This window comes from Thunnus thynnus, chromosome 3 (assembly GCF_963924715.1).
Source record: "Thunnus thynnus chromosome 3, fThuThy2.1, whole genome shotgun sequence".
NCBI lineage: Eukaryota > Metazoa > Chordata > Actinopteri > Scombriformes > Scombridae > Thunnus > Thunnus thynnus.
Window position 1 is genome coordinate 33,322,728 of NC_089519.1, and position 111,813 is coordinate 33,434,540.

The 111,813-nt window shown below is 40.4% G+C and overlaps 4 protein-coding genes across 12 annotated transcripts; 2 read left to right on the forward strand and 2 right to left on the reverse strand.

The window, feature by feature from the left end:
- Positions 1-403: 403 nt before the first annotated feature.
- On the forward strand, positions 404-35,449 carry LOC137180183 (CREB3 regulatory factor-like). 8 transcript variants are annotated; one of them, XM_067585465.1, is made up of 12 exons: positions 404-519; positions 1,078-1,248; positions 4,864-5,064; positions 7,546-7,627; positions 7,739-7,802; positions 7,923-8,039; positions 8,832-9,648; positions 15,728-15,901; positions 16,683-16,872; positions 21,485-21,558; positions 26,594-26,722; positions 27,075-35,449. In XM_067585465.1, the coding sequence occupies exons 5-12, from the start codon at positions 7,794-7,796 to the stop codon at positions 27,188-27,190; spliced, it is 1,626 nt and encodes a 541-aa protein (XP_067441566.1). In that variant the 5' UTR covers positions 404-519; positions 1,078-1,248; positions 4,864-5,064; positions 7,546-7,627; positions 7,739-7,793; the 3' UTR covers positions 27,191-35,449. The 8 variants fall into 8 exon arrangements, with proteins under 8 accessions (XP_067441566.1, XP_067441570.1, XP_067441567.1 ...); XM_067585469.1 differs by having other exon boundaries at positions 7,742-7,802; XM_067585466.1 differs by having other exon boundaries at positions 4,978-5,064.
- A 2,211-nt stretch (positions 35,450-37,660) lies between these two features.
- LOC137180179 (ectonucleoside triphosphate diphosphohydrolase 7-like) lies at positions 37,661-54,226 on the reverse strand. Of its 2 annotated transcripts, XM_067585457.1 has the most exons (14): positions 53,991-54,214; positions 53,186-53,276; positions 52,884-53,063; positions 51,310-51,515; positions 48,672-48,822; positions 48,407-48,510; positions 48,173-48,232; positions 47,930-48,078; positions 47,686-47,852; positions 46,980-47,181; positions 46,606-46,725; positions 46,383-46,468; positions 43,522-43,683; positions 37,661-42,404 (listed from the first exon to the last, which is right to left on the reverse strand). In XM_067585457.1, the coding sequence occupies exons 2-14, from the start codon at positions 53,191-53,193 to the stop codon at positions 42,188-42,190; spliced, it is 1,812 nt and encodes a 603-aa protein (XP_067441558.1). In that variant the 5' UTR covers positions 53,194-53,276; positions 53,991-54,214; the 3' UTR covers positions 37,661-42,187. The 2 variants fall into 2 exon arrangements, with proteins under 2 accessions (XP_067441558.1, XP_067441559.1); XM_067585458.1 differs by lacking the exons at positions 37,661-42,404; positions 43,522-43,683 and adding an exon at positions 43,693-45,857 and having other exon boundaries at positions 53,991-54,226.
- Positions 54,227-56,428: 2,202 nt separating this feature from the next.
- LOC137180184 (mitoferrin-2-like) lies at positions 56,429-66,950 on the forward strand. Its single transcript, XM_067585471.1, has 4 exons — positions 56,429-56,951; positions 61,439-61,667; positions 61,865-61,921; positions 62,628-66,950. Exons 1-4 carry the CDS (start codon positions 56,610-56,612, stop codon positions 63,233-63,235), a joined length of 1,236 nt encoding a protein of 411 aa, XP_067441572.1. The 5' UTR covers positions 56,429-56,609; the 3' UTR covers positions 63,236-66,950.
- A 13,651-nt stretch (positions 66,951-80,601) lies between these two features.
- LOC137180186 (homeobox protein Nkx-2.5-like) lies at positions 80,602-83,668 on the reverse strand. The gene is made up of 2 exons (XM_067585472.1): positions 82,992-83,668; positions 80,602-81,615 (listed from the first exon to the last, which is right to left on the reverse strand). Exons 1-2 carry the CDS (start codon positions 83,434-83,436, stop codon positions 80,975-80,977), a joined length of 1,086 nt encoding a protein of 361 aa, XP_067441573.1. The 5' UTR covers positions 83,437-83,668; the 3' UTR covers positions 80,602-80,974.
- Between the last annotated feature and the right edge of the window lie 28,145 nt (positions 83,669-111,813).

Here is a 111,813-nt window from a genome sequence, read left to right on the forward strand (position 1 = left end):
AGACCCACTGGACTAAACTAGCTAACTGTATATAAAGTAGTTGAAACTAGCTCCACCTCCAGCAGCTACAACAGTAACATGCTGTTCTAACACTGATGATTCAGTATTAATAATCTAATGATGTCATATATAATAATATATCAGTCAGAGGAACCAAACCACTACTTTTACTGCAATACTTTAACTACATCAAGCCCATAATACTTATACTTTTACTTAAAATCTGAATTGTCACGCAGAACTTTTACTTGTAATGAAGTATTTTTACATTGTTGTATTAGTATTTTTACTGAAGTAAAGGATTTGAGTACTTCCACCTTAAATATACATAATATTCAACATTTCACGTCTTTTCCTTAACGCTTCTTTTATTTTGAACCCCCGGCCAGAAGTCACATACACTAATCTCTGGAGATTGACAGTTTCTCTGCGGGATTATTCGTGATCTCAAGTGCCCCCCAATCCACCGATGAGAGCTGCAACTGTTTTTACAGCTGACACACTTCCCATTTCGACCAGGTCAGTCACTCACAACTCCTTTATCTACCTTTACGCTCCGCTCAGCCCTGAAATATGTAGCTAACCCTAACCGCGTAAACAACAACAACACTGACTCACAACAACAACAACAAAGAGGAACCATAACACATCCAGCCGCGCGGATCCACGCCCTCCTTGTCTATTTGCATTGTAATCTCTCTATCGACCCAGAAAAGTGGTTTTTAAACCGCGGCGTCGGTTGTTAAAGTGTCTTGTTTTGTGCGCCCCGCGGAACGGCACCATGTCCAACAAGGAGGAGGGAGGGGGGGCGCTGTACACGCTTGCAAAACTTTATTAATAAAAGGAATTAGCTTCAGGGGACAGATGACTGGTTTTATTCTCCCACCCTCTCATCTCCAAAACGGTAGGCTTGTGCACCAATGGAGGGGAAGGAGAGACAGGAGGAGGAGGAGGAGGAGGTGGAGGAGGAGAGGGGGGTGTTTAACAGTCCTAAAAACCATCTTTTCTGTCCAGTTTATCCGCCATACAGGCCAGCGCGATACTACTGTAAACTAACTTCCTGCATGTGGGCTTTAGGTGAAACGGGATTTCTGGGCTGAGCGGCCGTTGCTGCTGCTGTCCATGCGCGCTCCCTCTCCTCCTCTCCGTGGATGGTGCGTAATAATATCATCTGGAGAGGCCGAGGCCGACATTTTACCCCGGTCCGGAGGAGCCTTAACTCCGAGGGGACATCCGAGGACACATAAGGTAAAAAAAAGCCTACCTCACAGCCTTCACACAAAGCAAATAAATGCACATTTACATCAAGTTCAACGACTGAGAAGTTACTGACAAACAGAGGGGGACATGCAGATGGAATATATGTAGGCTTTTCACGGTCTTCTAAGAAAAACATGGCCACTTTCACATGGATTTACATACAGTAAATGCATGTGCATGGCACTGGAGTACACTTTGGATGTTTTAATTGCACCCTTTTCCAAATATTATTCATCAGATGTAAGCTTTAATCCTATTCGCCAATATCTGTAGCGTGTGTATTTTAAAACTTGTAGCTTAATAACATTTCTACAGCCCTTCTTTCATGATAGGAAATCATACAAATACTTATTATGAGATTTTTTTCATATATTTACCAAAAATTCTTGCGCACACTTTGGCTGATAAAATTGCGTCCGCTGTATTTTTTTTTTTTTTTACTTGAAACGTATACACTTTATAGCTTTCTGCTTCTAAAGCCTGGATTTTAATATATACCGAGTACAGTAGGCCTAAATGACTTGCCTGGGCCTGTAACATTACCTACCTCACCACCACTCGGCAGCAGCACCTGCAGGTGGACAAACAGCAGCCAAAACTTGTTGTGTGATTTAAGCTTCTCTAACTTTACACAAGTCCGAGGCTGTGTACACACAGAACAGACTTTTTTTATATCTGCATGTGGCTGCAGCTGTTAAAACGCTGAAGCCGACCCACATGCTCAGAAATCGGCCGTATTAACAATTAATATTGGACATCCGGTGGCACTGCCAGCTGCGCCCCATTTTTATTGTTGTCTGTGCGCTGAAAGGATCCCTGTTGTCTGGGCTGGAGACTCTGCGACGCGCGTTCGGCTGGTGTGTTTTTTTTTGTGGGGTAGGAGTTTATGCTTTATATTTTTTTAATAAATAAGATTGCATTTAATGTGAATGTGCAGTTTGAGATAGGAGAGCGGGTCTGGATGTGGGAAGCGCGGCTCTTCGGCTCGCCGTGCCATGCGGGACACTGGCTGCCACCATGGCACCTCTTCCCTGCTCTGGCTCTCTGTGTGCTGCTGCTGCTGCTGCCGCCGCTGCCGCTGCTGCTGCTGTTGTTCTGTCCAGCTGTGCGGACACACAGCACCGTCATGTCCCATCAGCTCTGTTGCACCGATCGCTTCGTCGGTAGATTTTTTACAGGTTTTTTTTTCGGGGGAGAGTTTGTGGACGCGCACCGGAGGGACAGAGAGAGCGAGGCGAGGGGCGGCAGACCGGGCCACTTTGGCTCTCCATCGTTACGGGAAACGGAGCTCCAAGGACACGGAGAGGAGAGACTAGGGGCGCATCCATGTCGTTTATGGTCTTTGATCTTTTTTTTTTTTTTATCCTACGCTTGGATTGAAGTTTTTTTCTATTAAATTTAATTAGAAGAGAAAGGGAGATTCCCCAGGCGAGACGAAGCTTTGTCCGCCGCTCAGATTTTGGGGGCTTTAATTTGGCAAATTGGCTTCCCAGACAGCCAGACCGTCCCCCCCCCCACCCCTCCACCCCCCCCCCCCCCCACACACCCCCCTCCTCCCCCCTCCAACCCCCATCCCCCCGCTCTCCCGTCTCCTCCGCGCTGTTTTCGGTCACACTCTCTGCCATCACAGCCTCTTTATGGACTCATTTTACTATTTACACCACCATTCTCGTATCTCCGTGCGTAACCTCCATCCATCCATCCGTTGCCGAGCTGTTTCTCTGTTATACTGGAGGGCTCTTTTTCCCTTTTTTTTTTTTTTCCTGAAGAGGCCTCCAGCTGCTAAAGGTTCATTGTCTGGTCAGACTGCTCATGCTCTAAATATGCCTCATGGTCCGCTGTCATAATGACTTGCTGAAACTCTCAGATGTGTGTGTGTTTGGCACATGTTTGGATTGAAGGAGCTGCGCGTTAAAACATCCATAGTCATCCTGACATGCATTTATTTTAAAAGTTATTATAGTGAAACAGATTTTTAGTGGGAAACAAGTGATACAGTATGGAACAAAACACCTACTGTAAGGTTATTATTAAAACATTAACTTAGGAAGCATAATAACTCACTTTTATACATGTTTTACCACCATATGTATGAAAAATATTTCCACCCAAAACATGTTGTAATACCATGAAAGTTAGTCAATTATTCAATTTGCAACTTTTTTGATAATTGATGATACGTTTAAGTCCATTTTTTCAGGTGAAAACTCTCAACATTGTCTAGTTTCAGCTTCTCAGTTGTGAAGAATTGCTGCATCTCTTTGTCTTGATAGTAAACTGAATATATTTGTTAATAATTGAAGCTGTTGGTCAGACAAACAAGCAGTTTAAAGATGTCACCTTGGGCTTTAGGGAGTTGGGAATTTTTTTGAACCATTTTTGGACATTTTAGAGATCAAACAATGAATCAGTCATTGGAGAAAATAAACAGCATCTTAATCAGTCATAAAACCGTTTTGCTAGGATACATTATGACATGAATCCATTTGATTATCCTGCCCTGTGTTACATAACAAGCTGCTGCAAGGATACGGGGTCGTTTTTTTTATTTCTCATTTTCTGTGCCCGCACAGTGTTGGGGGGGATAATTGCTCCTGTGTATTACTAATATATTCTAATACAAAAGTCATGTGTGTGTTTGTGTACGGCTGGAAGTCGCCTGTGTTGTCGTAAGGTTGACATTTCTGTTGATTTGTGTTGTATAACAAGAGAAAGTAAGGTATAGCATGCACAGACTGCACTACATGTAGCACGTGTTTGTTCTGTCAGTATGTATTTGGGGGGGGGGGGGGTAGTTGTTACATAAACCGCAGTAGCGTTGGCATCCGCTTTGCTCTAGAAGTCTTGTTTACAAAAGCATAAACGGATCGTTATCTGAAGGTAAAGCCGACGGTTATTGGTGGTTATTGACCCACATGGCGTTTTGCGACGGAGCAATTTCCTTTTGTTTCCCTGTCGCCTTACCATGAACTCCTGCCTGTCAAGAGTGTGGTTATGAGCACAGAGACCTTTGGACCGACTTCTATGTTGAACCAACACACCAATAAACAATCGCGGGGTTTGTTATTCCACGGAGAGATACGCCTGACTCCTATATCAGCCGGAATATGACCAAATATAAATAATAATCCGCGAGCGCGTCGTGTAAATTTACCTTGTATCAACAGCAAATACCTAGAAGAGCACTGTAGCCAAACAAAGCAGATTAAAGGGAAAGGGTGAGAGTACGTCATTGAGGTGAATGAGTTTGCATATGTGTGTCGTCCTTATTTGAAGTATGAAACATAATATAATATAGCTGCATGAATGCGGCTCCTTCTCGGACAGAGTTGAAAGTTATACGGCAGTAAAAGTCACTGGGATTTATCTTATTTGCAACTAAAAGAGTAATTTGTGTCAACTGTCGGTACAAGCGGACAAAGGCGTAACCCTCGTGCGTTCTCACAGAGTTTGTGCCACTGCTGTAAATTAAAGATAAAAAAAAAAAAAAAAAGTATATTCTTTGTGTGTGTTTGTAGCTTGCTGGGATTATTCCGTTCATTCCACTAGTTTGTTATCTACTTCAAAACGCTGTATGTGTCTGATAAGTGTTTGTGTACACAGTATGTCGGTAGCTGGCTGCCTCAGTGTGCCAAATACCAGTTTTCCATGTGGCGTGCCAAGGCAGTGTCATAACCGCCCAGCCAATCCTCATTTCCTCATTCTTGTGTGCCTGAGGTCAATCCACAGAGAATGTGTTATGGCATTGTTCTCGAATCACTGAACCCGGGTCAGTGTGAGCTGCTTTCTCCTGGTTTCCTACAGGTACTGAACAGTAGGTCTGCATTGTTTCTGCAGTGGTGTGTGTGTGTGTGTGTGAGAGTGTGTGTTGCTCGGTGTTTCATCATGCCCACCCCCCCACCCCCCCCGTCTGAAAGAAGCTTGGTCTGATCAGTACTTTGCATTGTGGCCTCCTCTTGTCTGAGGAAGAATCGGGAGTTTTAGTTTCACACGCATTAGCTGATGCGGAGCGGCTCGGCGGGCAGAAACGATCTGATTGGTTGAGTTTAACCGTATTAGGCGGAGTCAGAGAAGCAGTTTTTTTTTTTTTTAGAGGACGAGTTAGCTAGGTTAAAGGATAAAGCTGACTGTGTTTTGCTTGTTGTGAAATAAAATCCCATTTAAAAAAAAAAAGACCAAAACCAACAATGGATTGTTCTACTAATAAGTTTCCAAAGCCTGATACATCTTATCCCTCCGTTCCATAGAGCTCCATTGTGTTCTCAAAACGATTAAAAACACATCAGTCACACCGCTGCACTGGGTGATATGTTCCTTCAACACCATGAAAACACACACTGTAGTTTATTTTGACTCAATGCCACATACACACACACCGTCCTGCTGCCGGAAATACCCACAAGAGCACAAGAGCACCAAACGTGGATTCATCCACCGCTGAAAATAGTCCTTGAAAAATGCAGTTTTCCTTCCTGTTTGAGCAACATTTGCTGAAAACTATAAAATCTCTCAACCTTATTTAAAAATTAAACAATATGTTTTTGAAAGATTTTAGTCTTCAGTAGGAACTACGACTGCAATTAATCTTCCAATTTTCTCGATGAATCATTATGTTTATAAAATGTTATTTCTTAGAGCTCGTGGTGGCGACTTCAAAGGTCAACAGTCCAAAATCTAAAGATAGTCACTTTACTATCATGTAAGACACGTAACACCTTCAAATCGACATTAGCTCTAGTAGGAACCAGTGTATTTTGATAATGGAATAACCGTTGTAGTCATTTTTTAAGCAAAAAAACTAAAAGATTTTCTGGTTGCAGCTTCTCGGATGTGAGGATTTTATGGTTTTCTTTGTCTTCTGTGAGGTTAAAACTGCATATATTTGGGTGTTGGACTGATGGTTGGGCTGTGGGATATTAAAAAGGGCATTTTTTACTATTTTCTGATATATATCATAGACAAAACGACTAATTGAAAAACATTGGACGGATTAATTGATAATGAAAATAATCATTTGTCGCAGCCCCAAACGTCACAGACAGGATACAGAAATCAGAGTTTGTTTTGGTCTTTTCATCGGATTTGTTGACAATGAGGAAAAATATAGAATAATGAGATCCTTATCATGTAAAACTGTGTTGTAAAGAAGGAATTAGGTCAAAATATGAATATCTCTTGTCCATTCATGACCCTGGACTAGCATGATAAGCTAACAGTGCTAACTTCAGCTCGTCAGCTCTGCTAACCTAGCTAGCTTAGAACATTTTCCAGGTATTAGCCTCCTCCTCCTCCTCCTCATCTCCCGGCCTTTACTCACTGAACTCCTCTTGCTTCTCCCAGTGAGCTTTTAACTCGATCAGTTAGATGATTTCTGCCTCTGAGAGGTGTTAAACTTTCGCTCTAATTCATCTTTTCACTATTTCAGCTCATTTATTTCTTCATTTCCTCCTGTATATGTTGTGTAATCTTTAACAAATTAACATCAGAGATATCGTTTGATGCAGCTTGTGATACTAACAGCGCATAGTACCGAAATAACAAATGCTTGTTGGTGATTATCTACATGTTCATCTACAAATGCTACACAAATACTTTGCTGCTACGCCTTTATCTGGTGCATGAAAGCTTTTTGCATTTGCTGTTTTAAATACTCATTGTTGGCAGGTTTTTTTCTTAGGAAGTGATATGTCCTACATTTTCTGGCAGTTTCACTGTGTGTGTTTTTTTTTCTTTTCATGTGGAATGAATAGATGTATTAATAGAAAAACTAGCCGGCTAATGTGACCAACAATAGCCAGCACATCTGAGCAGATAAAAAAGATATAAATGTTTTAACTTCATAGACAGGAAAATGCAAGGAAAAAAAAAAAAAAACACATCACAACAAAAGAAGATTCACAACAGATTACAGAGTTGAAAGGTTTTTTTTCTGAAAGGTTTCAAAAAAAAAAAGAAAAAGCGCACCAATCTGAGAAAGACTCACAGGTTTGTTATTATAAAATGACACATTTAAAGCCTGTGTTTTTCCTTCTTTTCTGTTGTCAGCTCTTCTTATTGTGCAGACCAAACAAACTGAATATGAAAACAATATACTGTAACTGTTAAACTCTGGCAGTGTCCACTTTATACTTAAGCGTGACACAAATACACATTACGTCCTCATACAGTACATCTTAAAGCTGTAACGATGTGTTTGCTTACTGTATAATTTGCGTTGTGGCCTCTGTTGAACCCGTGTCTGATTTCCTGCTTCCCCGTACCTGCTTTGTTTTTTTCCTCCTCCAGTCGGGGAGGCCGAGAGCTGCAGGCAGGGCTGCGTCATGTGAAAAGGGCTCGACCTCTTGACCCTTTCAACTCTCAACTTAAGGTAACTCGCCTCCTCTTCTCTTATGAACTCTCCTCTCCCGTCTCCTCCTTTGTCACGTCTCAATGTTCTGATTTGAGCTCGGTTGTGTTTTTTTTTTTGTTTTTTTTGCAGCAGAACTCACTTGACTGACGTTGTGACCGCGGACTGACACCCTCCCGCCTCGGGCATGCCTCAGGTAAAGTAGGAACACCGCGGAAACTGAAGCGGCTCTCACCCATCACCTATCAGTGATCCTGCTTGTGGTAGATTTGTATCTGACTCTGTGTGTGTGTGTGTGTTTTCTCCCCCTCCTCAGCCGGGTATGAATGGGATGGAGCCGGCATTTGGCGAGGCCTACGGGGGCCACAGGGGTCTGCTGAGCCCCTACCCTCTGGCCATGTCGCCACAAGGGGGCAGGACCGAGTACGACCAGGTGAGACGACATGATGTAGAGAGACGCGAATTCGATTCGGAAGTTATAGCGGCTCATGATGAGGCTTCTCCAAGGGCTTTGAAAATCCTTGTAAATGTTTGTTGGTTTGAAAACAATAAAATAAGGTTGTTTTTTTTTATGGGAAATGAGTGGATGACCTTTAAAGTGATTTTCTTTTTTATTAAATTTTAAATTAAAAAATATGCCTCAGCCTTCTGAGAGTTGTCGCTCAACCCCAAGATCAACACACCTCCTTTTAGAACTACTTCCTCACAATAATGAACAACAATAAAGGTCTGCGTTATGTCAAGATTGTGGAAGTTAGTGAAGCAGAAGTGGGTTTTTTTTTTTTGCAGTTGATTGCATTCACCTGGCATCTCAGGTGCATATGGGGAAAAATTGTCTGTAGTTGTAGAAGAGGTTGCGCAAACACCTGATAAATTGCTTCATGTGGTGTCACTTGAGGGTTGGGGAGGGTTAGATTGAATTTGAGTTGCATTGTGGATAATGTAGGTGCCTGGTTCGCCAGGCATGGGATGAAAAAGATGATATCTGTAGTTCTGCTGCATCGATATTGATGCGCCAAGTCGTTGGAGGCTTCTACACATGATTCTGTCTTGGCTAGTCTGTCTTTGTATGGTGTAAATAATTCAAAATTGATAATAATATTAAGTTAAATACTTCATATAATTAATAATATTCTTGTCAGAGTTTAAAATGTTGTCCAGAACAATGAGGATAATTACTGAGGATCCCCCCCCCCCACTTAAACATATCTCTGGCCCCTTTTAGAGCGTGCTCCTCATGCTGGGCTCCCCGGCATCGCCAAGGAAACGGCCCTTTGAGTTGCTAAGCGACCTGGTGGACGACGGTGGCTTCGGCGAGGACCTGCACCCGGAGCGCTGGGATGTTTCGGCGCTGGACGAGATGGCTCGCTACACCAAGCTGGGCCTTGGTGTAGGGGGGGAGCTGCTGGCCTGCTCGGAGGAGGCCGTCCTGATGGGCCGCTGGGGGAGGAGCCGGGAGGAGGAGCAGCAGGAGGAGGAAGAGGAGGAGGAGAGGAGGAGGAAGAGCAGCAAAGCGCCGACATCGCACACAGCACCTCCCATCACCCAGGAGGTCCAGGCCACTGCTGCAGGGAGGCAGGAGGGGCATATCTGCGTTACCACGACAACCGAGAGGGAGTTGAGTGTTGCGGGAAGAGCGGCGGGGGCAGGACAGGATGGGGGGATGTCGAGGGAGCGTACCGTGGAGGTGTATCAGGTGGCACAGGAGGAAGAGGAGGTGGTGACGGCGGCGGCGGCGGCAGGTTTGGCTCTGGAGCACTGCAGCGAGGAGCACAACTACTCCCTGGGCCAGGGCGGGGAGCTGGGAGCGGGGGCCGGTCACAACTCCCAGACAGAGGAGGTGCAGGTGGGGGAGACTCAGCAGGAGGTGCGGGACAGGCAGGAGAGCCAGGCCAAGGGGTCTGAGCTGGAGTTGGAGGAAAAGGACGAGGAGCTGGAGGAAGAGGAGGAGGAGGAGGATGACGAAGAGGACGAAGGGGAGGAGGGAGCGGAGGAGACGGCGGTGGAAGCTGAACTCTCCAGTTCCTCGGAAACTGAATGTGGTGAGTTCTGCTTTCAGTTTGTCCGTATCTGTGTGGCGAGGACATCTCAGCTCATCACAGCTCTGCCAGCAGCCTGTCTGCCCACACGGAAACCATTTTAATCTGTCTCGGGTCCAGACGAGACCTCAGACCGCCTTGTACATCTTGGTTGGCTGAGTAGAGGCACATAAATACCAAAGTTGCGGGTGTAATTCCCGGACAACATACCGCTTCATTGGCTACAGTTTTACTGTTCTGAAATGGCTTTGAGGGTTGGAGCCTCTTCATCCATTCAAATACCATCTGTAACAGCCACACACTGTCTTTCTTAAGTGAGGGGGTGGGGTTGTAGTTTAACATGCTAAATAGAGTATGAAAGTTGGAACAGATTGTTAAACAACCGTTGCAGTAGAACTAGATTTTAAAGAAGCTTCAAAAGCTGCACAGACAAGCACAAACATTCAGCCGGTGGCTCATGATCAAAAACATTTCTGTCTTTGCCTCGTTGTTTCAAGGGTTGGGAACCGAAAACCGGTTCCAAATTATAACCAAATCCACAACGCCAAAACCAGGTACCTGTTAACAGATTTGAATTTCGGTGCTGCTTATCAGTTCCTAAACACAGTGACCCTTTATTGTTGCAAACAAAGGCCACATATCTGCCAGGACCTGTTTACGTCACGCATCAACACAACAGCGTGTTGATTTTTTTTTTTTTTTTTTTAGATAGGAACATGCACGGCTAATGTCACAAAGATGGAGCGCAGTAAACACTCCAAAATGTGGCTTCACTTCATCAAAGGAAACAACAAGGCAAAGTGCGACGCATGTGGGAAGCTAATTAGCAGTAAGTCAAGTAACACATCAGATTTGACCAAAACATTTAAGGCAGCACGGCGTCGATCTCAAAGAATGTTCGGCGTTTGATGTCTCGCGGTCTCTTAGCCCGAGTGTGTCATCAGCCAGCGTTAGCACCTCGCTAGCACCTCTAGCAGAGCCAGGAATAACAAGCCACAACACACCGTTCTCTTTGGCAATAAAGGGAAACATAACCAAAGAGAAAACTAAGGAGTGTTAAATACCACAGCATCAACAAGAATATATGTGTTGACTGTGGATCATAAGTTTTTATTGTATGTATTTACTTTGTGAATGTTCAGTGAAAAAGACTTTGAATTTATTTATTTTGATGAAACAATAAAAGTCAAAGTAAGATATATATATAACCGGAATAAGCAGAGTCAGAATCAGTGAAATTCAAACAATACCCAACCCTAATTATTTCTTTACACCTCATTTATCTCTCCTTCACTACTATCGTGGGTTGACAGTATTATCTAACTATGATCCTTACTCACTGTACTATACAGTCAGATGCTGCATAGAAAAAATAATAATAAATTGCTGCAAAATCAAATCTTGAAGATGACTGGGATGTCCTTTTGAACTCGTGGTCTCTGACACATACATGGAACCACACCATGTCTGTTTTTATTCTCACTGGGTGTTGGTCTCTCTTGTCCCACGTCTTGACTGTCAGATATTAAAATAAAGGAAAAAATGTTAAAAATAAATCAGTGAATAACAGACACTGTGCATCTTTTCATGCTAATTTAATAAAGTTCAACTAAACGCATGTTTAGGATGGTTAACATGTAGTAAAGCTGTGACTTATCAGCTCAGCTATAGACTGACAAACTTATTGTATTGCCCACATTTGTACCACAAACACAGTATACAGTGAATTCTAAATTTGTGTAATTTTTATAGTAAAAAATAGTTAGACATTTGTAATTGGCCTCTGAATCTTTATATGAATCAAAACAGTCATAATGACCAATAAAAATCAGGTGATACATACACTCACCAATCACTTTATTAGGAACGCCTGTGCAATATAACACCCATCTCATGTATGTTGTTAATGGCGTGGACAAAATATTAGGAACACTTTTCAATATAATGCGCTCCAGTACACCACCACCACCCACTATAATCTCAATAATAAACATTAAGTAGAATTATCACCTTTCTGACAATATCAACAAAAACTTAAAACGTATAAGCTTCGTAAAAGTAGAATTAATGGCAGAGCTGTTGTATTGGATTGCATTAGATTGTGCAGGTGTTCCTAATAAAGTGCTCGGTGAGTGTACATGTCATACATGATGATGAAAAAATACTGAAAATGTTAAACAAAATGCAAGATATATCATAGGATTCCAGTATCTACACCATATAAGACTTAAACCGTATTTAACTAAAGGGGAATTCCGTCAATTTTGCGTCAGAGTTTGTTTACTAGTCACGGGGAAAACGACACCACCTGTGAAAACGGTAAACTGTCCTCTGTGAGAAAATAACCTCGATGATTGTTTGGTAATGGAGTCAACAGATTCACAGAAACAGAAAGCCTGTGTTGTAAACTGAAGGTGTGGAGTTGATGGAAGTGGGCGTTTACCAGGCAGGAAGGGTCTAATGAAAGACGCTATTGAGTTGCATTATGGGAAGTGTAGGATCCAGCATTTTTGGACCTTGATTCATACCAGAGAGAACAAAGAGTCTGGATTTTTTCGGCTTCTGCTGCTTTGATTTTGACCATTCTTTTCCTCCACAACTTACAATACAATAATAAACATTAGATATTTAATAGATATAGAAGCTGCTGGTTGCTGTGAGCTTAGAGCAGCAGCTAAACATGAAAAATTCACAAGGTCATTTCTTGTCCAGACTACAGGACATGAAATATAAACATGTATATTAGATAACATACATGCAAACTGACTTCACTTCAGATTACCATCTTTTTCCCAGGCCCTTTCTCCCTCTGAACGTCCTCACGTTAGATAAACAAATCTCAGGCGTCTTGTTGCAAGGTAATGGAGAGGTCGCTGGCTCGCTCTCAAAGACAGGTCCTGGGTCATATTTCGACCGTCGCGAGACACCATTGTTGCCCTCCATTGTTGTGGCAATGTGTGTGTGTGTGTGTGTGTGTGTGTTTGCATGGTCGAGCAATTCTTACCATTTGCCCCTGGCGATCATAAAGAGCTGCATGATGGATGGAAAAGTGTGTGTATGTGTGTGTGTGTGTGTATATAAAACGGAGAGCTGTGGAGCAAAAGATCGAGTTGAGGGGAGAGTACAGACAATGGCGCTATCTGCAGACCACTGGACCAGACGACATGATGTTACATAAGCCATCTGTGTGTGTGTGTGTGTGTGTGTGTGTGTGTGTGGACTGGCCAGCCCCTGGTTAATGGCTAGGATAGGACTTCATGGTGATTAACTTTCAGTCTGATTTAATCCTGCTAGAAATTATTATTTCCATTATTGCGCTGTGTCCTTTTTATTTATTTTTTTTAAATATTTTGAACCCAGCTCTGATGGATTTGAAGAAGCATCTCTTCTCTCCTCCTGCTGCTGGAGCTTTTTGCATGTTGTATTATTTATGATGCCATTATTCATGGCTCCGTGCGCCTGTGGCTAATCTTCTGTGACGTCTGTGCGCTCGTGTAGGTGTCTGTGGCTCTGAAACAGCATACATGCACACAGTTTGAGCCGGGTGGTGGCTTTGTTATTAGGACATACAGCATGTGTTTGTGGATTAGGGTTCTCAGCATGATTTCATGCCAGGCATATGTAAACATTAATACCTGTCAGTTATGATTAAGGTTCAACCTTCTTTATTAAGTTACAGGGTATTTTTCTTCCATGAAATATCTTATGTGTGGCTGTCAATGTTGCCCACCTCCATAGGGATGGATGAGATTCTGTTTTCTTCATAGTATATTAATAAAATGGCTTTGAGATTACTGCATCATTGGTTGTCAATGGGAGGCTGAGATACAACATCTGGACCAGATTACACTGAAGAATTGTTATTTCTTTCTTTATACAAATGGAGACTGTATATTTTGAGTATTTTATTTTTAAAACGCAGGTTCTCGTGCTTTTAAACTCCCCCTCCACTCAAAAATGTGTTTTTTTTTTCTTCTTCTTCTTCCTTCACTTTGATGTTTGAGCTTCACCGTTACAGGATGATGTATGTTTGACACTAGAAGGCTGTTTTGATCTGCTGAAGAAAGAACGTTTCTCTGTGCTCACCTGAAAATCTCAGTTTATGGCAGGTACCTACTAGCAGGATTTGTGACATCACAAGTAGTTTGAAGCCAATGGTGGCCCAGTATTCAACGTACACAAATGTGATGTGGAAGCTTGAAGCCTCCAGTGCACAAACACTGACAATGGACTTTTCAATGAAGGAGGAGATATCTTATGTCAAACAGTTATATATCATATAACCCTATGATATTCATAGACTCTGGATTTTTTTAATAAGGGTTAACTGAGCCTTTTTGTTGAAAAACCATGTAAAACACACTTTATTAGTAATGTGTAGAAATGACAAAGTAGAATATTTTTCATATAATTTAAAACATGTCTGCTGTGGCTCTTTAAATTTCTGCCATGCTAAGAATACATTTTTGGAAAAATAGTAAGGATCTGTAATTTTTTGGCAGGAAAACGCTAGATTTTGAAGATACTGAATATTGGCAGATTTTGTTCAAAAATATGAGTAGTTAACTCCCAGTTTGTTGGACTCAAACTGTGCTGCTGAAAATGACAAAGCTTTCTGCAGATGAAACCGAAAACTGTGCACCAGAGTATCTCTGCTGTGATAAATTTGAAGGAGATAAAAAGGCTACGTTACCCATGATATCTTAAACTGTGCAAATGTTATGAAATGTGCTATCTACAGGTCTATCGGAGTTTAAACAAACTTTTGGACAGTTCAGGAGTTTTGTCAGTTACATGTGTAGTTTCACATAATTCCATGTACGCAGTGCACTTCACTGTGGAATGAAAACAGAAGATAATATCAGACAAGATAAGAGAAACAGAGCAAAGCAGTAAACTGCTGACAAAAAGCTGTTTGAGGATGAGAATCACAGGGTTGAGTCACAGTACCTTTACTTTTTAGTCACACTGATGTTGGTCCACTTGGATTTTCTATATTTCTGTTATTGTCAGCAAATCCTAAGTGCAGAGCCAAACCAACAATGAATTGATCATGTGTATGTATCCAAAGCCTGATATACCCTATTTCTCTGCGCCGTAGACCCTCATTGTTGTCCAAGAACATCAGTACAAAGTAAAGAAGGAGGTTGGGATATGTAGCTCAACAAGCTAGTGAAGCTGTGAATGGGACCGTGTTACTCAGGAGTATCTGCCTTACACAGAACTACTCTCCAGAGACTGAAAACGTGATCACTGCTTTTAGACTTTGGAGCCGTTTCTAAACAAACTAGCGTGACCAAACTCATTGTGGTGAAGGAACATGCCACCCACTTCAGCGGTGTGGCTAACTGACAACAACGGAGGTCTATGTCACAGAGGAATAAGCTTTGGATACAAACAAAATACTTGTTAGCAGATGAGTTCATTGTTGGTTTGGCTCTGACCTGGAGATTTGTTGACAATAACAACAATAACTAACCCTAAACCTAATAACCCTAATAACCCTAACCCTAACCATAATAACCCTAACCCTAATAACCCTAACCCTAACCCCTTAACCCTAACCCTCACCAGACATATTCTTTACCATAACTGTTTGTCACACTAATGTTTTGCTGGGCTCCCAACAAATTTGTCCAACACTCTTGCTTCTTGAGAATGTACTGTGAGAAGTAATCGCTGGATTTCCATTAATTTTTTTTTTCGGGTTAATTAGAATTCCAGGAGAATGAATCCTGATGATTTTCACCCTCAAGCCAAAAGTATTTTTTGCCCCAATAGTGGTGAAGATCTAAAAATAGTAAAGTTGTCTCTATTTTTCATTTATCCAACTGTTTGGTTTTCTAGTGTGTACCAGGCTTCTAGTATAGATATAGACTCTTAGTCTTGTGTCATTGATTGCCCATGTTTCAAATTTCTCATCAGCTATTTTCACATTAGTCATCATATCAGCATGGATGTTAAATTTCGAGTTGATTGCCGGGATGCTTGTTAGACAACTGCAAAGCCTTTACATTACTTGCATAAGGGCACAAATTCAAAATCCTTTGTGTGTGTTTGTGTGTGTGTTTCGTACCTCCAGAGGTGGAGGCGGAACCAGCGAGGCAGCCAGGTGAGCGGCCGTCAAAACGGCGCTGTTTCTGGGAGTACAGACGCGCTCGAGAGTCGGCAACAAAGAAGAAGCTGGGCGGAGACGTCCACTGGTCTCTGTCCTGGAGCTCCAGCACTCTGCCCAGCACACTGTACCGCAGAGAGGGTGAGAACATCCACATCATTTATTCAGTAAAAATGTTTGCATACAGTTGTTTTTTTGGTTTTTTTTGACTGTTGGCTCAACAGAATAAATAAATGGACATTCTGACTAAGAAATGAAATAAAATGATGTGGTAATTACAGCCTGAATCACACAAAGAAGTGAAAGTGGAAACGAAAGTGTAAAGATCGACTACACGAGAGCCTTTTAACAGCAGGAGTCATTAAAATGACATTCACACTGCAGCTGAAAGTGTCCCATTTCTTTTCTCTCATGTGACACAAATCGGACCCTCAGGCATGTGCCCTACATACAACTTTTATGTCAAAATCTGAATTTTTCAGCATTTCCCTGATTAGTAAATCTTGCGTCAGGCACAACTTTGGCTGTGCTGCAGTTTGGCAGCCTGCAGTACAGTCCAATCCATTGCAGTTCATTAATGTAACCCGAGAAAACAAAATCACAAACCACTGCTTCAATAATTACCATTCAACAGTGTCATGTATATATAGTATGTAACTATATCTTCTGATATTTCACTGTCATATTAAAACCTTGGAAGCCAATTTTGTGGCTTCACTATCCAGAAAAATCTTGTGAGTCATTTTAACAGAACAAGGCTTATTTCGTGCTTTGGAAGATTTGTGATGTGTTTGAGCACAGCATGAGTTAGGAATTATGAACACACTGCTGGGCTCGTGGATGTTAAAAAGATTGAACCCAAAGAGGATTGAAAGACCCTTACAGGAAGGTATTAATTTATTCTGATTCTTGTTCTGTCCAGGCAAAAAAGGCCGCCGCAAAGCCCGCAAGACGGACGCCAGCGACCTGACGCCAAACCCCCAGAAGCTCCACAACATCGGGGAGCAACTGCAGAAGCTCAACGCTGCCATCGATGGCATGGGTCCGGTCAACGACCTGCCCGCCGTGGCCCGAGCCCGGTCCCGCAAGGAGAAGAACAAGCTAGCCTCCAGGTATCAGACTCCACTTACTGCCCTCCTACGTCTTCTGTGCCGAGTCAGAGCCCCGGAGACTTTGTGTATTGATTTATTTGGCACGAGCGGGCATTCGGAGAGGTTTTCAGTATTTGTTAATCATTTGCAGAAAGAAATGGAAGAAGAGACCTTCAGGGCTCTGTGGTTTGGTATCTACAGTCTTTAGCCTTGTCAAGACCGGATTAGATAGTTGACCTTCTAATACTGTTTCTGGAGGACAGAAAATGAAAAAAACCTCACCGATCTCAGTAGAATTTAAAGGAAAAATTCACTTCTGTGAATATGATGATTTCTTAAAACCAAGCTCACCTATGTAGTAGAAATGTGCAGTTATTCTTGGAATTGGTGCCCTATGACTAGATGAAACTGTGAAAAAGGCTGTGGATTCCCCATACCACTCTTAAGGGGGAATCCTACAACAACCAGAATGCATTGCGTGCGTCTCATCCAATGAGCTTCCATTGAGCTACTCATGGTGTGTTTAGGGCCAGATTAGCACCAAAGACAAAGTTAGTGCAGCATTATATCTCTTTACTGTGGCTTATTTTCATTTACAAAATGTTTTTCTTCATGGAGTCTGGATATATTGAAACGCTGTGCAAGCAAACAGTTTCTTTTACCTTTTTTTGGACGAGGATGAGCCGGACCAGAATGTGGTCAAAGCTGAATTCAGTCAAAGTTGCAGGTTGTAACACACAGTCGATGTTGCTCTGTTCTGTATTCAGAGTCGGCAAAGTCCGATGTAACATTTTGAAAGAAAACAAAGTCATGTTTACCAAAGTTTGTTCCAGTTTTCTGTTCTGTTCCCATCCTCTCTGACGATCCTATCATCACCGGGCAGGCACTGGTCGATGCTACAAGGCTACCCCGGCTGCAACGCCTCTATTTCAGTTGCAGCTGTACTGTAGCTCCAGTGGTCGCTTTCTACTCGATAATCTGTTTTGTCTGATTCCACAGCACAATATTCGGCCTCATAAGTTGTAATAGTGGCGCCACATCTCCGCTCTGACATTATTTTATAAAGCTAGTTGTTTGTTTTTGTTAGTGTTATCATGGAGAAACTCAGCAGCTGAAGTCAGGCTGTAACGTCGCTCTGGTGGTCGCTTTCCTCTCCCAGACTCTGTTGTCTGATTCATCAGCGTGATATTCAGCCTCGTATCATGAAACTAGTTTTCTTCCAAATATGCTGATATGATATTTTGGTGACGGCTTTTCCCCATCGCTAGCATGGGATGGGAGTGTTTTGGGAGAGCCACATTTTACCATCCTTGAAGGCACCACTACAGAAAATGTGGAAACATAGTTGTAGTCTAAGGCAGATCTCCAAAGTCCACCGGATGATGGGTTTTGCATCACGTGGTGGCAAATGAGCTCTGGGTGCAGGCAACATGGAAGGAAGTTACACATTGTTGGTTGAAAATCGGCAAAGTTCCTCTTTAAGGCATCCATTGATTTGACTTGATGGAAAGTCATAAAATATGAGGAAATGTGTGTCTTTTCAAACATCTTGCATCTTTATTTTGAAGTGTCGGGAAGAATTTGATTTCAACTCCCTCCAAGTGGAACACATGGTACAATTAAAACTCAACCCTTGAGGAAACTGCTGTAACAAGCTTTCATACTTTTTTGAATTCACATTTTAACTCATTTAAAAGACATCCCTGAGGATGATATACACAACACAATTTATTTGAAAATGTAGGTCACAAGTGTATTTTTGTGTTGACTGCCCCTTTTTTTTTTTTTTTTTTTTTTTTAATGAGTATACATCGGACACTACTATGATTAAAAAAAAGAAGGATGGAAGGAAGCGGAGGAAAACAACAGAGGAGATGTGATGGAGAAGCGCAGGATGAGAGGATGAATGGGAGGAAATCAGGGCAGGATTGAAGAGGCACACAAGGAGTTAGATGAGGAGGGAGAGGGTCATGTAAAGTTCATCTGCGGAGGGAGGGAGGGAGGGGGAGAATTCAGAGGAAAGGACATTGTTACAGGCAGTTTAAAGAGGAGGGGGACAGTGGGAATATCTTATTATTCCAAACATACTGTATATTAAACACAACACAAACACACCATCAGATAGAAAGTTTGGGGGAAGATAAATGAAATTCTGGAGGACGCGATGGTGAAAGTTTTCTGTTAAGACCGCTGTTTACTGTTTGGTGTGACTGAGTTCATGTTTTAATTTAATATGCAGGAATTTCATCTGTGAAGATTCATTTCTTTTTACATTGTCATACTTGTGGCAGGCTGGGACCCCGGTCAGAGTTAGCAGTGGGACTATCCTGACCGCCTCTGAACTCTCCCTCTCATTCTTTTTCACAATAATTGTTAAAAACAGCCTGCCCGGGGCGTTCAGGCGGTGCAGAGGACAAACACTCGCCCAGTTCCCCGCCTGGAGCTTGGTCATACACTCCAACAAACACAGTTAATGGTGGAAAGATCATGTCCTGGCCACTGACCTAGTGACATATTTTCTTTAGATAAACTTTTAAATACATTGTTGCTCAAAACGAGGACTGTGGATTTTGGCCCCTATCATGTACATTGTTAGTGCAAAACCTGTTTCAGGTCATTTGGGTTCCTGACTGTTGGACAGACTTGAACAAATGTGAACCTACCCTTTAATTTGAAGTTGTTGCATTTAATTGTCTGTCAGAGAGTCCCCAACGGAATTCGTCGAATTGCCATTTTTAAACATTTTCCTCTGCAACATTGTTCACAGCACATGATAACCAGTGAAACTGCTGTGCGCCTGCTGAGCCATTATATTCTTAAAGACACAGTAACCACCCATCATGTGATTGGCTGCTTGGGTGGTCTCAAAAATCGGTAAAGCCTTAGGTTTGGATACACTTCTGAGTATCTTAACGACAACCCGTAGTGCCCTTTTTCTAAAACCATCCAAGCACCGAAAGCTTTTAATTGGCTCCGCAGGTCTTCATTGGGGTTATTTTTGGTATTGCAGTAGGGACTGTTAGGAAAACTCTGTACTGATGTTGTGTTCAGAGGCTTGTGGGTCTAAATTATGATGATTAGGGGCAGCTAGATTGTTGTATGGTTGTCTATATCCTCTCCAATCAGCAGGGACTGTGGTACAAAAACACGTCTGACACATAATCCGACCTCTCAACATGCAGAGAAACAAAAAAGAAATATTCTGTCCACCACCACTGACCTCCAAGTGTTTTGTATCCTAAAGTTTCGTTCAGCTGACTCACAGATACAAGAAAAGAAAAGAGGAGAAATTCTCTTCACGCTGTACAGAATAGTTCCCATGAGATGCATTAGTATTTAATGTGTATTGATTGATTCATTCTCTGCTGCTTTATTACAACTCCAAATACCGAGAAACCAAACCGGCCGTATCCCCTTGGAGTCATAGTGTCAAATGGTACTGGAGGAGTGGAGTGACGAGGGATGATTGCAGTCTTTCTTCCTCACAGTTTGGAAATACACCGATCAGCCATAACATTAAAACCACTTGCCTAATATTGTGTAGGTCCCCCTCATGCCATCAAAACAGCTCTGATCAGTCAATGCATGGACTCCAAAAGACCTCTGAAGGTGTCCTCTGGTATCTGGCACCAAGACGTTAGCAGCAGATCCTTTAAGTCCTGTAAGTTGTGAGGTGGGGCCTCCGTAGATCGGACTTATTTTTCCACCACATCCCACAGATGCTCAGTCGGATTGAGATCTGGGGAATTCGGAGTCCAAGGCAACACCTTGAACTCTTTGTCATGTTCCTCAAACAATTCCTGACCAATTTTTGCAGTGTGGCAGGGTGCATTATCCTGCTGAAAGAGGCCACTGCCATCAGGGAATTACGTACCATGAAGGGGTGTACTTGGTCTGCAACGATGATGTAATGATGTAAAAGAACACGATTCATCAGACCAAGCCACCTTCTTCCTTTGCTCCATAGTTCAGCCGTCCAACGCTCACGTGCCCATTGTAGGCACTTCCGGCGGAGGACAGTGGTCAGCATGGGCACTCTGACCGGTCTATGGCTATGCAGTCCCATACGCAGAAAGCTGTAATGCACTGTGTGTTCTGACACCTGTCTATCACAGCCAGCATTAACTTTTCTCAGCAATTTGTGCTACAGTAGCTCTTCTGTGGGATCGGACCAGATGGGCTAGTCTTCGCTTCCCATGTGCATCAGTGAGCCTTTGGTGTGCCCATGACCCTGTCGCAGGTTCACCAGTTGTCCTTCCTTGGACCACTTTTGGTAGACACTGACCACTGCATACCGGGAAGACCCCACAAGACCTGCCATCACAATTTGGCCCTTGTTAAAATGACTCAGATCCTTACGCTTGCCCATTTTTCCTGCTTCCATTACATCAGCTTTAAGAACTGACTGTTTACTCGCTGCCTAATGTATCCCACCCCTTGACAGGTGCCATTTTAACGAGATAATCAATGTTATTCACTTTGGCTGATCAGTGTACATCCTCCACCATCGCCATCCAGCTGGTCTCAGTTTGAGCCAGCTGACTCAGTAACAGGGTCATGTGGAGAATGGAAATACCAGAGCAGAGTATCCTGTTCCAGAGGATGATAACGCTGTATTTTCCTCTGTTTGCAGGGCCTGCCGGCTGAAGAAGAAGGCCCAGCACGAAGCCAACAAGATCAAGCTGTGGGGGCTCAACCAGGAGTATGGTCAGTACTGCAGACTGGACACATACTGTCATATAGGAACACCTCATAACTCTTGTTCTGGTGATTTTCATTTTTCAGCTTGAATTGAAGGATTGGGTTCCAATTAGTTTTTTACCTTGCAGCAAGGATTTCTAAAATATGACAGATTCAGTGTTATCACAGAGATTATGCATTATGCATTTTTTACATTTGCATTTTTTTCCCAGCAGTGTGGTATATGTGAGTTGTGTCACCTTGCTTGAAATAAGTCGCATCCCCTCTAACATCAGAAGAAATGATTACACTTTTATGAAATGAATCATTAACCTTCATGGAAAATGATCAGTGGCGCTTCATAACACAGCAAGAGCATAAAGTATATTGAATAAATCAGGTTCTTTTTATCCCTCTCATCTCGTAACTTGATTGATCATGAGACAAGATGTGTCGGATTCAGCTCAACGACTGACAATCACATTGTTCATTTATCAGAGCAGCACCGTGCCGACAGTCACCACGTTGGGGAACAGTAAACCTTTCATCTTTTGAAAGGGAAAAGTAGAGGCAACCAGTATCATCCTCCCTAACCAATGTCATGAGGAAATCCCTGATCAGTAAATAATAATAATGTAGACCCTATCATCACACAGCAATACTAGCTATGCTATTCTTCATGCTCATCCTGTTAACCCATAACTGCCAAATTTTAGGTTAACCTGGCAACCAAAACCTACCAGTCACCGGTGTGAATGTCCAAACCTGTCTGCTCCCAGCCAGACCTGGCAACCCAAAGCCATCTGATTATCCCCAAAAGCACTTGTTTTTATTTGAGCAATTTCCTGTTTCCCCACAGAAAACTGGAAATTAGTTGATTAGACTAACTTGATGCAGACTCTCTTGGATAAGATTCGTGTCCAGCTGGTGACAATTGAACTAACTTCAGCCTGATGTTTGACGGGCAGCGCTCCTTGTGCTTCTCTGCTTGTGCAGTGATTTTTTTTTTTTTTCCCCTCGCACATCCCAAACGGATAGTGACTGATTTAGCCGTTTGCCACAACTGTCCTGAGACATGCTGTTCTGATTATTAACGCCAAGTGAACATCCAATGTGTTTGATCAACCGCTGTCATCTCCTGAGCTGACTCAGACAGATCTTGAAGCATCTCCTCTCATTATCAATTTAGATGGCAGTTAATGTTACATTTCATAAAAGTGTAATAATTCTTCTGCCGTTAACAGGGGTTCTCTTTATTTCATGTGAGATGGTATCCAACGATTATAATACACTGTGGAATAGTACAAAAAGCTACTGTTAAGCTTTGGAAATGAATCTTATTTAGACTTATAATTTATTTATCAGGAATCAGATGTCTTTGGCAGAAGACCAGCTGTGTTAATGGGGTTTACAATACCAGGTTTACATGTTTTATTTGACTGATCATGGATCATGAATCAGTCATGGAGGATAAAATCACAACAAAGCCTAATGGTTTATTTCCACGTTGGTGATCCAACATACAACAAGGCATCACAACACACCAGTTAAATACAAACACCTCAAACCTCTCTTTAAAATAAAATAGGTTTTAAAAAACCATGCAAGGGCTGCAAAAAACAATTATTTTCATTATTGATTAATCTGCAGGGTTTTTTTTTTCAATTAATTGGTTGATTGTTAGTAAATTGTCAGTAAATAGTACAAAAATGCCTGTTATAACTTCCCAGAGTCAAAGGTGATGTTCAGTTAGTTCAATATTCAGTTTAATGTCATGTATGACAAAGAAAAGCATTAAATCCTCACATTTGAGAAGCTCAGATCAGCAGATTTCTTGTATTTTTTTTCTTAAAAAATTACTAAAACGATTATCAGAATAGTTGCCAGTAAATGTTCTGTTTATAGATGAATCAACTAATAATTGCAGCTCTAAATTATGCTACATATTTCTTAGAAACCATCTTTTCAAGGCCATAGAAATCAAGTTACTGCAGAAAGCTGGTAGTTACAGGCTTACTGAAGGGCATATTGTATAAACACACCGATTGAGGAAAAAGCTGAGCCGGGTGACTTCACCTTGCTCATAATCAACACCTCATCTCTGCCAAATCTAGCAGCCCGGTCCTGTCTGCTCCTCCTCCTCCTCCTCGTCTCCTCTACTGGTGTGGTTCTTTGAATTAAACCCCAAACCAGCATCCAACTTCCTTTGTCCTTTTTCTCTTCCTCTCATTTTTTTTAACATTCCGATCATTCCTGATCCTGGCCCGGCATTTCATTGCGAGGGTTTTATTTGTGGCTCCCGTGAATTTTTGTTCTCCTGGCAGGAAGCCAAAACACATAAGGCTTACCCTCACACATCCCCTCGCTTCCTCTCTCCCTCCTCTCCTCCTTCCCTCCTGGGACTCTTTCTTCTCTTTTTTTTCATCCTCTCTCATTCACTTGCTCTGTCCGTCCTCTATCACTGTAATTTGCATCTATACAAAACGCGCTTTACAGCAGATTCAACAGGAGACTTCAAACTAGAAGGACTTTGGCGCCATGCCAGTACTGCCAACTCTGGCTATAATTACAGTGTGTGTGAGAAAGTTTTGGGGTGTCAAACAAAAAAAGAAAGAAAGGTAGCGTCAAACTCACTGTGGTCCTTCACTTGCACACCTGTCAAGATCAATGCTGGACAAAAGAGGAATCAAATACATGAGGTGTGTCCAGTGTGTGAGGGTTAGTGGGATCTATTGGCAGAAATGGAATATAATATTCATAAGTATGTTTTAATAAGCGTATAATCACCTGAAAATAAGAATCATTGTGTGTTCGTTACCTTAGAATGAGCCCTTTATATCTACACAGGGAGTGGGTCCTTTTCCATGGAGCCCGCAATGTTGCACCGCCATGTTTCTACAGTAGCCCAGAGTGAACAAACCAAACACTGGCTCTAGAGAGGGCCCTTCGCATTTTTCTGCAAGTTTCGCTGCCACTGTAGGTTCTCCTACACGCTACTAAATGCCACTAAATCCTAGACACTGGTACTCTAAATGTTTGGTCACATTTTTCTGCTTAAGAGAGATAATGTAATGTTTTTGTCAGGTCAAAAAGGTTGTTAAATATTCTTTCTTGTTGTGTGTTAGGTGTGAAAGAAAAGCTACAGTAAATTACAGAAAAAAGACGTTAGATGAGGTTCAGGTGATGTTAGCCTGTTGGAGAAGCTAACGTTTATGTTAGCTATAAAGCCAAACAGATTGTTAATATTATGTATCCACTGGAATGAAACTGAAAATATAAACCTTATGTGCTGTTAGCAACAGTGTTTGATTTTAGTGACAGTACAGGTCAAAAGTTTGGACGCACCTTCCTGTTCCCTTGAAGGAGAAAGTGTGTCCAAACTTTTGACTGGTACTGTATGTTTGCCTTAACTCATATTCCTTTAAAACTTACAATTAAGAAAATAAAAAACATCATTTTCCAGTATTTTTTCCCTCTCAGGGTAATAGCACATAAGCTGACTGTTTAATGTTAGCATAAATTTGGATGCTAATGTTAAAATACTAATGTTAGCTACAAAGGTCTTTATAAAAGTCTGAAAATACAGCCCAGTATACCTGGAAATGTGTGAAATTTGTGTGGCTAATTTCTAATGTAGCATAATTTTTTACACAGAAGATACTGTTACTTTCACATTCTGAGCAAAAACTTGTTTGATTAACCATAAAAGAAGTAGCCTGTTAGCTTAGATACGTTTGTGGCAGAAAAGGAAGTGACGCACCTCACGTCTGTGGACCCTTCTCTCTTCCCATCTCTCTTGTCTTGTACTACATACTAGAATAATGAACGCCAGCAGGATTTTTATTTAGCCAGGGGAGCTGTGGTGTCTCTTTCAGGAACATGCACTCTCATCATCCAAACTGGAAGCTAACCGGAGCAGTTGGCAATTAATGGTCTTGCTCAAATGCTGCTTTTTTTTTTTTTACTCACTTCACCTAAGTTAATCCTGCTTTCTGACCACAAACCCACTTCTCTAAACTTAAGGCCACCGCTGCCGTCATTTAACTGTCACTACTCTTATTGCACAGTTTCGACATGACTTAAGTTGACTTAAGTTCCTCTTCCTTTTCCTCTACATTCCCTTTTGCTCTTAAAAACAAACATCACATGAAGCTGTTGACTTATTCTTGGACCAGGCAGTGTGTTTTGTTCTTTATTTTGTAAGTTTTTGTGGAGCTGATTGTGTTTAGACAGACATGTTTGAGAAGTTTGGTTTATCTTATTAACCGAGTAAAGGTTGTTCCTCAAAGTATTAATAAAAATATGTAATGTGATTATTTTAACTGATGATGTAATTGCGATATGATTGCAACATTAGAGGGAATGATGATTTTTACATCATTATTCTCATTTTCATTGAAAAACATATTTAAATGATTATGGTGTGATTTTTGCAGGGTTCTGCACCAAACAAAGATGTTCATATTGCGATTTGTATAAAAATTTTGATCTATTGTTCAGCCCTAACTGGTATCAAAACAGATGATACCTGCACCCACACATAGTTCCTGGTATCTTGCTGTGGCGCTGCTCTCTACAAGCTGAAACCTTCAATCTGTGACTTCTCAGCAGGTGTTTTCCCTCAGCTTTGAAGTTTAACCAGAAAACTTCTTCTTCTGGTGTCAGTAGGGCTGCAACTAATGATTATTTTCATTATTTATTAATCTGCCAATTAGTTTCTCGATTAATCGATTAGTTGTTTTGCCCAAAAAATGTCTGAAAACGGTGAAAAATGTTTCCCAGAGCCCAAGGTGACATCCTCAAATGTCCTCTCTCGTCCTGACCAACAACCCAAAGATATTTAGTTTACTATCATAGAGGAATCTGGACTAAAGAAACCATAAAATATTCACATTTGAGAAGCTGGAATCAGAGAATTTTCCTTTTAAAAATGACTCAAAACGATTAATAGTTAATAGTTGGCAACTAATCGATTATTGGACTAATCGTTGCAGCTCTAGGTATCAGCGCTCTGTTCTTTATTACTGATTTAAACTTTTGAATTGTTGTTTTTGTCGCACAGAAAACCTGTTGGGAGCTCTGCTGCGGATCAAGGAGGTGATCCGACAGAGAGTGGAGAGCAGCGAGGAAGAGGACACGGACGAGCGAGGGATGACCCAACGCCTGGAAGACATCCTTCGAGAGTCCAGCGGTAAGAAATTTTTAAGTGAAGACACCCCAAATCACTCTTGTCAACGGCTGCGAAGCTCAATGCTAACATGTTAGCTGTCAACATGTCAAGTTCTTAATCTTATCACTATTTGTGTTTTTTTTTCTATTGATGCTCATATAAACTAATTTGTGACAAAGCAACATTACAATCAATAAAACATCGTCTTTGTTAGGTTTTTATGTTTTTAATCTTAAGAATTTAATATAATCTGCTATGTTTACCCTCACATTTTGTTTTGATTTTTACTGAAAGAGCTATTTCTGTCTTCTCTGTCTCTCTCCACTTTTTTTTTTTTTTTTTTTTTCCTAATGTATTTCCATGACAACTGCAGGCCCTTTAGTTGCCGGGCGGACCAAAGACTTTGTGCAGAGGATTTTGGCGGCCAGCGCGGACGGTCAGAGCCAGCGCAAAGAGCCCCCGCAGGGAGGAGACGAGGCAGCGGGCTAAACTCACCCGGCGTCCCCCTTCTTCCTCTCCTCTCCCCCATCTCCCACGCCCCCCTCCCCCTCCTAGCACCACCGACCTGACGGGGGCTTCTCCACGCCACACGGCCTCCGCACTCTCTCTCACAGCTTCCAAGTAAGAGCAAAGAGGTGAAGTAGAGGTGGAGAGGATGTGAAAGAAGAGGAGGAGGAGGAGGAGGAGGAGGAAGGAGTAGCCTAAACAAAATGGGAGTAAATTGCCACCCTGTTCCTGATCCTCTCTTGTTGGCCCTCCAAACAGCAGTCCTCTTCACTGCTCTGTCTCTGCAGGCTGCACCACAACCACCACCAGGCCAGAGCTGCTGCTGCTGCTGCTGACGTCTCTGTATTCTGTGTTCTGTCTGTGTGTGTGTGCGTGTGTGTGTGTGCGCGCGTATGTGTGCGTGTGTTGGACATGTAACATACTGTATGAGCGTGTATAGTGTTCCTCTCTCCCTCTGTGTGCTGTATTTGTATCCCATTGTGCCTATGAATAGACATTGCACTGTTTTGTAGATGGTCGTAGTTGTCGGCAGGGGACCGGTAGTGAGCCGAGGGCGAGGGGGCATTTGAGGATAGAGGAAGCGCTAAAATAAGGAAGTGGGAGGAGCCCAGGCCTGGAAAACAAAGAAGCGGGTGTATGTTTTTTTTTTTTTTTTTATTTGGCTGGGCTCCTATAGAAGCACTGCATACCATTTGGATTGCATCGGCATCTGAAATATCAGTAAGCGCTGTGACACACAGCAAGAGATGGAGTCCTAATGCCAGGCCAGCTGTTAATGGAAACAACAGCATGCTTGTTGTGGAAAAGTCCTTGGAGCTTTAATACCCCCCCACTCCCCCCCCCCAACTCCCCCTCCCTCCTGCCCTCCCTTCCTCTTTAACACCCCTTCACCCCCATCAAAATGTAAGCAAAGTCAAAACCGAAAGAGAAAACTGCACCTTAATTCAAACTGACCAAAGATAACTGATACTGCTGAACCACTGGGACACCAAAACCTCTCACTGCTTCAGATGCTGCCAACCATTAACACGTCATTTTGTTTTGGGAAATGAGGGATAAGAAACACTCTTGATTGTTGTCATGTTTACCAGCATGCATCCTTTAAAGGATGACATTACTGAAACGGACTTTTTCACCTTAAATGCACTACCATTGTGGATCTGTGAGATTGCGGTGTGACACACACAGGAAATGACTGACAGTTCATAATTCGGTCAGCCTTTTTAGCTCTGCAGCCTGGTGCTCCTTTAGCTTATCTGCAGTGGCTTTTATTTTTACCCACAAAAGGGAAGTGTCCTCAATGCCTTCCCCAAGCCCTCTCCTCAACCCCTGACTTGATTATGTAGCGCACCTTCCTGAATTGCAATGAGAAATAGAGAAAAAAAACACTTGTAGATCTAGAAAGCAAATAAGTTTAATTTGTTTTTTTGTTTTTTTGTTTTTTTTTATATTATTTTGTTGTTATCTGACAATGCCACAGCCCACATAGTGGGCGTCAGTCTTGAGAGTTTTGAAATCTGCCTTTCTTCTGTGGTCTTTGCTGAAGCTGTAGACCAACCTGTCCAAGGTCTCTAAATGTTGTTGGACATAAAAAAAAAACAAAAAAAAAACATCAAGGACCCTTTGATTTGCACTGTGGTAAGAGCAACTAAGCACCTTCGAAGAGGGCGTCAGATCCTCCAAAAGAAAAAAAAAAAAAAAAAAAAAAAGACTCTTGGCACCTTTTTCTAAGGACAGATATTGATTGAGAGACTTGTCGTGGGCGCTCGGCGCTTTGTGACCAACTGGTGGTCTCGGTTTGTCTCAGTATGGTGCTACTGTATGATGAGAAAGAAATAAAAAAAAGCAATGCAAACCTGAGCGGAGGCATCAGGCAGTAACTGCTGACTGGGTTTTGGCTTGCGAGCATGTTCTGTTGTAATAGGCAGTTTGTTTGCATAATGACGCCTTTCTGAAGTGCCTGGAGCTTAAAGCCACAGGGACCTGTGTTATTATGCCTGATCTTAAAACCCTATTACAAAGTAAAACGTAACCCATGACTACTGCTCTGAGCCCGGCCTCACTTGACTTTACATGGAAGAATAAAAAAGTGCAGGTCCCATCACATGTTCAGCCAAAAAAAAAAAAAAAAAAAAAGTCAGCCAAAATATTTTCCTTTCCAGATTAAAACCTATACATGGAAACAGTAGCTGGCACCGGTTTCTGTGAACATCATCTCTGGGAAATATAAGTAGAGGAGCGGCTGTTAGCTAAGCAGTCCCCCCTTTTGTTTTCCAACCTTGATGAGCTCCCGTCTGGGCTGCGTTCCAAAGCTGCTGCTCTATAACACACTGCTCCTCTCCTATGGAAACTCAATTTCCTGTCTCAACCAGGAAAGGAGCAGTTAACCTTTTAACTCTTCGCCTCCTTGAGGTCTCGCTCGTGGTCATTTTGAAAGCTGTGGATTAGGGACGTGCATTTCTAACAATCAGGCCGCATCTCGATGCATTGCCGACCATCCGATACATTAAAAATACATATGAAGCAACCACCAATATGATACCATTCACCCCTGTTGCAGTGCGGTGCGATTTGATTCACACACAATGCGATTCAAGGCGATGCAAAAGAACGATGCTATGCAATTCAATGTGGTACAGAGAGTTTGATTTCATTTCAGCATTCAGCAAATCATAAATTAACTTCAAAAGTGCCATTTTTACTTTACATATTTGTTTCTCTAGTACTGCAACTCAGTAAGCATCTCCTCTGTCTCTAGTTTACATGCATATGCTCCTCGACTCAAACAGTTACTGTCAAAATAGTTTCATAATCCACTTACTCTGACTGTGTGGAACAATAATTGTAGAGCGTGAGTTCCATCCGGGACGTTTTTGGCAGCGCGCCACTTAGCTTTAGCATGCTAGCGCGCTTGAGAAACAGTTTAGAGAGGAGGAATCAATCTAAATATCACATTATTGGTCACAAATTATTGGTCACATTGCTAAATAATAAAGGCATAGGGCCTCTACTTATAATTATATATAAATAAATCGGATTTTACTGATGCAAAGATCTTAGAAACAATGCATTGTGAGTTCATCTCAAATTGCATCCAGTGCACACTTTATTTTTTTTAATCAAGGCAATTGCATCGTGAATGTTTATGCCGGTGCACCAATGCAGTGAATCTTTCCATCCTTACTGTGGATACAAGAGTTCAGGGTGTTTTTGTCTCGCCCCTGTTTTAGTTTCTGTATCCTTTTGATTTCTGGGAAATGTTTCTCATGGTCGTATAGTACTGTACTGTAAACAGCGGATTCCTGTTGCTCAGCTGGAAAGGTTTCATCATGGAGCTCTGCAGCTGGTGAACAGAGCTCTACAGCTCTGATGCCAAAGACTGATAGTCTGTGGCGTTGCAAGAAAAGATTCCTGATGCAGCAGCAGGAGATCCTGATGTCACTGAGGCTCACCACAGAAACCTGGTCCGCCTGGTCAGAGTTTCTGTGTGATAATTTTACTGTAAAAAAAAAAAAAGACTGATGATCGAGGACAAGGTCATTGAAGCCAGTAGAAGAAAACCCTTCTGTCTGTTTGGTTAAAGGTGCACTCTGCACTGGTTCTGCTGCTGAGAAGTGCGTTCCTCCCTCCTCCCACTTCTCCCGAGCCTTGGGAAGCTGACGACGCTGCCAGCAGAGTCACAGGATCTCATGCTGGCAGCGGCTTCCTTCACATGCCCTCATGCAACAACAAACAAAAAGAGAGGAGGCCGCAGAAAACAACTGTACAAATCACAAAAGTTTAAAAGGTTGGACAGCCCATCTGTCACGTTGGAGGACGGCGAGGTCTTTGGGTTTATGGAGGGATTCCACTTTGAATGCACAAGTTTGTCCTGATGTTTTTCTTCCTCCAAAGAGGTGTTACGTAACACAAAACACCATCTGCTGTGTACATTCATCTATATGCCAAAAACTGAACTGATGAGAAAACTGTTGTAACACAGTGAATCCTTGCCACAGATTCAAACAACAAACAAGACGTAGCATCTTTCCTCTTTTAAAAAAAAACAACAACAACATTTTGACATTTTTTTGTATCACGGCATATCCCTTTAACTGTAAAGCTTTAATGGGGAGTGGCCAGTCTTGGCAAGGCCACTTGTCTCTGCTCACATTCCTGACTCAGTTTCCCAGAAAGTGTCTGTTTATGTGTACCTGGAAACAGGAGGCAGATATGTGGGGTAAACCTGAATGACCCAAAGATTTCTGCTGTTTGATCATGTTTCTGTAGCTGTTTGCAGGACGGTCATGACAGGGAGAGCTCAGCCCGGGTCAAGAGAGGAACAGCCAGGATTTAAAGACTACAGCCCTGGTGCTCTCAGCTTACAGATTTAGCCAGCTCTGACCTAATATGGACAATGACTTTGCATAAACTGGACAATTTCTATCTGAGTTACTTCCTCACTGGGTGTCACCGTCTGCCAGAGAGAGAGACAGACAGAGAGAGAGAGAGAGAGAGAAGTAAACAGTCATGAAACTTGTCTGACACTGATGTGCTTTTCTGAGAAAGAGAAAGTTTCAAATTGACCTTTGTCCTCGCAGTGAAAGCTGAGTCCACCTCAGCTGTTAAGGGTGTTTTTGAAACTCCTAAGAGCAAATGTACACAGACAGGGGAGACTGAGCTCAAGTTCCTCAGATGTCTAATGTATTAGTAGGGCTGCTAACGAAGAAATCTGTCTTTATTTTAATTCATTTAAGTCTGGTAACATTTGGCTGCAGCCTGTAAGACTCTGCTGTGCACCAGCCTTCTTCCATAATTGACTGTCGTGCTGAAACCAGTAGTCGAATAACTGATTAACCCCTGATGTTCACCGAACGCAGCTGTGTTGCGTTCTGTCATAGCTATGGATGCCTCCCACGGAAACCTGGTTCTGAATTGGGTCTAAAATGTTAAGAATTTTAATTTTTATTGAGTTTAAATAGTAACTTTGCTGTTGTAAACATAACTTTTGCTGCTCTGGAAATAATAGTTCTGAATTTACTCTTTTTTAAAACAATATATTTTTAAAAAAGCAATTCTTTAGTAATGAAAAAGAACCGATAATAGTAGTAATATTGATAAAATCCTAACGATATCCATCCCGAGTCCTGGCCGTGTGCCGATGTCCACTGGACCCGAGTGAAGCAGCAGTTCACATCTATAAAACAGTAAAATTCACTTGTGAATGTGTATAAATGCTGATATTTATTATCAATCAACATGACTTTAATATTTAAAGGAGTAGTTCCTCATTTTGGGAAATACTTTATTAATGAGAGTGAGATGAAAAGTTTGATAGCACTCTCATATTGGTCCGTTAAATTTTAAGCTACAGGCAGCAGCTAGCTTAGCGTAGCTTAGCATAAAGACTGGAAACAGCTAGCTTAGCTCTGTCCAAAAGTAAAAAAAAACTGCACCTACCAGCAACATTTAAAGCTCACTAATTAACACGTTTTAATTCATCATTTCTTGAAGAATAAAAATGACACCTTGTGGTTTTACAAGGGATTATGTGCGAGAGTTTGTCATGGAAACAGTGTGTGTGTGTTTGTGTGTGTGTGTGTGTGTGTGTGTGTCTGCTGAATAACAAACTGCTTGAAGATGCTTTAAAAACCTTCCAGCGGACGTTTGAAACGCGACGAGGGCGTGACACCGGACATCCGGGGTTAATCAGTCGTCAGTAAATTAATCAACAACTAATTTGGTTGATTAACTGTTGGAAGTTTAGCAAGCAAAAATACCAAACACTCACTGCTTCCAGCCTCTGCTAAGTTTGAATTTGCTGCTTTTTCTCTATTTTGTATCATAATAAATAGAATATCCTTTGTTTTTGGACTGTTGGTCAGACAAAGCAAGCAGTCTGAAAACCTCAACTTGAGCTCTGAGAACTTGTTATAAACGTTTTATAGACTAAATGATGAATTGGTAGATGAATTGATTATTAAAGCTGGCAAGGTTTGAGGTTCAACAGCTACCTGTGTCAAATCCTGCCTTGCCCGGAAACATTTCCCTCCATTTCTGCCATGCGTGCCGGCATGCTTGGGTTTAAATGTCCAAATTCTAAAATTATCCCTGTTTAGAAAACACTAAGTCAAGGTGGACAAATGGAGTAGTAGTGACATACACCTTTTCATGTGACTGCAGTGGGTTTTTGGACCAGGCATGGAGGTGTTGTGGACCGGCGGGCTGAATAGACCCATCAGTAAGCCTACACTGGTGGGACGCTGCTGACCTCCGGGTGCCCGTCCCCACTCTGCTCCAGCGCTCGCATTGTTGGAGACACTCAGGCTTCTCCTGTTTCAAAGGCGACAGGCCTCCGGGCAGAGGAGGCTGAGGGAAACAGCACTTAGCCGGGGCCTCGGAGTAGTTTATCCAAAACCTTTTAATCCCCCTCCACCTCCACCTCCACCTCCACCTCCACCTCGGCCCCCTGTCACATTCTGGCAGTTGCAGAGGAGGGCTTCAGTTGAATTGCTGCCCCTTGCTGTGGCTGCCTGCATCTCGATGCCCCTGTCTAGTTTGTCACTGACCTGGAAACCTCCTTCTGGGAAGGAGCCAGATGGGGGGCGGGGGGGGGGGGGAGGTGTCAGTTTAGACCTGTGGGTCCACGTGGAGTTTTTCTTATCAGTGAAGCTGAGGTGGAGATAGCTGGTTGAAGCTAGCTCCAGTTTGTGCCTCTCATATTTTATCACTACATTCAAATCACAGAGCTAAGCATCTTTCATCCTGATACATAAATCTGTGGCGATCTTTCAAAAAGAGATTATTTAAAGACCGTGAAAGTCTTATTATTATCTTATTCAGCTACATGTGATGACACTTTTTGTTTTGTTTTGACAATCTGATCAAACTGCACCCACACAGTCCTGAAGAAGCAGATTAACTGAGTTTTTCAGTGTTAAACTCAACTCATGAGGTTTTCATGTTAAAGAGAAATACTCAATATTTAAATCTTAGTTTTTTTATAAACACTTAACACTATTTTAAAGGTATTTCTAGGATCTTTAAAGAATCTTTGCAGATCAAAAAATCAAAATTTTAACCTGTTTCCCAAGTTGCACCTCTAACTAATCCAAACAAAAAAAAGCCAGAAGTGACACATCTTGATTATTCTCTATAATGCAAGAAAAATATGAACATGTTATGTATGAAAATGTAAAATAATGAGAAACTGTAGGGATGCAGCGATCCAATCAGTGGATAGATATCAGCACTGATACCGGCATCCACCAGGTGTGAACGAACCGCAGTTCCTTCGTCGGTGTAATTAGGAAACTCAGTAACATTCATTCTTTGAATCAGTTTTTAGTTTCCACAGCAGTGTCTGGCCTCATGTTTCCTTACATAAACATAATTCCAGTTAGTTCCAGTAAGTGAAGTTTACATATTTTGGATGTAGGAGAAAGAGAGTTAAGATAAAGTCATCCTTAGGAAATAGCATTAATGTTGATAAATGCACCTTTAATAAAACATTTTTATCTTATTGATGCTTCATACAAACTAAGGAAGCATATATATATAATATCACTTTTGGCAAACGTCTTTGTTTAAATTTAGATATAGAGCCACAACTTGGGAAATGGGATGATTCTTTAATCTTCAAAACCGTGTAGAAAGAGTTGTTGACCTCTTTTTGAAGGGTGGTCGGCCTATATTAAAACCGTTTTTTACTATTTTTGACCAATAGACCCTTTGCAATAAATTTGGAAGTTCAAGTACAGGGATGCTATATTTTTTTTTAAAGTTTAAAGGAGTAGTTTGACATTTTGGAAAATAATCTACAACTCTAATCACTAATTTATGTGTTATATCTCAGTCGTATCTATCAACATGTATATTAAAAGTATATATTCAAGTAACTTTTCTTTGTACTAGCAGTCTGTTAAAGTTCTCCACAGTGTCCCGCAGAGGTTAAACAACCTCCTTAGTTTTTTGAAACATCGCCAGTGATGTGAAATACAGATGCTCAGCTCTGTGTCTTAAATGTACCGAAAATATAAGAGATGCAGCTAAGACACACCTTGTGGCTTTAACCAAAACCGAGTCAGTCGTTTCTGTCGAGATCGATGATAAGTCGAGATCAAAGACCCGGTTGTGGATGTGAGCAGGAAATGTTGGAATGGGGGGGCGGGAGGGGGGGCATGCTATCTGATTAGAAATGAAAAGGTAGTTTGTTATCCAACAAAGACATCCTGTGGAGAGAGAGAGAGAAAAAAAAAAAGACTTGACTAATCACATCCTTGATGGTTCTTTAATCTCTCTGAAAACATGCTGAATGATGGGAGGAAAGGAAAACCAAGAGACTAGCAAACATTCCACAATGCCATGTCATATAATGTACAGCAACCCTCCCCCTGACTTCTCTCCCCCCAACCCCACCTCCCTCCCTCCCTCTTCCCTTTTCCTCCCCCTCCTCACCCTTCCCCTCCTCCTCCTCCTCCTCCTCTTCCTCCCTCCGTCTGTCTTTCAGTAACCCAGTAATCACAATACTTCAGTAATACTTTGGACCTGTTAACACATTAACACATCTTTATGTACAGCTCCTTCGTCAGTAAGTAACCTTTAAGAAAATAGTACAAAAAAACGAAACAAAAAAAACAAACAAAAAAAAATACAAGAAGTGCCGTACAAATAGAAGCCTAATATTTTTTGTTTTGGTTTTGTGTGAGTGTACTGTAAACCTGTATAATGTATATTTTAATATTTATATGCAGCTGTTGTATTAAAGTATATTTTTAAAATAAAAAAAATGTGTCTGTGTTCCTTTTTAATGTATAATTAAGTAGAGATGGAGCTAATTGAATGTTATCAAAATCAGCCTTTTTAAGTCATTCTCTAACAGAAAGTTGTTAATTGTTCCTTGAAAATTTTAACGAGGGTTATCTGTGAAGCAGCAAGGTGACACTGAGGCTAATTAAAGGTGTTGCTTTGTCTGTTTTTTGGTTTTTTTTGTTCGTTTCACCTTGTCGCACCATGTGGTAACAGGAGTAAAAGATTTTGCATTTCCTTTGTTGGGGGGGGGGGGTCACCTGGTTCTTAAACGCCTCACAGCACCACCACCAGGTCACACGAGGTTCCAGCATCAGTTCATGAAAGTAGCTTTGTAACTATAACTTCATCTCGGAGGAATGAAGGCAAAACTAGCAGTTTGTGAGTTTTGGCATGTACTGGCAATGATTGTTTTACACGTTGGCAAAGACTCTCACCGCAGCATCCAACTCATACCAGGTTTGTGTACACAAGTGCCAACTGCCCATCAGTCTCCTCCTTTAGCTCGTGTAGTATTTTAGCCCTCAGTGTTGTCTTACAGAGGGAGACTGGCAGCTCTTATACTTGCAGTTTGTGGATTATTGGTGACACCAATCAAAATCTCATCAAATGTCTAATCCCACATTTTATTTTAACTCACCAAACCTGATTTAAAGGTTCCACCTACTTTAAATGGCATCAAACTATGCAGAAAGCTCTCTATTTGTCTCTGAAATAGTCCCTATAGTGGCAGAAATCTCAAGGTGTCAGTACGCTTGAAAGTAACAAGTTTGTACAATTTGTTTTTCAAGCCACGCACGAAGGCAAAAGTGTTTCTAGCTGCTCCGAAACAGGGGTTGAGATGTAAATGAATCATACAAACGGGGGATAACGGTGCTCTGTTGTTCACATGACAGAAGACAGAAGAAAATGTGTAAAGAATGAAAAAAGATAGCTTGAGGGAGAAGTTCAAACACACGCTTAGTTTCTCACCTCAGCACAGCTGGAAAAACACAGCGTGAGGTGAGTGTTTGTCAGGATTGTCGGTTTTTTTGGAAAGTTACAGACGTTGTTGGATGCGAGGGTAGAAAGGTGTTTAGGGGAAGGGGGGGGTTCAGGTGCTGCTCAGCTCCTCCGACAAGCATCCTGGCCTTATAAAATATAAACTATCTGCATGGTTGCATACTGCTACCTCATCTCTATCCTAATATCTAAACACAGCCACTACTAAACAAGTCACATTACTGACGTTGACTTTAAGAGAGATCAATCTTGCCATAGAGTCTATTTTGTGGCTTTCAATCATAATACATGATCTTCATCAGCAGTCTGAGTATGCCTAGTTGTTATGGAGCTCCAGATTCAAAGGGCTTCTCATTCATGTTGTGTCATAAAGCTGAGATCATGTCATATGATCTGGAAAAGCTCCAGAATAGCTACTAAATAGATGTTTCCACCAAAAACCCACCAGTTTCTACCCTCTAATCTTCTTACAGGTGGAAGCAGTTGATTGATAAGAGGGTGTACAGGCTGCTGTATGCCTGTAAGACAGTGCAGAGGGCATACACACCTCAAAGTGCTGCACCCATTTCATTAGTCAGCCAGCAAACAATCCTGCCTGCACTGAAATACAACATAAGCAGCACACACACACACACACACACACAACTGACAAGACGGGAAAACTGATTTTCATTGAAAAAGATTTATTGGATTAGAATTGTTTCTATTCACATTGATGTCATAGGTCCCGTAATTAAGAACATAGAAGTCAAGTTTTCCCCCCCTTGAGTGAATTATTGTTCAACATTGCACAATGCCCAGCTCTGCAAAGAAACACTCACAACGATTGGTCCTTCGTCAGAAATCGAAACATCAGAGGAAAAAAAAAAAAAAGCAGAAATCTTTAAAATCCATGTCAGGATGAATCAGAAACAGCTGCACAGTTTTTTTTTTTTTTGATCCTTTTCTTTCTCTCGGGTATGTGAAGGAATCAGAAATAAAACAGAAATTACTCTGTCAGCGATCAAATTTCAGACCTTTTTGTCTGCTCCCTCAGAAGCTCCTGTTACAGAGAGTTCAGGATCAGCGAATAGAAAAGTATTTTTTGAAGTACAGATGAGGGGAGACACAGGTTACAAACACAGGCTGACAGTTTGACAAGGACGTGTCAGGATTCATCTGTGTCAGGGGGAAAGAAAAGGAGAACGTAGGTGTGTATCGAACACGTTTAGTACACTTGGAATCACATTATTAAACCGTAGAAAGCTTTCAAACAGTACGGCTTACAAAACAGCATTTACTTTTTAAAACAATGGAGTCCTCATCATTCAGTTTGATGAATCATGTCTCAGACTTCCTGAAAAGCAATAAAAATTAATAGCTCATTTATCATTTCGGACATAAAAATCTCCCACTGTGGGATCAACACATTATTCAACTTCTCAGGAAGTTTCATCAGGTGCTACTCAGACACACATTAGAATCAACACTGTCGTCATGGTTAGCACATAATACAACACCAAGAAAAAAACAAAACAGCGGCTGTAAAAACAGAATAAAACAACCTTTTTTTTTCTCAGGGAAGGGTTTTTTCCTCCCTCAAAAATGGCTTTAAAAGAGTTCATTTTGATGTTTCATACATTTTAAAGGTGACATATAATGCACATTTTCAGATCTATATTTTTTAATATGGGGCTCTACTGGAATATCTTTGCATGATTTACAGTTCAAAAACTCCTTATTTATCTTTTACTGGTCCTTTATGCAGCCCCTCAGTTCAGCCTCCGTCTGAAACAGGCCGTTTTATTTTAGGCGCCCCTTCGTCCATCAGGAGACTCCTGCCAGCTCCGGAGCGTGGATGTATTATCAGAACTGGATACCAGACGTCTCTTTTATAATAGTGGTCTATGAGGATAATGCTTTTTGGGCCACGGGGGATTTTTTTCGCTGCAATACCACAAGTGGCCACTGGGCAAAGTTGGCTGTGCTCCAGAGGCTACATCAACAACCACGAAACAAACTACTTTTTCTTGTCCTTCGCTTGAAATGTCAACTTCTCAAATACATCTGTACATGTTCGAGCAAATACGATCTGAAATATGAGAGTGAATGACGCAACAACATGTTGTTGCTATACAACCCTAGCAACAAGCTTAGCAACAAAGGCTAGGAAACAGATGACTGTTTATGGGCATGCACAACAAGCTAACGTCAGGTAAAAAAAAAACATTGCGAACGAAGTGCCCAGAGCAGGTTGAAGCCCTGGATTTTGACTTGCAAGGAGTATTTCTATGTTTAACATAGACATCTGACATTATAACAGTTTATAAATAACAGAAAAGCACAAACAGCATAATATGGTCCCTTTAAGGTGTTTTTTTCCGCATTTTACTACGACTGGCCTTTTCATGGAGTTACTGCGATGAGAAATCAGCCTCCAGGGTCTTTGCTTTCACCGCCTTCATCCAAACACTGAGCAGATCTGTCAGCTTATTCCAGCTAAATTGCCTCTCGGCTCTGTCTTTTCTCTGATAGAAATCTGTGCTGGACGGGGGTCTTGGCAAGACAACAGTGGCATTCAAGTATCAAAGCACAATCTGAGGCCAGAGCTCTGTGGCTGACATCATCGGTCTGCAGGATTGCTTTCGAGGAAATCATCCCATCAGGGATGAATAGAGGTGTAGATGAAACACTATCTTTGAAGGCAGAAAAGTACCGCTACACTCATGACAATAACCCACCGTGATATCACCTCACACTGAGGTGCAAGGCTAAATCACTTTTTGGGGTGTGAACATTTCAGCTGCTAGATGGTGGTTTTGTAGCTGGTGTTTCGTCACCGACATTTTATTTTAATTTGGGGTGAAAGAAAATCAGTTCCCGACGGAGTCACAGCTCCTTCACATTTGCTCTCCTTGCACACGGCGATGTCACGTTCAAATCTGTTACCCGTCGCCAGATGATACTAAAGAGTCACATACATGTTAGAGGGAAGTACACACTTTGCTATAAAGGAACTGATCTGGATGCACATGAGATGTAGGAGGATGTACAGGGAAGCATGGGAAATTATACGTTTGACAAATAATGATATATTTTCGCTATAACCAGCCTTCGTGTCAATTTAAGTTATTTCAGATTCTTACCAGTAATTAAGCAGCAAGGGTAAAGTTTGTCCTGAGGGTGGCGCCAGAGGAAAGGCCGTGTTGTTACCTAAATCAAAATTTATCCTCTGAACGGTGGCCATTTTAGGTCATATCAGCTTGTCAGGTTCAGCTCTGCTTTGTCGGTCTTGATTAAACTTTCCTCGGTCTACGTTGGGCTTCGTCCAACTTTAAACTGGATTCTGCAGAGACACTGAAGTCTTAAAAGATAATATATTTTTATCTTGTGTGCCCAAGTTATTATCTTGTTTGCACAAGATTTAAAAAACTATATCTTTCAGGATGCTAACGTTTAGCATGCTAGCAGTCCCATTTAGAGCTGCAACATTTAGTCGATTAAGTATTATACTATCTTTTTTTTTTTTTACTTACTATTTTATACCTATCATTTTTCAGGCAAAAATGCCGAAAATTCTCAGGTCAAGATTTGCTGCTTTTGTTTGTCATATATGACAGTAAACTGAATATATTTGAGTTTTGGACTGTTTGCCAGACTAAACCTTGAGCTATGGGAAATAATAACACTTTTTAATACTGAAAATTCATAGACTAAGCAATTAATCAAGAAAATAATTAGCAGATTAATCAGTAATGAAAATAATCGTTAGTTTCAGCCCAAGTCTGATTACAGTCTTACAGTCTATCCGAATGCTGAAATGCTAACGTTAGCATGCTAACGTTTAGCATGTTAATATGTGTACAGTTGGCATCATAACAAGACAATGTTTGCTATGTAATGCGACGTCACATATTAGTCAATCATGTCATATCAGGAGTTACTGTAATTACCAGGTTTTCAACTTCTAAAAAGGTTTTCCATCAAAATTACAATTAACTATTTTCTTTCCTGAGAGCTGTGATATATGCAACGTGGCACCAAATAATACGGAAGTGCCTGAAAAGGAAACAAATAAAGTCCATCACTCAAGGTAATTAAACCAAAATGTAATGGAGAAAGTGCTGTTTTGTCATTATTTGTAACCTTCACACGACCAACGCTGCAAACATACAACCGTCATGAGTTGACCGTTAACCTTGCAAGTCATATAAAATACCAAATCTTCTCTACCGTCCATCTCACATGATGTGAACACGGCATGAGTGTAACATGCTAACACTAGCATGGTAGCCTGGACTTAATCAGAGAGTACAGCTGAGGCTGATTTACAGGATTAGTTTTAGAGATATCCTGTCATGAACTAAAGTGTTGGACAGGTGGAAATTTAGTGGCGCGAGATGAAACAGAGGATCACCACAGAACACTGAGGTTCATTCTGTGATGTTGAATGTCTGTGCCGACTTCAATGGCGGCTGCATTGATTGAATTGCAGTTGAAATGTTTCGTCTTGGACAGTGCAGATGAACACAGCCTTCAATAAAGCCACACAAACAGCGCGTGTTAAATCGCCTGCTCTCACATGAATAATTCTTCACGGAGAGTAAAAAATATGAATCCTAATACGATCACAGGTGAAGGAGTTCCATCGCCATCGTGTTGATTCAGACAGTTTCTCCTCAATAGATGTTACAAGCTCTTCAAAGTCTTCAACAGACCGTATTCCTATTCCGAACTTACCACCTTTTGGAGTGACGCCAAATTCAGGTTCACCGTACACGACTCTGGATCTCAGAAGATAGAAAACTACTGATAGTGGTTTAATCCTGTTATGACAAGTTGATTCTTTTCTTCTAAAGTTGTCTTGAAAAGAACATGAACTCATAGAACAAGTTTCCAGTCTGAGCTCTGGGCTTTGTGTTTAAAGCTGCACGATCAAAGAGTACACAGAGGAGTTTGTTTTCAGGCTCATTAAACTGTCTGTACCGTGATGTTATTCCATGCAAAGCCTCTCGGGTCTTCCAATAATTCCTCCTTAGCCAACTCACACCTTTAGCCTGTGAGAAGGATCTTCGTCTGTCCTCCATGTTCAAACTCTTTAGCTTTATTGTTGTGGTTTAGATACAGTAAGTCAAACGTGTCTCGGAGGTCGTGAGAACATCTGGAGAAAAAGACCCTGCATGGTTATCGTGGATGTTTTGGTCGCGGCTCTCAGGGGAGGAGAGCCTCTCCCTCCTCCACCCAGAGGAGGTTCAGGGCCTCGGCCTGCCGTAGCTCACGCTGGTGGATCCTCCGCAAGCGCAGGATGTAGAGCAGGATGGCCAGCACCACTACCAGGATGCAGAGAGAGAACAGGTGGTGGTTGTAGACGAAGGAGGAGCGCAGCCAGCTGGGGTGGTTCTGCCGCAACGTTTCCTGCTGCAGGTCCCTAGAGACGACACGAGAGGCAGGAAGCCACATGAACAGACTGGCTGACACGTGTTTTATGCAAGGAAAAAAATGAACCTTAACCTTACTGATGAACATAAAAATACCGACAGATTTCTGTATATGTGGAACCTATCCTTTCCTCCATTTAAAAAACAAACATATATGCATTTTCTGTGATGCTCCGAGGCAAAAACGACCATCAGAGATCTGAAAACGGATCAGAGATTTCATGTCAAAGCAAGATTCGGAGAAACTGGTGCGTGCTTTTGTGTTTGGCAGGTTGGATTACTGTAATGGACTTTTCTCAGGTCTCTGTAAGAAAGCAGTCAGACAGATCCAGTCCTAACAAAGACTAAAAGAAAGTAGTTCTTAAATCACTACAAAGGCTGCCAACGTGTCAAAGAATTGACTTTAAAATATTACTGCTTGGTCATAAATCTCTGCATGGTTCATGTCAGATCACCTCATACAGTACGAAGCTTCCAGAGCTCTCACGTCAGCTGCTTCTGCTCTACTTGCGGCTCTTTAAGTTCACACTAACCGTGGTGAAGCTGCTTTTAGCCTTTTATGCTGCTCACATCTGGAACAAACTACCTGAAGATCTCAGAGCGGAGTCTAAACTGAAGACTCATCAGTTTGTCATGACTTTTAATTACACTTTAAAAAGCTGCATTTCATGATTTTTATCCTTCACGCTGCCTTTTTAATGCTCTTTTTTATCTTATTTTACTTGCTTCCTTTGTTCTTGTTTTTATTTTTATTGTTGTTGCTCCTGTTCTTATATTCTTTTGCATCATGTAAAGTTTGAATTTCTTTGTATACAAAATGTGCCAGGTCATCTTCTTCATTGGAGCCATAACAACAGCATGTGACCAGCCATATCCAGAGTGTGCAGACTGTTTTTGGGAACATACCATCGAGCATTTGTTCTATGATAGGATATGGAGGGATATTATGTTTTCTTTCACTATGTCAGACTTAATGTCTTCCTCTGAGAAACTGCTCATATTGTAATTTGTTTCCTGAACCTGAAGGTAAAAAAGTTTTCAGTGTTATGAGCTGACTGATAATGAGCTTTATCACAGATGTTTTCCTTGTCTGTGTGTTGGAGTTACCTGAGAGGCAGGAAGCGAGTTTTGTACAGGATGGCTCCCAGAGTCCACTGGACCTCCTTGTCATAAACCAGTTTAACCGTTTTCAGACTCGGGTAGTCGCTGGGGAACCGGAAACCAGAGTGCAACACCTCGTACATCCAGGCCGACTTGAAGCACTGATTCCTGAGTTCACAGGAAGAAGGTAATCAGTCAGGAAGAGATAAATACACTGCAACTACTGACAATTTTCATCATCAATTAATCTTTTGAAACAGTGAAAAATGGCCATCACAGTCTCCTAGAGCCCAGTGTAACACTTTGAAATGTCCTGTTTTGTCCAAACCAACAATATTCAAATATTCAACTGACTATAATAGAAGAGCAAGAGAGCACATTTGAGAACCTGAAACCATCAGATATTTTACATTTTTGATTAAAATATCCTTAAATGACGATTATCACAGTAGTTGTGGATTAATTTTCTAAATCGACTAATATTTGCAGCTCCAAAAGGGACAGTAAATATCAGCTAGTTGCACAGCTGCACCTCCAGCTGTTTCACAGCTGCAGTTCCAGTCCAACCTGCACCATCTACAGGCAAGAAAAGTAGCAGCAGATGTAGACTCGTCAATGTATACCTAAGTATTAACTTCGGCAAATTTGACACCCATAACAGCAGTCTTTTCTTTTTTAAAACTGGTTTTTGTGTGAGAGTTCGACCTTTTTAATTTAAAACTTGCAAAGGATTAAAACTGGAGGATATATTATGCAGAGTAACTCTACAGAATGACATCATGACTCCTCTTTCTTCCATGAAAGACGACCTGGTTACTTTGAAGAGGGAAGTTAAAAGCAAATTATTAATGTAGTGCTGAATATTAACTCTAACCAGGCTTGAATAATCTTTCAGTGCGCATAATAAGCAGCCCGGAACAGTTGATTGTCAAAGAGATGATACTACGTCTCAAAAAGACGGGAAAACTAGAGCGGTGTTTCTTCTCAGCAGCAGAACAAACCCTGCTGATGAAACTTTACGAAGAATATAAAGGAATCATCACCAAAAAGGGCAATCCTGCTGCAATAAACAAGGCGAGGGAGATGGCTTGGCAAAACACTGCTGACAGATTAAATGCGTAAATGTTACAGGAATATTTCGACAGACAGTGGTGACCTAAAGGTTAAAAAAGCGAGCTTGTAATCAGAAGGTTGTCAGTTCAATCCTCCAGACCAGCAGGATAAATACTTATTGTTAATAAATGAACATCCAGATCACTGACTGTGGCTGTATTATCAGTAGGCTAAATAACATCAGACGTATGTTTAAAATGATGGAGAACCAACTTACCATTACCAACTATATAATCATCTACTCTTTGACACATTTTCTCTTTCGCAGGATGTCTGTTCAATTTACAAGTGTCATCGAAAGTTAGAAATGAAGAAGTTGGAGATAAAGAAGCTGGAGAAGGATATAAGTATACATTTAAACAAAGCAGAGGCTCATGGTTTGGACTTTATTAAATTTCATTTTGTCTTCACAGGTTGAACAGTGGTTCTGTTTTTCCTCTTTCACACATAGTTCCTGGTAAATTACCGGGGTAACCCTTCAGGCACCGCTAGTGATTTTCACTAATCACACATGCAGCTACGTTCAGGAACATTTCCGTCTTGCTCCTTTCTGTCAACAGAGGAAGAAGGCGAAACTCACGAAACTCAGATCAAACTGTCAACTTAGGCGGTCCTGATCAAATATGAATCAAGATTATGTTACTGCATCTTCTATTTCTCACCTCAAATGTTCCCAGAAACATATTTTAATGTATTGTTCAGCTGTAATATGAGAATGTTTGTGACAAAGCCGCCATGTTGAAAACAGACGAGCCCAAACCGAGCACTGCCCGACTCGCGGTACGTCACCCACACGTCATGTCTTGTGATTGGTTCGCTTGTCAGATGGATGTAACCCTTTATGTGCTTGTCCCTGCACAACACAACCGTACCGGCCTTTTCCTTGAAATATTTCTAGGTCTTAAAAGGTGGGAAATTGGCGGCACAGATTTCCCGGAATATAAATCCCTGCTCCCATTCACACATGATCCCATGCAGGAAATGTTCCTGGACATTTCAGGGATAAACTGCATGTATGAAAGAGGTTTTTGACACAAACAAAGCTTGACAGTTAGTTCTGAGGTATAAATGACCTTTATTACTGAGCAGGGTAATGTGACGTCACTTAAATTAGTCACTCTTATCAAATAAGTCAGGCTTTTCCTTTATCCGCCTTGATGGAATACCAGCGAGGTGTCCAACTGGTCTGATAATAACAGAACTGCTCCCCCTTGTGGAGACTCTGCAGTCTGCAACACAGCAGGTAAAAGAGCCAGATCCATGCTGTTTCACATCTAAAACAAACCCTTAACTTGCTATAACCATTAAATAATACACTAATAAGGTATATATTAACCTTTGCAAGGCTTTCAATAAATAAACTATTCAACTTTAAAGTCACAATCTGCATCCAAGTTTCTGTTAATAATTGACAGATTTGCGACTGTTTATCACTGATTCCTACGACAGAACAATATTTAAACCTACTGTATTCATTCAAGCCTGCATATTTACTTTTCCAGCAAGTATCTGATAGCTTCCTTGAAAAATCTCTGGCACACAAGAGGTGATACATTCTCAGAAAGTACCACATTGTGTGTGTTTTGCTTGTAATTAACAGGAACTTAGTGACAACCATCATAACCGGACAGAGAAAGAAACCACCGCCTACATAAACCCACAGAAAACACAGTATGCTTCATTCATACACTGCTAAATGATGAAGACACTAGTTCAGGATGAAGACAAGTGAAGAAGAAGAGAGAGAAACTTACTTGAGTCTGCTGATGTCGGCCTGTTGAGAGAACAGCTTGTTGTCCAGACGTTGTTTCAGTGTCGACCACTTGGTGGAGCAGTAGTCCTGAAGACCAAAACCAAAACCGGACACAAACTGTAAACTTTCCATCAACAACAAAATACAAAAAAATCCTGATTCTCAGCCCAGTAAGTTACATCAGAGACTAAATATATATATATCAGAGGCGTGTTTGTGGTTACCGCAGCGAATCGGGAGTACTTCTCGCTGTCGTACTGTCCTCCTATCCTCAGCACGTCCTCCATACAGTAAAAAAACTCTGAGAAGCCGTAGAACTCGCTGTTGCTGAAGTTGATGGGAGCCTGGAGAAGCATTAAAAGTTATTTTCTGGTATTTCTGCTTCATGGGGCAGCTGGCAGAAGTGAGAGCTATAGTATTTATTGGTTTAAATAAACATAAAGGGATGGCACAGTTAGCTGAGACTCATTTTTTAAAATCTGTAGATGTTACAGAAGCATCCACCCACATTTGACTTAATCTATCACAAACACATTAACCAGATGAGTGATGACATCAAGGTTCAGTCACAGGTGAAGCGGTTGAAACGAGCCGTTACCTGGTAGACGCCTCCCGGTGACATGGTGCCGTTGTGGAGACCCAGGAAGGGTCGTACGGCCCCCTGACACCGAGTCCAGTCGCCAAGACCCCTCAGGTACAGGGTACGGTTGTCACGGACAACCGTGTCTGACAGACCGATCGGCAGACACGGGTCCAGGTACGGCTTGTCCTCGCTCAGGCCCGTCTGTGTGGTTAGAAACCTGGACGAGAGGGGACATGAAACAATACGTTACTTACATTTTAAGCACACAGTTATAAAAACTAAAAAAAAACTAACTCTGCACTGAATCAGTAAACACACAAAGGGGTAAAATTATGTGCATGTAATTGCTGAAATTAATGGATTTAAAAGGATAAAATGTATCACATCCAACATTAGCATATTTAAAAGATATATATTAGAATAATAGTTGATAAGTAATGGATTGTGGCCACTAAACTACATTCTACATTAAGAACCATCTGGATGGATTTTACAGTACATATGCTGGATTTGGCAAACACAGCTAAAACATTCAGTTTCTCACAGTGACAGGTGTTGGAAGGAGAAAAAGGTTCATGGAAAATTTTGACCGTTTTCAGTAGAGCTCAAAAAAAAAATCTTTGAAATGAGAAATAAAGGATGCAACAGGGCCTCCAGTACGTGTTGAATACCGCTAATAATCCTAAATAGACATGCATATATGTCTTGTGCGTGTCTGAACCTGTTCTTGGCCAGTGTGTTGTTGACCAGCTGGTCCTCATAACGCTGTCTGGCCATGTTTCCTCCGAAGCCGAGGAAGGTGGTGACGTAGACTCTGTACACGTGTTGCGTGTGCTCCACGTCGCAGCCCAGGTTAAACTCGGCAAGAACGCTCTTCCCCGCCTCCTCCTAAAAACACCACGAGATGTTAAAACTCCTGCAGACCGGACCGGCTGTCAGTCAAAACCAACGAGACATTTCCTTACTTCTTGTGGTGAGTTGAAGGTGATGGCGCTTGGCACCTCATAGGCGATCTGCAGTGAAGCTCCACCCATATCTATGATGCCCACAGTGCGCCGCCTGCTGATTGGCTGCTGGTTCTGTGACCCTGTCGTCACCTCGACTGTGGCGTCCTCTGAGAAACGTTAAAGGAATGATTTTGAGTATTTCACATCTGAAGAAACCTGAACACATCGTCAAACAAACATTAGTTACACTTTCACACTCACCCTCGTCAGCGTGATCAAAGCGGCCCAACACGAAGTTAATGCCAATCCATGCATAGACTCCTTCAGGGTTCAGCAGCAGCAGCAGAAACATGTCCGATGAAAACACACAGAAAGCAGGCAAGCAGCAGTTAGAATGACTGCCACGGTTAATGTTGCATTCCTTTAATTCAGTAAATAAATACCCAAAAACAGTAACAGTCAGAAACAACACAGAAAGCGAGCAAGTCCTCTCACCTTCCTGCTTCCCAGAGATGACCTCAGCATGTGACTGGGAAAACAGGAAGTCGAACTCCAGGGGAACATCAGTGACCAGGTCCTCCAAGATGGCCGCCTGCTGGCTACATACATACAAGTACAGAGTTTTTCTGATTATCAGCTTCTAAAATGTGAAGATTTACTGATTGTCATGCAGACTGAATATTTTTGGTTGGTCGGACAAAACAAGACATTTGAAGATGTTAAAAATGTACAATAATATTAAAACATTGTTTGGTTTTACCTCTCTGGCAGCAGCCTCATGCCAGCGGTGCAGAGGATGTAGAGCGGCGTCTCCTTGTGTTTGTTTTTTGGGACGTGAGCAGCGGCGAAGCTGAGGAGAGGATGGAGGTAGTCGCTGGCCTGCGTCGGTGTCTTCGCCAGGGTGGAGATACCTGAGACAACCGAGACAACGACGTTATTGCATGTTTGTTTTCACGAGACATTTAATTATGGAGATATAACTGAAATGAAACGTTATAGTTAGGGCCGACCGGGCTCACCTTGAACCAGCCCTTAGTTATGCTGCTATAGGCCTAGACTGCTGGGGGACTTCCCATGATGCACTGAGCTCCTCTCTCACACATTTGTTACTTCTAGGCTGGATTATTGCAATTCCTTATTATCAGGCTGCTCTATCAAGTCTCTAAAGACTCTCCAGCTGGTCCAGAATGCAGCTGCATGTGTTCTGACTAAAACTAGAAAAAGAGACCACATTTCTCCCATTTTAGCTTCACTACATTGGCTTCCTGTAAAATCTAGAATAGAATTTAAAATCCTTCTCCTAACTTACAAAGCCCTTAATAGTCAGGCACCATCATATCTTGAAGAGCTCATAATACCGTATTATCCCACTAGAACACTGCGCTCCCAGTATGCAGGCTTACTGGTGGTCCCTACAGTCTTTAAAAGTAGAACTGGAGGCAGAGCCTTCAGCTATCAGGCTCCTCTCTTGTGGAACCATCTACCAGATCCAGTCCGGGGTGCAGACATCCTCTCTATGTTTAAGAGTAGGCTTCAAACTTTCCTTTTTGATAAAGCTTATAGTTAGGGCCGACCAGGCTCACCTTGGATCAGCCCTTAGTTATGCTGCTATAGGCCTAGACTGCTGGGGGACTTCCCATGGTGCACTGAGCTCATCTCTCCTCCTCCTCCTCCCCATCTGCATGCATTCATGTAACATCAATGCAAGTCACTAACTTGGCTTCTGAGTTGTTTGTGCTTTCTCATCTTGCAGGAAACCCTGGGTTGCAGGGCGAGCCTTCGCGGTCCTTCGCAGTCCTTTTGGCGCCCTTCCCTGGCTATTGCTACTTATTGTTATTGTTATGATTGTTGTTATTCTGCCCCCCCTCCCCTTCCCCCTCTTTCTTTCTCTCTCTCTCAACCCAAGCGGTCAGGGCAGATGGCAGCCCACCAAAAGCCGGGTTCAGTTTGAGGTTTCTTCCTGTTAAAGGGAGTTTTTCCTTACCGCTGTCGCCAAGTGTTTGCTCATGGGGGGATTTGTAGGGTCTCTGTAAATTAAAGAGTACGGTCTTGACCTGCTCTATGTGAAAAGTGACCTGAGATGACTTTTGTTGTGATTTGGCGCTATATAAATAAAAATTGATTGATTGAAATACTGTCAAGATGTGATGAGACTGAGAAAGACGTCACCCTGAAATGTCAGACTAGTTGTCAATAAAGGTCATAAAAAGATAACAGCACATTTCATTCAAACTGTCACCTCATTTATCTCTCTTGATCTCATGCAGAAAATCCATCCGTGTATTTATGTTTCTAATGATGTTTGTTCTTTATTTTAAGACTAATACTCATGGTTGTAATATGTCAACAACAGTGTCAGTCATGTAAACACTACAAAAGTTCTTCCATAAAATATTTTACAGTATGTCCCGGGGTTCAAAGTGCCACGTAGCCTTTTACTGTTGTCCCTGGAAGCAAACCCAGTGTATCTAATCAGTCTGCTGTGACTCACTGCTGGTCTGACTGATTCAAAGAGCAAGTTTACTGTAGAGAGGAAAAACAGCTGCGGAGTAATCTCTTCTGTTATCATACCTTCTAGTATTTTTTTCCATTTTCCATGTATGTTCTTTCTTATCTCTTTCACACACACACACACACACTCTGTCTTTCACTGTGTGTGTGTCCCTTTGGCTTTGAGCCCGAAGGGACACACACCCAATGATAAGCAATGATCCTCAAGCTGGCACCAAACTGTTTAACAACAGCCAGTGAGTTCTGACTAACTGTCTGTGTCTCAATGGCTCCATTGTGAAGTCCCACAATAAAAACAAAAAACAGCCATGGTTTATAGAGAAATCTCAACTTTGCTGCATCAACACTGCACATATATTTAGGGGGATAAGTTTGTTGAAATTATTACAAATACTGAAATTAAATAAATATAGGCCTAGTAACAATTGCTTCTTCAGTCGTGGTTACGTCTTGATCAAAAACTGCTTCGTTTTCTGTCCCAGAACGAGTCTGACAATTCTTGTAACGATTGATTCGATCGACTGATTAATTATTTTGTCTATAAAATGTCAGAAAACAGAGGAAAATGCCTGTTATGATTACTTAGAGATGTCTTGTTTACTGTCATGGATGACACATAAAAGCTTCAAGTCCTCACATTTATTGAGAAGCTGTAACAAGTACATGTTTGGCATTTATACTTAAAAAAATGACAATTTTCTATCGACCAATCGTTGCAGCTCTACAGCTGTCTCTGCCTCTTGGTTCGTTTGTGTGCAAGACAGCAACAATTTACAGCAAGACGTTAAAGGATGAATCTTTAAAATCTAACGTACTTTAACTAGAAAGCACCAACAGGCTCGATAGTGTCATAGAAAACAAAAAACGTAACGTGACAAACTCCTCACCAGGTTTGATCTTCTTGACGACCGGTTTGCGGTCATGGTCCCTCATCTGTCTGATGTCCAGCAGGGTGTGGGGGTTCCCGTTGTGGGGGGGCCAGTAGTAAACGAAGACCCGTGAGCCGCTGCTGCCACAGTCCACCACGATCCCATAATTCAAGGCAGGGTTGAGGACATCGGTGGACTCCATGGACTCCACGATGGAGAGATACCTGGAGGAGAACAAACACAGACACGTTATGACTCCTGCACAGCTGTCAGTGTTTATATACTGGGATACTATATCTTATATATACTGTATATCATATTCAGGCTTTTTTTTATTGTTATTCAAAGATGTTACACCTCCATACATCTTCTCTCTCCCACTAATATCATTCTTGAAAATCAAAGTGTACACAGTCATTGTTAAAGGTTTGGATGCCCACACAAAATATTCATCATTATGTAAGATGTTTTGGATAAAATCCTTGAGCAAACAGTAGATATAAACCATCTGAAATGCCAGCAGGTCTCAGAGTGATTGCACACATCTCAGTTTTTATATGAGAGGATGAGAAATATCCTCTCTCTAGTTCATCTCTCCTCTATCGAAAAGGGCGTTATGATTAAAACTACCTTGTACTCATACAGATTTTCTCTGCATCTCTATCAGTCCTCGGTTGCTGATGAAAGCACCTGCAGTCAGTCTCACAAACTGAGTTCAGCTAAGTTTGAGCTGTCTGGCTTCAGAACATTTATATTTGATAACTATTCTCACAAAGCTGGTTATCAGCTGTTTACTGAGCATTTTCCAGTCACGCTTTGGACACGTCAGGTTTACGCAACAGAAGGAAGTGGGGTTTGTAGTGAATAGCCAATCAGATACAACATTAAAAAATTTTAAAAAATTGAGAGAAGCTTAGTTAAAATTAGGGCTGCAACTAACGATTCTTTTAATTATCCATTAATCAGTTAATCTGGGAAATGTGAACAAATAATGAAAAAAATGGCATTCACAATTTTAAGGCAAAGATAGATCCTAAAATGTAGAAGATAATCAATTTATCGTCATATATGACAAGGAAAGACAGCAAATAGTCACATTTGAGAAGCTGGTACTTTCAAATATTTGGCATTTTTGCTTGAAAAATGACTAAAACGGTTAACTGACTATCAAAATAGCTGCCAATTAATTTTCTGCTGACTGACTAATCGACTAATTGTTGCAGCTCTAGTTGTTTGGTCTATAAAGTGACAGAAAATAGTGAAAAATGCCCTTCACAGTTTCCCAGAACACAAGGTGATATCTTCAAATGTCTCATTTTGTCCAGCCAAGAGCAAAACCCAAAAATATGCAGTTTACAGTGGTAAAAAAACAGAAAAAGCAGCAAATAATTGACAATTTCTCTTGAAAAATGACTCAAATGATTAATCAATTATATCAAAATAGTTGCTGATGAATTAAAAAACCTCAGTTAAGACCACAAACACTAATATATACTAAAATGACAGCTGGGTCTGGTCCAGTTATAATTAACATAAACATCGTGTGTGTGTCCAGCTCTCATCTCCAGCAGTAAGTACATCCGTTCACTCACTTGTTGAAGTGGCCGCCGGGTCGTCGCTGGCTGCCCCACAGCGGCCTCTGGTAGGTTCCCAGGAGAAGGAGGGCGGAGGTGATGAAGAGCAGCAGGAGCAGCCTCTGTCTGGGAGCACAGCCCAGAGACAGCAGGGACACGCTGCAGTACCAGGAGGCCGGCAGGCAGGACAAAGTTATCCTGTAGACCAGGGAAGGAAAAACAGCCAAAAACTATATAGTAAACATATATTATTACGTGTAAATCTGAACTCACGCATTATGGTGATAACTTTCTAACAGATGCTGATATCAGTTTATTACCTTGCCATATGTCCACGTTGGCAAAAGTACAAAACGTCACAGTCGTCACCTCATGGTGCCAGGATCCTGTCCGGAGTTGGAGGCTGGTTTTCTGTGTGAAGGCAAGATTAAAAAAAAAAAAGCTATAAAGTCTATTTACGATGTCTTAAATTAAAGCTGTTGAACAGAACTCAACAACACAGAGCTTTTAATAACTTAACAAGCCTTCTCTGTGTTAGGACAAGACTTTGGGACAAGAAGGACTGATTACAGCAAGAAAAACCTGTTTCAACTTTCATTTGGGCATCTGACATGAACAATTGTGAACCCGTCCTTTAAAAAAAAAAAAGTGACCTGATTTGTTTAGTGATTTATGTAACTTAGCCAGTGAGATCAATAAATGACTCTGATCTATCAGTTGATACAATGACCTTACTGTAGGTTCCTTTATTTCCCTTGTTACACTATCATAATATGTTCAAATAGTCCAGTGATATTTAAGTGGCATTCCTCTAGTCTAAAAATACTGTAACCTACAATTTAGCACTACTCTTCCTAGCATTACTGCTTTTTTCCATACAAGCTACAATAAGAGTGGATTATCTCGCAGTTATATAACTATAAAACTGTTGCATAAAAACAGAGTAGCTGGATACAGGACAAATATATTACACGTATTTTCCACATTAGCTCCAACGGCGGCTAGTATTGTAGCTTTTAGTTAAGCTACTCGTCAGTTACAAACCGGCTAACGGTAACGGTACGTTAATATATGAACTGCTGATAACCGTAGTGTGTCCATATGCTACATCTCATATAAACTTACCTATCGAAGCCTCTCCGCCGCCATGACAGCTGTGTCCGTACGTTACATGTGTTGTTCCTTCGGTAGAAACGATAATTAAGTATCTTCTTCTCTCACTATATTTGAGGAAGATTATTTTAAAAGAAGACGACGAGGCGATAAGGAGGAAGTGACCACAAGATCTATGGAAAGAAAGATCATGCATCTTCCGGTCGGCATACGTGATTGCGTCATCAAATACGTAGCTGAGGTGGAGTTGAACTGCTGCATTCAAGCGCTGTAGGAAAAATGACAACACGTGTGAAATACCCGGCAAGGTAGTGGCTGGGGATGGGGGGGACAATATCATACGCTAGTCCACTTCCATTATGTTTTGTTTTATATAAATAGAGCTGAATCAATTAGTCAGTCAAAGGGAAAATAATCGGCAACAACACCCGTTTCGGTGTTCATTTGGGCACCTGACAGACTTCAAAAATTGTGAACCCGTCCTTGAAGTATCACTTGAGGGCAACCAATGCCACCATGTGGAGAAATCTGCAAATGCTGTCAACGCCAGATTCTCTAGTTTATGATTGTTACTAGCCCCTCAATTCAGGTCCACCACGTGACCTGATAATGGCTTTTTTATGAGTGAAGAATGAGAAATCAATATATCAATGAAACATAGATGAATTTGTTGTTAAAAAGAGGATTTTTCCTCAGTCTTATTGTACTGTAGCCCTATTGTCAAACTTGGGTAAGAGTTTCAGGACATGGAGCAGTAAATAATCTGATCATATATTGAATAGAAATTATAAAAACACACTAGATTAGTATCTGTCAACGAGTCAATCACTTTATTTGTCCCCAAAGGACAACTGGTTGTGCAGCAGTGAAACAGAAACACAATATGATAACACAAGCACACAACACGATATAAATAGCCCATAAAATTGACACGGTCTGTAAGACAACCCAGCAAAATGGCTTTATTTAAGACAGCTGGTTAAGTTTGATGTCGTCCAGGCTTAGATGTCATTGTTTTATAGATCTTTTATTGAATCATTTCTTACATTTCTTGTAGGCCTATGTCTTGGCATACTTCTCTTACTGCCAAACAGAACAAATGGTCTAAATGTCAGGCCTACAGCACAATCACTAGCACTCAAATGAGTAAATCTGTCTGTTTTGTGCACTGACAATGTTAAATTTGTGTTTAATTACACTGAACGGTGGACTTTAGCTGATGTGAGGCATTCATATTTATCTGGTTTTCAGGCACTTCTGTTTATTAAGTGACAGGTCGGACATATGAAAGCAGAAGTGAAAAACTCGCAATTGCATTAACTCAGATAGAAAGGCAGCATAAACTTGGACAGGATGACTTGGGTAATTTCATTGCTCATTAGGTGAATAAGAGAACACTTTTTTGGAGGAATTTTAATTCAATAACGTGTAGCAGGCAATTTAAAGGACATTTACGTTTTGTCCTCATTGAATAGCCTATTCCATATTTTGGTACTATCTAAAGAAAGTGGTTGCACAAATTGGCAAACTACTTGTCTCAATGTTCTCATACCAAGTATTTTACGACATAGGCCTAATGTTTAAACCAGTAGCAAGTGAAAGTACAGAAGTAGGCCAATTAGCTGCAAAATGTAGTTAAAGTATTGCAGTAAAAGTAGTGGTTTGGTCCCTCTGACTAATATATTATTATATATGACATCATTTGATTATTAATACTGAAGCATCAGTGTGTAAGCAGCATGTCACTGTTGTAACTGCTGGAGGTGGAGCTAGTTTCAACTACTTTATATGAAGTTAGCTAGTTTAGTCCAGTGGTTCCCAACCTAGGGGTCGGGCCCCTCCTAAGGGTCACCAGAGAAATCTGAAGGGTCATGATATGATTAATGGGAGAGGAAAGAAGAAAAAACAAAGTTCTGATACACAAATCTGTTTTCAATTTGGGGAATTTTTCTCTGGTCTTTGATTTTTGGTAAAATATTGAATCATTTGAACATTTATTGAAATGAAACAATGTGAGAGGTTTAGAGGGGAAAATCACTATTGGTTGGAAACTACTGGTTCCATCTTTAACAATGTGTTGTATTTTAAAAGCTTGTTATATTATCCATTGTGTCAAATCTTCATCTGAAAAGTAACTAAAGCTGTTAAATAAATGTAGTGGAGTGGAAGTATAAAGCAGCATAAAGTACAAGTACCCTTAAAATTGTACTTAAGTACAGTAATTGAGTAAATGTACTTGGTTACTCTGCAGGTTAAAACGCTTCCCGTAAATCCACGTGATTCCCTAAATTACAAAATCGTCGCTGACGCCGGACTTCCTATCACTTCACTTGCCCGCCTCATTTTAAGACCGAATTGACCAATTGCAAGAGCTTTGAATGATTGACAGTTGGATTATCGAATCATCTGCTAGCTTTTAACATGACTCACTGGACAAACCCACCGATGTCCCACCCAGCTTTGACTCCCGGTTCCCGGACTCTGCAGCTACCTGCCCGCCACGCAGTAGCAGCCACCCACCAAAGAGTCAGTCCGGTCGGCTGGGACTCCAATTAAACTGCCGGGAAGACTACACGGACAGGCGGGTCACCAGAGTAGTCGATCTGAACAAGCTTGACTGATTACATTTGCATGGAAGCGGACGGTTTCGTGTCCCGGCGAACGTCCGTGGAAACACCGGGCGTCGACAGCCGCGTTACAGGAGCTACAGCCGGCGCAGAGATCCGATGGCTGGGTGGCAGGCTCATGGGCGCCTCGGGAGGATTTGTTGGGGCTCTTTCGCCGAGAATGTCAGGGGAGCAGGACTTTGCCCCGGTGTTGCATCGAGCAACTCAGGAGACCTCGACCTCTGCTGAGCCAGAAATAGACTATGAAGGGCTGCCTCAGGGAGCCGCCACCAGCACACACATGCTGGCAGGAGCCGTGGCTGGAATCATGGAGCACTGCCTTATGTACCCCATCGATTGTGTCAAGGTATCAGGGCATAAAAAACACAACATACCGCTTTGTTTGAAACATATTCAGGCCCAGTTTCTGTCACAGGAAACGCCGCCACTGGTTGCATAAAACCTCTAGCTAACCTAGGCCTGAAAACAAGCCTGAGCTCGGTTAGGCTACAAGCTAACAGGAGTAACCTTTCTATCAGAGGTCAGTTAACTAACTAATGTTACTTAAATAGCTAACATCGCAACACGCGGTGGTCAATGTGAAAATGTACACACGAGTGGGTTTGTATACCTCATTTCAGTTTAATTTTGCTATATATTACTGTAATCATGTGTATATAACGTTTGCGTCTCCTCTCGCTAACTTACATAAACTAGCATACTAGCTAAAGCGGCAGTTGCCCTTTTTAGCTATAATGCATCCATTATCGGACACGCATTTAACTTATATTTTTCTCCTGTTTCGCTATCAAGTGGAATGATAAACTATACATATCACCACGGTGTTGTCTTTAAACAGTCCGTGGGACCACATATGCCACATTTTGTAACCCAACAGAAGTTGTTTGCAGCTCTTATTCAATTGGTTATGGACACGTATCACTCACAGTTGATAGGGACATAATTGCTAATATTTGTGTTATTCTTAGCCCCAGGCCTTTGATGCTTGCACTTTTGTAAACAAATAAATGTAGGGGGATATTAGTAAAATAGGCCAGGAGAATCATGATCAAGAATTTAGCATTAGCTGTGTGACAATGGAAACAGTGTTTCCTCGGACCAAATAAATCAGCATAGGCGTTATAAACAACAGTGTTAGTCTGCGGTTTGTTTATTATCGTAGATAAGTCACTGATAAATTAACGTGGAGACAAAACTACCAGAGCACATCTTGTGAGAAAGTTCATTGTCAAGAGGTAGAAGTGGGTAATAATTAACACAAGTGGGTCATCAATCTCTAGATCAACAGGGAAACAGCCCAGATGAATTAATTATTGAAAATGAAACACTTTGGCAGAAGGATGTATAGTAATATTACAGCTGTTTTTAACAGTCAGGCATGCATTAATTGTAAACCATGACATAACTAGTCTTGCTCTTACCTAGCCACATAAATCCCTGTTAAGGTAAATACTTCTTTCCAACAGTGGACTCCGTTATATTCATTATTAACCCTGTTAATACTGATTTGCCTGTTAAAGAGTGTTTTGAACTTGATACTCGACTACATAACTACACTATATGTGAAGAGCATGTTAAAAGTTTGACAGCTGTGTCTGGGATCCGTCTGAAACAGATCTCTGTAATCTGACCTTAACCCCCTCGGTGGTCACGACTGTATATTCCAGTTACACATTACAACCATCACTAACCAGGATTATGTAATGCTCTTAAACTGGGAAAGAGACAAACGTAAGCATGTGCAGAATATCAGTATTCATACAAAATTCACTTTATTTAGACTGTGGTGTTGATGGATACTATTTTGCACCACACAACAAATTGAGGCACTACTTATAAGTGATAGAAATCATTTTAAAAAATAAAAAAAAAACATTTGTATACAGTGGTGAGAAAAGGAGCGTCCTCTGAAAACAAAAAGATCTCTAGGGGGAAAAAAAAGTTTTGCTTATGTTTATTGGTTTATGTTTATCATTTCCTGTTGAACAAAAAGCAAAAGAACATTAATTTCCTGTCCAAAACTGCAAAAGCATGCTCTCAAGATACAATACAGACAAGGAAGTTTTAGTTTGGAATTGCGACACAACTTCTCCTATTCTGCTGCTGGTTTTATCAAATGAGAAACGTATTTTTTTTTTAGGGGCTTGAATATGAACAACTCTCCTCAGACCATGTCATTGATTCAGCTACTCGATCCCAAACCAAACCAAAGTTGTGGTCATGAAGATGATCCGGACTGTTTATGTTCCTCCATATTGTATCAGAGAGATAAAGAAGGTGCAGTTCTCAGTGGTTTCATTGTGCAACGTTTCAATCATACAAAGCTCTTGTTTACAACAAATTCCTTGATGATGAGGTTTTCCAATTCATAGTGTTTTTTTTGTTGTTTTTTTGGCAGAACAATTGACCCCCGGTCACCTGATTGGCAGCATCAGTTTCTATTGCAAAGCATTGCATCAGACACATATCATGAACAGTAGATTTGCATCTGAAAATATCATTTGGACTCTCCGGGACAGAGTCACTCATAAATACAAGTAAAAGATGCTGATTATTCTTACTTGGCATATTATGAGAAGCATAAATCTTCATTATAAATGGTCACACAGTGATTATAACTTATATAACTTCATTCCATTGGTAGATATGTGACGGCCAGGAAGGATCATTTTATGTCGAAGCAGCTTTCCAAACACAAATTGTTGACGTCTGTTCCTCATTCTTATAACGCTTTGAGCAAAAGTTAAGCTCGACTCGAGACTAAACCAGCACCCTACAATCTACTCTCAAGTAATACTCCCACACGTTACAAAATCTCTAAACCAACAAGAAAGCAGTTCTGTACAATAGAGTACTGAAAAGGAAAAACATGGCTATTTTTTTTTTTAATGTTTCTATCCCTCTGTGATCTATATTGTTTCAGCCACACATTCAAAGTAGAAGGAGGAAATGAATTAAGGGTTTTTTTTGTTGTTTTTTTTTAGCTCAAGGAAATCAGTTTGGTTTTTACGGCAATGTTCTGCGGACAGCTTCCTCTTCACTGAGGTTTGTTTTCACAATCTTGAGTTTCCTGTTGCAGTCAAAGCAGGTTGCTCAATGTTTTTTATCTACTAGTGTGAACGGCGCTTCGGTTCATCTATTTCCTCATCGCGCGCACACACTCATCTGAAGCTTATAACACTAAGCCGTAAAGACCCGTCTCACAGGTCTGTTTCGACTGAAAGTTTCATTTCCTTCGCACTCTCGTGATCACACCCGACGGTGTTGTCGAGTGCATCGCTACGGCGCTAACCGAGAACATCAACCACTGGATGTGATCAGAAAGATTTCCAGCTGGTTTTAAGTTGCTTCTCTCATCAGGAGGAGTTGAGAGTGTTTCATTAGGTCCAGATGCTATTCAAACACTTAATGAGGCTCAAAAGCTGCTAATATAAATTAGAGACAGAGCCTGTATAACTTAAAATAAATACAAATATCAGTGTGTATCAGACAGCATATACGCTGATACTGATGTATGAGGTATAAGCCAGAAATATGAGCGGGGCTGTAATGCATAGCAGCATGTGTCACATGAGTGAGTGCCTTTATGGTGATCGCCTTATCAGCTGTTGTTTGTACTCATGATTTCTCTGACAAATCCAGCTTTAAAATAGGACCAGGTGGGTTTTTTCGTGTGTTTTAATTAGCGTACTTCCCCACTTATCCAAATAAGGTACATGGATCTGTCAGGAGACTGGACAGTGAGTGTCTAGTAAGTCATTTGGATTGTTTCAGACTGGCTTCCCCCCCCGACACCCCAGTATCAAAGCTCTCTACATTCACAGCAGCCATAGTGGGATAATGGAGGTCATCTATTGTTTATTTTCCTTCACTGACACCTGATTCTTTTTGGTTTTGGTGAAACTGTCTCAGTCTGTGTTGCTTTTGGATTAAACAATCTTACCAGGCTCCAAAAACTGAAAGAAAAGGGGGGAAAAACACCAACCTAGACTTGAATGCACTGCTCATATTGTGGATGACTGTGCACATTCCAACAGAGTTATAATTTCCCAGAAGCACACAAGAGCGGGAATTTCCATTAAAGCCTCCAGGAGGCAGACGCGCTCCCCCTACTCTGCTGTCAATATTTACCCTTGAGGGGAGGGTGTCGACTACGACGATACACTTATTGCATGTGAGGAAAAATTTCAGGATTGCGCCATCTTTGTCTGGAGTTTTGTTCATTCCTCTGGTGTTCTGTCACTTTTAGTCAGCCGTGCGCAGTGCTGCTTATCTATGAGTAATGCGAGTGGCAGACTCGAGTGTTTTGATTTGCACCGCTTCCTAGCTAAACGCAGCACTCAGTCCTGTGTTGGGGTTTGTGGTCGGCGACTTGAATGCAGTTGTTTCTATCTGATTTTCTTTTTTTTTTTAAAGTCGGAGGTGCCGTCACCTTAAATGAACTAGAGATGAATTTGGTGTGATTGAGACAACAATCTCTTGTGGTTAAAAACGTAATAATCACAATTTATTGATATCTTTCTATTGTAACAGTGAATATTAGAAACATCTCTCAATAGGTCTTTTATTAAATGTTTGCACTTTGTTCTTAATCAATCGTGGTTGTTATTATATCATCAGGACAGTTAACACCTTGTCCACTGAGCTGATATTTGCCTCCATATTTCAGTTATGCTGACAGTATAAATAATTATCAGCATTGTAAGTTGCTTGTACATATCAAATACATGTATAAAAATGTTTATATTCCCCTTTTCTGTGCAATCAGGAATTGTGACTAATAAAACGATCATCAATGAAAATAATCAGGATTGTTTGTTCATCTCAACTTAGACTCGCATGCAGAGCCTGCATCCTGAGCCCGGAGCACGCTACCGCAACGTGATGGACGCCCTGCGGCAGATCGTCCGGACCGAGGGCGTGTGGCGGCCGATCAGAGGCGTGAACGTGCTGGCGGTGGGGGCGGGACCCGCCCACGCTCTCTACTTCGCCTGCTACGAAAAGATCAAGTTCTCGCTCAGCGACGCAATTCACCCCGGCACCAACAGCCACTTTGCAAACGGTAAATTTGACTTTTCATTCATGACGCTTAAATTTTATCGTAACTTACTTTATTAAAAAATTAATCCAACCTATTGAATAAAGAAATGAATGAAAAGAGAGGGACAAATTGATGGAAGGGAGCAAACTAAAGTAAAAAAAAACCCACTTCCTCTCTGTGGCTTTAACTTCCTCTCTGCTGTTCTCTGTGTTCTTCAGGAGTGGCGGGCTGCATGGCCACAGTGATCCACGACGCCATCATGAACCCAGCTGAAGGTAAAACAACCTTTGAGCTTATGTCAGCTCACCTGACACACACACACACACACACACACACACACACACACACACACACACACACACTAGTCGCAGTTCTATTTATAGACGTTCTCAACCTCCCTTTTTAAGACCATTACAGAAAATCCCCCTTATGTGCACTTCTATTGTCAGAGCACATGGTGGAGCCACAGACTCATCCATGTGACTGGAAGAACTGTGAACTGCAACTCAAATGTTGCTGCACCAAACACACCAGTCTGTTAATCACATAAATACATTGAAATATACAGAATAAGTACAGTAGAGGAAGATGATTGATGGATAATAAGAATAGCAGCACACTATAATGAACTGAGGCATCTTATTTAATGGGTCTAATTGTGGCAACATGCTTTCCCCCCCCTGATATTAAAGACTTAAGCTTTGTGTTAGCTTTGCTAATTAATTATTAATTGATGACTAATTGTTTTCAGTTCATTTTTGTAACATGTGTTCTTCCCTTTATCACTGTCAACATAGATTGTATTAAGAAACAGTTGTTTTTTTGTTTTTTTTGAGGGGGTGTTTTGCCTCTCGGATACCTACCCACTTCCTCTCCAGTGTTCCTGCCGCCCTCCCAGTTCCTCTTTTCAGTCACCGGTCTGGATCTTAGCATGTGAAATATAGTCTTGTTAATTCCTTCTCCATTTTTTTTCACGTCCAGTTATGAAACAACGTATGCAGATGTTCAACTCACCTTATCGAGGCGTGCTTGACTGTATGGGCTCCATGTTGAGGCACGAGGGTTTGGCGGCTTTTTACCGCAGCTACACCACCCAGCTGACCATGAACGTGCCATTCCAGGCACTCCACTTCATGACCTACGAGTACCTCCAGGAGCTCCTCAACCCCCACAGACAGTACAACCCTTCCTCTCACGTTGTGTCAGGCGCACTGGCGGGAGCCCTGGCAGCCGCCGCCACCACACCCCTCGACGTCTGCAAAACCCTCCTCAACACGCAGGAGGCTCAAGCTATTCACGTGATCCAAGCCGAGGCAGCGACGGCAACCGGAGCGGTCGGAGCAGCAGCAGCAGCAGCAGCCGCCGCCTCGTCGCCCGGCAGCCGCCACATCTCTGGTCTGGGCGAGGCTTTTCGGACGGTGTACAGGATGGGAGGCGTGCCGGCCTTCTTCAAGGGCGTCCAAGCCCGTGTCATTTACCAGATGCCCTCCACAGCCATCAGCTGGTCCGTCTACGAGTTCTTCAAATACATCATCACCAAGCGCCAGCACGAGAAACGGCTGCGCGGAGACCGTGATGGAGACAAGTAAACACCTAGCAACGGGATCGGGTATCAACAACACAAAGGTTTATTGCACCTTACCAATTACTGGTATCGGTATTGATTTCCAGGCATCAGAAGCTCTAGAATTTTATATTCGTTGAGTGAAAAAAATCATCTTTTCATCTTGTTTACTGAGATCAATTAAACGCGGTCGGTTCTAGTTCATAGCAGGTGAGGACAAGTACAGTTATTAGGATACAACTTGTCTTGAATACTTTTACACGAGACATGGGGGTTGAAGAAATGTCCAACCCATCGGTAAGAAAAGGGTCTGCTTCGGGTTCCCTGAACTCACCCTACTGAATTCTGATGCTTTAACTACAGTTCTTACAGTGTTACACTTGACAAACTGCTTTCAAAAAGCATATTATTTAAGGAAGATAACATATTGTTAAGTCTATTTGAATTCAGCCCTTTTTGAACCATGAAATTCTCACTTCCCTTCGACCACCTACAGAGCAGTTTAGAAGCATTTGGACTGTTTTGTCTCCAGCACTTGAAGACGCTTTGTCTATGAGGTTTTAAGTGCTGACTTGAAGCTTTAGTTTGACTGTTTATTCACATCTTAGAAACTGTAACTGTAGATGTAGCATTTTTATACATCCCCCCCCCTTAAGGATATATAAAGGGCTAAGAGTCCTCTACGGTTGACCCAATATGGATGAGGAAAACCCTCAAGTACCCTTAAATTTGAAAGTCAGCACTTTAACCTCAAAGTCGCTGTTTCATTTCAAGTCCAGTGTGTCGGAGCCAAATCTAAAATCTTTCCAAATACTCAAGAACTGCACTGTAAACTGGTTCAACACCCCCCCCCCCTCCCCCCTCCTCTCTTAACTGCACATTGCACTTCTGGAAAGTATTACTACCATATTGCCTGCTGACCACAGGGGGGCGCACTGCTCAACCTTCAAACTTATAACTGGTGGACAAATAGCTATTACATCAAGGGAGAGGCATGAGGTTACAGAATCCTTATCAAGATCAGTTTTTGAATACTTGTGCTGGTGTTCAGTAACATTTCTCTCAGAGCAAGAAAGAAACATTTTAAGATCATTTTGGGGTTTTTTTTTAAGTAAAAACAAGAAATTTGATTAAATACATAATGTTCCTCCATAATCCATCAGCCCTGTGAGACTTGAGGAACACATAGCCTGTAAGTTATCTCCTCATGTGTTGTTGTTTTTTTTTTTTTTTTTTTTGGAAAGTCAGAATTAGTTTTGGATTGAAAATACTCAATTATACAACACCTGAGTGGAAAATGAGTGAGTGAGTGTGTGTGAGAGTGAGAGAGAGAGAGAGAGTGAGTGAGTGAGTGTGTGTGTGTGTTACAGTGGTCGAGTGAATGGTAATTCAGTTTCATAGCATTCAGCAGTGACTCTGACCAGATTTGATCACAACAAAGCCTCACTGTGCAATAAACCGTTTGTATTGTCCTTCAAAGGAAAAACACAGTTACACAAAGTACATTTCTGCTTGAATGGAAAATTTAGGGGCGTTTTCAGACCTTTTTTTCGTCCGGTTGAATCAGGCCCCCATGGTGTGGTTTCTTTGGGCAGATTCGAACACAGCAATCGTACTCGGACGCCAACCAAAACAACCGTACCGAAACCCTTTTGAGGAAGTGGTCTAATTTCGTCAGTTCCAGACTAACTCTGGAGCGGTTGGTTTGCTGTGGGGGATGTGATCCCACAGTGATCTGACCCGTCTACTAGGCTGGAAGCTGCAGATGAGCAAAAATAATAATAGTTGCTAGCAGCTAGTAGGAGAATGAACTGAGGTCTGGACTAGCTCATAAAAAAAAAAGTGCACTGCATTTTTATATTTGGCAGATAAGACCTTCTTCCTGTGTTTATGTTCTCACATATCTGACCAATGAGCAGCTTTTAGTGATACATTTTGGTTCACTTGGATTTAACTCTGTGTTAAAAGAAACCGAACAAAAAGGGGGGGAAGCAAGCACGGATTCGGACCAGAGCAAACGAGCTATAGGTTTGAAAACGCCCTCAGTCAGTCAGTAAGATTTCTTTTGAAGGACAAAATAAAAAGAGGAAACAGTTTCATGTTGTTCCTTAAGTATCTTTTCACTAGCCAAGCGCTTTAAAACCCACGCACACAATGAAGGCTGCACATCGTCTCTGGATAAGAGTCATTAGAGTGGCGAACGTATCACCGATAGGCTTATAGATTGATGCTGGTAGATTCATTTTTTTTTGTTGTTCTAAAACAATATATCCATCATATGGAAGATGCCACATGCCGCACTCTGAAACCCTCAGTGCTAGCAAAAATAATGCTATGCCTTTTAAAAAGTAAGAGTCCTTGGTTGGCAAAACTGGAAATGTTCATATTTCCAACATAAAAAGTATTTTTCCATAGTCCATATGTAGGGTTTTTTTGGAACAAGAATCATTTATTACAAACAATTAAAAAAAGGCAAGAGTGTTCATCTTTAGACAATCACTTTTTTTGTTTAGTTTTATTTTGTTCTCTTAAAACCGCACAGCATCCTAGCACCTAATAGCAACTTTGTGTAATACTTAGGGTGGAAAAAGCAACTCTGACAGTGAAACAAGTGGAGAGAATAAAGTTCTTACTACACATGCCTTCAGTTAGCCGCCATACATCCAACGCACAACTACTACAAAGAAATCCTCATATATATAGATAGAATAATGTGTTTTTGAAGCCATAAAACAGGAAAAAATTGTATATAATATATCTAAATATGGGTAACTATACAGACGGGTTATAAATTAATGGTAAAACCAACATAAAGTGTTTTAGTAAGGCCACCAGAACAGCTTTAATGTGCTTTGGCATTGGTTCTACACCATTCTTCCCTCATTTGGTGTTTTGATGATGATGATGATGGTGGAGAGCGCTGTCTAACACATCGGTCCAAAAATCTCCCCGTAGGTGTTCAATGATGTCTTTCCCATAGATCTAAATGCAGATGTCACTGTTCCTATTGAAACACTAGCCAGTTGAGCCGTCTTTGTGACTGAAGCTCCCGCCATCCGTGCCACAACGGTGAACCCGCTTTCAAAGTCCAATCATGCTACAGAGCACGATCGGGTGTTAATTACTTATTTGTACCATGCGGTATATCTATCTGTGTGGAAGCATCTGCATTCCTTAACGTTTCTCCGCTTATTTGTTTCCGGTTTTTCCTTTTTAATTTGTCACCCGTCTGTAGGTAAAACCCAAAATCTAACCAGCTAAGTTTTGAAGTTAACTTGTATGTTGAACTATATAAATATCAGAAGTGTACAAGTTTTATCAAGACCACGCTGTTTAAAAAAAGAAAAAAATGCAGGTTTTTGTAGAAAGCGCACAAAATACTCATCTGGAAAGTAGCAAAAAAAAAAGGAAAAACCTGGATTACTTCATATTCAGACAAGACTATATGTGTGAGGAAAAAAATGAAATGGGGGGGTAAAAGGTATTTAAAAATGTTTGTAGGAGTGTTCCTCGTGTTATGCCAAGTTTCAAGATTGGGAAACCAAAGACTGAGCAATAGAGAGAAAACAGGAGAGGAACTGGTGGTCTGTCAGATGACGACACTAATGTGAAATGCTTGAGCACTGTTTGAAAGCGACACCTGTATTTTGTGAATTGTAAATAAAACTCGCTAAGGCAGCTCCTCGCAGAAGCAGGGTCTTCTCTTGGTGCTGACTCTCCAAGCGCTGAGAGAACTTAAACTGGTCCTCTTGTCTTACTTTTTCTAACCCTCCTTTCTTTCAGCAGGTTGTACAGTAAAAAGAAAAAAAAAATTTCAGTGATACTTTTGTCCGAAGTACAGTAGTGTTCATTCGGGATTTCTGCCATTAGACAACATCTTTTGTGGGGACATAACATGCTTTTTTGGATTTTCTGTAATTTACAATCGGTGTAATGTTGGATATTTATGTTAAAGTTCCAAAACTTGAAAAAAAATGTTTGTAAAAATGCTCCACTCACATTTTGTGGATCAGTTTCGGGCTCTACCATGTACAGATAGCTCCAGAAAGTTTATATTTTAAGTAAAGAATGAGAAAAAGGAGTGAAATCCGGTTTGTTTACGTAGCCTATAGAAGCTTCCTGAAGCTGACCAATCAGAACACCTCGTTGGGAGGCGGGCCTTAAAGAGACAGGAGCTAAAACGGCCTGTTTCAGACAGAGACTGAACTGAGGGGCTGCATAAAGGGTCAGTATGAGATAAATAAGGAGTTTTTCTTTACTGTAAATCATGCAAACATATTCCAGTAGAGCCCCAGTATAAAAATATAGACCTGGAAATGTGCATGATATAGGTCCCCTTTAACTAACAAAACATCAGAGTGGGTTTTAACTTTTAATTTTCAGTGATACAGTGAGATCTGGCTGCAGCAGGATGTTTCACAACAGTTGGCAATGTAAGTTTAAAAAACAACAAAAAAAGATGTTTTATCTCAGGGGAAGTTTACTTATTAGCTTGCAGTTATTTATTTTATGACAATAAAAGCTTGGAACAAGGCAGGACAAACAGTTTATGAATCCCAAACATTTGATCCGGTTGTAGTTAGAAAATGGCAAAAGACCTAAAATGAGCAGGTGTTGTACAGACACAGAGCCTACAGCGTGAGGAAGACGAGTACAGTGCAGGTGTCCCAAACAACAACCAGCAGCTGCTAATACAAATCAAAACTAATAGGATTTATGGCCAAAACTACAAGAGGATAAAAAAAAATTTCATACAGTTTTAAAAGTAAGTGGACACCCAGACATCCCACAGCTGTACGTGATGAGATTAACATGCATGAGTTTTAATCTGATGCTGTAACAGTTTCCACGATTCTGAGAAGTCAGATTTTGATGCCTGGCTGCAGAGGTTTACTCCCATTCAGCCTAACGTTGGGCAATCCTGGCTCTGTGTTCCCGCTTAACTTGATTTGGTAGCCGAGGTTGGAAAAACCTGTCCGCATACTTTTGCCATATTTAGTAGTTGATGACCTTTTGACAAGAGAAACTCGCCGCAGCGGTTCAGTGTCTCGATCAAGGTGGGAATGATGATCGATCTACGATGGAAACTACAGAGAGCCGGAGAAGACATGGGTAAAGATTTCATTTTTTATTATGATTATTTCATAGTGCTGAAACAATTAAATGGTTGTTCAAGCGTTCAGCTGGCAGAATATTAATGGACAACAATTTTTATAATTGATTTGTCACTTATGATGCTGAAATACCAAACTTTCACAGGTTCCAGCTTCTCCAGTGTGAGGATTTGCTGCTACTATTTTATATTATTGTGAATCGAATATCTTTGGGGGGGGGGGGTTCTTTTGGACATTTTATAGACTGTATAATTAATCAGTTAATTAAAAAAAAAAAACAATTTAAAAACATACATTAATTGCAGCCCTGATATTTTGGTTTCCCTTGATAATAAATCAGCTCCTGTTCTTGACATAATAACCACCACAAAAGTGTTAAATTACCTTCTGATCCCAGTATTACAATCAGTTTCATGAACAAACTTACTAACTTGCTGCATTTACAAAATAATAATTGTGTGTCCTCTCAGGCCTCCCGTACATTTGTTGTCCACTGCAGGTGTCTGTAAAGCTTGAAGACCCCCTCTAGACATGTTTTAATAATAAGTGTTGAATAATAATTTGTGTCTAATATGATTTTTCCACATAAAAAAAAGTTAAATTATCTCCTTGATCCTTAAAATTACATCTACTCCTCATTAAAAAACCCAGAATCTATGTCTATGTTCTTCATTTCATAAGTTTAAGTGCTTCATATAAAATGTCTTCTACTTCATGGAAAAGTCTGTTCTCATTGTTTGTGCACTGGAGGCTTCAAGTTTCCACATCACACTTGTGTAAGTTGCATACTGGACCACGATTGGCTCCAAACTACTTGTGATGTCATAAATCATACTCGAAGATACGCGATAACCTTCGATCTGAGGTGAGCGGTCAGCAGATGAACGTTAAAACAGCCTTCTAGCGTCAAACTCTGCACATACATCATTCTGCACACTGAAGCGCAAACATCCAACTGAAGAAAAACACATTTTTGAGAGGGGACGAGGACTTAAAGCCATCCATGCTGCCTCGTTGAAAGCTGACAGGCAGGACACCACAGAGAGACACAAGACTGACGGAAAGCACCACCTCCACCTTCCCTCTGCAGAGGATCCTGTTTCACTCGAGGCCCCGGGTTTGTTGTCATTCCCCGCGGCCTACAAGCTAAAATGTTGTCTTTCATGTCTCCCGTCTCACTTTACCCCCTGCCATCCTTTTCCTTCCTCTGTTGTTCTTTTCCAGTTCCAGCGTTGGCGCTCTGAAACGCAAGGCGATCCATTCTGTCAGACAGGAAGGTCTCGGCACGTGAGGTCAGGCCCCTCGTCTGGAGGCCTCACGGCAGCAGCTCTTGGTCAGAGCCAAGGTCAACATCAGGCGTGTGCGTGCGGATGAAATACAAAGACAAATGAGGTGATGGAAACCTGACTCACATTCTCTAAATCCCTCAGACGGTCACCCATGAGAACGTATGTTTAGCTGGAAAAAGACAGAGGAAGAGGTTGTGCCTGAGAAACAACCAACACGCTACCTGCCGTGCTCTCGGGGGTTTTGATAAATGGTGTGTCTCTGGTGTTTAAATGTGGGATGAGTTTCTAATCTCTCCATCGGTGATGCTCCGCCTGCAGGTCACACAAATATAGACGATAACAGCACTTCATATAGCTATAAGGATTAGTATAAACAGCATTCATCATAATTCAGTTTGGTAATGTGGCATGTCGTAGTGTTAGTTCTCCCACGTGCCTGCTGCTTTATAAAGTGCCATGTTTTACAGTTGGACTACTCCAGAGGAATACACCCTGAAACCCACCACGATGATGAATGTATGTTCCCATGCCGTGATGTATTACCCTCCAGACAATGTAAAGCCGCTTTAACTGAATGCTAACTTTTTCCTGGTGTGGTTTGAATTGTTCATGTTAACTAAAAGAAAGACTACGACTGGCTTTGACTTCTCATAAAACAGTTTTTAAAATGATTTTTGTCTTTTAGTCTCCTGAGCTAAGCAGGTTTTTGCAAGGTCTGACCAACACTTTGATCCAGAGCAAAATATCAACAATCAGTGATGATGTTCTTTACAAAATACAGTGTAAGTATTCATGGTCCCCAGAAGATGAATCCTAATGATGTTTGTGACCTCCCCTGACCTTTCATTTAGCACCACCATCAGGCCAAAAATATCCATTTGCACACAAGATATCTCTAATTATCTGAAGACAATGAAGTTTGCTGAGCCCATTCACGCTCTCCAGAGGATTTACCCTTTTTGATTTTGGACAAAAATTATTACAATTCATCCTGTAGGGAACCAAATTTCATGGCGACCCGTTGAGACCAAATCAATGCTGGTGTCCAGATGTTCTACCTGATACGTAAAGAGAGAGGAAGAGGAAAAGTCAAAGATTCTTAAAACCTTAACTTAAAGTTTAATAACAATCCATCTAATTTTTGTCAAGGAATTTCTGTTTGGACCAAAGTGGAGTATATAAAAATCATCTGTATCTAATATGCAGCCCCCTCATGCTGTATTTCGGGGAGTGATAAATATTGCGACCTCTAGGGGAGTTTAGATTATTAACCTTGATAAGTTTGCCGCTTTCTTTGTGTTTTATTAATACAAACACGTAGAATTAAGTAAAAATCTTGGTAAGACTTCTACTGGCTCACATGTCACCAGAAAGGTACATTTAATTTTGAAGAAGAGAACAAAGTAAGGTTAATAATTCATCTGTTTACCAGGGACATGCACACTATATTTTATCAGATGTAGCTCTTCGTATACAGGAGAAGCCTTATCTTTGTGTACTGACCTGATACAGATTACAGGACGCTACAGTGCTGATCAGCTTGGGAACAAATCAAAGCAAGTGAGGAAGATGTTTAAGCACGAATCGTGATAAAATATTCAGCAGAAAAATCTGGGAATAATTGTATAAAATCAACTAAATCAAAAGCAACAAATCAAAAGAATTGGCTTGTTTTTCTGCTCTTTACATCTGTGGATAATAGTGGCATTCATAGCTCTAATTTATTATATATGATAATATAAGATCATATTTATAATACATTGTTCCAGTTGGTCATAAGGTGAGAAATCAGATAAAAAACAAGTATATATATAAAAAAGACCTCTGTATGATTGTCCAGCTTCTCCCAGCTTGTGAACCGGATATTCATTAAGCTCGGCTGTAAACAGAAAAGTGTTAAAACACAATGAGTAGTCGTGACCTCAGGTTGAATGAGAGGTTGAAGAAGCAGTGGTATCAGTGTTGTTGATCCAATCTTAACAACACTTGAGAAAATTGCACATAATAACCATTTTAAAGAGAGGAAAACAAAAAAAAAAACGCCTTCATCAGAGGTAAGATGTGACATAAAAAAAAAAAAAAAAAATCTAGGCCCTTAAGTTGGTGGTTAAAGAATCAAAAGACTGTATTGAGTACGGGATAATACACCACCAACAAAAAAAAAAATACACCAATGCGTGTGCAGTCTTGCGTTCCTCAGGATCTTCATGTACGCATTAGCCCATATTTATTAAAGGATTTTTATTCTTAACCACCCACTTGAATGCCTGGAGTTGAATGTTTTATACCACACCCTGCGTGTGAATGAAGGCATATTTTTTCTGTTTCTCTCCCCTCCGGGAGCACTAGTGAGTGTAGGGAAACATCACAGATGAGAAGTTTCTCCTTATTACCAGTTTTGAGTGACGTACATCTTTTTCATGATATGCCTTTATGTTTCCCAGTACAACCCCCCCCCCCCCCCCCCCCCCCCCCCCCCCCCCCCCCCCCCCTCCAGCTTTCTACTGTCATTGATCAGCTTTATCAGCTTGGAGAGCTTTACTGAGGAGCACCTGGTTTTCCGCTGCTGTTGGAAGCGAAAACGTTGCCCAGCTTTTCCCAGCTGGAGCAGCGTTTAAATGAATGATTCTAATGATTTTTTTTTTTTTTTTTTTTTAGTGAGACGCACTCAGCAATTTATGTGTGTTATTGTAAATCCTGACAGTTTAGGATAAATCTTTGCGGTTAGCGCTGCATAAACACCGTATACTCTTGTATCTTCCCAGAAACATAACGTTTTTGACCCAGAAAGCTGCACCAGTGAACGGATAAATGTGGATCACAGGATAAATATTTAGATATCTCGGACTGATGGACGAGCTGAAGCCGTTCTCTTGGCCGGCCTTCCTCCCGTCTCCCACCCCCGGGACACGGGAAACCAGTTAAAAAGACATTTCCAAACATCCATGTCCATTGCAAAATCTATTACGCTGACGTCAGGAAGCATTAAATGTGAGCTGACTGAGAAGACACTGTGCAGCCTCTAAAGAGCACTTACACACTAAAGCTTGTAGGTGTCAGATTTTCAATTGGTGGATATCTCATTGTAGAGCCAAACTCCCACAGGCTGTGATCACAGAGATCAACACAGTATGGTTGATATAGTTTAACAGATGTAGATTGTACCGACTATTTATAGCTTAGCGTATATTAAGTGGCAATGATGTCTTTAAATTTGACTGTTTATTAGTGTAGTTCAGTATTTTATATTCAAGGTGAAGGAAACAGCGACAGGCTACTAAAGTCTACCACCACAGTAGTCGTCCTGTGAGGCTTTAATACTTGTTACGCTTCAGAAAACTAAATCATCAGATGGATGAAAAATGGAGGATAAACCGTCGGCCATTTTAGGACTCAGCTTGTCGGACTCAGCTGTAGCCTCGTTCAGTGGCTCTCAAACTTTCAAGGAACCCTAAACTGATACAAACTAGACCACAAACCCCCCCATCTGATAACATTTTTGCTTTTAGATGCTTAATAGTGACTCATTCTGTCATTGTGTTACTCATGGATGGAGTTATAGTGAAAATAAATGATTCTCCTTTTTGCTGAGGAACCACTGGCCTAGTTTGTCAAACTCCTCTTACTGTTAATTAGTCTAAGCTGTATTTTGTCAAGTTTTTTCAAAAGACATTTGTACCACCCACTCCTATCTCTTTTGTGGAGCAGTTTATTGTCCGACAGAGGAGGTTTAATAAAACTAAACGGTCCAACACAGCTACAAGCTAGCTACATTAGCTTTATTCCATTTTGGACTCTCCGGTTCTCCGTTCCCATCAAAGTCAGCACAGTTAAGGCAGTTTGCTAATCTTCAACTGGATGAATTAGCATGTCAAAGTTCACTCAAGTACAAATTGGCCGAAAACTGCAAGTAAATCCGATGACTACGGTGATTTCATTGACATTATTGATTTTTGGCGCAAGATTTAGCCGCTGTGACCAGGCCTTAAAGGTGCCTTGTGCCGTGTTTTCATGTAAACAAATAAAAGTTATATTTACATGCATTGTGGGTATACTTGATGACGTTCCTTCCTCCTAAAACATGTTAAAATACTCAGTATGAGTGTGCTCACTGTATACACTTGAGGCTTATTAATCATTAGTTATGATGTCACAAATCCTGCTGGGAGCTTACACGCCTTAAACTCAGATTTCAGTGAGCAGACAGAGAAACTTTCCTCCTTCGCCAGATAAATTTAAACAGCCTTCTAGTGTGAAAGGCTGCGTATACAGTATATTATTCTGCACAGTGAAGTGGGTGGGTGGGGACTTTTAAGTATTTTAAATCCTGCATTGTTTACATCCACAGTTACTAGCTTACAGTCTTTCTTCCTCACTGTGTTTGCTGTTGCGTTGCAGTGTTTCCTGTAGATCTCTTTGGATAGTGTGAAAGCACCGGCAGGGGCTGTATATTGTGTTATCGAGGCAAACGAAACACTGACCAGCTTGTAAAATAAAACTGCTTCATAGCACTACTACTGGTCAGAAACTCCACTCGCCGCCTTTAAGGTAGGTCCTACTTTATATCTTCTGTATCAATTTTGGGTTAACAGATTCCTGAATTCATTGTGTTTAATGAAACCACCAGCAAATCTGGATTTAGATGATATTCCAACATTGAAAAACTACATTTTGCACAAAGAGGGGGGAGGTTAAAGGGGGGCAGCAGCTCATATTTGCCTCAGAGCCCCCCTGCAGGTTAATCCGGCCATGTAGTAGTGGTAGCAGTAGTTGCAGCTGCAGCAGTGGTAATAGTAGCAATAATAATGGACAGTAGGATGAGGTGTAACTGCAGTAGCATTGTTAGTAGTAGCTGTAGTAATAGTAGGAGCAGTAATAATGGTAGTAATACATGTTGTGAGGCCTCTGCTGTAAGTTCAGATCACTCTGCTATAAGTTGTGTGAATGCAGCCTGTCCGGGCCTGCCAGTAGCCGATGGGCGGAGCGTTGCTTTTATAATGACCAATGGTAAGAGCTGTGTGAGTGGAAGAAGCAGCAGATACAGAACCTTCTGCAACAACATGCGGGTGTTATGACAGAAACAGAGAGCGAGCCAAGAAACACTCTCCAAACTGATAATGATACAGGCGAGTCGGTAGGGAGACGAGAAACATTTACACATGAAAGACAGGTTTCTTTATTAGACTAAATAGAGTACTTGAGTAATCTCAACGTTAAAATAAAGCATTAGTATCTGGTAGGAGCTTAGTGTTGGAGTAAAGCTGTTTTTCTATCACTACTTTAAAGGGACGTAATATATATTTTAATAGGTTTGGTGTTTAAAGTCTCAATTTGATCATTTTTTTAATACTGAAAAATACAACATCAGATGTTTAGGATATGATAATCATATTGTATGCAAAGCTAAAATGCTTTAACCCTTTAAATGTTCATATTTAAGAGAATGTGTGAGGTCGTATTTCTATATATTGAAAGGAAATTGGGCGTTTGGGGTTACGTACTTTTCTAAAAATGGAAACACAAGCTCTTCACAATGTTGGGAACACTTGAGTTCAGTGTTAGCGATGAAAAAAATGAAGTGTGGTGACTTAACTTTATACTCTAGAAACAGCTTATTGTATTTAAATTAAATTAAATTTGCTACTAAATGTAGATACACATGAAATTTAGTCCAAATCTTCTCACATTATATGTAATATTTCTGTATTTTAATTGTATTATACATATATTTCTTATGTATTATAAGGGTATTCATGATTATTATAAAAGTGGATTAAAATATATTTTAAGTTCACACACAGTTCATTCTGGTACAAAAAGATGTGCTTACATACACTAGTAGAGCCTACTATGTACATTGTTAGTAAATCAGAAATAACACACTTTAAGTACATTAATCATAAGTGCACATGGACGTAAACTAAATATACTGAAATTAACTGGCTTTAGTGTACTTTTTTTTAAAATTTGGAGTAATTTCCCCACAATTACAAGTTTTTACCACATTTACCACAGTGCTCCAGTCACTGTAATAAAATAAATGACCCAACTTAACAACCAAATTAAAACTATATAAAGTTTAGTGTTATGATTTCTGTATTTATTTCACCAGGTGTTTGGTTGTAATGTGGATTTAAACCTGCAGCAGCTCTTCTCACTTATAGAATATATTTTACGTGTTTTTTATTGTAAATTCTGTCTTTCTTTTTTTATATTTTATTTAGGAATACTTCATTTTGTGTTTATTTGTTACTGTTATGCAACACAACACCAAAGCACATTCCTTATATGTGCAAGCTGACTTGGCAATAAACCTGATTCTGATTCTGGATAACAGGTTCAGATGTATAAATCTGGAAAACATTGCTCTCAAAAATATAACATACTGGTGCAATTTGATTTCTGACTTCTTTTTTTTCTTTCTTTCTTTCTGTCTTTATTTTTAACCTTAAAACACTCATATAATAATATCATTTTTTAATTTGTCATCAAAGAAAAGCAATTTTTTGTCTGTTTTTCATTATCAGTGTTTATAATGTGTGTGATCTTTGTGTCAATGTCTTTCGTGCAAAATTCCACAGAATTTACACAGAACACTCTTCATCTGAGCATCTGCTATTCCCACAGTATATCAGCATGGCCAGATTTACCACCGTGGTGTCCAAAGTGTGTTCCCACAAGCCCAGAGCGTCAATGTAGGAACAAACTAAAGGTAAAACAAGGAAAAATGATCGCTATGATCTGTTTATTGATCATTATGGTCCCTGTGTAGATCCGTTTTGTTCCTTATGTCGGAAGTTTTGGTGAGACTAAAAGAAAATGTTAAGAAATCTCTGAAAATCATAATAAAAATGAGGGGAAATCCAGAGAGTCAGGCTGCAACACAGATCAGCTGTGGCAATAATGTTAGGGGTGAGGGACCTTTTAAATAAAACACTCAGGGGTCTGTGGCTGAATTAATCAAACCATGTGTCTACAGTATATCAGTGTGTTTTACGCTCTAAAGTATGATCCTGCATACAATCAAACACTTATACACTCTCCAAACTTGAAATTTAACTCAGAAAGGGCATTTAAGGGCAGATATAAATAAAGTGTTTTAACAAATCAGATTAAAACTTAGTCATATCAATACACACCCACACACACAGCATACTGTATACAGAGTGATGACTGCTGTCTGTTTGAGTGGGCAGAGTCAGAAAGCAGCTGTAGCCTTTGGCTGTAAACACATCAGCAATGAAATAACTGATGACAATGACACAAGTTTGTGTGAGTAAGTGTGTGTACTGTCTATGTGTGTGTGTATGTGGGTAAGAATGATGGCCTTAAGGCATCCTGTTGCACGCATTACCACCATTAATTTAGATATGAGTAGTGTTATTAGGGGAGCTATGCATTGGCAGGAGGAACAATAGTTCACAGAATTACAACTTCTCATGTAGGAAATAGTAGTTTTTATACCTATACTACTTTATTATTATAAGTAATGTAACCAAGTATATTTACCCAAGTGCAAATTTGAGGTATTTATACTTGTATGTTCCGATTTCAGAGGAAAATATTGTACTTTTCCACTGCATTTATTTGAAAACTATATTTACATGTAAATTTGGACTTTTTTAACTTGCAAAACTTATGACCAGTTTATCAATCATGATGCACTGTTATATATTAAACTGCCCAACCTTATATAAAACCTTGAACTATAAAACGTAATGTAAATGTAATAATAATCCAATTGTATAATACATAATAATATAACTGACAATGGTCATTTAGCTGTATAATGACTTTAATTTTTGACACTTTGATTTTGAATGCTGAATATTTACTTGCAATGGAGTATTTTTACAGTTTGACATTACTACTTTTATTGGAGGAAAGAATCTCAATATTTCTTCCATCACTGATTATTTGGTGGTAATGGTAGAAGTAGCAATCCTAGTAGAAACTGTGGTAATAACAGTACCAGTACTAGTTAAAGTAGCATTAACATTACTACCAAGACTTCAGGAAGTTTAAGTTAAAGTTTACTGGTGAAACTGACATTAAGAGGATGGACAAATATAACAGAAGTGCCTGTAAAATTACATGTAATTCATTATAACTGCAACAAATATTAGCTCGTTGAGAAAATTGTATTTTCGACTTTTTCAGGTATTTTTGAGGTTGTGGTTTTAATCTATTGTTCATTAAGGTGTTATCTGTTACTTTGAGGTTTGACCAAGAAGACATTATTATTATTATTATTATTATTATTATTATTATTATTATTATTATTATTATTATTATGGCTGTATCGGGACCCAGCAGGTAGCGGTGTTTACCTGACAGACGCCTCTCTGTCTCGTCTTTATTTGCATTCATCAGTCTTTGTCCTGCGGCCGGGCAGCACCTCTGGGCGCAGAGCTTATCAGCTTTCTGTTTACTTCTCAATTAATCCTCATTAGTAAGGAGGAGGCATTAGGCTGCACCGATGGACTTACTTTTAACTGTTTTGTCCCAAACAGGAGATCAGTTGGTTTAACAGCTCAGACTGACAGATCTCAATCTGAGGCAGAGAGACTCGCCGTCTGGCGCTGAGAGGAGCCGGAGAGACGCAGCGATCACTGCGGATAACAGCGATATTTACGCATGGATATTTGTTCTATTGGATCTCAATAAATCAAGTTTTCTTTAAGATTAATTACGCAGACTTTAATTCGATTGAGAAAAACAAAACGCCAACTTGTGCGTAAAATCGGTATTAAATTATTAATAGAGTTAAAGACCATGACATAGACGTTTATTTTGAAGATAATTATATTTTAAAATATTAAATCTGGGGAATCTCTAAATTTCTGAGCTGTTCATCATATTGACTAACTGTTAAACTTTTATCCAGCTCTGCTCCACTTTTACGAACAGACCTGGATCAGAATAAACGAGGTCTGGTGTTTCAGTGGGAGATTTTATAGTCAATATGGCTGCTGTTTGTTCTCAGTTTTAGCCGCTGTCTCACATTAGGACATGAGTGTGGGTATAATTATACAAGAATGGGTTTGGGAAACAACTGTTCTCAGGCTAGAGGAACAATTACGCGCACGGAAAAACAGCAATTGATGCCATCCCCTCCCTAATTTCCACACAACTCCCATAATGTTTATATTCTGAAGAATTATAGCAGTAAATAAGTTGGCAGGTTTCTGTCCTGTAAATGTGAGTGTAGTCTGAAATTAATCCCTGGGTGCATTTTTTTTTAGCTCTCGTTTGTGCGTAATGGCTAATTAACTGCTCCAATTAAGCTGTACGACCTTAAACAACAAAGAAAAGAATAATTATTTCCTCCTAAACATCACATGCAGTCATTTTTTAAAATAAAAACAAACCTGTAGACCTATTGTCGATTTTTTTTTCCAATTAATGGATTGATGTCAGGAAATAGTGAAAACACTAGAACCCAAGGTGACATTTTTTGTCCAAAAAATAAAATAAAATTATTGAGCTTAAAATGAATTTAAACCGAGAAAAATCCCCAAATTATCACATTTGAGAAGCTGGAACCAAATAAAATGTAACAGTGTTGCGTAACAAAATGTAAAAAAGAAACTGATCTGATGAACTGAACTTCAACACTAAACCAAATTTTTGAGCTGAAAACGAAACCTCATCGGGGCAGATTTAATAAATCACTGTCATTTCCAGAGAGATGATTTATAACCAAGAGCTGCAGCACTGAACTCTGAATCTGAGCAGAAATATTTCTATTATATTATATTTCTGTCAGGACTTTACTTTCCACAGCGGTGCGTAAAAAGGAGTTTTTGCGACCTTTTGACACTTAGATCCTGTAAACTCAACTGTTATCTTCCAGTTTTTCTGAGATATTTGTGACGTTTCCTCCTAAATATTTATTCCAGGATCACTGCAGTAGTTTTTTAGTTCAGGATTAGACTGTTACCTGTGAGAATAATTCCGGTCTGGACTGAAATAACACTCTTATACTGACATAATAGGCGACAGGACACGAACCTCGCCCCCCCCCCCCTCCCTCTCTCTCTCTTTCTCACCGGGCTCCCCCTTAAAATTCTCCATTTTCTCCATCGGGATAAATGGTGAAACTTGTAGCAATAATACCCCCTTCTTTCACACAAACGCCTCCCCGCTGCCATCACCTCCAGCCCCGGCTGCCCCTGAAGCCTCGCGGCTGGGGATCTCGGAGAGCTTTTCTCCGCGAACACAAAAAGCCTCCTAAAGGGGAACAAAAGTGACCACATTTTTCCTCCATGTCCCCTTCTCCGCGCAGAATAACCCGCTGCCTGTCCCTCAAATGGGAATATTAGGACGTCAATCTCACGGCCCCTGTGCGCTTTTGTCTTTGCTGAGTGCCCGGCTCTGCCTACCACACACCTTTTGTCCGACAATCCAATAAGCCATTATTGCCGGTCTCTAGCCCGGCTGCAGCTCGCTCTTCGGGGGTATTTTAGGTGCTTAATCGCGTTCTTTAAAGGACCTCAAATGGAGAATAACTTCCTCCTTTCACGTCGCCTGGCACCGGGACAAAGAGTTCCTGTGGCCTGGCCTCCTCCAGCAACTCTCCTCTTTATATGTTTATTAGCAAAAATTGCCACCGTGCATCTGATTCACTTCTGGGCACAGTGACCCCACATGACATGATGAATATGTAGATTATTATTATTATTATTATTATTAGTGCTGTTATTATTTAGAGAAGAAATGTTTCATTTCTGTGATGAATTCTCAACAGCAAACTCAAAGTTTTACAGAAAGAAAACGATTTTTTTTTTACCCGGATACAGAATCAAACGCACCTTTTCTCATTTCTCTGATTTATTTGAATAGATGTGAAATAGACTAAAACAATTCTCTGTTTAACCAAAAAAAAACCAAAAACAATTAAAGCAATTCATTCTCTCCATAGCCTAAAATATACCATGTTAAAAACAAACATTAAAAAAAAAATCATCTTTTTTGAGTTCAAAAGGGAGAAATGCGCAAACCTATGCGTAATTCCCCCTCTGTGCTTCAGTCTCACGGTGCCAAACTAAAGCACCGGCAAATATTGGACCACAATAATGTCACCCAAGCTGTGACTGTTCAGATGCATGTGTGTGTGTGTACGTTCAGCTTTTTACGCACACTAATATCGGATATACTAGACTTGGAGTAGCCCGAAATCTGTGTCATCTCAACTGACAGGTGAATCCAAACTTACATCCATTATATAAGAAATACTGTTTTCTGGGCCGTTTTGACCAAGTTAACACACACTTCTAACAGGTTGCGGGTTAACCAAAATGAAAGAGCTCCATTAAAAAAAAAAAAAAAAAAAAAGACACTAGTTCTGTTCTGGTGAGGCTACCAGGCCCGGATCCCCTGCAGGGAGCCCTGGCAGGGTGTGACCGCTGTCCCTTGATGTGTTTGGGTCTGTGGCGAGCCGCTGAGGCCGCTGACGTTTCCCAAGTTCATGTTCATGAAGGCGTTAGGGGTGCTGGACGGTGGAAAGGAGGGGATGCTGGTGTACGTGCAGCTATAGTTGGTGTTGTAAGCGGGGCTGTTGTATGTATAGGCCGGATATCCGTTATAACTGTACGGGTTGGATCCGTACGGAGCAGCGGTGGCGTAGCTCTGTGCGCCGCCCAGACACGGCTTCCCATCTCGGACCAGCACCGGCACGGCGACGCGCCTCGGCGGGGGAGGATGGTGCTGCCCCGCGGCCTCCAGCGACTTGTCCTGCCGCTGGCGTTTGCACTTGTAGCGCCGGTTCTGGAACCAGATCTTCACTTGGTTCGAGGTGAGTTTCAGGGTGGTCGCCAGGTGCTCCCTCTCAGGGGCGGACAGGTAGCGCTGCTGCTTGAAACGCCGCTCCAGCTCGAAGACCTGCGCCTGGGAGAAGAGGACTCTGGGTCTCCGCCGGCTCCTCTGCTTCTGCGCCGGCCTCTCCGAGTCACCCTGCCCGCCCTCCACTGCCTCCTCCCTGGACACCAGCCCGCAGCTCTCTGGGCAGGTTAGAAAGTCAGATAAGAGGCGTCAATATCTCTTGACTCAAATCATGAAATGTTTTATGTCATCCTGTGCAAAAAAAAAAAAAAAAGATCCACATAATGCCAATTTTCGTAAAGTCCACACCCATCCGAGGTCGGTCACATAGTTTTTAGAGTTTTGAACTGCAGCCACAAGACTTTTACACTAAACACTCAACTTTTCCATTCCAAAAAATGTGTCACTGCAACACTGAAACATGCTACCTTTTCCTTTTTTTACCTCTGAAATTCACTATAAAACTGAAAAAAGCTTTTAACTAGAGTGCAACTTAGAAAGCAACATAAATTCCACAACAAAAAAACATCAAATTATAATAAAAATCAGAGTAAAAAATATAAAACAACACGAGGCTGATACGTAAAGTGGAAAAAATATCTCTTTTGTGTAAAATACAGACAGTTTTTAAGGTAAAGTAGCTCCAATCAGCTGCAAACAGATTTTTCCTTCAAACTGTTTACATTTAAAGCAGAATCATATGGACCCTGTGAGGCCGCGGTGTTTGACTGTGACTGTGTTTATTAGCTCTACTTCGCGGTGTCATTTCTTTTTTTTTTTTACAAGCCTCTTTAAACTAATTGCCGGTTTATGGTCCACACATCATAACAGACTCCGCACAGCTGAACCACTAGAAAGTGTTTGACATTTCCAGACTTTACTGGATTCGTCTCAGGCTCTGGTCGCGGTAATACTGACTTCCACCATTTGATAGCTCTTTATTAGGATAATATCTGGTGTCTGGAGGTGGAAGAGAGCCGTGAACGGGCCTCTGAGGTCAAATCATGTCCTGCACAGATTAGAGTTTTATAAATATCTGTTGTAACTTTATTAAACTAGTATTTTATTTTAGTTTCTCCTCTTTTGGACAACTTATGTTTTGTTATTTCATCTTTGAGGTCACTGAGTGATCAAATAATCAAGTTATAATTAAATTAATCTTGAGATAATTAGCTGCAGGATTATTTTTAAAGCATACAAAACATATTTTCTTTCTCCAGTTGGCTCACATTGTGTTTAAAGCTTAAATATCTTATTCCGTTTTTATTTTTTTAGTGTATAAAACTAAACTATTTAGTGCGAGTAACATTTCTACAATCCCGCCGTGACAGACATCTGTTGTTTTTGTGGCCGAACATGCAAATCATTCTCTAGCTAGTGGAAATAAGAGATTTAACATTCAAAACAGCTGCTCGTATTTGTAATTTATCTTGTTCCATTTAGTCATTTTGTTTTTCCTTTTTAAAACGCTACTATTGATAATACGGTAATAATTATTATGTCCTTTGTTGCCTTTTGTTTGGTCTTTACAGTAGCAGCTTGTGCTTCAACTCACTGCTCTCTTGCTCCTCCAGCTCGGCGGCCTCCAGCTTGGCTCCCTGTAGGCCGGGGTGGACGTACATATCCGGGGACAGGCTCGTCTCACCGCGGTCCTCCTCCCGCACCGCCAGCGCACTGAGGTAAGCCAGGTTGTCTTCTCCCTCCGAGTAGGAAGGGCTGTCCCGGGCCCCGGCCAGCATGCAGGACGGCGGGGTTTGATAATGCTGCTGCTGCTGCTGCTGGGGAGATCCAGCCAAGTGCTGCTGGGTGTGGGCCCGGTGCTGGTGCTCCAGAGACCCGGACTGTTGTTGTTGTTGCTGCTGCTGCTGCTGCTGCTGCTGCTGCTCCAGCTTGAGAATATCCTTGACAGAAAACGGCGTGGAGGTGAGCGGGCTCTGCAGCATCATGTCATCCAGCTCCTGCTCTGCAGCATCAAGGAAATGAATCCCGCCGAGTAACATGCACACCCCTTCTCCTTTCCCCACTCTTTCTCTAACAAATAATTGAGCCTAATAGCCCCTTCTTTGGTAATTGGAGATGCGTTAAGCCGCTGGAATCCTTCATCGCAGTAAATCGCACGAAAACATAGGTATTCGTCCCGGGTTTGTCCATGCAGGTCTCCTCTCTGACAGATATAATGTCGGCCTTTGTAAGTTTGGACCGGGGCGAAGGAGCGCCTCTGCCTCCTCTGATGTCAGGGGGAGGGGTGTGTGTGAAATGGAAAGTCCGTGTGGGCTGGAAGGGAAGCATTTGGAGAGCGAGAGTCAGAGAGAGGGAGAGAAGGTGGGGCGTACGTCACGTGTGTTCACGTACTGGTTTTGTTTTCGGACTTGTGTGTGTGTGTGTGAATATGGTGGACAGGGAAATGTACTAACACCACTGTATTTATCCTGAACTTCTCGCCATTTGCCTCAATGACATTTTTTACGCACACATTTAGCAACAAGAAGCACAATGTTCTTGATTATAGTTGTATTTCTATAGCTTTCACTTTGCTTCCTGGTCTTTTTGGGAGATAATTCTAGTAGTTTTCATCATTCCACAGTCTCTGGGTACGATGAGGTCCTCGTGTTGGTTCGTGCGTAAATCTTGGAGAGACGCACGGTGCTGCGCAGCCGGTGGCACGTCAAGGTCAACGGTCAGGTCAAGGGACAATAAAGTGAGAAGGAACCCTGCAGTTTACTTAACGCCTCAGTGGTTCATAAAATGTTAACCAGGTTAATGTTATCCACAATCTCTCATCATGACGCACAGCAACCACTGTGGTATACTGGCGGAGGTTTGTGTGTAATGGTTTATCAGTGAAAATAAGATATTGAAGTAAGAATGTTGCCATCAAAACTAACCAGGACCTGGATTTCAATGCAGAGATTTAAGTTTAAGAGACGTTGTAACTTTTTGCGCTCAAATTGGCCTGAATTCATTAAACAGAAGGTTGGATATTGTCAAATTATAACACCTCCCCTCCCAAAACCAAACACATCAACTAGATAAACCAGAGTCCAGCATGTAAAAGATGCTTTCATATTTCCAGTAAAGCGTTCATTTGTTGAGTAAACCCCTCTGCAGGCCGCTTCCACCTGTTGCTCCTTGATAGCGAGACATCTTACGTCGGTTTGTTCAAACTTCCCAAAACTAATGTTGATTTAAAAAAAAATCCCAGCGGAAATCTATAAACTTCTAAAGACCTTAAATACTTCAGACTGAAATATAAGGAGATGGTTGAGATCAAATACTGCAGAAAACATCTAGAAATTCCCCTTTTTACGCAACAGTTTATTGGACACATTGGTATGACTACTTCAGTTTTGAATATATTACTCATTCAGTAGACTACACAGTCAATAAAGCGTCTAACTCTCTTGTCTCCTCAAAACTCCAACATGCAAAGTTTAATTTTACCCTCCTGTACTGTATTCTCCCCGCTGTCGGTGTCTCTGCGTCCTCTTTATCGCGGGTGTTGTATTAATAACCGCCCTGGGCCGATAAGCAGGGCCCCCCGGGGCAATTAAAATTCCTCCAGGAAAACTGACCGACGTTTTTAGCCCGGCCTAATCTACTCCTATCAGCTCCCCTTTCCGTTTTGCAGCGGGACCCTTCGGCCCCTGTCAGCCCGCTGCCTCTGCTTACTCCTGCGGGTTTTTTCCTACCCGGACACACGGCAGGTGGACCGGTGCCTTGCTGCTGGGCTCAGAGGCAGAAGGAGGAGGTAACAACATGCACCGGTGTTAATAACATAAGAAAATACTGCTTATCAAAACATGAAATACTCACAGTGATATTTCACATTTATATAGTTTCTATCCTGCTTTTTAAACATTTTAAAATCTCTGTCTGGTTAATGACTACATTTGATGAGCCAATTTAATTCTACAGGGATATGACATTATTATATTATTGATGAGGATGTTGAGCCTGACTTGGGTGTCAAAGATTGTGATTGGTCTTGGCTTTAAATTATGCATCTATATAAACTGTAGAGTAATTTGATACTAAATTAACTAAATATTAGATAAAAAGACGTTTTCAGAACAAAAACATCAATAAGTGAAGCTTCATTCTGACCTCCCATTACAGTTGATATTGTGTATAATGTATCTGATGGAGGTTCCTCTGTTACACAAACCACCCTGACATCAAATGAAGTGTCTGATATTCTTTCATACGCCAAACTTTTCCATCACTGAGGAAATATATCCTCCTTAAGAAGCTTTAAAGCTTTATTATAGAGGAAAATGTACTTTTTTTTTTAAAGAGGATATACTGTGCTGAAGTTGAAAAATGTTCAGAAATGGTAACAGAGAAGAGTTTGAATGTGTTGTGGTGTTTTAAAGGTCACTGCAGACACCAAATACATCTCAGCGTCTTTATTCGAGACGGTTTTCTCAACAAAGAAAAACATAACTTTAATGTTTCTCCCAGATTTTTATTCTTGTCAGTGTGTAAAAGCTTCTATAAGAGCATTTGGACCAAGTTGGTCCACTAAAACTCTCAACCCAATTGCTGAAATTGTTTTTTATCCTGAAGCTCCATCATTCATTTCTGTCATTTATCTTCCCTCAGTCTCGTAATGAACTTGAGTAATGACAGTTTCATGCTCTTTTATTCTGTTTCAAACAATATAGACGTTTAGAGTATCGTAAAAAATGTTCTCTCAGTCTTTCAAACACAGCTACATTATTTTCTTCATATTAAAAAAAAAGTGCATAATCTGGACTCTGTCCAGAGTGTCGTGGGAAGTGAGAATGAGAACTTTTATTTGGCTTTTTTGGCATAATTCAAGTATTCAGTAGACTCAGCGATGTTGTTATAGTGATTGGCACAGTCCCAAAGTTTTGTGAGCTGGAAGGAAATTTGGAGATTTCACGACATTTGTGCACTGACGTAAAGATTTTGACAAATTATACATTTAGGGATTTGGGTGCGGGGGGGACGGTACTACAGATTTTGGGTCCACTAGAGATTTTTAGGTAAACAAAAATCACAAAATATGGGAGTGTTTTTTTTCTTTTTTATTGCACTTTTATATTTAAAGAGTAAAGTACCATAACAGACACTGCTGGATGAATGATATTGATGTTATAACTCTCATGTTGTGGCTCAAGTTTGCAGGTTATAAACTTCATTGCAACTCTAAATCTAAAAAGAGAAAACTGAACCCTGCACGGGGCCCCTCGCAGACCTTTAGCGGGGTCCCCCCCTCCGCTGTGTCCACTGTGTGTGTAACCCAGCAGATAGTAAATATCCTGATGTTCAGCTCTATCTATGGAGCTACAAACACACAGATATACTGTATGTGTGGTTGTCCCAGTAGACTCCCCGGCGACACTCTTCAATTCACGCTATATCATCATCAGCGCGTCCCTCGTAAAAAAGTGCCAAACAAGGCAAGATAGTGTTTAGACTGGTACACCGCCGCCTCCATTTACTTTAAATAAGCATTAAATCCAACGACGCCAAGGCTGAGCGCCGTGTTTTCTGTGTGTCAAATGGGGCCAACGCTCTGTGGCAGCTATTGGAAAGAAAATAAAACAGTTTTTAAAGTTAAAAGTTGTTAAAGTGAAGTGATTGGACGTTTTTGGTTTTTGTTGGATGGATTGTCTAGGACAAGGTTTCCAAAGTGGGGTTCAGGGAACTCCTGGGTTCCTTTAAAGGATTTCAACACTGTAATACATTTAAAAGCTGGTTCAGCTTAGAAACACAAGTTCCCCTTTTACCTTAGAAATAGGAGTTAGTTGAATTTAAAGGACAGGTTCACAACTTAAATAGGTTTTTCTTGCTGTAATTGTTCCTTCTGTTCATACTGTGCTTTCAGTGTAAGTGATGGCGGACAAAATCCACAGTTCTTCTATATTTAAAACTTCCAAAATGAGTCAAATCAAGTCAATTTCTTTCAAATTTCCAACCTTTTTAGTACCAAATTCCCTTTTTTTGATACTATCCTTCCGCAGCAGCTCAGCTGGGAAACACAAAGAAGAAATTTTGTACTAAACAGACTTTAATTTTGGAAGATATCCAAATGATTTGACTCATTTGGACAGCTGAAGCCTCACATAATAACATTTTAAATACATCTTCACACAAAATGACGACTGTGGATTTTGTCTCCCATGATTTACATTGAAAACACATTAGAGATGGTCAGTAATGGTCAGTATGGACAGCAGGAATGATTACAACAAGAAAAACATGTGTCAATGATCATTTGGCCACCTGACTTGAAAATGTGTGAACTTGTCCTTTAATTTGAAGAATTAGTTCAAAATTAATCACTGAATCAACTCAACTAGAGATAAGAAGTCTAATAAACTGAAGGTACAGTCAGGTAAGGTCAGTCAGTTTTCTATTTACATTGTGTTTGAAGAGTCGGTTCTTTATTTGTCACAAAACTCCTATAAGTGTTGCTGCTGCTGCTGTTGGAGCCATTTCATGTTTGCACCGTTTTCATTATTATGAAAACAAACAATCATGACTTATCTTAACACGTATTAAAGACACACGACGAGTTTCCATCACATATGTTTTTTCTTCAAAAAAGAGCCGTCTCCAGAGAATTTTAACTCTGAAACTATGCAGTCTGCTAATCTGATGATCGTGTCTCTTTAAGAACTTAACGAGTTAAAATCTCAGCAGATAATTTATTCATCTCATCATTTCAAGTCAAAAGACTTCAAGTCAAGTGAACTCATGTTTAAATTCTGAAATGGTCTGAAAATGAAAACTAGAAAATTTCAGTTGAATTACCTTGAAATTAATAAAACTTCAGTTAATTACAAAAGATAAGTTGACGCCACTAACTTCCTGTCTGATGTCAGATCTCAGTTAAAATTCATAACTTGTATGTTTTGTTTGTTGTGAACAAGAGCAGACTGTGTAGATTATGGGGGGTGTGCCCGAATACAAATACATTATTCAGAAAAACACAAATAATGGGTTTTATACGAATATTTGTTTCATACAAATATTTAAAAAAATTATTTGTTGGTTGTGTTCCCCACAGATAAAGCTGAGCTACTGACACAAGCAAAGTGCTCCCAACCTGTTATGTAACACTTTAATTTTCTAAAATTAAAAGTGTCATAAAAACAAAAAACAGGATTTTTAAGCCTCTTTCCACTTTTATTCGAATACAAATACAGATACAAATAATTTTTGCTGCCTCGACAAATACAGATACAAATACAAATACTGGGATCTCTGCACATCCCTAGTAGAGTAACGTTACTTCAACTAAAATAACTTCATGTTAAACCCTTAAAAAATGAACCAAAACTTGCAGCATAGTCATCTGAATTCAATGACGATGCAATTTCAAAGCAATATTAAAAATATACGGCTGCCACTTTCAGTAAAGGTCAACAGAGATTTCCATGAGAACATGTTGACATATTGACACCACTCGTTTTCATTTTTATGATGCTTTGAGATGAAAACTTCCTGATTTGTTGCCTGTAATGACAAGAAGGCATAAAAAAGACAGTTTAACAATTTGTGTCATTAAAATGTCTCCAAAAGTCTTTGCTTTTTGGATGTTAAAGTGTACTGATTTTGTTACTCTGCCTCCAAATCCTGCAGCTTTATGGAGGATTACAGATTTATGATGCTTGTTTACTTCAAGATAACCTCATCAGGTAACACTTTACTTTCAATCCCCCTATTTATCATTTACAATCAATATATAAACATTTAATAAAGGGTTTATAACACACTATAATGTAGTTGTATTGTAAGCAAGATATAAGGTCATTTTAAAGTGTTTACTAATGCATAGTGTTCAAACTTCTAATGTAAAGATATATTTTATGTTATTACAACTGTGTTTTACTAATATAGCAGAAAATACACTTTTGGGTGTCCACAGGAGGAGTTATAGTTATACATGAACACTTATATCTGCTTACAACTACATTATAATGTGTTATAAACCGTTTATTAACTGTTCATATACTGATTATTGATGATAAATGGTGTCAGTGTCTAAACACAACCATAAAAAGTGTAATAATGCTGTAATTATTACCAGCAGGTATTCTACTGTACGATCAGATATTTTGGTTGTCACTGAATATTTCACTCATCTGTTCAGTATCAATATTTCCGCAACTATGTTTGCATTTAATTAACATTTTCTCATTATGTTGAGAGAAAACATCATTCATTCAGCATTATGTTTCCAGCAGATTGTATTTTCTGTTGCAATTTAGTCGTATAAATTGGAAACTGTAAAGATAATCTAACTTTTCTGACTTGTACAAAGCTTTTTCAGCCTTTTTTTAACACCTTGTTTTAGTTTTTATGTCACATTGAACACTTGAAGAAGCTCAGATCGGTGACAGGTGAAGAAACTGGAACATCTAACAGCTAAAACACCAGATACTTTCTCTGGACTTGACGGAGTCCAAATTAGATCTAAAACGTGAGTCAACATGTGTGTGTGTGTGAACCTCAGGGATCCTGACTGGGACCTCTGATGTTTCGTCATCATGCTTGAATCCATGCAGGGAAGATAATAGAGAATATTCCCCCAACAAAAATGCAGAGTGTGACTCAGTGTTATTAACATCCATCAAGAGGAGGGAGGTTAGTACAACCTGACTGGTGCTGACAGACCTGGAAGGAAGACTGTGACCTTTCCGGAGCTTCTGTATGAACCTTTATCTTCCACACAAACAGAGATAAGTCTGTGGAAATGTCAGAGAAGATTTAGCAGAATCTTGAAAGGTTAAATTACTTTAATAATTTTGTTTTCTTAATAGATAAAACTTTAACAATAAAAAAGGGACCTATGACTCTTTGGTTTTTGTTATTATTATTATGATTAAATCTTGGTATTGTATAAGACACATGGGGACTAGTATCATTGGCAAAGTCTTCACTTTACACAGCGCTGAGTTCAGAAACTTAACCTCTTTTTGTTTCTCACGGGAAACCATTAATCTTCCTATAAGATCACTGTGATATTCCTCCAAGGAGTTAGTTATATAACATTATACAACATTCCTTTGATAACTTCAGGGACATCACATTTAATTTAGTTTGTCTGGCTCGAATTTTATCTGCATGAATCTTCAATTGTAAAACGAATAAGATTTGAAGTAAAAATTAAAAGAACAATTCAGGTAATTATGTATATTATGAGTGTCCTGATGGTATTTCTCTCTCCTTTTGTGTGTGTGTGTGTGTGTGTGTGTGTGTGTGTGTGTGTTCGTGTGTGTGTGTGTGTGTTATGGATGGTGGTAACAATAGGAAATGCTACACCTCTTGTCTGCTGTCATTTGCGGCCCAACGGAGGCGCCAGGCGGCTCTGGATGGTTGGATGGAGAGAGAGGGGAGATAATCTCGGCCATCCGCTTCAATACGTGTGTGTGTGTGCGTGCGCGTTTGTGTGTGTGTGCGCGCGTGTGTGTGTGATGTGTTTGCAGGCAGCAGACAGTTTTGATGGTTTTCAGGAGGTCAGATGTGATGTGTGAAGCGAGCAGCTGAAACACACTTTATCAGGCTGTTAAACGTTAAAGAGAAAGAAAACACACTTCTAATGTGTAAATAGTCCGTTTAAATTATAGCCTCGGTTTTATAATAAGTGAGCAGTTTAGTCTTTCCAGCGACAAACAGAACAACAGAACAACATGACTGATCATTAAATAAGCTACTCAGGCTGTGATTTTATTGTCACACAAAACTCCATGTAAATTATATCAACAACGTTAATGTGTAAAGGCGGAATTTTAAAATGTAAAAAACGAAAAATGATTCCAGTAAAGTTCCGGAGTGAAAAAATAACCAAGAAAGTCTTCAATTTAGAATCTGTACTATTGAATATATGTTTTATAAATTAAATCTATGACACGAATAAACAGTAAAAACATGGACTGAACGCAGAAATGAAGAAAATCTGAAGAAAATCTGAAAATTCAAAGCGAATATTCAGGACGTGTTTCATCTCTTCTCTTCTATTCTAGACATTTTTTTCCCGTGATGAAAACTGCTATCAGCAGATTTTTATGCTTTTAGTCAATTTATTATTCATGATTTTTTCCCCTCATATGAGAAACACATTCTCTAAAATTTGGCAACATTAAAAAAGTCAGTTTTTAACCTGATAGTTTCTGACGAACATGACTGTTGCTCCAACAAACACATTTATAAATCTGTTCATATCTAGTTATCCAAAGATCCCGCCAGTCTGATTAAATTTACTCTACAATAACTGACTTTTTTTTCCAGATCACTTGTTCGTTCAAATGTTATGCTCAAATTGTTTTTTCATAAATAAATCCCTGTTTTAATGTTTCATTTGGCAGTGAAACTCTAGCTGACAATATTTCATATCAAAGCACTTTTAGATTTTTATTACGGCAGAAACTTTCTCTCCAACTTGTAATATTTCATTTATTTAAGATGTCAATGAGCTCTGATGGAAACAATAAAACACATCTAATTATCTGCGGGCCAAAATGTGAATCATTATTTTCTTTTTTAGGCGCATTAATAATTTGTTTACACAAGTAAATACACACATAAACAAACAAATAATAATAATAATAAGTGTATCGCCGGCAGAGTGGGTTTGAATCTCTGCGGTTCTTTTCTTGTGCGTAAAAGTTTCGCGCGTCTCGCTGCCTGCAGCTTAAAGGCTATCCGTGCGCGCGTGTGTGTGCTCGCGCGCGCGCGCGTGTGTTTAGATAACAGAGGCCTACAGCCAGTAATAGCTCCATTAAGCAGAGTGGGAAGACGCTATCTCAGTGATCCGTAACGTCTATGTCCGCCCGGCAGGACGCAACCAGCGGCCACACACCTCTCCAAAAAAAAAAAAAAAAAAAAAAGCGGCCCAGTTTCCAAAATAACACCTGGAGTAATCCTGAAACTGAAAATAATTTCTAAGACAATTTAAGAGACATTTAAAAAAAAAAATCCCTTCACATTTACGTCCAAATTATGAGTGAAAACAATTAAGAAGTTAAAGAAAATGCGCGTGTTTTTCACCAAAAGCGCCAAAAAAAAAAAAAAATCACATTTTCACATCACATTGTGAGTTTACACGTCAGGCCTCTTCTCTGCTGATGTATTTTGGCCCTCATTCAGAGCTCCGAGTCGTTAAAAGTGTTGGACAGGCCTCTATATCTCTCACGCACAACCCCAAATACACCGCATGACGCAACCGGCTCTGTTTATGAACCCGCCCGGCCTGCTGTATAAATTGTGGCGTTGAATGGTTTACCTAATGGGACTTCTGTTTCTCGTTTTCTGTCACCCGCCACGCCAGACTCCGCTGACAAACGACCGACTTTTACCGGCAGAGGAATTCCTGATTTATGTGGGAAATGAAATGAGAGCGAAACGTTTTTTTTTTTTTTTTTTCCTCCCTTTCTTAACCATGCAAATAAAGTAAATGATCTCCACCCCGCGACCATTAAGCCCGGGAGATTTGTATATAAACGCGCCAGGGGAGAGAGAGAGGAGGCAATGTCTTCCAATTTGATAGATGTGTGTTTTGTTATTTTGTTTCTCATATTGTAGCGCGATGAAGGAGGAATAAACTTGAACTGGATGCCGGGAGTGAGACCCGCCGCCCAGTATATCGACTCCTAAAGCCTCCACTTCCATTGTTATTACTGCGGAGGAAACAAGTTGTTACAGCCACGGCGCTCTGATTTATGACCGTGTTGTTTCTCAACTCAAGTTGAAATTTCCAGAGACGCTTGTTGGTCTAATTTGATGAGAAAACCATGCAGAGTGAGAGGCGCGTCTCCAGAAAATAAAAGAACAAGCTTTTAAAGCTCTTATGTCTTATCACACCGCGGGGATTAATTTTCTCAGAGCTTTCGAGGAGTGAGGCAATTTTATGATGAATAATTTCCCCAGATAAACTCAGGCTATGTGATGACTCCTCCCGTCTACTCTGAGCAGTCTGTCTGTCTGTCTGTGTATAAACTGGGGGGCATTAGTGCCTCCAGGAGGGAGGAGGGGGGAGGAGGGGGGGGGGAGACAGACCACTCCATCACAGCGCAGACAGTCCGGATTCCCCCTCCTGCACCATTAGAGCCCCTTCACCCTTTTTTTTTTTTCCTCTCACAGAGCGTCTCCTTTATCAGCTCTCTATCTCCTAAACAGCGTCCAGCCTGGCTGCTTTACAACCTGCGGAGGGTTTCGACCATCAATCACCGCGGGCTGAGCTCTGCCAGGCCCGGCTAGAGTCCCTGTCTCTCTGCCCGGGTGTCAGGATGCTCCTCCTCCGCTGCTGCTGCTGCTGCGTCTTTATAGATATTCTTGATATTTAATATGAATTGTATTTGTAAGGATATTAGTTGCACCTGAAAAAAACTATATTTTAACCCTGAAACGCGCTCAGGAATAAAAGAGACTTTGTAGGTTTTTGAGAAAATTAAATAAAATGATTGAAAAAGTTGAGTTGAGTTACTTTTATGAACTCAAAACAATTTTTTTTGCTGAAACAATTGCATGTAAGTTTTGTATTTACAGGCGTTGGGCTACAGAAGCGCGCTGATTATAAATTGCCATTCATTGTGTTTTGTGAGATTTAAACTCGTCCCTGGAGGACAACAGAGTTGCGCCTCTTTAAGGCCAAAGAAGAAGAAGAAAAAAGAAAAACTTTAAAAGCCACTCTCGCCGTGTGTACGTGGAAAGTTAAACACAGGCTGCTGAAACGCATTTGTGCTTTTTATGCTTCTTTTTTTTAAAAAAAAAATCTTTGATGCATTATCCATTAGAATAAATGCTTCTAAACTTTTCTGAGTGGCTTCGACTATTTGCTTTTTTTCCTTCTCTCGTCTCCAATATCCAACCATCAAAGAGCAACTTTCAAGAGCGTTTCTCCTCCTCCCCGCACGGGCTTTTAATATTTTTTGTGTTTTTTTTTTTTTTTTTACTGTGTTTATGTTTTGTCATTCAAAACTAGGAGTCCACCTTTCAACACCAAGAACTATTATACAAACTCAGCATTTATATATATTCTCCAGTTTGGACAGTGGACATAAATGGGCTTTACGTCCTCCCAGAACTGATCTGCTGTCCTGCAGGAACTCACTTATCCAGAGAAAGTTCCCACTCACACGACCTCTGTCAGCCCAGATGAATTAACTCTGAATGAAGACAGAAAGATTCTCTGCAACCTCTCAACCAAAAAAAAAAAAAAAAAAACCTGCAGCAGCTTCACTCAGCAGCGGCTGCGCACAAAATGTCTCAATCTATTCCGTTTTTTTTCCCTCCAAATCTTCCAAAGTGTCAGAGAGTAAAGGGCTAAAATTTAAAGATACATATTAGACAGAATTTCAAAATTTTCTTCTATGTGTTTTTCATTGTTTTAAAATGTGAAATGTGATAATGAAGGTTTTTGTTGTTAAAATAATTTTAACTTAAAATAAAAACAGCATCAATGTGTCTTTTCGTGGTGAGTTCAGGTGAAACTCGGTTAACGCGCTTTATCCATTTTTACGCACAGGTTTGGATTACACACTGGCTGTCGGCGCGCATTATATCATGCGCGTCCTCGTTGACTTGACCTGCCAGTTACCCCACCGCTGCTGGAAGACCAGCCTCTCACTGCCAGCTGAGCACCGCCGCCGGTCCCCGAGCGGCCCTCCGTGTTTAGGCGGAGGAAGGGCCTGTTTCCTGGACCAGGCTAAACACGGGACCCCAGGAGCGCCACGCTCAAGCGGGGACGGGCCTGCTTCTGGCCGGACGGACGGACACCGGCAATAGATCACTTCAACCACCGGGGCCGAGCAGAGGCTCACAGCTGGGGAAGCTCCGGACCAGGAGGGGGTCAAGGACCCCCTGCACCGCCGCTGCTCGGGAGTTTGTCATCCTTACGCCCCCCTGCCACGGGATGACAGCAGGGCGGAGGGGTGGAGGATGTTTATTGCTGCTTCTCAGGGAAGCTTCCTGCCATTAACTTTCACTTTCACTTCCAGAGTGAAGACATTTACAGGGTCTTTATTTCTCTTAAACCTGAGCTGCGGTCCCAGCGAGCTTTTCACAGATAATAACACTGATTTCTCAGTGATTTACTGTTTTTGGAGCTGATGTATCTGCTACACAGGCCCAGAGATGTTTAATGCATGCACACTACACTGACTCTGAGTTACATTAATACTGTTTCAATGTAAAATCATTTGCCATAAACACACACATAAAGTTTTTTTGGTAAGAAAATGGGGAGGTGTACACACACAGAGAGAGAGACACTTATTCTATCATCCTTGTGAGATTTTGAACTACAGATCTTTAGAGTTATTTCTGCTTGTGTTTGATGCTGCATTAAAGTGGAATAAATCACTTTGACTCACTTGGGCTGAACACCAGCTCATCAGTGAGGATGATGAGAAGGAAAACTTTTGGAAAACTTCCTTTTACATTATTTTTTTGGCATTTATCTGATAATTTCCTCTCAGATTTAGTAATTATCTTATTTTCTTATGAATTGAGTAAAGCTGCATATATCTATACTTGAAAAAAAAATCCTTAAAATCAATAAAAATTCAAAAAAGAAAAATAGGGGGATAATTGTCTTTTCAATCAGCTGTTGACAGGAAGTGAATGAACAGTTTCATCTGAGCGTTTCCCCTCTGCATCATCTCCTCTCTCCGTCTCTCAGTCCCTGAAGCTATTTGCCAGGTGTGTGTGTTTACCTGTATGCATGAAAGTGCCTGTAGCTGTGTGTGAAGTGTGTATTATATCCGTACAGTGCATGTGAACCTGTGTGTGTGTGTGTGTCAGGTATTGTGGGGTCGAGTTTCTTGAACTGAACTTGATGCTGTAACTCAGTCCAGTGAATCCGCTAATGAGCCTGTCGGACATGTAATTAGCCTGAGAGACATGTAATGATGCTGGCGGCTTTCCATCTGACACTTCATTCATTCAGGTGTGTGTGTGTGTGTGTGTCCATTGTCCAGGGTTTAACACTATAGGGACACCACAGAAAGACACACACAGTCATTCATAACAGCTCTGCATGTTTATCCTGTGATCAGTTTCTTTACATAAAGTTTAAACTGAAACGTTGACTCATAGATTCTTAGTTTCTGTGTAAAAGCCGTTATTATCTAATGTTTAAACATGTAAAATACAACAGGAATAACAGGGCTCCAAATAGAGTCAACATAACGAACATCCGAAAGCACTTTGCTTGCCAAATTGAAAATGTTTATGCTTTGCACAAACGCACAGCAAATGAGGCTGAAATACAGTGTTAATCTGTGCTCATCATAACCAGCTTTGAATGTGTTATAAACAATTTAATGTCTGCACTTCTCTGTATTCTTTATCCTTTTATGAATAAAATGTCTTTCCTGAAAGTTTGTAAAATAAAAATTCATGTGAATGTTTTTAAATGTGTCAACTTACAAGGAAAGTTCTTATTATTCTTATATATTTTAGTAAGTTTGCTAAACGTGTCATCTAACAAACTGAACAAATCTGTGTGTATGATTCATGTTATTTGAAACACTGGAGTAAGTTGTGTCCTTACATGTATCAAAACCTTAACCTGCATGCTGCTAGTTCATGTTCACCTCCTGAAACCTTGTAAAACTGCACTGCTTGTATGTGTTGTCCTCATTTCATTTGTTAATTTATTATATAATAATATAGAGCAGCAGCAGCAGGATATCAAGATCATTGTTGAAAAGAGCCGTACTAGTCATCACTCCTCATCTACTTCCTTGACAAGGACGCGCTCATTCTGACCTGAACTCACCTTCAACTGATTGTCTGCTAGTCTATAAATATATACATACATATATATATATATATATATATATATATATATATATATATATATATATATATATATATCCTCCTTTCTGTTGTTCTATTTGGCAGCGAGACTGAACACATGTTGAGGATCGTCTGCATCTATGTCAGACCGACACCAGTGGTTATGTGTAATTGATGTGAGTCATTCTGTTTTTGTATTGCAGCAGTTAAATGGTTTGTGGATTCATGTTTGAATGTGCTGAGATACTTAACCAATGTAAGCTGTGTGCGTGTGCTGTATACTTATTGGTAAATTCTGTTTTGGTCACTTTGTTTGTTTGCCTTCATAATACAGACTGATTGTTGTAAGTAGCCAGCGCACATGATTTATTAGCTGTAATTCTTAACGAGATGCAATTATGTGAATCCTTAGAACCTATTTTGTTATGTAGAATTATTGTTTATGCCATACTTGTGATGTAATACTCTGCTCATTTAATTCAATATTAGAGTACTAATATTCATTGAATTGTTGGTACCTAGATACCTTGAATTAATTATTGTGTTGTATTACAAATCTTTTTTTTTTTTAAATTTGTTTGTCACTCAGATATAAACCATAACCATGTTAAGCCTCCTGTTCAACTGCTTTATATATGTGTGCATTGTGGCAATAAATGTCTTAAACTTGGACAACAGTGGTCTACTCACTTAAAATTCCTGTTAACAGCTCCAGCTACTATCCTGCAATCATTATTTTTAAATTATTATCTGTGGTAGAAAGTAGTTTTACTCAGGTAGCCTACTGTTTAACTTTGAGATACATGCGTATTTTCATTTTATGCTACTTTATACTTCTACTCTGCTACAATTTAGGAAATATTGTTTTTACTCCATCACATTTATTTGACAGCTATAGTTACTGCTTTTTTTTTCCAGATTAAGATTATACATAAATAAATATATGCTAACATTATAAAATCAACACCTGCACTCCAGAACGACCCATAGGAACGTTTTATAATATGCTGCTTCTATCAGCTTTCCAAAACCTTTACAAAAATAATTATGTTTTGTGTTGTGACAACACTGTGGTTGAGGTCTGGTTGGGTTTAGACACAAAAACCACTTGGTTAGGTTTAGGGAAAGATCATGGTTTGGATTAGGGTTATGGTTAGGGTTAGGGTTAGGTTTATGGTTAGGTTTAGGGTTATGGTTAGTCCACTTTTTACCATCTGTCTATCTGGTCATCCACCGAACCCACCTCCTCCAAAATATGGAAAATTTATCACCTTTATTGATGTCATCTGAACTTCGTCACTTCTCTGGGTCATAATTACTATGACTGCTGGACGGCGTCACTCAAACGTAACTATTGGACAATTTTGGCTACTGAATTTATGACCTATACTGTTGTTTTTCTTAGGAGGATGAGCTGTATAAAATACAACACACTGTTAAAGATGAAACCGGTAGTTTGTAACATTTTTGGCTTGTGACCTTTTACAAAAGAGAAAAAAAACCATAAAAAACAGGTCCTGTTGGGGCTTCTTGACACATTTTAGATGTTTATAAATTGTTGGCAGTTCCACTAAATTTTCCTTCTAAATTTCTCATTTGGTTTCATTTCAATAAAGAGGTAAAATTATCCAACTCTGTCCATTCTGTACAAAGCCCCAAAAAATGGATACACATTTGTTTTTACTTCTTTCCTCTCCGTGATTAATCATCTGACAACCCTTCAGATTTATCTTGTGACTGTTTGTAGAAACCCGACTCCAACGTTAACTGTAACCTAACTGAACTACAGTAACTGTACGTAAAGTAGTTAAAACTAGAAACACTTAGACAAGCTACAACAGTAAAATGCTGTTCACAAGCTATAATAATATATTAGTCATAGAGACAAAAAAGTACCTTTACTTTGATACTTTAAGTACAATTTTACACTAATAGCTACTTATGTACTTTTACTTAAGTTGTAGACTTAAGTAAATACAGGACCTTTACTTGTAATGAAGTACTTTATTCTATACTTTCACTTCAATTATTATGTATTTATTTTATTTCAAGTGAGGTCTATTGTTCAAATATATTTTTAGTTTATATATTTATTTGCTGTTAATGTAATCCTTAATGGGTCAACTGTAGACCTACATCCAACCTGCTGAGCTGCTGTAACTCTTAAATAGATCAATATTGCCAAAAATGTTTGTTTATGTTAATACTCAGAAAAAATTACATGTGAAATTAATATTTTCATACATGAAAAATCCCAAAAAAATGTGAATTCATATATATGTATGTATATATAATGCATATATATATTTCAGTTTCATTGAAATATATGCATTACATGTGAAATTGTTGTTTTTATAGTGATGTCTAACGTGTAAAATATCTGAAAATCACATTTGTCTAAAGAGTAGAGTCTCGACCTGCTCTATGTGAAAAACACCCTGAGATAACGTTTGTTGTGATTTGCCTCTATATAAGTAAACTGACTGGAAAAAATAGCAAAAGTCAAATGCCAATATGAGGCCCTAAATACCTTTTGCATAGGTGTTGTGTGTCGTGCGTGTGCGTGTATTTATGTAATGTGTTGTGTATGTGCGTGCATGTATTTCCGTGAGGCAAACAGGTCGTATATGACCTCACTGACCTGCACTGGATTAAACAGCTAATATATCTGTGGAATGATTCTGCAGGTCTAATCATAGCAGAGGTAAGGTGTCTGCTACTGCACACACACACGTACACCCACCCACACACACACACACACACACACACACACACACACACAGTTGTGTTTCCATCACTTTAGAGGACATTACATTGACTTACATTCATTTCCTGGAGACTTATCTTAACCTTAACCATAACACACGAGTCCTCCCACATGACTGTGTAAACAGATTTACGTCCCCACAACATGAGGAATACCTAGTATGCACACACACACACACACACACACACACACACACACACGCACATATTTAAACAAGTTGTGTAGCTTTGACAGGAGCCAGTAGTCCTGCAGTGCTGATGTTTTGACTGACATGTTTGCCAGTGTGCAGTAGGCGTGGTTTGTCATGAACACATACACACACACACACACACACACACACACACACACACACACACACACACACAAAAGTCACGTTTGGGATATTTACATAGACATACATTCATTTTCTGGAAACTTAACCACCAACTGGGGATTTGGATTTTGTCCTCAGTTAACTGGCCTTAAGTCTGTATGTCCCTGAAAGTGACTTAAATCACACACACACACACACACACACAGTTCTTTGTCCACACCCTGAAATAGGCTTGGGCCTTACAGAGAAAGAATGACACATACACACGCCTCATTGATGTGCTCACGTCATGTACGGGCCTGTCCTCTCTGCTCTGTGTGTGTGTGTGTGTGTGTGTGTGTGTGTGTGTTTGTTGCGTGCATTAGTGTGTGTCTGTGAATGTGTGTTGGCCGGCACATCAGAGAGCTGGAAACATAACGTTCTCTCTCTCTCTCTCACTGCATCTAAGCGGTGACGGGTATGTGAGGAAGTGTCGGCCATGTTCTGACGCTCTGATGTGACGGTATGCAGCGCCCCGGAGTCACATTTCGTTCTGTCACTCTGTCATGCAGAGTTGCGTGACTCTGTAATCGTTTGGCAGTCGCCGATCTGCAGGATACGAGGAGTGAAAAACATAAAAAGCTTGCTCTTTTCTTCTTCCGCACGGCGATCAGGTCTGCTCTTCAGAACTGGGAAGTGTGGTCAAAGGGCGGAGTGTCTCTGAAGAAGCTTTTTATCTGAGGATCCTGGGTGACTGCAAGGAGTGTAACAATAGCATGAACTTCATTTGCCACATAGCCAAAATGACCTCCAGTGGAGCCAGAGGTGTAGGGATCAAAGACGAAAGCGTCCGACATCATGATAGTCTTGATATTTCATCACCTCCCAGCTGTGTTAGTTGGTCAAAACAACCAAACTGCAACAACTGTCCCAAAACTTAAACTCCTTTATCCATAAAACAGAAAACAACACCTCTAATTCGACTCAGTCTTTCTTGAGTGTGAGTGTTTCATAGTGAATAAAATGTTTTTCCAAGCTTGTTAGAATGCTGCACATGCAGTAGGCCTAACTATGATATGGAGAGAAGTTATTGCTGGAGTCCAGTTGGGAGAAACCACCAAAATGTTGAAATAGCAGCTTTTTTCCCTTTAATTAACTGGAAAAAGAACAAGCTTAAGTGTTTATAGCCACTCTGTGAGGCTTTGAACTGAATGCTAACATGCTCACAATTACCATTACAATACCATGTTGATGTTAAGCTGGTACATTTTTTTTATCATGTTCACAATCTTAGTTTAGCGGTTTAGCATGCTAATTAAGGTCTAAGGATAGAGAATATTGTATTTTATACAGATTTTAAAGCCCTCTGGGGGACATATTGACTTGAATTAGCACTAAACACAAAATACAGTTGAGGCTGATGGGAAATCATTAGTTACAGGTATTAAGTCATAAACCAAAAGTATTGGATACATTGAAAATTTGACCTGATGATGATTCTGGATGAAAAGTTTAAGGGATCAAAGTTATTGCAGTTCATCCTCTGGGGACATGAACGTCTGATCCATCCAACAGTAGTTAAGATATTTCAATAACTCTCCAAAATGTCGACACAATGATCGCCATTCATCAGTAGGATTCATCTCTGGGGACCATGAATGATTGTATATAAATTGTGTGCTAATCCATCAAGTAGATGAAGAGATATTTTACTAAATAAGCAGCAACTCTGACCCGCTGGGTGTGCTAAAGATAAAGTCGCAGGATCACGGAAATGATCAGTGTATCCTGTTGCAAATTTTGAAATGAAGTTGTTGAGATATTTAAGTGGTGGACCTACTCTGTCATCCTTAAAGCCACGCCTCTAGCGTGCAAACGTGAGGAGGGAGACTGTCCTTCAACTGGGTGAGACAACGAGTACTTCAGCCAGACACTGGATTCATTCCAGCTTCTGGGCTGTTGCTCCGTCTTTGACCTCTGACCTCCACATGACAAATTCTGTCATTAGTAAAATATCCGATTGCATTAAAAAACCGAACACACCTCTCCACATCTGGGAATGAAATCTCACGCCTCTGATGTCTAGTCTCTCTCAGCTTTTCCTTCTGTTTAATGGATCATTTCCCCGTCGACTCTCTGCTGGAGGAGATAAATGTCACGACATTTCCTCTTCTCTGAACCGAGCTTCAGTCCGTCTCGGGGCAACTGGGACTAGCTCAGCTGTCGCAGGATGTGGGAAACCGCAAAACCCCCCAGAGGACCTACCAGACACTCACAGCTAGCAGGTGTGTGTGTGTGATGAAGATGCATGGAGAGGTCAAGAAAGCTGTAGTGTTGATAGCAGTAAGGCTGTTTGTGCTGCTGCTCTCAAGATCAAGACTTTATTTCTTCCCCCTATATGAGGTGCTGAGTGTCACACGCTGCATATTGTGCATTAAAGTGCATTTTACTGCATGTAACAAAATGCTGTGGTGCAAAAATCAACTGCAGAAAACACATTTTGAGGGGCAGAGTGTAAGGGTGCAGCTGAAAATGATTTTCATTATCATTTACTGTCAATTATTTTCTTTTGATTAATTGTTTAGGTTATAAAATGTCAGAAAATAAAGAAAAATAGCCCATCATAATTTGTCCAATGTGACATCTTCAGATTACATCTTTAGTCAGACCAACTAGGAAAACACAAATATATTCAATTTACAGTGAATTACAGTGAAAAATTTAAAAAAAAAAAAAAACAACCAATCTTTACATTGAGAAACTGGAACCAACAAATGTTTGATTTAAATAAGTAATTAATCACCAAAATAGCCACAGATAGATTTTTTGTTGACTAATTGTGTGTCACTTTTTATACTTAAAAGCTGACGGTGCTGCTGATTAACATTAAGCAATTAGAAAATGTATAATGTAATTATAGGTAATTTTTACAATATTGTATTTTTGAAATTCAGGCAAAAGAAAAAATATAAATTTTCATGACATATTAAGCTTCACTGATAAAAAAAAAAAGATCAATTAGTGACATAAAATACTTGTAAAGTATCTTTAATTTTACAATTTGTAAATCAAATGTAATTTCACTCAACCAGCATTTTGTGCCAAAAATACACTTTTATGACGTCAGATTGTCTCACAAGCCTCTTTTATTATTGCGGATGAACAGTGGTGAAACTTGAGTACAAGTTTGAAGTATTTGTACTTGACTTTTCACTCAGAGGAAAAATATTGTACTTCTAAAACCACTAGATTAATATGTCAGCTGTAATTATTAGTTATTTCCATATTAATTTATAAATTATAAAGAAAAACTCATGATCATCTTATAAAATAAACATTGTCACAGATTAAATTATCCAACCGTATGTAAAGTAGATAAAATATTAGCTCCACCTTGACTCACTACAGCATAAAAATACATATACACACATAATGCATCAGTAATAATAATCTAATATTATGATATGTAATAATTTGACACTGAAAGATGTTATTCTGAGTGTATTATGAATACTTTTGATACTTGAAGTGGACAAAACTTTTTAATTCTTATTTAAGCAACATTTTTTACAGCAGCATAGTGAAGTATTATTTTTTACATTGTAGTACATTTAAACATGATGGTTTACATCAGTGGTGAACAACTAAATCCAACAAAAATATCTGACCCCGTGATGAACGCTGAAGTTTTCCCTTTTATAGATGACATCTGATGCTTTACGCGACTCTTCATAAATCTAACAGCAGATAACAATGTAAACACAAAGCTCATGTAAACCCCGATAAATATGACCTCATAACATCTTATAAACTTACAAGATGAACAACACAGACAGACGCATAATTTGGCCGATCTGAACAGATTTGTCCGCTGTTCATTGTGTGCTGATAAGATATCAGTTACATTTCTAGTGTAATATTTAGGTTTATGGGTATTTTTTCTGCCAAATCAGTATTAACACAAGCTGCTGCAACTCTGAGAATTATGGCATCTGTCATCTGATACAAACCTAAGACGGTTTTATATACTGTTTAAAGTTTGTATACTTAATTTAATATTTTTATTTTATATTTAAAACATAACAGGCTGTATTTTGACTGTGTCTGTACAACATCAGCCCCCCGAATAAATAGTGTTGAAAAAAATCTGGTCCCACGGTTGAATCTGTTTATTACAGTGTGTATTTCAAACCAATAAAACATTCATAAAAACCTAAACATACATGGGGAAAATAGCAAAAAACACAGCTTTAAAAACAATCTGGATCCATACAGATATACAATGACATAAAGGATGAAGAAAGAGGAAACTTGCAGATAACATAAAGCTCACTCTTGTGGTTTCATATCAGGCTTTTTGAGGTCAAATAATGCGTTTAATGTTTGTGATGAACCCTGATTTCCCTCCACACTTGTTCCACACACACAAAAGAAGTTATTCTGATCTTTAATCTATGATTCACCGTTTCTGTCGGTGTAGATTTGAATGGAAAATCAACTTTGGACTGAGGATAAAACTATTTACTCGCTCGTTGTTGTGTGAAAAGGAGGGAAGCAGATAGAAATAAAAAGCCTTAATGTTAACTTTTCTTTAAATTTAGCAATATTTCACTCTTGTTCTGGTCATTGTGTTATAAAAATAGGTCAATTATAAATATTATCATTTGCTCAACATGCTAAATTACAGCTCTGTAGCGGTAAATACAATTAAGATAGAGTAGATTGTATTTTCTATAAACTCCCATTTAGCACCTCAAACTGCAAGCGGCGAATCAACTCGTTACAACAGTCCAAGATAAACAGAACCAAAACGATCAGTTGTGTGTACATATCCAGTGTACACAGCGTTAAATCCACTTGTGAGAGGACAGTGATATGGTCTGTGGTTAGTTTATGGTTGATTCTGAAGTTTATAAATATTGATCATTTTGAATGTCGGTGTTCCAGTGAATCAAACGTGACCACTTATAACAGTTATCCTGACACAGTGGGTGTTATCCTGCTCCTGCATACGTCATTTCCAAGCCTGTAATTCAAGGGGTGAGTTCAATGTCAGCAGCACAATTAAAGCACAAAAAAAGGTTTTCTTAACAATTTTTTAAAGTCTGTCTTATCACATGATGCATCACAAATACCCCATGTGTTCATTGAAAGCATTACTAGTGGCCTTAATCTTTCCTCCTTACTGCTCCTGATCTCTTCCCAACATGTCAGCAAAGGAAGAGATGGGGAACAAAAATGCTTTTCAGAGTTCAGTAAAGCTCCATTTCGTCAAATCAAGTGGTTATTTTCCAAAGTTAAACTCTTTTTTAGAATGAATTTCCCTCCACTACTGATCAGGAAGGAAAACAAAGATACTTTGAAAGATATCCGCTTGATTTGTCTAACTCAGACTGCCGGAAATAGTCAGCTCTGGCTGTGTTTTTACACAAAGTGAAGATTTCCATAGTAAAATATGGAGAATTATGATATTAGTACCATTGAAAACATGCTTGGGATCATTTATACCATTTCAGCACACATATGTCACTCTGGGGCAGCAGTTCTAGCTCTAAGTGTAGCATTAACATATTATCACCTTATAAAGTTGAGATGGCAAACATGTTATTAAACAGTAGAACATTATTATTCATCTTGAGTCATATTTCTGTCCACTTGGTGAACATGAGTCCAATATTCTCTCTCCTCTTCGCTCTGCTTTGTTCTCAACCAACTCCTGAGAAAAAATATCTGGTTCTCTAGCTGCTAAACGTTCGGCTTCCTTTACCAGCTAGTTGCTATATTGTCTGTTTGATAAACCTACTGTATACTACCCGTCCAACACCAAACAGCAGAGATTTCTCACTGAAAGCAGCTGGCTGATGCTGCTATAGAGGAAGTTGATTAAAACAATGAGAGTCAAACATAAAAGTAAAGTAGCACGGTGTAAAAGATGATAAAATGCAACATAGAGCTGATGTGAAAGGCAGAGTGATAATTCTCTGTGAGTAACACCTTCCACATCATAAATACTGTAGTAATTTGATCTGTTATTGATAAAAGATGGACTTGAAACTTGATTCTTTCATTTTGCGTGGTACTAAAACAGGGTTTCGGTGTTGTTGTTGCATCATATCATCGTCTTACATGAGAAAAATGTCTTTTCTGTGCTATTCATCCCATATATTATTCACCGACTAACACGTGGCTTCGGGCGGCATACAGTCGATTTATTAGAACTTTTTTCAACTTAATTTAAAAACAGTGCCATAAGAGCAGTGAGAGTGACCCAAAACAGTAAAGTTGTGGGCTGGAAAACCAAAACAAAGAGCTGAAAGATGCTAAAACGCTCTGTAGATCTGAGGGGAACTGCAGAGTTGGGTGATAATTATATCATATCACACACAGCTATTGATCCATTGTTAATATAAAAATAGGCTATCTGTTAATATTACTGTTGTTATTAAACCCTGAAAACATCTTTTAAATGCCAAAATTCCCTTTTTTCTTTACTTGTCCTAACAGGTGGCGTCCTGCAGCTCCGGTTTTAAACTTCCTTAAAGTCCCGTCTGTTTACTGCCTCGTTGGTATGAATGAAACCAGAAGCTATGTCGAGAGCCCCCTGCGACCAGAACCGAAAGGTCAGGGAGGGGTCGCCGCTGTCACCAGCGCAGAGATGGGAAACTATTATTGGAGCTATTGTGGAGTGGCTATAATTCATGTGAAAGGAAGTCGTCTTGCTGTGCAAACGTGTGTATGTGGGTGTATCAGCATGTTTCTAATGACTGTACGTTTACACAAATCTATCTATAGACCACATGTTGTTTGTGATTGATTGTGCTACAATGGCACTTTAAAACTCCCATATATCCTCACTGCTGAAGGCTGAAATACACAGAATAATGAACCGTGACAGCAAATGATGATTGATAACTTATATTTCCTTTTTTCTGTTTTTTTTTTCTTGCTTAAATAATAATGTTAGAAGCTTCAATCATTGTTATTTAATGAGAAAAATAAGGATTCCACATTGAACATGATCATGACTCTGCATGTTAAAAATACAAAGTTTTCATGGCGTGTTATTTTGTGTGTGTGTGTGTGTGTGTGTGTGTATATGCGTGCATGGAAGTGTGTGTCCCTGTGCTGTGATGCGGCCTTGTGACCTTCCAGGGAGTAAACAGCGTTTCAGAGGGATGGACTTGGGCTGTTGCTCTCTCCCCCTGTGGCATCGCCGTCAAAATGACAATCTGTTATTGGGAGAGACCGCGTGGCTCCTCCATCACACGCCAACGCTGTAAATAAAGAGCCGCAGAGCCGAGCTTTGGGCCTGGAATGCAGTTTTTTGGACAAGAAATGCTTTTCCCCCCGCGATGTTTGGGGACAGTAAACTACACATAAAAAATAAATGGGTATTCTGGAGTCAGCATGTCTTGCGTAAACACACACACATAAGATGGTGCACACAGATGCACTGCAGACACACACACACACACATACACACTTGCAGCTGCAGCTCTGTCTGATGCTTGGCGGACGCAGCACATCAGGCTTCAAGGTCTCTGAGGCAAAACAAGACATTCACCTTTGACTCGTGTGGTAAACCGACACCAGCAGGACACCATCACTCTCCGCAGACTCGTAGCTACTGGTCCCAGTTAGTGGTTCACATTTACAGTTTAGTATCATCATGTGGCGTAATGTGTAGTATGTGGCGTTCATCCTTTTCCCCCCTTAAAGATAATAAATATCACACGGTCTGACTTCAAATATTCTGTACAACTCTTGATTGAAGCTGCTGTTTATGATGTTTAAATAAAATATTAAAAGACACAAAGACTTCATGTTTTTTTGTGTTTTTTATGGCTGAATTATTCCATCAGATGGAAATATTATAGATGTGTCAGTTTATACACATTTCTCTGATATCTTTTGAAACTTAACCAGAAACTAAAATAAACTTCAGTAGATTTTTAAACTACTGATAATTTTTTTCTGTTATTTGTAGCATATACTTTACATTTTTTTTTTATAATCTTACTTAAGGACAAAATTTTATCTGATCTGTTAATTATTTCCATTACTTGTAAGATTTGTGCAGGTGATGCATGTACAGTACGGGGTTTGTAGAAATGACATTTTTCTATAATTGTTTCCTTTTTCTTGTTGTCTTTTTATTATATTTTGTATTATATGGTTATTTATTTGATGTGTAAGCACTCCCTAAAAAACTTAGATGATTTATCTTATAAAGTTCTGAGTACTAACTGAGTTGATTAGGTAGTCTGAAGCCATTTGAAAAACATGTGTGAAATATCCTTCTGATATTAATTAAAAACTTACAAAATAGTAGGAATTTTATACTGAGAAATTAATTTTACATAACAAAAATACTGAGTTGAGAGTAAAGCAAAAGCTCAATCTTCCTCCAACTACTTTTTAAACTTCTTTAAGTATCAAAATGTTAATTTTCCATCATTCATGACCTTTAAAAATCTTCATTTTACCTTTTAAAAGCTTCTACTTCGTCTTCTCTTCTGCTGTGTGTTGAAAAGAGAGTCGCCCTCTAGTGGGGAGAAGCTGCATCATCCTCTTGACGCTGAAAGAGATGCTGTTTCTCAGTGTTGAACGTTTAGGAGACACACACACCCACACACACACACACACACACACACACACACACACACACACACACACACACACACACACACACACACACACACACACACGTGATCCAATTCCTATCAGCTGCTGGCGAGGCCTTGTCAGCTCCCCCCCAAAGAAAGTGGCCCTGAAAACCCAAAAATAGGAGCCGACTGTTCCCAGACTCGGACCCGTCTTACAGCTCGGAAACCTTGACAGCAGCTGTCTGGCATAGCAACAATAAAGCCATCAATCAGCAGAGGGAGGACGCTGCCCACCACACGGTTCTTCAGGGATACTACAGTAGTCTGCGTGGACGAGGGACAGTGGAAGTTTAGCTGTCAGAGTAGCATTTTATGATGATGATGGTGAATATGATTGTTATTTTAAAATGCAACTTTAATGTTTGAGGTAACTGCTTTTTTAAGTGTTTTGTTCCTGATGTCTAACTTTCATGTCACAGTATTATTTTGCAGAGTAGAAGAACATGAGAACCTGAAGTGGCTGTGTGGTTCAGGATCCCATGTTGATGTTTCCCTCTGTTATCTTATTTAAAGGAAAGGTTCACAATTTATCAAACGTGTCTTAAAACCACAGTCAGATGCCCATATGAACAGTGAAAGAGGTTTTCCTCGCTGTAATAATTCCTCCTGTTCATACAGGCTGTTAAAAGATCCTCTTAAAATGTGCTTTCAGTGTAAGTGATGGGGGCCAAAATCCACACAGTCATTTAGTGCAAAAATGCATTTTTTGAGTCTGAGTCTGAGTTAGTTAGTTTTGTGTTTCCTCGGACAGTGTTTCCCTGTTGAGCTGTGGTGGAAGTAATAATAACAAAAAGAGGGACTTTGGCGCTAAAAAGACTGTAACGTTGAAAGATATCTACTTGATTTTAGCTTCAGATAAACTTTTAAATACATTTTTGCACAGAATGAGGCTTGTGAATTTTGTCCTCTATCATTACATCATTACAGTGTAAGTGCATTATGAAGGGATCTCCTAATGGTCAGTATGTTTGTTTTAAGACAGACTTGAAAAATTGCGAACCCTTCCTTTAAATCAAGACTTTTAATGGGCTTTTGCAGTGGTGGTGCAGTAATCAAAAGGTAATCAGTACAACTAATTGCCTCCCGCACTGAACCTTCAAGGAGATCATTAAATTTCCCCCCAACCAAACTGCTCCTGCCTGTAAGGGGATTCAAACTGGCAACCTTCAGTTAACAAAATCACTTCTTTAACTTAAAGCCCCTCCACCCCCACCCACCTACCCCCCCCACCCAACAACACATCTTCTGTGTTGTCTTCAAGCGCTCTCTTTCCGTCTCGCCTCCCCTCCGCTGCCAGGCTGAGATGTTGATGACAGGACAGGCCTCTGGCCAAACAAACAGCAGACACGCTGCTGGTAAAGGGCGTCAGTCAACGTTCTCCTCCCCACCCTGACCCTTGACCCTGTCCTCCACCTCCTCCCTCCTCCTCCCTCCTCCCCTCTCCTCCTCACAGACACATGCAGGTCCTGTTTGTTGATGTGTACACAGCAACACGGATCACTTCCTGTCAGGGATCACCCAGACTCAACACAGACAAGAAGGCAGAGAGGCAGAGCTTGGCGTGCATGTGCTCAGACATACAGTATATAGAGTAGAGAGGCGTGCACGCTAACACACACACACACACACACACACACACACACACACACACACACACACACAGAGCTCAACCTACACTTTCTGTAAGGTCTTGATCTCGGCTTAGCGGTGTAAATTACCGTGTTGACAAGTTGTTGTGCGCACAAGTCTGACAGAGAAGGAAATGAGACCTATAGCTCACTGACACACCACACCCCATTAACTGTCAATGCCAAACCACGTCCACAGTGACGGCCACGGACACACGGGGCCCCTGCGGAGAGTTAGAGGTTCCCTTCAAAAAGATAGTTTACCGATGGTTCAATTAGTATCATTGTTAAATCACATTCAGCAGAGGATGTAGAGTTTTCAACATGAGCTAAAGCTAACTGTGCTGTGTATAATGTTTGTGTGTATATTATGTAAGTGGCGTGCACAGCTGTCTTCAACCAGATGCCACCAGAGTAAGGAATCCTCATCTTACACAAAAGTGTTTTCAATTTAAGTGATAGGGGTTAAAAAATCAAAAAATATATTTAAACGTTTATCTGTAGATGATATGAGGCTTCAGCAGGCTGAGTTAGTCAAATAAAGTGGATATCGTCCACAATTAAATTCTTTTTAGTGAAAAAAAAAACCTGCTTTGTGTTTCGACACAACAGTGTTTTCCTGTTCAGCTGAAGTGGAAGGATTATAACAAAAAACAGGAACTAATAAACAACTTTGAAAGATGTTGATTTGATTTGATTCATTAGCATTTCTGAAGCCTCACATTATCTTCAAATAAATACATTTTTGCACAGAAGGAGGACTGTGGATTTTACCCTGCATCACTTCCATTGTAAGTGCATTATGAAGGGATCCTCTAATGGTCAGTATGAACAGGAAGGATGATTACAGCAAGAAAAAACATGTTTCAATGTTCATTTGGGCTCCTGACTGTTGATTTATAGCAGAAAAACTGTGAACTTGTCCTTTAAATCTACTATGACCACTCACCTTGTCTGCTATAGTGCGTTTAAACTAACCCACTATGTGTAACGCACACTCAGAGTTGACTCCTTGCATTATTACATTAACTTTAAGACAAACAGTGTCTGAGCTGTATCGGTGAATAGGCCTTTACACACCAGGAGCAAATTTCATTGGAAGTGATGGGAGTTCCACAGAAATAGTCGGCTGAATCACGCTGCATGATGATTCACTTTCCTTCCATGCTGATCTGTTTTCTCTCCTCTGCTTTCCATGTAGACTGTGATGAAATCATTTGAACCGCGGGAGGATAAACAGCATGTTTCTG

Excerpts from the sequence above, each read along its gene's own strand:
- LOC137180183 (XM_067585465.1), top strand. Across the intron at positions 16,873-21,484 it reads AAGAACAAGCTAGCCTCCAG|GGCCTGCCGGCTGAAGAAGA; the intron begins GTATCAGACTCC and ends CTCTGTTTGCAG. Across the intron at positions 21,559-26,593 it reads GGGGCTCAACCAGGAGTATG|AAAACCTGTTGGGAGCTCTG; the intron begins GTCAGTACTGCA and ends TTTGTCGCACAG.
- LOC137180186 (XM_067585472.1), bottom strand. The coding sequence starts at position 83,436 with ATGTTACTCGGCGGGATTCATTTCCTTGATGCTGCAGAGCAGGAGCTG. Across the intron at positions 81,616-82,991 it reads GCTGGAGGAGCAAGAGAGCA|AGAGCTGCGGGCTGGTGTCC; the intron begins GTGAGTTGAAGC and ends TAACCTGCCCAG.
- LOC137180179 (XM_067585457.1), bottom strand. Across the intron at positions 48,511-48,671 it reads ATGAGGCTGCTGCCAGAGAG|CCAGCAGGCGGCCATCTTGG; the intron begins GTAAAACCAAAC and ends GTATGTATGTAG. Across the intron at positions 43,684-46,382 it reads GCCGACATCAGCAGACTCAA|GAATCAGTGCTTCAAGTCGG; the intron begins GTAAGTTTCTCT and ends CTGTGAACTCAG.
- LOC137180184 (XM_067585471.1), top strand. The coding sequence starts at position 56,610 with ATGGAAGCGGACGGTTTCGTGTCCCGGCGAACGTCCGTGGAAACACCG. Across the intron at positions 56,952-61,438 it reads ACCCCATCGATTGTGTCAAG|ACTCGCATGCAGAGCCTGCA; the intron begins GTATCAGGGCAT and ends ATCTCAACTTAG. Across the intron at positions 61,922-62,627 it reads CATCATGAACCCAGCTGAAG|TTATGAAACAACGTATGCAG; the intron begins GTAAAACAACCT and ends TTTCACGTCCAG.